Here is a 142,351-nt window from a genome sequence, read left to right on the forward strand (position 1 = left end):
CGTGCTGCTGGCTTAATAAATAGCATCGAGGAGCGGTACTGGAAAACGGTTACGGAATGGATGCTCGCCGGCAGAAACGACTTGGCCCAGCGCCAATTGCATCCTTCGAAAAGTCATTCGAGGACAATGCCACAACAAATGCACAGCAGCCAAGCCAACACCAACACCAACACCAACACCAACACCAACACCAACACCAACACCAATACCAAAACCAAAACCAAGTGGAGCAACAGCATCATCATCATCATCATCATCATCATGGCCATGCGGCGGTGAGTCCTTTAGCCTATTTACCCAACACACTATAACAATGTATACAGTGAACACTCCACCTGATCTCGGCATAAGTTGAACGTTACAAACTAACGGTATATGCTTTAGACGACCCATATATCGAGCAACTACTGTAATAGTTACTGGCCCATGTCACATGCACATAATGCAGGGCTTAAATTAATTAACCAAAACATGAAATCAACTAAAGCGTTCCTGGGTGCTGTAAGCTTGGCCAAAGCTTTCCGCTCTCCAAAAATGATGGGTGTATAAAAGGGGGTGACACTGCAGGAGGAGGAGAATGGGAATGGGGGGTCAAAGGTTGGGGGATGTATGCCGCAATCATGCAAATGGCCACTTAAAAGGCAGGCAGGCAGGCAGGCCAAACGCTTGTGGCTAATAAACAAAATGAACCTTAAACGACCAAAACAACAACAAGCAGCAGAAATTTTGAATCTATATCGCAGGAGACACGCGTCGCAGATCGCTGGCTGAAAAAGCCCAGGAGTTCGGCCTGCATTTGGAGGATATTTTGGCACGCATCTGCCTACGAATCCGAAGTGCTCCAAATAATGTTATTTAGCCAGGGGCAAAAGGGACGAAAAACGAAAACGCGATAAAGCATTGGGTGAGAAAGTGAAGAAACAGTGGGGGGAAAAGGTCTATAACAAGGTACTAAGCCGTATGCCAAAAACCAATCTATCTAGTACTAACTTCTCTTAGCTCCTATAGCTTTCAGAAAGAGGTTCCAAAAATGGACTTTAAGAAAGGACATAACACTATGAATTAAGGTTATTCAAGGTTACACTTAGTTCCACTTGTTTCCACTTTCATAATCTTCCTTAGCCTAACGAATTTCTTGAAACATTTATTAGTTTATTTTTATTAATTTCTATTTATTTTGCCAATTTAATCCGCCAAGCGTATATATTTATTTGCCCGCCGATGTATTCCCCCTCGCAGTCGCACCCACACGCACACATGGCAAGTTGACTCTTGAAGCTTCGCAGGCGCCACAGCTGAGTCCTCAGAGCTTTCCGGCCTCTCTTTTTTCCCCCCCTCCTCTTCGCACCTTCTCTTGTACCGCAAAGCTTTCGAAGCGAATTGAAGCGAGAATAAGAGAGAGAGAGAGAGAGAGGCAAGGCAAAGCAAAGCAAGGCAAAGCAAAGGAAAAGCGGAAAAGCGAAGACGGCGAAGCTTTCGTCGCATTCCCATTCACATCTAACGTTAGCATACTTTTCGGGGCAGTTCGACGCTGGCGCTGCGTGCGTTCGGTCTAACGGAAAACGGTGCTCCTGCGAGTAAGAAAGAGAACGATACAGAGGAAGAGCACGCGTGTGTGTGTGTGTGCGTGCCAGCCAGACTTGTGACAGGGATAGCAATAGCAGTTAGCTGAAGTGAGCAGCCGAACAGATAAATCAAAAAAAAAAAACGAAGATAGAAGGCAAATGCAAAAAAGGAGCACAAATCACACTTGCTGCCTTTTACCATTCATCGTGTTTGTTTTTTTTTTTTAGTGCAAATTGATGCAAAATTAATAAGGACAAGTAATACATACTCACGCACACGTGGAGAGGACTTTTTGGGACCGCGGTGAGTGTGTGTGTGTTTGTGTGCGGGCGAACGGGTGTGTGTGTGTGTGTGTGAACAATAAACAGAAAGCAAAGCACGCGGCTCTCTCTTATCCTCATTCCCCCACACACCTTCTTCACTACTCTCTCGCTTGCTCTCTCTCTCTCTCGCTCTCTGGCTTAAGTTGCTTTTTATTTAAATTTTAATTAATCTAATCACACACAAATGTGTGACAGCCTCTCTGTTGGCTTTTCTCTCTCTCTCTTTCTCTGTCTTTTATCTTCTCATTTTTCTCATCTTTCGCCCCCTGTCCATGCCATGCTTGTGTCTAGAATTATGTTACGATTTGTCCCAAAACACTTGCCCATATTTCCTGCCGTGCCACCCAAAAAAAAAACAAGAATACAAAGAAATATACGTTATTTTCTTTTCTGTACACCACAAAAACAAAAGGCCAACATTTTTGGTAGGGGGTGCTTAGAGGTTACGCCGTTCTTTTTTTTCGGGGCTTTTTCGAGTTTTCCGATGCCCTGTGGTTAGGGGACTTTGGAGTTTTAAAGACATCACATGGGTTCCAGGCAGTCACGGATTCTGTAGGGGTTATTATGGAGATGCAGGCTACGTACTAAGCGGATTACAAGATAACAGATATATTTATTAGGATTAAGGGATTTTCGGTGTTACGGAAATTTACGAACTTAAAAAAATGTTTGAGACCCTTAACAAGCTGCTAAAGGGCTTTCTAATGGAGCTAAAAGATTTCAGGATATTAAGGGCACTGAAAACACACCACTCCATCAAGGCTTTCAATGGGAAAGCACACCCTTTGCGCCCCTATTTTGTCTGCCGCACAGCACGCTATGTGTGCCTTCAATTTCGGAAATCGTTGCATAGCTCCCAGCGCCAACTTTAAATTAATTTGTGCCCCCAAGGTCCCGCAGAGACAATAAACGATACCAATCGCCCTACCCCGTCTCCCTAGCATTCAGGCGCCATGTGTCAATCATCCCATCCACAACATCCTCTCCCCCTTCCCCCTTCCAGGCAACTATATATCTATATATCATCTCCCAGCTCTTTATCACCATAACCACCCAAGAGCCACCCACTTTTTGCGTGTGAAAGGATTTCTCCTTGAGCGCTTTTAATGCGAGTGCAGCAGCATCACAGGAAAAACTGCAGCCAGGGTGGTGGCATTGCGAAAGTCTCCCCCTTAGTCTGTTGCTCTAGTAAACTTAGAGCCCTGCATTTCCATATCATCCCCCCTCGGCCTTCCCTCGAACAGCTTGAAAACTTAAAGCCCGCTAATGGTGTTAGCCAAAGACTTTGGTCCCTCAGACAAGGAAGGCGACAAATAAAGTTGCTTCGTTGCTGCCAGCTATTATCTCATACCTCCGATTGGGAGTTACTTAAAGTAAATTGAGGAAAGCTGAAAATACAATTTAAAGGGGAAACTTTCATTTCCTTTAAGGAAAACACCTTGAGGAGGCATTTTTCAGCAGTTTCTATATATATATTTTAAATTTATAACACCTCGGAAAACAATAAACATATAGAAAGTGACCACGATTGCTTATCGAGCTCATTCATTATCGGCGAAACTGCCACAGGGCAACGAGTCACTTTGAGTTCCTGGGACTCTAGCCAGATGCTCCTGCCCACAGTTGCTGTTTTGACCTGACCAAAAGCAAACCAAAATCACAATGCAGGTCACTTCAAGGCAATATGAAAACCAAAAACCCTTCAACTATTAACCCGACTAAAATGGTAAACCTATTTCGACCACAAGAAGACAATGCAAATCATCGTTTCATTTGAAATTCACATGTGGGAATAAGCCAGCGAGTGAAAAGCGAAATGAAGGAAAATCCATAGAGAAAACGCCGCAGGTCAGGTCCACATGTGTACAGAGGAAACTGTGTCAAAAGCATTTGATTTCAATTTGCGAAATGCAATCCGAGGGGGGATTATAAGTGGGTGGTAGCCGAGTTAACTTCTAATCGAAATACGCCAGCAGTTTTCTATTATTCTTCATTTTCCCCAGAGTTTTTCCACAAGAAAGAATTAGATTTAGTAATTCACGTATTCGCAAGTCCTTGAATAGTCAACATAATGAATAGCTACTAAAATTTACCAGATTTGCAGTCATTTAACAATTTGCAACTATACTGCAGCCTCCACTTTTTGGCAGAGCGATATTTTCGCCAAAATTCTGATCCGCAATATAGTTGCAAAAACTGAACAACTGGCAACTAAACTCTGGCCAAAACTCTACAAACTGTCAATTGGTCTTGCAACAACCTTGCAACGGGCACTAACAGTGACGGTTTGTATAGTTTGAAACTACTCGTACATTGCCAGGCATCTGCTGACAAATTTCTGGACAAACTAGGTCCGCTTTTATCTTGGGTTTATTTTTGTTTTTTCGTTTGTTTAAATTTACCAACTTATTAAATATAAATTATATTCTATATATATATTCCAGATGATGGAGCAAAGTGTACGAAATCAGACAACGATGCCGACGACGACGACGAATCGTAGTAGAACCGCTAGTGGCATAGAAGCACCCAGCATAGCTGCTGCATCCGCAGGTGGTAGTACAGCCACCTCTGCATCCACAGTACCCGCAGCATCCGCATCCACCTCCTCCTCATCGTCGTCATCGGTTTCATCGGCCACATGCTCGGCGACAATTGTCCAGGCGAAACAGCGACCTCCGCCTCTAAAAACGGCGACGACAACGGTGACCACCACTTTGGTGAGCAGCAGCGAAGGCGGTCATCCCATCCCACCATCCGCCCATTCGGGTGGTGGTGCATCGGGTGGTGGTGTGGGCGCTGGTGGGAATTATCGCGGCACAGCCACTCTAACCACACCCTCAACGCCCCGCATTGAGCTTAGTCGCGCCTCTAGTTCGTCGCATCATGAGGAGGACAGCCGGGAAAGTAGTCCGGAAAATGTTTTCGAGCAGGTGAGTGAAAGGATAAGAAAGGTTCTAACGGATAGAGTATAAGGTATTACCCGTAGATTTTTCAAATCAGTTTTCTTATGTGAGATTTTCTAGTTCTTGGAATGAGAATCAAATCAAGTTAATATTTTACTTTAAAAAGTATCAACAAGAATGACATCCTTTAAGGTTGCCTTTTCAGTGTAGACCTTACAATCGATTCACTGATGGTTTTCATTATATAATCAAGGTAATACCTTATACTCCATATATATATTCCTATATATGTTTGTTGGTAGACAAATTGATACCCTCAAAGCCCTCAAAGGGGGTTGGGTTAGGTTTGAGGAGGCAAGGAATCATCTGGTGCTAATTATTTTGTATTTTACTCTTGTTTGCTTCTTTTGGATTCGTGTATCGTGTTTTGTCGCTTATTCCATTCAAACATCAATCAATCTATCTTAACCATCCATCGATACGTATATCATCGTATATATATATGTGTACATTTGTCTCTCTTTCTCTGTCTGTAACACTCTGTGATGCGCTCGCTACCCCTTGCACACACACGCCTCCTTAACCCTCCCACACATACACCTCCCTTTGGAAACCCCCATAACCCCTGACCTATAACACATATCCAAACCACGTTGAACCTACCTGCCGAAAAACAAAAATCCCGACCGAACCACAAAACGAATCCTGCACACAAATTGGCTGTTGATTTGTTGATTTCGTTTCTGTTTTCTGTTTTCGGTATTCGTCTTTCTTACTCTCCACTCCCTTAACCACCGTGCATGCTTCTTAACCACCCTTTTCCCCCCAAACCACCTTCTCACCTGTCCTGACCTCCGCCTAATCCCCAAACGAATAAACCAAATCGAAAAAAAAATCAAAACAAAACCAAACAAACTATCGCTCTGACAAAACGTACTGCCCGACTGTCGACTCTCAACTCTCGACTCTCGATGTGTGTGTGTGTATTGGCTGGTTTATGTGGTTGAACTAATGCTCTGAAGGTCGGCACTGGCACCCTACAGGAAACGATTGGCCTTGGCTTTCGGGAGGATGGAGCCCTCGAGCTGCGCAGCTCCACCGAGGAGCTGTACTTCATGGATGCCGAGCAGAAGAAGGAGGAGCAGGAACGGATTCAGCAGCAGCAGCAGCAGGTGAGCCGGCGGCGATCGCAACTGAACACACACACAAAAAATTCCAGCATCGATAAATATATCGAAACTCACTCGATAAATACACAAGACAACAGCTAACAGCTATTATATAAAGACTGTAAGAAGTATTTTAAGACACAATTTACGTAATAATTAATCATTTTAAGAATTCTACACGACATTTTACACAAATTTTGATTAAGATTTAGGCATTTATATCTTTGCCAAAGCAAAGTCTTTCTTGAATTGAAGATATCAAGATGAATGTTTATCGTAACATCAAAACTTCAATACTTCATTTCCTTGTCTTTGTAAAAAAACAAAATAAGTTCCTTGAAACACATTGGCAATGTGGAAGCTCGTTATTTTATCAACTTGCTTCGACGTTTCCTTTTAAACAAGCGGATGGGCATGACATTGACGGGGTCGCGAAGGTTGGATTCTCGGGGTCAGAAGAAGAGGGGAAGCCGGATATAGGAGTGAAGTGGGAGGGTGAACAGTAACCGCATAGCAAGTTAAATTAATAATGCAAAATTGCATTCAAGTGGCTGGGAAGTGCAGCAGCAGTAGTGCCATCAACGGAAATGGGCGACCGGATGGACGAGTAAGCACCGAGTGACAGCTGACAAGTGTAACCACCACCCCAAAGAGAACCCAATGCCCGCCTCGATTTTCCCATTGCAGCCTCGATTTTGCTTCACCCTCCCCCCAGAGTTGCGATTGTTTGGCAAAAGTTTATTCCTGCACTTGGGCAAAAGTTTGTGGGAATTATTTACTCCCGGCCCAGTTTTTTCCCCGGGAGAAATGAGTAACTCTGTCAGCTGGCAAGAATCGTTCAACTTATCAATTTCTGGTTGAGATGAGGTGGTGGTGGTAAGGTGAGGTGAAGGCTCCTCTTGGTTAATTGCAAAAAGTTGCAATTGATTAGTTGGACGCGTGACTGAGTTAATTGGCCTGAAGGCGAACTGTAATTATCTCAAGGCTTTTACTAAAGTGCGTTTCGTATAAAATTATTATCAATATTAAACTAATTATCGTTAAAATGTGCTGTGAAAAGTCGAACTTTTCCTTATTCAAGGATTTTTCTTTATACAAATATAATGTAGCATACTTTTCAGGGAGTTATGTTAAGCATGAAAGAGATTCTTGTAGTGTTTCTAATTATAGGATTTTACCTTGCCATAAACTAGTAACATAGGTAACAGAATCCGGGGGACTGCTATACTAATTAGCATGTCTGACGCATGCGAAATTTACTAAGCTGCTTAACCAGAACTGCAAACTATGAATGCTAATTAATTAGCTAGTAAAATCTTAAATCCTAGCTAATCCTGGTCCACTCGCAACCCAACAGCCAAAATGCAATTCTATCTCCGGAATCGCAGTTTTTCAATTTTCCATCAACGCTACTTTCCTTTGTGCTCTCGTTCTGTTTGCCTTGGTTGATTGGCAGCCCCGGGTAGTGAGTCCAGATTGAAGAGCCGCGATTGACGTGGAGCCGAATGGAATGCCATGATTGCCAGCGGACCTCTGTCCGTTTCTATTTCCTTTTTTTTACACTGCTGGGTATAGGAAAATGGGTTTCTTATTTCCGCTATTTCTTTTACTAATTTTGATTTTCGGACTTTGTTATCTTTACCCCCAGAATGTTAGGCGTTACCCAAAAGATCCATTAGAATATTAACTAATATTAATTATTATTATTATTCCCTTTCTAGTTTTCATGTTTTGATTAAAAGCAACTTGAATGTTTTGACTTCTCTATCAAGACTTTATATACTTTATGAATCGCCCTCCTCTCTTTATGGTCACTTTGGAAAACTAATCCACTTCTCGCCATCATTCTTATCCAATCTAGTGGAATCCTTTTTACATTGCATTCTATTTTTAGTGATTCTAATCTACCTAACGTCTTATTTTCCTAATTTAAGTTCAAGATCCTGAGACCACTTAGATTTCTCATATTGTAGTAACACTTTTCTGGTTTATTGAAATTCCACGTCGCGATTATAAATCATAAAACACAATATACTAGGTATTTCATTATGTTGAAGTGACATGGTTTCCATCTCATTTTACCATACTATCCCTGTGCCAGTGCATCCTTTGACAGACTTCTCCTATTCTTTCGACTCGTTATTTGCAGGCCAAACGCTCGTCGCCGCACATCTTCAAGTTTGACGACCACCAGAGTTACCTGCAGCAGCACCAGCGCAAGGATTCAGCCAGCTCGGAGGTGGCTGCCCTACTCTGCATCTCAGGTCGCACTAGTCGCATCTCTAGCGTGGGTAGTCAGGGATCGGCGGTAAGTCGCCTTTCGGCGATATCGGGTGTCTCGCGTTCCCCATCACCGCATCGCATGCTGCTGGAGACTTCGTTCTGTGGCCCCAAGCCGGTGGAGCTGGCGGGTAGTGGAGGTGGCAGTAGCGCCTCCACTGCGGCCAGTTCTGCTCATAGTCAGGCGGAGGGTATGCCGGGAGCTGGGACAGTGGCTGCAAATGCGGCATTATTGGAGCAACTGCTTTTGGCCCGAAAACATGATCCCACCCAGGCAGTCTTAGCAGAGGGCATCAAGGTCTTGCCCCCAGCTCCAACGGGCTCCTCAGCAACCACTTCAAGTCGCAGCAGGAGCAGACAGACCAGTACGCTGGCCAATGGAGAACGGATAGAGAAGGAATCAAAGATAAAGCCAACGATTGGTGCCCAACGTAGAAGCACCAAGAGTCCGGGTCAAATGGTTGTGGGAAAGACAGCCAGCGGCACGGAGTACATAAGGATTAATCTCAGGCCGGATCATATGTACAGCGATAAGGGTATAGCCTCCAATGAGAGAGTGGTGGAGGCACCAAATCAACTGGCACCGGTTTACTCCAAGCCCGCTTCGTTAAGTTTACAGGGTGGTCACATAGAAGAGCATCGATTGACCCCCACCGCAAGTCCCAAGCCAGGTCGACGCCTGACCAGTCGTTCACCTTCACCAGCAACTGGTGCTGGCGGTGGTTCCGTTTCCCGGAAGAGCTCTTTTAGTTCTCTCTTCCGTTTGGGCAAGGACTCTCCAGATTCGCCCAGGGAAACGGCACGGTCACGTAGTAAAAGCAAAGAGCGACCCGCCACGGCTTCTGGGGGATTGGGAGGAGAACGTGGTGGTGGTGGTGGTTCCCAGAACGTAACTCCCAGTAAGCAGAAGTCAGTGTTGGCCATTTTTAAGCCAGGAAAGAGAGGCAGTCAGAGCAGCAAGAGCTCATCGCCGATAGATTCTAGTGTTGAGCCTGCACCACCGCCGCCACCACCGGCACCAGGATCTGGGTCTACCAATCGCAGCCGTACCCCAGCAGGATCTCGACCCGGCAGTCGCTTGCGTTACTACGATGAACCCGTAGAGGGAGTCATTCACATACCACTGCATACCCCGCCGGAGGAACGTGAAGCTCGAACCCTGCTGCAGGGCATCCAACAGTTGGCCCATGCTGCACAGGCTAGCATGGATCCTTCTCCGCTGCCCACCCACCGAGCTCCTCCCACTTCCGCCCAACCGGTGGCACCGGGAACCCAGATCACGGCCACCCAATTGGCGGCCGCAGCAGCTGCTTTGCGACCGGTGGCCCAAAGGAGGGTAGCCCAAAGACCTGATCTGGATGCCATACAATCGCTGCCCAGCCAAGAGGATCCACCGACAGCTCCTGGAGAAGAGCAGGTGCTCCAGCAGCCGGAACAGACCAACTGGAGTCTGGAGGTTCAGCGACACAGTTCGCAGGACTCGCAGGAGACGACGGCCGAGTCGGTGGGCTCGGTTGTAAGTGCCCGGGCAGCTAATCTTGCCCAGCAACGCGAACAGGCGGCCATGCAGCGATTACCATCGGTTGAGAGCACACAGAGTGCCTGCGAGCCGAGACTGGTGCACACGGTGGCCACTGTGAATGCTCCCAATCCAGATTTAGAGGCAGCTGCCAAGGAGCGAAGGCGTCTGCTCTTCGCCACTCGGTTGGGTTCCGGTAGTCAGGAGCAACTATTTTCCACCCAGTTTAGTATTTCGAAAACCGAAAGTCAATCAAGCCAGCTGTCGGAGCAAGTGGATCACTCTGGCTCTGAAACAACGGAGGGACTGCAGCGTCAGGGAACCGTGATCCGGAGAATGGAGACGGGACCTCCACCGCCACCGCCAAGAGGCGTCTGCAGCTCCGAGGAGGAGCAGGGCGGAGCCATGACCAGCTCAGTGGTGATGCGTTCCAAGCACAAGTCACGACCCAGTTCGGAGGACGAAGCTGCCCCAACGGGTGCGGCTCCAACAGATCTACGTCATTCGCGTTACTTGGAGAACTTCGATGTGCGCCGCAAACTGCACGAGAATCTTACGGACGCGGAGATGGGACGAGTTGCCGAGATGCCAGGTGGTCAGATGACCATACCCAGGAAACCAAAGCGACAGAGTGTCGCCGAATCCAAGCGTAAGTTTTCAAATCTGTTTTCCATTTCGGTTATTTATTTTGATTTTGACCAAATTTTTAACCTTTTTAGGTGAAACCGCAAGCTATAGTTCTGGCACTGCCACGCCCACCACACCCACTCCCACACCAACGCCAGCCACGCCAGTGGGCCAAGCTAGACAGCCATCGACTTCAAGAACTCAGACTCCCACAACGGCAGGAGTACCAGTGACCACTCCACCCGCCGCCGCGGCTAAAGCTAACACTTCCTTTACGGCTCCTCCAGGCACTGCCTTCAATGAGGTCCCAAGCACTTCCTACAGAGATCCAACCAGCACTTCCTACAAGGAACCACCAACTACTTCCATTAGGGAACCATCAAGCACTTATATTAAGGATCAACCAATCACTTCCCATCACGATCCCCTGACCTCTGCCACTCCGGAACACATGCTAACCTCCCCGCCAACAGAACGTCGCCATTCGCAGTCGACAGACGAGCATGAACCCGTCGAGTCCTCGGAGAGTGAAAGGGATTCAGACATGGCCGGTAGCTCCTCGGTGACCACAGCTGTTCCAGCTGGCGGAGAAGCAGGACGACGACATCACAACTTTCCACGTAATGTGTGCGTGATCGAGGAACATGAGAGCACGGGTCTGGTGTCTCAAGAGTCCTTCGAGGACGAACTGCCATATATACCCACCACGCTACCCGAGGAGCGGGCCCAGGGTGTCCCCATTATCCCCATGAGGGAACGAGCTAATATGGAGCTTAAAACTTGTCCAGTGGACAGGCCAAGATCAACTACACCACTGAATCCCTCACATCTCGAGGAGTACTGTACGGGTATCATGACGCCACAGGAGGTTACACCAGGTGGTCATCAGGAAATCGATGGGGTAGCAGGTATGTCCACTGGAAATGGAGGATTGGCAGGACCGGGAGCTCCAGTGCGAGGAGAAAAGCTAAGAATTAGTTTACCCCGCAAGGAGTCCATAGGCAAAGAACGCATCCAGAACTCGAAGTCACCGCGCCGTGTGTCCAATACTAGTGGCAAGTCCTGGTTTGAATTTGCCGAAGAAGGTTTGCGAGCCAATAACAACCTGGAGCGCAAAGACTCCGCCAAACAGTTGCTCCCGGTGGTCACACCACCACCCCCAGCACCATCAACCTTGGAAGAACCGAAGCCAAAGGCCTCAACCCAACGAAAACTTTCTGGTCATTGGATCGACTTTGAGAATATACCCGAAAAAAGGAAGCCAGCCAAGAGGATTACCACCTTGCCCAAGGAGACGTTGACAAGCAGTGTGGCCGCTATGGCCACCACCAGTTCCTCCTCCGCCTGTGGCAGTGGTCATCGATCTGGAACCGGAACTGGCGGCCACCACCATCATCATCATCATCACCATCAGCAGGCTTTAAAAACGAATTCTGATGGTGGGGATAAGCTGCACTACAATTATGTGAAGCCGGAGGACTGCCAGTGCGAGTGTCACGAGGCGGAGCGTGGAGAATCTTCGACAGCAACGGCTGGTGCTGGAGATACTAGTACGGAAACAGGTACTGGAACGGGAACGGGCAGTGAATCGTTGGCCTCTGTGGAAATACTACAGCAGGGGGAAGACATGTTGCCACTCCTGGAACCCGATACCTCAGCGGAGGGCAGGTAAGTGGATCAAAAAATGAAAACCATTCAAAGGGTTAAGTCCTTTTGATCTTTGCAGGATTTATGGCGATGAAGAACAGGCTCCTCTAATGCGTCACAGTGGAAAGACAGTCTCCCATTCCAGAGTAAGTTCTCTCCATCTATTGATTACGAATCTAGATATTTATATTTCTAACATCCCAATTTTAGACCCAACATGAGGAGTTCCCACGTCGCGATGATGGGGCCAGTCCCAGGAATTGGAAGTTTCCCGACAGAAAGTAAACAGCTAGCAAAAAAAGTCTTCGTCTCTCTTTTTTTGGTTCGGACTGGATCGGTTCTTTATATATCTTCAGGGTAGCTAAACCGATAATCTATCTCTATGTAAGTCGAGTCACTAAACTAAGGGCCAGCTTGTCCTCCTGGCCTATATCCTTAATGTACCTCAAGCAGAGTGGTTGTTATACGTGCAGAAGCCGAGGGACACTGATCGCTAGACAATGATGCGTATTACCTTTCGACTCGATTAGCTAATTAATAAACTCTAAAGAAACCAAAAGGAAAAACTTTAAACATACGATAATATGCATACGATATTCCATAGTACTATATACTATATAGCTCATGAATGTACATGGTTAGGGTAATTTTTTTGATAGCAGCAATTACAACATTCACTCTACATAGCAATCCTGAAACGATCCTGACGGTCGCTTTCCATACAAACACTTTTCCCTGGCAATTTTTACTATATGTGATCTCAGATAGAGTGTTATACGTGTGTATGGTAAGACGGTCAAGGCGAGTTGGACATCCGATTGGATTATCTAGCTGTAAGTCGGTGTATTTGTGTGTAGTTTGTTAACTAGCTCAGACAAATCCGGAATCTAGAATATAGAATCTAGAATCAAGAATTTGGAATCCAGAATTTAGATCTCCAGAATCCAGAATCTAGCATCCAGAATCTAGAATCTAGAATCTAGAATCCCTAGGCTTAGTTACTAATCTCTATCTGTATCGGTGTCCGTTTCTATATAGTTGCGTGCGCCTGTGTGTGTGTTGAGGAGGAGATCTAGATCTATATCCCTCTGTATCACCACCACCCCTACCGATTTCGGCCCATATCTCTAGGAGTCTCACAATGGGACATATTAAACGATCTATATAAACGAGTTGTAATCGTTTTCAGTTGGTTATATACAAAAAAGTAGCCTGATTCATAGCCTTTAGTTGAGTTCGAAACGTTAGTTAGTTAGTCAGCACCGATTTATCGGGTTTGTTGTAAATACATAAGTCTAAACTAGATTATTAGATTTGAATTGATTTTCACATTTTTTTTTTTTGTTTTTTTTTTTGCGGTCCAAATGAAAAATTCCGCCACAAATGTTTGTAAACTTTTAAATTAGTTTATTATATATACATATATATAAACATGGAATATAATTATATAGCCAACAAACTGCCAGCACACACACACACTTGCCATAAGAGAAGTTCCTCCTTTTTGTTTTTGGGGTAACCGGTTGAGCAAACCGTGACCCCTGTTCGGTTTATGCGCCCAAACATCACGATACGAAACGAACGATCTATAAAACTAGCTTCAAAGAGAAACCCTAAAGGGATTTCCTGTTAAACACTCTCATAGAACAAAAAGAAAATCCCTCACTAGCTAGCCTTTTGAAATTCCTAAATACTTTATTGAACTTAGCGGACAACGGACATTCATTGAATTGAAGCAAAATCAAGCGAATAAAATTTAAATTAATATTAAAGCTCATAGGTAAATTATACAATAAACATAAAACTACATTGAAAATGTTCAAAGCGGTGAGAACATGAAAGGGAGCTTGATCTATCAAAGAACTGTACGACGAGTTTATCGAAAGAATTTGAGAGCCCGCATATAATCCCAAAAAGATATAACGTAATGGAAATCTTTTTTGTATTTTTTTTTTTTAGTAGCAGAAGTGGTGAAGCACAAAATGCACTTAAAACATATACGATATTTAGACGTAATGACGAAATCAAGCAAGATCTTAACAAATTGTACAATAATTTCCACAATACATTTATGTGAGGTTAAATATATATTCATATATATGGTATATATACAAATCTATATGTATATGCATTTACACATAAGTTGCTTTCCAGTTTCCGAATCTTGTTCTAAATATCTTTTCTAATCGTTTTCGAATAAACTTTTTTTTGTATAACTTAGAAAAACCACGAAAAAAATTGTTGTTAAAAATGCATTTACATTACAAAATGAAGGCGACTCAAGAGCGTTTAAATAAGCAAAGGAATATGAAAAATTGTTACCAAAATTTATGCATTCATACGAAAGAAAAAAAACAAATCAAGATGGATTAAGCAAAAAAGGAAATAAATTAATAAATATATATGTATGCACTTTCATTATTTAACGATTTCATATAGGCGAATGATGATGATGATGATTATGATGAAATGCAGGCAGAACGTTAATTGAAAACTATTCATTAAAGTGACAAAAACATATTTAAACAAACTGTATGTCGTTTTATCTTGGGCCTCTTTTTCGGATATCATCGGGGCTTATCGATTCCGGCACGTTAGCATGCGACTTGGACATGAGAATTGGACTCTTATCGCAATCTGAGGCTTAAAGAGCCCACCGTTGGCAATCGATCATGATTACAGCTATTTAACATGCATATAGGGCTCAGCCGCAAAGCTGCTCTGCGATTTAAGATAACAACTTTGGCCGAATACGTCAAACGCTGACGAAATCCATTTTTGACCTGCAACCAAACCAGCTTTTACTTTTACTTTTTTTTATATAAATCTTTATTAGTCAATTAAACTTAAAAAATCTGTTTTCATATCTTAATTATATTCGCGTTTTGGCGCCACGTGTAAACATGTTGCACTGAGAGTTTCTCTCACTGCGCATGCGCGCTCTCGGAGAGTGAGAGATCTAGCAATACACTTGGAAAAATAATCATAGCAATCTGATAGGTTCGCTGTCAGTTAATGTTAATGAGCATAAAGTCCAATGGTGCGTATGAGAAATAAACTTAATATCTAACAACAGTGCGTATGTTTGATACAAATGTAAAAACTTAAAATTCAAATATTTGTATTATACCCATACCTTTTTCTCAGTGTACTCTCTCGAATGCCGGTCATCGTATAAGTAGAGGCGGCCGAAGCGAGACGGCCTCAAAACGAACAGAACCATTGAACGGTAAAGGTGCGCGCATCAAGACTCTTTCTCACGTAATCGAAAAAGAAGAACAAGTGAAGAACGAAAAACAAAAAAGGAAGAGAAGAAAATCAAAACAAAACGGGAGCAACCACAGCAAGACAGTTTCTTTATTTTTGTTTTGTGTTTTTCGAGAGAGAGGGAGAGCGAAGACAACAGAAAGTGATCGAGATGGCGTTCATGATGCCCGTTATGAAGAACAATTATGATATTTACAAGGACACGCGTTCCCGCAAAACGTCGGAATGTTCCAATGCGAGTAGTAACGGTACAACGGCTTTGGCCACTGCTCTTGGAACGCCCGCACAGGGACAGCAACAACAACATGGTCAGCGGAGACGCAAGGTGTCTGAATGCAAATCGGAAAGTTTCGCCACCTCACCATCGCACGGTCAATTGGGCGTGACCTCCGGCCACCAAAGGATGCAAATGCAGCGGTGTCACAGTTCGCGCGCTTTTCCTCGCAACGCATCACGCAGTTCGCACGGTTCAATGCAACAAATTGTGTCGCCCACGCGCAGCAGTCCGCCCAGCCGTTCACATACTGCTTCTGCACTGGAAAGACAAGCGGCTGCCCAAGCCGCCGCCATAAATCAGAAACAACAACAGACAGCTGGTGGGGAATCTTCTAATGACTATACGAAATTCCATTTGCGATTGGTCGATAAGCTGCGTAAATCCTTTCGTAAGGATAGCGGTAAACGGTCATGAGATCATCGCAGTCATAATCCCAGCAACAGCAACAACAACCACAACTACGACAACAACAACGCCAGCAGCAGTGGCATGGTGCTCCTTTCTATTACCAGCAACAACAACAACAACAACATTAGTACAGAAGAAACTGATGCCATTTCCAGTGGAAGATCGTCTGGTCGAAACTTGAGAGAGAGCAGTACAATAGATGCAGAAAGGAGCGAGAAAGAAACTACTGACTGGATGAATGGAGCATCGTCTTCCATGCGAGTGAGCAACGAAGAAACGAGACCAGCTGCAGCATCCTCATCTTCCAGAGAGCGGGATCGCGGCGTGGTCAGTCGGTTGGGGCGACGCTTTCGACGTTACTGCAAATTCCTGGACACCTCTCACGGCAGAGCGGGGCTTGATGACGAAGCCGAGACCGAGGCGACGGCAGAGGTCAGCTCCATGGAGCAATTAACCGGCAGCAGGAATAGTAGTCGGCGTCGGCGCAGCGGTAGCATTGGAAGCGCTAGCAGCCGGCTTAAAATGCGACTGCGACGCTGCACTTCGTCGCCAGGATAAGAGGGAGATGGATAATTGTGAACCAGGTGGCAGCGACAGAGATAGAGAGAGATAGGAGACTGGAAGTGAAGTGATGAAGGTGCAGCGGCGTAGCCAAAATGGGGGTTACAAAAAGTCACTTAACCTAGTTATTTGCCTTCCCTGAGAAGAGTAGGAAACAGAAATGTGAGTTGGCGTACAGAGTTGTTGGTGCAAATTTGTTTGAGCATAATCTACATATAATCTATAACCAAATCAATTTCGGTGTACATATGCAAACTATTTAAAGATATGCAATACGTATATGAAAACCCAATACAACAAATCAAACTCCCAAATGTATAATTATATTAATTTTATATATTTATGTAGGTCAGGCTTCCAAATAGAACATAGTATATATATGATAGTATCCCAAAATCCAAACCCTCTCCAAATCAAACCAATTTTGTTTTTTGTAACTGCGGAGGAAAACAGAAATTGCAACTGCCAATTGCATTGTATAACGAAAACCACATCAGCAACAACCCAAAACAAGTCAAAACACTTAACGGAATAACCAAACAAACTAGAAAAAGAACCACAGATTTTTACCTTTCATTTTGTAATTGCATAATTACGAAGCGCAATTGACAATATACTTTTAAAAGCATTGCGAACAAACAAAACTAAAATAAAACAAAATTAAATGTAAAATACAAAAAAAAAAACGAAGCAGCTGAAAACAGACTTAAATTATATCGTAAAACATATACACACATCTACTTGTACTAAAAGATAATATATACAAAAATGTACCTAGACGACAGCTACTTTTAAGCAACAAAGTTATTCGTTTTTTTTTTTCTTAGCTAGTAATTTTTGTAATTACACAAAAAACACGGCAAACGAAAAGAGCTAAAAATCTATTACAAAAAAAAACAGAAAACAAATAAATAAAAAGTAACAAAAAATAATATGGAAAAAACCTAAGGACTATGTAATTTCATTTGCACGCGAAAACATTTAAATGTCAGCAGGGGGAGGAAGCGACAGAGAGTGAGAGAGAGAGAGAGCAAGTGAGAGAGAGAAAGAGCAAATTGCAACTGCAGCCAAGTGCGCAGAAAATGCGTTTCGTGGGGAAGGGGATGCCCCCAATTCAGCCACAATTAGACCCACTCTCGACATCTCGCTCACGCCCTTTTTCTCTTTCCCTCGCACACGCTACTCTACATGGGAACGAGGTATGCGGAAGCAGAAGAAGCGCAATGCGAAGAAAGGCAAAAACAACAAAAAGAAAAAGATATTAGCACAGTGATCCCACGTAAAGTAAGCCAGGTATATAAATATATCAGGTATGTACCTATAGATAACCGAAATTTAGGTCTTATAGAAACCCAGAAGATATATTTGCATAAAGAGTGAATACAGTACAGGTAACAAGACAAATGGAGTACTTATAGTACAGTCAAACTTTTAAGAATCTTATATATGTACATATATCATCGAAGAGGGAGATTTAAAACAACAACATGTACCGTGAACATGCACTTACATTTTCTGCGATATTCTATTTTTAAGTGCATTTTTTAATACTTTGTACTTTTTTCATGTTGTAATACTTCGAAACCCTTCCCAATGAGCTAAAAACTAAAGTCAAGTAACTAGTTATTTGTTTAGTTTCGTAATTATTCATTTGGTTACACATTTAACAGCTAAAAACTATAAATAGTTAATAACTATTTAGATAAAACCATCAAAAGTCATTGAGATTTTTTGTATAACCACTAAAAGTTAAAACACCGAAAGCCAAAAAGATTGTATTTTTACGACTGCAATGCGCAGTTGCATATAGACAAAGTATCTGTGGCATCATGGCAGCATGGCATGTTTCACACCGATGCTAATATACCCGAATTGAGAGCGTCACGGCAGCGCCGCAACCTTGACCTTTGGACGTAGCAGCGACGAATTGAATTGCCTGAAACAATTCGGCCTGTGTCATATTATTAAAATCTTTCGGCGAACAAAGGGGCACTCTTCAGGGGACTTTGTGGGGATGCTTTTAGTGCGCCACTGTGTGGCACACATTTAAAATCTATGCAAAGCATACGAGTACACAGAAAAAATGATACGATTCAATTTCAATTAAAAAAATAAATCAAAAGACGATCGAGCAGTGGTCCAAAATGGATGTATAAAGAGAATTCGAAAACTGGACTTTACCCATATGGCTCTCTCTCAGTCTTGATGCGTTGACAATTTTTCAATTTTGATTTGTTATGACTTGCGCATGCAATTATTAAACGAAAATAAATTGAAATTTTAGCATGCAAAACTGGGCATATATGTAATTAATAAACATCTGTTTAATCCAAACGTAACTAATTATAACTGTAATGGAAACTCTAATAGCACCAGATAAACTCAAACACAGTTGCGCTTAATTAATGTTTTTCATTTTATACTTTTTGATTCCATAGGATGAGTTTTTAAACTCAAAACTGTAGTGATTTTGGTACTTTAAGGTTGAGGCCGATCTATTGGCTTCTTATTTGCCAGGCTTATTTGTTTATCCCTCACATTTTGCAGAGTCAGTTGTTATCTTCTGGCTAGATATTCTGGCTCTTTCTAAAACCGGTTCGAGTTGGTTAGCTAACAGATTTTCAACTTCACACGGCCATAAAAGCTGATACGTATTTAGCCATCTAGATATCGCCGTATCCCAGATAGGCTAATGTTATGCCTTTATAAATGTCAATTTTATGATTTAACAACCCTTCATCCGTTTTTGGTCAGATGAATCATTATATAATCCCTTTGACTTGCATTACTCAAAGGGTTCTGATTTGGATGCAATGTAAGTATAGATATATGTAATGCGAGATGCCAATACCCCCTGCATTGACATCGATTATATCACCATTGTTCGTCTGTGGTTGTGCAATTCCTTTCGCCAATGCCAATCGAATATACATATGTGCATCTTTATCTGTCTCTGTACCTCCTCATTGCATTTCCTAGTTGTTTTCTTGTTTTCTCTATTGTCAGCATAAACAATTCACTTGACACAGCATCATAACAAACTTAAAACAACTTGATAGTCGCGGGATATACTCGTATGTATGATTCTTGGTACGAAGATTTGAGAGTCCCTTGGTGGTATTGGAAATTCTACCGTCCTTATAAAAGCAATATTTTTATATATCATGCTTAAACTATTTGTAGAATTATATCTCATTTGGATTGGACCTTGACCTCATCAGACTGTTTTTATTTTCATTAGCTTTTTGTCGGATTCTTCTGCCATTTGCAGTTACTATTATTCGGTTTTCTAAGCAAAGTCCTTGTATTATTTTAGGTAGAATTGCAATGGTTGATTCTTTTCCAACAATCATGTTGTTTCTGCTCTTGCTTTTATTCTTTTTCTGTTCTCTATTTCTCTTTATAGGAATTTGTTGTTGTTTTTTCTATTGTATCTTTTTTGTGTTTCCCAACGTTTCATTCTTTTTTCTATTTGCTAATTTACGAGTCACTTGAAGACGAGTGACAATCGCTTGGCCAAAGGGGGCCAAAAGGGGAGCGAGCTATTGTGTTTTCTATGTTTATGCGAGGCAACAGGTTTTCATTGGAATTAGCCCCCCCGCATGCCCTCACTCTCTTATTTTCCGTTTTTGTATTTTGCGCGTGCCGCATGATGCTGTACTGAACATTTTACTGAACAATTTCCAGTTCGATCCTCTTATAGACGAGATACAATGACGCCAACGATGAAATGTGTTGTTGTACTTAACCCCTGTTTACCCCTTGCCTTTGCTGTAACTATAATAATTCGATTACGTGGTTTGAGTTTTTGCGGTTGGTCAGTTCGGTGATTATCTAATTACAGAAATGTTACAGTTTCTCGATGTAAACACAGATCAACTATTTTGTTTGTCTGGACTGAAAATACTCTTGATCTTTGTCCCATATTGCCTTTGCAAAAGTAGATTACAATTTTCACATTTTGTTTAAAAAGGAAACTTAATCTTTTATCGTGACATTTTTAGGAGTTTATAACTTGATTTCAGTCTATTGTTTGTATTTACAATGAGTAAAATGGTTATATAATTACGTAATAAAATAGTCTTATCGAACTTCAAGAATATACAAAACTCTATTTTCTTATATTTTATATCAAAATAATAATCTGAGTACAGTTGCCCATGCGTTGCTATTTGTTGTTTACGTTTCGTGTGTTAATCTTTTGGCAGCCACTATTGTTTACCCCGATCTGTTGTTTAGCCCAAGATCAAGGTGATGTTGTATAACCCGAATTCCATTGACGTCACACTGACTTTTGCCAAGAGGACCAAGTTTGGTTCTTATCCTGGTGCCAGGGGGTCAAGGGTGAATTGAGGTTTCTTGTTGTTTAGGGTGGGCGTGGGTGTGGGCGACAACTGTCAGCGGGAATTAGCGACCAACTGACGACAGCAAAACAGTCGGAAAGTGGAAAAAGAGATAAGCGCACTTAAGTGTAACCAAAGAGGATAAACGTAACGTACGAAAGGCGAACAAAGAATCCTCCAAGTCGCACAGTGCAACGAAAGATTATAGTCTTCAAGTTAAGCCTATGATCTAGTTGTATTATCGAATTTTTATTAGTTTTGATTTTGATAATCCTTACTTGCATGCTTATTATATGATATATATCTTCATTATTAAACGTAAATCATTTTTCAACAATTTTATCTTACTTAAACCGTAAGCTTCTATATCTATTCAATGTAATAAATAAAAGTCACGTTTCGTTTCCCATTGAAATATATGTACATACATGTATGTGACTCAATCAGAAATCGAGTTAATGTTCTATATTGAACGAGCCGCCCTGAAAAAAAAACGCCCATCTGCATTGTCACTGGAAAATTCCCAAAAACTCATTAGAAAGAGAAGGCAAACCCGAGCAAGGATAACGGGGACGATGGAGGACTGTAGCAGGGTATAAAGGGCGCAGCTTTCGCTCTTCTCATCGATTAAACAACGCGAATGGCGGACGAGGAGAAGGACGCGAAAAGGACCCGTTATCCTGACCTAGTCAAAGTTCGGCTCTCTCTCGCTCTCTCAAGCGCAGTGACATTTACTCTCTGCTGCTCTCCTGCTTTCTGGCCATAAGCGTATAGTGTGTGGAAAATGGAGGGGTCACCCCCACCCTTTTAAAATTAAAAACTTTCTTAAAATTATTTAATTATTGCAAACTCAAAGTGTGTGTTTTAGTAGAAGGAAATTAAGTTGGACTAATTGGATTACCATGTATTGGCAAAATTTATATAATAATCAAATAAACAAACTTTTTCCTCATGTTCATAATGTTAAAAGCTAACAGTGTATAATTTCAAAAAGGTCAGTTTAGCACTGATTGCCGGGTCAAGTGGTGCTATATTGTGGATGACCACATACTGAGAAGCTACTGCAGCAGATAAGAATTATAGATTAAGCTCTAAAATGAGATCGCATATAAAAAGAAGAACAGTTTAAATATTGCGCTTTTCAAAGAATAACGTGCAGGTCTCTGTAACATAAATAAAAAGTAAGAATAGTTCAAACCAGAATCCCGAAAAGTTTTTTGGGACCCCTTCTGCCTACAACTCTGCAGCTTCAGTTATCCTGCTCTCCCATCTCTCCTGTTTTTTTTTACCCTCCATTCCACCCTCTCAATCCTCTGCTCTCTTTTTTTTCAAACGTGTGCAGGAGCACGTAGCCGAAAATGGTGAAATGGAGGAAAAAATAAGCCGGGTTTGGTCCCGTGACCCCTGCGACTTGGCTTTTGGCCTGTGTCAAGGACATTCAACCCGCGACAAGCCTTCGATTAACGGCGTTTATTGATTTCCGTCATGTTGTAATTTTGATGTGGGACTTTCCGGCTTTTTTGTTGTGTATTACTACAGTCAAAGTGCAGGTTTTAAGTGCAAATATAATTGCCCAGGTGAAAATGAATTTTACAAAGTCTTAGCCTTGGCTTTAAGGCGGGGTCAATGATCTCCCCGCCTCCCTTGCCCAATCCCCCCTGGAAATAGTCATGAGATGACTTGAACCAATACTCTGTGTTGTCAATGCTACACAGAAAAAAAACTATCTCTATTTGTTGTTTTGATTCAAATAAAGACTTTAATTTACCAGATTAGTTAAAGGTTTTGTCAAAATACTAATGCCTAGATAAAAATATGAGCTTATCTCATTTTGTTTTCTGTGTACCCAATCGGTTTGTCTCTTTCAACGGCTTGAAAACAGAAACGTGCTACGAATTGGAATACCAAAGGCGGGAGATAAACAAAGCGAACTAAGAGAAGACCGCAAAAAGCATCGAAGCGAGCGCGGCTTAAAGAACGGGTGAGCAAAACAAATGAGCCGAGGGAAAAGAGAAATAAAAAACGCTTCAAGTGAAAGTCGAACATAAAAACAGAAAAGGAAAAGGCAAACAGCAAATTGGTAAGAAATGAAATTGAAGCCAAGCTGCTCTTCTTTGGTATGTTGGCCACAAAAACAACAAGCAGCGACAGCGACGCCGACTGAGAACCACTGTAACCATTTAGGATGGACCGTAATGTTAACTTACAAGAGCATTATCAAATTTAAATAGTTTTTTGAAATTTAGGTATTACGTATTACGTATTACGTTTAAATGGCGTATACGACACGTAAGCCTTATAAACCTATAAAATCTTATCATACTTCTAAAATTTATACAAATACGCAAAGATCATTTTTAAGAATCATTAAGCAGTCTAGAAACACTAAACCAATGATGCTTAACACAAGATATAAATGTCAACACTGCGTATGAGTGATTACAAAATATTGTATTTTTCTATTTAACTTATTATGTTTTTTGTTATTAAAATATTAATTAAAAACAATATGGTCAAGGTCCACCCTAGTGCATTTGCAGCGGCTGAGACAGCATGTTAATAACAGACGCTTCGAAATAATTTTTTTCAGGTTATTTCTGACGCGTTAACACGGCTTGGAACCGCTGGAATTCGAAGTCAGGCGCCGAGCAATTGGACTCCATGGCAGTCAGTTGGCCAAGATCGCGCGAGAGGCTTAGACACACAGTCCAGTAACCAGTAACCTAGTAACTAGTGCTTCAGATCGGTCGCACTAACTGATCAAGTAAATATAGTTAACCGCCCCTGGGAAATGTGCGAAATCGCCACCTGACATCAAGGTAACATCAGTTCCCAGCATTCAAGCAATATCTGCTCATAAAGGCCAAGACAAAAAGGTAAGTTTTTGGTATACAAAAGAAAGTTCAGTACTTTACAGTAATAGAATATTAAAATCATCAATGAATGCTAGGGTTTGGGCTATTTGGTTGAATTATAAATACAACCAGTTGACTGGAAGTGTCTAAATTCCAATGCTTCTTATTCAATTTCCCGCGATAAATCAATAATTTGGGTAGGTTTATTGAAAAAAACAGGTGTTAATTCCATTACCATAGTGAAAGTTCTTATGCTCGAAAGTTGACCGACTTACGAACATTCCATTAATTCAATTATATTTAAACTATTATGAAAAACAAATACAAAACTTATATTTTATAAAGAATAATTAAGAAAGGACTAATAAGTGAAATAATCAATTATCAAACTAAAGAAGAATGTGGTTTCCAAATTAAGAAAAGTTTAGTTGGTTTGATTAATGAATATTTAATAGACTCTCAATCATTTCACACGTTTAGTATATGATGGCTTACCCGATTTTTGAATTGAATATTAACAAGCTTTGAATGATTTGCGAATAAATTATAGAATTTATATATAATTTTAATACCCACTTATGCTAGGTAATTTAGTTAGGAAATTCCCAATATTAACCAGTATCCAAAGTCTAACCATTCTAGGCCCACCTTTGTTAACACTAAATTTGTTTGAGACATTTTTAAATTCTAGTCAACATTGTGATTCCATAAAATTAAATGACTTTTAAATCTAAAATGATTTTCTAGATACGCGCGCAGCGAGCAATTTAAGTGAATTACGAGAAACCAGTTGTTCAGGTGCAAAACCACTCGAGACTGCGGGGTCAGCGGGGCCTTCAACTTGGCCACTCCCCCCCTTGTAAACGCCACCTCCCTTGACTTATTTCTTGTAACCCCCTTTGTAGTGTTACTCCTTACCCCGAACAACGCCCCTGATTTTTTGGACTGCCATTAACTTTCTTTTCTCTCTTTTGTAGAATCGACTGAACCGGAAGATAAGATCATTGAAGCCAAAGAATCACCATCGAATCGATTGCTTAGCCAGCTATGTCGGAGGCTGCCACTCCGCCAGGATCAGTGCCAGGATCAGTATTTCCACCTGGTTTTGATCCCACCGCCGAATCGGCCGAAAAGACTCTGTGTTTCCGTGGCTTTTGGGCCTGGACCGTACTTCTTCTTCTAATTGCACTTGGCATTGCGGTCTTTATGTGGCTACTGCGCAAGTGCATCCAAGGTCCGGCCTACCGGCAAGCCAATCGAATCGATGGCAAAGTGGTGATCGTCACCGGTTGTAATACGGGCATTGGCAAGGAGACGGTCTTGGAATTGGCTAAAAGGGGAGCTCGTATATATATGGCGTGTCGAGATCCCGGACGATGTGAGGCTGCCCGGTTGGAGATCATGGATAGCAGTCGCAACCAACAGCTTTTCAATCGCACCCTGGATCTGGGTTCCCTGCAATCGGTGAGGAACTTTGTGGAACGCTTCAAGGCCGAAGAATCCCGGCTTGATCTTCTGATCAATAATGCTGGGGTCATGGCTTGTCCCAGGACCTTAACAGCCGATGGTTATGAGCAGCAATTTGGCGTCAATCATCTGGGACACTTTCTGCTAACAAATCTTCTTTTGGATCGATTGAAACACAGTTCGCCCAGTCGGATTGTTGTGGTCAGTTCGGCGGCTCATCTTTTCGGACGGATTAACCGAGAGGATTTAATGAGCGAGAAGAAATACGGCAAGTTCTTTGGAGCATACAGTCAGTCAAAACTAGCTAATATTCTGTTCACTCGTAAACTGAGCACGATCCTTAAGGATACCGGGGTTACAGTGAACTGCTGCCATCCGGGCGTAGTGCGCACAGAACTCAATCGTCACTTTGCCGGACCCGGCTGGATGAAGAGCGTTCTCCAGACAGGGTCCCTGTACTTCTTCAAGTCACCAAAGGCGGGTGCTCAGACCTCCCTGAGATTAGCACTAGATCCCAAATTGGAGGGCTCGACTGGTGGTTACTATTCGGACTGCATGCGTTGGCCGTTGGTTCCCTGGGCTCGAAATATGGAAACTGCCGACTGGCTATGGCGGGAAAGTGAAAAACTGGTGGGTCTTCCGCCACTGGAACCACCACCTAGCCAAAGCCCAACCCAAAATGGTAATGGTAGCCAAAATAGTAATGGTAATGGAAGTGCCACTCCCGGCTCTCGGGAAATGCAGTCTGTCGAAACAGTAGTGGTCAACCGTTCGTAGTCGTAGTCAAAGTCCTTGATAAAAGGTTTCAATCCAGTACAGTCCTTGCTCTTAATTTATTCCTTATAATATTGCGTGTTTAAATACCCTTGGGAAGACTTCATGCAATCGACAGTTGAGTTCGTAGCGAAGCCAATTTCGTCAGTTAAAGTTTCTGATTTAAAAAGCAAAATTAATAGGCCAGATTTTCCATGAAAACTGTTTTTTTTTTTTAATTTTCTTAAGTTCTCTAAGGGATTTTTTGATGACGTCGGTCTTTGTGGTGATGGTAGCCTGATTATATCTAAGAAAATGTTGGACGAATATATAAGAAATAAATAAAAACGTTTTATAATATGTACTTAAAAGATAATTAATGATCGACTCAAAGTTCATATTCCCAAGGGTATTTGAGTCTTCGATCATCGAAGCCTAGATTTTCAAACTTATATACCTTTTTTTCTTAGTTTTGTTCTGTACATAATTTTAAGCGAGAGAAACCCCATTAAAATATCTTTTAAACCTGACATGCAATCCTCTTTTGGACTCTCCTTTTTTCGGGTTCCCTGTTCTCCACCATGCATCCCTTTTACACTACCTTTACACACAAAAAAAGGGAAAATGAAAACAATAACAATCAGCATAAAGAGAACAATTTACGACAACAAAGCGAAATCAATGAGAACGCTGACTGCACTGCTGCGTTCTCTGCTGCAGCGGTCGCTGCCACTGCACTGTCCGTGTGCAAGGTAGAGGGTAACAGGGGGACTGGGAAAAGAACGTGAGTAGGTGAGGTGAGTAAGGCAGGTGAGTGCGAGAGTAAGTGAGTCAAACAGTCAGTCAGTTTGTAGGCTTACAGTGGGGAAAATGGTCAAATAAATTAAAAGAAATGTTTCTTAAGGCATCGCAGATAAATTTTAAGAGAACAGACAGCTTTTAATGTGATGAATTTTAAAAATCACTTTTATGTTATTTAATGTTTCATTTTCCAAGACTTAAATCTAGTCAAGGTAATTACACCCACTGTGTACCTGTTCGCTCATCCACATGCCATTAGCATTAACGAAAATCACATAAAGCCAGAAGGAGTGAGAGGAGGCGAATACATCACGAGTGCGAGAAAGAAGGAAACAGTGCAATTAAACCCATGCATGCCCGCGGGGGTCGTTCTGGTGGGCTGGCAATCGGGGTACGCCAAAAAAAGTGAAATCACAAAACCCCAACTGATTGCTCCTCTTTTAAGTCGATCAATTAGCCCCGGCAAATCTAAATGTAACGGGTAATTCATATGCTTTTAATGGACTTGCTCTAAAAAAATTAAGTATAACATCCATTTTGATGTTCCACACTTTCCTTGCTCATTATAATTTTGGTAATTTTGGTAATATATTTCTCACTGAATATTTTTTAATGCAGTTTTAGAATTAGTCAAATTATTTGATAACTTACTGCTTTAGTTTTAAATCATTTTAAATCTTTGCCAATCTAGGGTTAAGGGAAGTCGCTTCAATTACACGAAAAATTGCAATGGAAATTTCCACTCGTGAATGAGTGTCTTTTGATTGCGTGCCACCCGCTTTACCGCCCAGTCAACCCTCCCAAAACCTCCCCCAAACAGCTGTTGCATTGGCTGAAACCTCGGCGCCAAGCGAATTTGATCGATAAGAGGCGGAAAATGAAAGGAGAGAAATTCGAGGGAAACTTTTGTAAAATGACGAAATTGTTGGAAAATGCTGCAGCAGAAAAAAGTAAATTAATACGTAATTTGTGCGGTTGGATAATAAAACGAAATTTAAAAGGTGTTATCTCTGGGGTATCATTATTATAATGCCCCCAAAATACTATGCCAATTTTCCAGAAATTTTCCAGAAATTTCTGGTAATGTGTGGCTCTGCATTCAAATAGGTTTTAATAAAATTGATATAATGAGTTTTCGAACAATCATTAAATTAAACCTCCATGGGAAAGCAGTAATATGATTAGTAACATAAGTTTTTTTTCTCTTTATGTTATTCAAATAATGTTATTCCAAGAAAAAATATGTATGTACATACATACATAGATGCTGAAAACTAGGAAATCGAATTTATGGACTTCAGACTTAATGGGTACACAACATCCCCTACACAGTCATAATTGAAATCAATATGACGATGGAAGATTCAAGAAGCTCGGGGGCCTTATGTAAGCAAAAATGACGCATATGTAGCTAGAGTTCTTCCATCCGTTTCTAGATCAGATCGCAAAGAGTTCTGAAACTGCAAAAATGTAACGATAAGGCCAGAACGCGATACAAGGAATTTCAACCTACCGCAATTTGTTTTATCATTGTATAAATATTTGCTCATATACCATTGTTTAACAAAAAAGAATTTTATGCAATAAAAGCAATTTAATAAGCTTAGGGGAGATTACACCTCCGTATATATACATATATATCTTTAATAATAATTAATAAAATGTATTCCCTCAGGATATATAATATATAATACTATATATGAAATGTATTTTGATGCAATTTGCAATCTCTATTCATTCATCCCAAGGGATACGTATTTTCTAACATTCCCGCGATCGGGTATTAATGATGGTAACGATGGATTGGTAACGGAACCCCCATTGTAGTAATATGTTTATAGTACTTTGGAATTTTGTACTATTCAATGACGCAATTGACTTGGTATATTTAGATTGCAATCTCCAGGCGCTCATGTGTTAGAGCGTCATTAACCCTTTTCCACTCAAAGCAACTATTTGTGTTTACGTAGATACTTCAGTATCTTAAATTCTGGTACACTTACTTACTTTTAATTTCACAATCATGTAAAAGAAAATTCTCGTAGATATTTAAGTTATGATTATTATAACTACTACTATTCTAAGATACATATATAAATATGTAGGTACATAGTGAGTGGGTTAAACAAGCAAAAACTTTCCATTCATGGGAATTTGACTGAATGATCTTCAATTGGCAATCGGCTGAGTCAGTAACGAGCTTTTCCGACATTGTCTATCGATCGTCAATCGGTGATAATTGGTTCAAGGCCGTTTTAGGGGGGTGTCAAGAAGTGACACGACCACTAATAAAAATGCCGAGAAAAACGAGAAAACAATAGATAATTGACAGGCAATGGCCGAACCTTAAGTGCAATTTCTACATATAGCCCCTCTAATTTTAGATGTGAGGCGCTGTAGAATTTTTTAGTGACCATAGTGATCGCAGCCAAAAGCAAAAACTGTTTGGCGACGTGACAAATTTAGTGGCGAAAATGGTCTCGTCGATTTCCCTGACATATTCCACACGGCAGGGCACGTCTTCGTGTCTTTGAACCACCGAAAGTGGGGAAATGGGGCTAAGGGGAGCTCATCCAATGGGAAGATTTGAGTGAAAACAGTCGATCTTTAAGATGTGCGTTTTAATTTTTTTTATCAGAATCTATTCTGAAAACCGTATTTTTGGTCAACAATCGAAATTCTTTTAATTCTTGCTAATATAAGTCATTATTTTGACGATATCAATGCTAAAACTGTATTAGATTTGTATTAGATTTTCATTTTTATGATATTACCGTTATCAGAAATGCGAAAATCCGTTTACCCAGATTTTGTCCTCAAAATGGCAGTATTGTGCCCGTAACTAAGCCAATAATGTTTCGAATTTGAAATATTTATACTTTTTTATCTCCATGCAAAGTTGAAATGTAAACATTTTTGTAATTTTTCGGCCACTATCAATGTAACATTGTTGTATCCCAAATGGGCCACATATAGAATGCAATGCCTCGTTGGTATTGTAATTTGATTAATTTTATAATATATAATTATATAAAGTGTAAGACTAATTAAATAAGCATGTATTACAATGTTTTGTTGTTATATTAACATAGCTTACAAATACCTCTGTAGTGTATTTCAAATATAATCCCTTGCATAAATGCGCGCCATGTTTGTGGCGTTGCCACTATTTGCCAATTATCGATAACATCGTCGACTACAGGGCCGATAGGTAACATCCATTAAAAATACCAGAAATCTACCAAAATCCAACAAAGCACTAAAAAATTCCACACGCAGCGGGCCAGACCGCCACATGCAGCTCTGCTTCCAGTGTCCACCATCTTTGTCAAAGTTGCCACAAAAGTAAAATCGTGACGGACGGCAAATTATAAATTGCATAGTGTTGACTATTGTGGAAAAAACCAGAGGGAAAGGCCGCCAAAAAGAAGTTGGTGAAAAGCAGGCGGGGATTGGATTCCGATTCCAGCTGACCAGACGCTACCGAATCCGTTTCCAGAGGTGCGAGAAAGAGATAGCACGTGGAACGGGCAAAGAGTGTAAGCAGGAAGGGGAAAGAGAAACTGTCAGCCGGAAAAACTGAAAATCGAAGAGGAAAAGAAGCGCTTGTCAAAAATCAGTTGGAATCCACAGATTTCTTCAGCAGGAAATTCTTACTACGCAAATTCGCACATTACAAAGCAGAAATGAATGCCAAGCGTGTAAAGTACACCACGGTAAAGGAGGAAATCGTGCCCGTCCTCATCCAACATGACCCAGAGGCGGACCCCGAAGAGGAGGCCGAAGAAGAAGAGGTTCATGAGCTCGATCATGACGACGAGGGCCAGGAGGCGCAGTACACATATGCCTACGCCACCGCTGAAGATGACGACACCGAAACAGCGGTGGTGACCCTCAGCGATCGGGAGCACGAGGCCCTGGCCAATGCTCAGGAGGTCATCATCGATGAAAATGGGCATGCCGTGACTTTACAGCAGCTGGTAGAAAACAGTACCGTCGAGGAGGTGGAGACCATTGAACAAGGAGACGGCACCCACACCATCCTTCGCATAGTGCCTAATGTACATGACGAAGAGGTCGAGGACGCCGAAGAGGATGAAGACATTGAGGAGGGTGAAGAGCTGGATCATGACGATGAAATCGTGACCGTGGAGCACGAGGAGGGCGATGTCGACGAGGACGAGGATGATGTTGGCTCCATCGTTTTCGAGGGCACCATTGACCAGGCAGAACAGGATCCGCATGCCCGAAACAAGACCTTCTATTGTCCCAATTGCGGCAATTGCTACACTGCCGCTGGTTCTCTAAAACTCCACATGCGCGCCTGCCTGCGGCAAAGAAACGAGGTCTCCACTGAGGATCGTAAGTGCAAAGTTTGCAGCAAGGTTTTCAATTCCGTGGCTTACCTCAAGGAGCACATGATGCGGCACACGGGTGAGCAGCCTTTCCGCTGCACCCGTTGCTATAGAAAGTTCGTTGACGAGGCAAAGTACGCCGCTCATATGGAGTCGCACAAGCACCAGGACAAGCTAGAGGCCGAAGCGGTAGCTCTGGCCGCCCAACACGGTGGCAGAAAGGTGGTGGTGAAGGAATTTCAATGCGCCTTTTGCTCGCAATTCTTTACGGTGGTCTTCGATGTGGGCCAGGTGAAGCGCCGATATGCCTGCGACGCCTGCCGCGACAAATATTCCAATGCGGAAGCACTGCGCCAGCACAAACAGCAGGTGGAGGAGAAACGCGAGTTCAGCTGCGAACGCTGCGGTAGGAAGTTCGTTTTCGAGGGCTTCCTGCAGCGCCATTTGCCCAACTGTGATGGCAGCATCAAGCGACGCAGGGACATGAAGTAGAGGCGGCCGCAACGTGACAGCAACTGGCGGCGACGGCAGCAGCAGCCGGAGGAAGAGGATGAGGAGCAGGAGTCGTCGCCGCCAATGCGTTACGTTGTTATAAAGCAGGAGGAGCACGATGAGTAGCAATAGGATCAGCTGAAGCACTATCTAGATTTTGATGATAACCTGAAGGGAAATCTTGATTAGCAGTCAGAACCACTTGAATCATAACAAGAAGGACCAGTTGCTGGCTATCACAAACGCTTTTTTTTTTTGGGCTGCAACGACATCTTCCTTTAACCAATTCCAATGGAGAGCGCCTTTCTTTTACTTATTTGTAGACATACGTATATGTTATGATTTTGTTGCCACCTTTGCGGCATTAAATGAGAGTTGATCAGCGAACACACACGGATGGCGACGATGGCCAATGTATAGATATATATTACTTACTTTTAATTACGACTACATAATAATAAAGCCCCAAAACACCCGCTATTGTGTAATAACCCCAAACCGAAATGCTGGCACACAAACGAGCGTAAAAATCGATGTTGAATTCAATAAAACACTAAATCAAAAACCTGGTTTTTGAGCATTCCTTTATTGGCATTTTTACAATCCTTAAATGATCATTTGATGATCACATAGGTAAAAATATTTTTTTGTTACTATCCTGTAAATTTAAATTTATTTTGAAAACTATACTGGATTCCCCGTTATCCTGCATTATCCAGTAAATTTGTGTACATAAACAAAATAAATGGGATTCCCCGCTGTGTGCCAACCAAACAACCCATAATTTTTGGCCATTTTTGAGCACTGCTCTTGGGCCATTTTGCAGCTGGACGGCAACGCCCCAAGAAAAACCTCTGGTAACCTCGGTGGTCCAGCACAGGACCAAACATATATACACCAAACACTCCATATTTCAGCCAATCTGATCTGACATTGTAATTGGATGATATTTTAAGCGCTTAGATGGATCTACAAACAAAAAGGAGGAGGCTTAGGCATTAACTAATCCATTAACTAGGCAAATTTAGGACCAGAGCTTCAAGTGGGCACGCTTGGCGTACGACTTCCAGTCGGAGTGGGCATAAAACTCCTTAAAAATTGGCGTGACAAGAGTGTCCTCGGGCAAAGTCTTGAAGACGGGTTCACCGTACCAGGTGCCCACTTCCCAACCGGGAACGTTCTTCATCAGCTCGGCCTCCTCATCCCGATTGCGGCGCAGCTGACGCAGAAATTCACGATCCCGCTCAGCCACCAAAATCGGGAAGATTACATTCTGGGCGGATCGCATCTCGATCTCGTCGCGCTTCACCTTCTTGGCGGTCAAATAGTAGATTCCCAGGCCAACGGCCGTTACAGCCACATAGGCACCGATCGTGGTGAAGCCTGTAGAGAGTTCAGATTGAATATATATAGCCTGACTATAAAAGAATCGGATAAATAAGTCACCTGTAAAGTAGCTCTTCGGCGGCACGCGGGCAAAGGGGATCTTCTTGTAGCCGCCCGGCGGAGGAAGGTCCTGTTTCGGGGGGCAATGCGGCACGGCCGTCGCCATTGTGACTCCTTCTATGGGTTATACTATAGATCAGTCGGATATACCTCCAATAATAAGAACACTTACGATCGAATTAAAGGGAAAAAACCTGTCGAAATGTCAAAAAAATGACGTTTTTTGCATAACACCAAGGCAGTGTGACCAGTTTTTGGATGAGGGAAATTCCAGGTAGCTATGAAATTATATCGATAGACCGTGAATACTATAATTGCGGAAAACTAAATTTAAAAGTACAATTTTATAGCGCGAACTTACGCAGTAAAAATAATTTACTAGACCTGGAAAAGTTTTCAGAACTTGAATTAAAATACTGTTCGACTGTTAGCAATTGAACTGCATATAATCTAGACAGTTCGAATCCATGCCATCTCTAGTTTTATTTGACTTTAATTCTGTCAATTTTTTTTTTTGTTTTACGTCGCTAGGTTTCGTATTCCTTTATTAAACGGAAACCAAATTAAATTGGAATTGAAATATCTAGATATCTATCTATTGAATATCTATATTTTACAAAGTCAGGCACTCATGTTCATCCTACACCTTGTAAACGCTTCTGTGGGCAATTCTTTTCGCCTTCAATGTCGTTTTTTGGCTAAAAAATCCATTTGGGATGCCAAACCATTTGGATTCAGTGGACTTCGCTCCAAACCGGAAGATGCTACTGGAAAACTGAAGGAGCAGCCACAATCGCCTAGTCCTGAACCCTTGCAAACAATTTCGGAAGCCCAGCAACACAAGCACGTGAGTTTTTACAAAAGAATAGGCCAAAACACAAATTTTTTGCTTTGTGTTTTATTAATTAGGTATTAAGTGTAATACGAATTTCGTAATTTAAATTTTAAATGTACTTTCACTTATACTTTAAATTACGCGGTATTTGCGATAGAGATATTAGGTGAGTTCTATAGCAATACGACAGTGTCAGCCACTAGTTTGCAATTCGTGGGAACTTACAAATTCGCAAGTATTTTGTAAGCCAAAAAAATCTTTATGGCCAAAATCAGGTCGCAGGTTTTGTTTACAGTACTTTTTAAACTTTGCCGCCTGAATCTATATCTGTATCTATAAGATAGGTAAATAAGCCGCGTGGGCGTATAGTGCCATATCAGTGAGCCCACCTATAGTGTGACCTAACAACAGCCAAACTCAAAACACCATTGTGTGGGAATTAGCGGGTGTTTTTGGTGCCCGCACGTAGAAAATGCGCGATTGGCGGGCCATTCAGTTGCCGCGCAGCTGCTAGACGAGAAACCCACGAAAAGAACACTTCACTTCCAGAAAAAGGAAAGGCAATTTTTTTCTGTGTGTGTGTGTTTTTCAGTGCGAGAGGGATTTTCTAGCCAAGGCGAAAGTGTTTTTCTTCTACTCGCAGCCGTACGTAATCGCATTGCCATGTCGCTCTATCGCATTTCCGCACGCAAATTGTCTGAGGCACAGGTGAGTTTTCGACTAAATTTTTCTTTTTGTTCAGTGTATAATGCCCATGGTTCTGAGATGTTCCCATTTTCCATTTCTTCCTATCGCCCCAGTTTGATAACTGTATTATGTGTCGTTTTTGTTGTTAACATCTCCTAAATATTCTTATCCTACTCCTCCTTCCTCCTCTTCTCTTCTTCTTCAACACACGTCACGCTGGAATAATAAAAAAAAAAGAATTTCCAGCCATGTGCTTGCGATTAAGAAACTTTATTCGCTTCATTGTTGTTGGCAAATGATAAGTGCCGCTGGGTGTGTATGCATGTGTGTTTTGTTCTAATACATTACATAATCGCCAAATGAAATTCGCCCATTTCCTTTTTTTTGGCAAGATCAGAATGCCTCTAAAAATAAAATTTTTTGGGTTTAACGAACTCATCTCTTTGACCCACCCAATTTCTTTGATTTTTTGGTAAATTTCCACAAGTCCGGCTTACCTTCTGTTGTTGGCCTTATTTCTTGTAAATTTACAACAACAAAAACAAATGCCACGGCGCAGAGCGAAATTAATAAAAAGAGAGTAGGAGAGAGAAATGGAGAGGAAAAAACAGAGAGAATACCATTTTTCCCTCTCTTTTGTTCCGTTTCCAATGCGTGTCACGTTATTTTTGTTGTTGCCAAAAAAGAAAGACAAAAGAAAAAATTCATCCCATCTCGTTCTTGCCATAGAGAAGTGTCCGTCGAATGACCTTAAAGAAAAATAAGGAGCATCACCCTCACTTAACACCACCCACCACCGCCCACCGGCAATGCACATTTGCATGTGTATGGATTGCATAATGCTAAAAAAAAGCGGCAAAGAAAAGAATCTCCGATTTGATAATTGAAAAATCAATATCATACACATAAAACTTGGCTTGCACACATACACACGAAAAAAGGGCTCGCAAGGACGAGCCTCCTTTTGGTATTCCTCTCGGGGATGTTTTCATTTTTCTTTGACCTGCGTTGGGTAATATCTACACGGGAAAAAAACAATGTTCCTTTCTCCAATTTGTTAGGGATGAAGGATTTTTAGAAATGTTACTGAACTATATAAATGTTTTTTCAAAAGTTAATTTACATATATTATGGCATTAGAATTCTAAAATCAAGCTAGTAAGACATTCATAACAAATACCATTTAGATTAATTGGTTTTTTTTTAACTAAAAATGTTTTTCAATAAATCCCGTGTATATTTGCTAAATGTTATGCACACTCCTGATTCTTGTTCTGCCAGCGCTGGCAGAGTGCCAAAATAAAAACGCTGACGTCGGCAGAGACGTTTCTTAGTGTTTAGACGTTTACTTGTTTTGTCTAAAAATAATTGTTGTAAATGTTAAGCTACTAAGGCCTTTGGCCATCCGGTTAATTTGTTAGTAGTCAGCCACTAAAACTTATTGAGTTTCATAAAAAATTTGGTGTTTTTTGTTTTAATAATTTTAAGCAAGCAATTAGCGAATATGCCTTTTTTTTGCTTGGTGTTTTAGCCGAGAAGAAAAAAGAATGAAATGTTGTTTTATTTGCGTTTGACGTAGCTTGACGAAATGGCAACACGCGAATTTTTTTTATCGCCTCTCTGCTAATACGTCACAAATCGTGACGATTCTTACGTAACGCCGCCAGCGGCCCTTTTTCATTTTTCCAAACAAACTACACAGAGAGAGAGTAGAAAGTAAAGAGAGTGTGTTATAAAGAAGCAAAGGAAAAAAGCGGAAAAAGTAAACAGATGATCGAGCGATTGCATAAGAGCAGATGCATAATTTATACTCTATATAGACATATGTACACATATGTTTGTATATTAAGTTTTACGGCCGCAGCGCATTTTTTGATTAGGGAATCTAAATCGGGACTTTTTATGACTAGTGTCCAAAGCTCAAGTGGACCTTTTCCACCTGGATTACCATTCCAGAATTCTAGTTATGCGCGAGATAACGCCGGTTAGCCGGGCGTCATGGAAAATTTGAGGATCTCGAGATATGAAGATAAAGAAAGGGGCTTGAAATCATCGCATCGATGTGGGGGGCGTATCATGTGATTTGAACTAATAGTTAGCACTATATTAAACCAAACCATTTTTATTGGTAAGCCCCCAAAAAAAAACTTATTACCATTCCATATTTATCGTTGAAGTAATAAATAATAAGTAAAACCTTCATATAATGCAATTTCCTATCAATAAAACTAAGCTTTTGGTTATCAGCATAGGGTTTATTCTCCCACCAATATTTATTTTATTGGCCAAACTTTACATATTATGTTCACATACATGCGTATATGTATATATTTATTATATTATGGGTTTAATATTCAACCGATTGCAATAGCTATTCTACTACACAAATGCCATAAACTAATATGTTTTAATCTTTGGCTTATGCAATTCAAATGCCACTATAAAAATGTCACCTTGTGAGACAGTCCTTTGTTAAATCAATTTAAATGTTTTGCAAAAATGTGAATATTGAATACTATTCTGTATTTGTTGCAAATTAAATTTAATAATGTGGCTAAATCGATGAGAGAATATCAACATTGTTGATAATTGATTTCTCGAGTACCACTTCCCTTGTTCTTCTACGTTAACCGCCTATATTCGTTAGTGCCCCGCCCCTGTATCTCTATATATGTGCTCGTATACAATATAAACCCCCTTGTAACCCCCTCTATTTGGGACTGATAAGCGTGACAAATTTGCTGCTGGGCACATGATCGGTAGACGTCGCCATATCGCTGATAAAGCGGACACGCAAAGCCCCCCAACCAACTGGGAATAAGGTGTTAACTCAATCAGTTTTTTATTTTGTTCGTGATAAAAAAAATGGCCAAATATTTGTGTTTATATTTAGGCAATTTCGCAATGCGCAAATTCGTCCAGGGTTCTACTTCTCTACTAGCAAGTTTGTCGCCAGAAAATACATAAATATTTACGACCATCCAAAGCCTAGCTTAATGGACGGGACCTACTTAAAAGGTACAAATATTTCGGAATGATTGATCGGCTGCCCAGTCCATTGTGTCATAATAATCGAAATGTTATAGTTACTAATAGTAACTAATGGTACTAATGATAAGTTCTGTTCTTTATCATCAAATAATATTCTTCTTCTCTCAACTCAACTTAGACCCAAACTCTAACCAGTTTAATATGCAAATTTGTTTCCAATTACAACACAAACCCCTTATATTCTCGCAAAAGCCCCATTATGGTTTTGGCTTAGTCAGAATTTTTTTTTTACAGCTTTTAAATGACTGAAGGGAAAAATCCGACCCGGCAACAACAGTCCAGTCGTCGTCTGAAGTTTGTTCAACTGAACCGATCCGATCCCATCCGAGTTACGTTAAGTTGTGTTGAGCTGAGTGACGGTATTACGTCACGCGGTACTTTCAATGCGATCCGATTGTGTGATGTGTGTTTACTTTCGGCGTCTGTGGCGGGGATACACAATAAAAAATATATAGAGAATGGCGAATACAGCGCACTAAACTTAATTAAGACGATTAACTCGGACTGCAATTATTATTAGACAACTGACAAGCGGTCTCTAATAGCAGAAATCATCAAAGTGAATTGAAAACGTCACGCGAGCCAAGGAGAACCCAAGGTTCTAAAATCCACAGCCCCTTTGAAAACCTCCCCCCTAACCCCATCTCATTGCATTGCAGTGGGGATCAAACAGTTTTCGTGATGATCATTCAAATGCCATTAAATTTGAACTACAGTCATTGCTCACATTTTACATTCAATTGGAGTTCATTTCAAATTTATATTTTTTTTCAATCTCTTATGTAATGGCCAAAATTGGCCCATTTAATATAATTCGGGGCTTTGAGCAAATGATTACTTTAAATATGAACTTCCTGACGAGTTGTTACTGTAGTCTGGGTGTGGGAACACTTGATTCCATCTCCATCGACGGGGTCATCGGCGGCTCACCTCGATGACAACTCTGCTCTGTTCTCGTGGCTCGAGGCTTTCCCGGGTTTTTCAAGGTCCCCTGTTTTCGCACTAAAATACGAGTATATAGTTTCCATGGGCTATATATTGCATAATTACTATATCAGTCGAACGTTTGGAGCAGCGAAAGGAAGTCTGCCGGCGCCGTCAAAACACGCGACTCCCAGAAACCAAAACCAAATCGCTTCCTTGATGACAATGCAAAGCGGCAACAACGACTACGACTAGTTAGACATGCGATAATTGCCGGCGCGTGAGACCTTGAAAATTCATTTGGAATACTTTGCCCATTCTCGTAGGCTCTTGGCTTATCAGCAGATGAACGCACGCCTCTGCGACAGATAATGATTTCTCGAATTGTATACAAATGTATTCTCGCTCCAACTTGAGGCTCATTCCAAGTCAAGTACCCCACCCCAACCGACATATAAAGAATGAAGCATAGTGATAAGATAGCAGTTTGGCATAGTCAGTGTGGTGCGTGTGGTCATTACGTTTCGATTTTAGGTGTTATGCAAGCGCAAGTCTTTCTCCAACATTTAAACTAGAAACACAAACCGCACAATTGACAGCTCAATTAGCATTTTCTTGGTGGAAATGTAGTCCTATTCTTTGCGGTTTGATGCACCGGCAACAAAACGTCGTTTTTCACGCTGAGTTTCCGATTTCAGACTACACAGCAAGAAAATGAGACCAGTTGTTTTTGTTTTCTTTTTGTAATTTTGATGAATTTAAGTTCCTATATCCTAAGATTTGGCCAATCTAAACCTATATCAGATTCGAAAGTGTAATTTACTACTCAATGTTTTGATTCGTAAATCTCAGTCACATTGGTTTTCCCCCAGTGATTCCCTTGTGGTATCGGAAACCAACACTTGTGGTTGGCTGGCAACAACCAACTTTACCAACCGCCCCTCTTTTTTTAAGTGATATCAACCTGTTTTTGGTACGTTACTCGGGTATTATCGGCAATTAATATGTACGTCGGGCTGGCCAAAACGTTGCTTTGTTTATCAATGAATATGGGACTTTATGTTGGAGAAAACCGGTCGCCAAATGGTCAGCAAATCATGCAATTCAATTTTGCAGGCGGCGCCACAAGTTCAGTTGGTTAATTGAATTTGTTGACCCACTGGCCGCGCACAACCAGAGGAATAAAAAAAAAAATCCGAGAGGTTTGGGGTTGGGGAAAATGAGGGGGCTACGGCTGTCAATCAAAAGTGGAATCGCACTTTGCGCCTGCCGAGCGAAATCGGAATTGAAAATGGACTCTCGGGCTGGAAGCGCGGCTCGGAATTCCATTTCCATTTCGTTTCGTTTTATTTGACAAATGCCAACGCGTGGCAAAAGATCAGCAGAGCCGTACTATAAAAGGGAGTTCAATATTCCATTTTAATACACATATATATTGTAAAAAACTTACATTTTCCCAGTAATGTTTCTCTCGTGTTTTCGGTTAAATGTTTAGGATCTGATGGATCTTTAGCTAGTTAGATAATGATCCTTTTCAAAACCTAAGAAATTATTGGGCTTAAATATATGAAGATATCATAATACACTTTTTTACTGGAGATATCCCTCTAACTACGCCCCAAAGCGAATATATCAACTGATCTTAAAATGATTTCTTTTTGCATCTGTCTTTTTGACATGAGCCTTTGTCGCGTTCTGATCTCCCATGTGGCGACTTCCGAAAAACCAAAAAAAAAAAAAATAAATAAATAAATAAGAAAAAACATGAGATTGATTCAGGTGTTGTGGGCGGTTCAGTGAACCGGCAATTAAGTTGAATTAAATTAAAAGCCGGCAAATGTTTGTGCCACACAGTTCGTCAAACCCGTGGGGAACTAGTTCGTTGACGCACCACTAGGTTGAGTCATGGCAATGTTGTTGAAAATGTTGACATAACGACGAACGAGTGCAGCTTTATCAGCCGAGCTCAGACTGCCACACAGACGGGGAATGCATGTGCGTTTTGCCTTGTACTTGAAAGCCCCCTTCAATGACAGGCAAATCAGCCGATTGCAATCGATAGCATTGATCGGAAGTGCTCGTTAGTTAAGTTGTCAGACTTTTGTCGAATTAGCGGGATTGTTTATGTGCTTTTGTTGTATTTATTGTCCCTTCTAATCAACCAAAAAGACACATATGTATGTCCCATATGTTGATTTAAGCAACTGTTCTCATGTTTGCTTTAAGATTGTATTTAATTTGAACAGAAAATGTTACAGACTTCTCGATATTTACTGTTATGCCCCATAAAATGATTAACAAAGAGATTTCCTACGCACTTTTCTGTGTAGTTATACTTTTGTTTACACATTTTAACGATAGCCATTTTATACACGTTTTGATTAATACTCACCCAAAATAATTGTAAAAACTGGTTGTCTTTGTTTAAATATAACCCAATGTGATTTTATCCAAATGTAAATTCCCCCCAAGCTCAAGTGATTTTCAAGAAACATCTAAAATCCCTGCATCTCTCTCAGTCTTATTATCTTTGTATATAAAATCCTACAAAAAAAGACTCTAAACTCAAACTGTTTCCTCCTTAAATTCCTTTCAGAAACTGCCAAATGTGGGTTCCTACGTTCGTATGATCTCTGCCGATGGCAAGAGCCTGCGTGACGTGTTGACCGCCAAGGTGCCACAGGAGCAGGAGCGCGTGAAGAACTTCCGCAAGCAGCATGGCGCTACCAAGATGGGCGAGACGACCATCGACATGATGTACGGTGGCATGCGCGGCATCAAGGCCCTGGTTACCGAGACATCGGTGCTGGATGCGGATGAGGGTATCCGTTTCCGTGGCCTCTCCATTCCCGAGTGCCAAAAGGTCCTGCCCGCTGCCGATGGCGGCACTGAGCCTCTGCCTGAGGGTCTCTTCTGGCTGCTGCTGACTGGTGAGGTGCCCACCAAGGCCCAGGTCCAACAGCTGTCCCGCGAATGGGCCGAACGTGCTGCCCTGCCCCAGCATGTGGTCACCATGTTGAACAACATGCCAACCACTCTGCACCCAATGTCGCAGTTCGCCGCTGCCGTTACCGCTCTGAATCACGACAGCAAGTTTGCCAAGGCCTACTCTGATGGTGTGCACAAGAGCAAGTACTGGGAGTACGTCTATGAGGACAGCATGGATCTGATTGCCAAGCTTCCCGTGGTTGCTGCCACCATCTACTGCAATACCTACCGCGGCGGCAAGGGCTCCCGTTCGATCGACTCCAACCTGGATTGGTCGGCCAACTTTGTCAAGATGCTCGGCTATGACAATGCTCCCTTCACTGAGCTGATGCGTCTGTATCTGACCATCCACAGTGACCACGAGGGTGGAAACGTGTCCGCTCACACTGTTCACTTGGTGGGCTCTGCCCTCAGCGATCCCTACCTGTCCTTCGCCGCCGGCCTGAACGGTTTGGCTGGTCCTCTGCACGGTCTGGCCAACCAGGAGGTGCTCGTGTGGCTGCGCAAGCTGCAGAAGGAGGCCGGTAACAACCCCTCAGAGGAGCAGCTCAAGGAGTACATCTGGAAGACCCTGAAGTCAGGACAGGTAAGAGTTTCTTTTTTTATTATTTGTTGTCCAAAAAGTTAGAAAATGCGAGATGTATATTCACCTTTGCGTTGTCCATTTTATATAATTATGAAAACAGAAATGCGTATGGCGAGCAAACACTCGAAAACATTCAAAACAAAAATAATGACCATTAATTAAACTTTTCTATATATTTTCGTTGAGCATTTCTGTTGGCATGAATAATTTCGTATTTTTGGATCCGCCTTAAAAATGTTTGTTTTATGGTCAAAATAAACTTGGTGCAGTTATTATGCCATTTGTATATATAATTCGATTATCTTACTCTAGTATAATATATTAATCAATTTATTTTTTTTTTTTCCAATTTTCTAGGTTGTTCCCGGCTACGGACATGCTGTGCTCCGCAAGACCGATCCCCGCTACACTTGCCAGCGTGAGTTCGCGTTGAAGCACCTGCCCGATGACGAGACGTTCCAGCTGGTGTCCAAGATCTACAAGGTGGTGCCCCCAATCCTGACCGAGACCGGCAAGGTGAAGAACCCCTGGCCCAATGTAGATGCCCATTCCGGTGTCCTGCTGCAATACTACGGCATGAAGGAGATGAACTACTACACCGTGCTGTTCGGCGTTTCCCGTGCCCTCGGCGTGTTGGCTTCCCTCGTTTGGGATCGTGCCCTCGGCCTGCCCATCGAGCGCCCCAAGTCGTTCTCCACCGATCTGCTGGTCAAGATGGTCCAGAAGTAAGCAACTGGATGAGCAGAAGGAGCGGGAGGAGCTGGAGTTCAACCTTTTATAGCCAGAAGATTATGGACGAAGGATGCAGAAGCTGTAGATTGTAATTGACGAGGGCAGAGGGAGAGATATTCGATTGAATTGGATTAGGATTGGATATCGATATGACGACGCTGATATTGAGAGAGTTGGATATGTGTAGTTGAGGAGAACAGCAACCAAATACGAACCAATAGGACAAAAAATTAAAAAAATAACCAGAAGAAAACTGCAACACACTGCAACCGCAAAACAATAAGTTGGAAATAAGGCAGAAACTTATTTTTAGTAGTAAAATAATTAACGAAGAGAAACCAACAAGCAACCACTTAATTGTATAAGCTATATATATATATAAAAACGATTGACTATATATATAGGGACAGGCAAAGAGAGAAAAATTGTTTGCGCCTATTGTTTTTGTTCAGCATTTCCCCCGCCCAAGACCACCCGAAAACACCCACTATTCCCAATCTTTATTAAGTTTGTTATGTTTTCATCTTAGCTGATCGACTAACCAAGACCTTAATACTTTATCCCCTTAAACGCCCGACCCACCAGCACCACCCCGCCTGAAAACCTTAAAAAATTACTAACTTGATAACATTTTACTTTTAATTTAACTATAATTTATTATGCAAACAAGATACAAACAAGAGAAATACAATACAAAAACAAGTGTAAAGAAACCAACAAAAACATTTAAAAAAAACTCAATAAAAAACAGAACAATAAATAATATAATGCATAAAGAGTAGTTATTGCCAACTCCATCAGTGGAAGCTGCAAAAGCGTTAGTTCATGGCCATGCAAGTGTATTCGAGAAAGCAAACCCACAATAAACCTTAGCAAACTTGAATCGAAGATCGTGTGTCCATTTTCAGAGCAGAAGGGTGCGACAAAGATTCGTGACAAATTTGCCGGAATTTGAGTAATTTTCCCTGGCGGTGTGACCAAAGTTGCGGCCCTTCCGCCATCGGTGTGGCCAAAGCTGCATGTGCTGCACTAGTCACATACTTTCGATAGGTGATTAATTTTAACACATGTTGTGTATGTTTTCACCAATTGAATTCAATTTCGGTTAGTTATCTTGCTCCCAAAAGATGTTCGAAAACACTGAAAATGTGCAAATTTATTAATAAAACAAGCAAATATACTCGGAATGAAATAAATTTAACATTTCTCTTAAAACTCGTAAAGTTTCTTGTGTTTGTTTGGTTGGAATTTTAATTGAACTTTTTATTTTGGTTAAACATGCACATATTTTGGTTGACTAAATACTTTTGCCATAAAAAATGATCACTACATAGATAAACTTAACGCGACATAAAATAACAAGAAATGATAATACAATAATAAATTAATAAAAAAGAAAACGTATTATCGCCGGTTCCTTGGATCTGTGAACTCCTCCTCTGGCATAAGGGGCAATCCTACCGTATAGGAATTGCTAGTATTCAATGGGTCATTATTTCTGCATCGGACGCAGGGGCCCAAGAATCTGAGCATCCGACTGCCAATGGTGGTCCTCTTACTGCCGAAGCGGACATGGGACTGTGCTAACGAATGGACTAGCAACTGTGCCTGACTATCGTTGATACTTTGATTTTGACTCGTATTCTGACTCTGATTCTGGGCGAGATTAATACCTAGCACCTCGATAACCCGATTATTGCGCTTGTCGAAGTAATAGATGCCCTCGCGATGACCACTCCACTGTCTGGAAGTGGCTCGCTCCTCCTCGTGGCCCTCCACCTCGATGGCCGAGTCGTTGCTGCTCGGCTGACTGCTCTCCGAATTGTTGGGCGCAGGGGCTCTTCTAGCCAGGGCCCTGGATGAGGAGCCTGGGGCCTCGCCTTTGACATGGACCGAGATAATAGATGAGTATTAAAAAGTATAGGGTTCATAAAAATATAATCTCACCTGTTACGTGCCCATCTCCCTCACCGCTAACACTGCTGAAGTCCAAGGACTGTGGATGAATGACTCTTTTGGACTGACCAAGAGTCTGAGGAATTCGAACAGCGGGTCCCACACTGAGCAGGGCCATCTCGATGGATCCATCGCTGCTGTTGTAGGTGACATTGTTTAATGGGTGAGGCGTGACCAATGCATTTTCGGAGGAGATAGTGGCCACCGAAAATTCCGTTTGGGTGGCCTTGGAAATACCCATCGGCGGCCAGGAGTTCAAAGAACGGAGCGAGTGGCTCTGATGGCGCTTAAGCTTCTGCTGGCAATCGCTTAGCTCAGTACGTAAGGTCTCGAAATTTCGCTTGACCTGAAGGAGATCGGCCACCTTTTTGTCAAGGCGTAATTGCACATAGTCGTTGTAGGCCTGCAAGCGATCCTTATCCTGCTGCAGGCTCTCGTTCTCGGCCAGCAATCGCTCATAGCTACAGCTAGAGTTGGGATTGGAATTGCAGTTTGAGTTGGAGTGGGAGTTATCATCCATCTTAAAGTGACTATCGTGGCCATTGACCCGCTGCGAAGTTGGCGTTAGGTATTCTGGCATAGAGCTGTGCCGTTGGAAGCCAGAACCCGACGCACTGCGTCGCTTTTGGTCCTGGGATTGCATCTCTGCTATGTACTGGCCCACCTTGCTGGCTACATGCTTGAAACGGCGCTTTGTGTAAGCCGAGTGTATATCCTGGTAGGACACCGATTTGCTCCCGCGGCCGTTTCTCAGGGGAGCCTTCTCGCCACTCAACTGGCCATCACCACCTGTCCAAATAATCGGAAAATATAAATATTATTTTGACAACGAAGTGAGAAAAGGACTGCATAAGGGCAATATTACCGTCATCAATATCATCATCTTCCTCATCTTCTCGACCCACGGGATCGCTTACACATGTTTTGGCGCTCTTGTTTGCCACATCCGCATCCCCATCCGGATCCCCATCTGCGTAACAGATTTCCAAAAATGGCGACGCATTCCGCTCAAAGGCGGCCGGCTGATGATGTTCCGAAAACCAGGTGTTTCTGGAGCCCAGACTACTTAAATTATTCAACTGGTCAAAAAGCTCATCTGCTGGAAAACTCTCGTCCTGCAGACTCATTCTTTGGCACAGGAAACGTGTAAAAGCGGTGAAATATAAGACAAGGAAAACGACACAAATCCAATGACAATTGGAATCCAACTAGCGCGGGAAAAGCACCGTTACGTTGGCTAATTGGAATGTTTCTGGTGTGACCATCAAACTAAGTAAGTTTGTGTATATAAATAAAATTCAATTAAAACAACTTCTTAAATATCTGATAGACCTAAATTAGCCATTCGGTTATATTTATTTTTATAATTTAAAAAATATCAAACAAAACCACAACTTGGTAATTTCCGATTGGCATGATAATATACTAAAAACACGAACCCTTCGAAAAATACATTAGAGCTGGCGGCAGCACACAACGATAGTCGGCCACACTTATCATGTTACATCATGTGCATTTTTAAATACAAAATTTAATAATATTAACTAAATTTCGTGAAATTGCCTCATTGAAAGAATTGCATCTGAAAGCCAACCCGAAATGTACAGTTATTGGGAGATTAAGATAAGCTTTCCACGCATTTCAATTTGAATACAAAGCAGCTGAGGGACAACAACAAAAAAAGAACCGGAGAGGAAAATAAATATAAATATAAAACAAATATAAATATGAGCGAGAGTGGCAATAATCAGGTTAGTTGATAGAGCGAGAGGGTAGAATAAACTTTATCAATTCGATTTACGCACACCAATGCAAATTGTCAAAAAGAAAAAACCGAAAAAAACATTAGATTATATTATTTTTCGCCTGTGTTTGTTGCAGCGCAATTGGACCACGTGTGTGTGTGTGTGCAATTTGCGTTGCGGTATTTTCCTTTTCGCCATAACAGTGCACCCTTGAAAAGATGAACTAATAACTTTAGTTGCTGTCGAAATATTCGAACTTTACTGTGTACACTTCATAGAAATTACATTGAGAGATCCTGGAAGTCTTAAAAAGATTAAAATCAGGCTTAGAAAATATTTAGTATTGTTAAAACTCTTTTAGATGTGAAAGCTCATCCCTCAAGTGCGCACTGTGTTATTCATTATATTTTTCATTTCGTTTTACCTTTGGTGTCATAATTTTTCATTTAATTTCATTTCAGTTTTGTGACGTTGATTTTTAAGCAAAGACCCTAAAAAGCAAAATAACACACAAGAAACAAAGTTATTTGAGTTTTGAAGTTTTGGTGGAGGAGGAGCGAATCTGAAACCGAATCCTTAGGCTGCATACCTTTTGTTTTGTATCGCAATTCTCTTCTTCCCCAAAAAAACAAAAACATAAATTGCACCGATCTGCAAATCCAACCGAATCTTAAACCGGATCCCGAAATGGCGGCCTACTTGAACCGCACCATCTCGCTGGTTACCGGGCAAACGGGCCCCAACGATGATGACCGTCACTCTTCATCGACGGATACGGTGGATAAATCTGGACCCGGATCCCCATTATCCCGACTCAATTCATCGCTGCAACCTTCGGGCTCCACAACGGCTGCCAATTTGGTGCCGGAATCACGGCTTTATCAATCCAATGACAAATCGCCGCTCCAGATCTTCGTGCGCGCCAAAAAGAAGATCAACGACATCTATGGGGAGATCGAGGAGTACGTCCACGAGACGACCACGTTCATCAACGGTGAGTTGTAATATCTTAAAAAACGGTTGCTGGAAACCAGAATATAATATGTCTAACCTTTGCAAGACTAGCAGATAAGTTGGGGAATAATGATTTTAACTTTGGATGATATCTTCTTTGGTTAAATACCTCCTAAACTAATATTAACTATATTTCTAGCTTTACATGCAGAGGCCGAGATCGTGGACAAAGCAGAGCGGGAGCTTTTCGAGAGCTACGTTAACAAAGTGGCCGCCATTCGCGAGGTCCTGCAGCGAGATCACATGAAGGTGGCCTTTTTCGGGCGCACTTCCAACGGCAAGAGCTCGGTGATCAATGCCATGTTGCGCGAGAAGATTCTACCTAGCGGCATTGGGCATACCACGAATTGCTTTTGTCAAGTGGAGGGCAGCAATGGTGGCGAGGCGTATCTGATGAAGGAGGGATCCGATGAGAAGCTAAATGTAGTGGTAAGTGGTATCCCAAATATTAGAAATATAGTTGGCTTCATAATCTCCCTTAACCGCAGAACATCAAACAACTGGCGAATGCTTTATGCCAGGAGAAACTAAGCGAGAGCAGTTTGGTGCGGATATTCTGGCCCAGGGAGCGGTGCAGCCTGCTTCGCGATGATGTCGTCTTTGTGGACTCACCTGGCGTGGATGTATCGGCGAATTTGGATGACTGGATAGACAACCATTGCCTTAATGCCGATGTCTTCGTACTGGTCCTGAATGCTGAGTCCACCATGACGCGTGCGGAAAAACAGTTCTTTCACACCGTCTCCCAGAAACTGAGCAAGCCAAACATCTTTATTCTGAACAATCGTTGGGATGCCTCGGCTAACGAACCCGAGTGCCAGGAGTCGGTACGGTCTTTTTGAAATCCCCTTTATTTAGTCAATAGTCTCTTTCAGACCCTGCATTTTTATTACATGGTAATCGAATCATTGCCTTCTCTTTTACTTGCCTGGTAATGATTCGTTTACAAGCAGGGTTCTCTGCCACAACTTTCACCTCTTTGTATACCTGTTGTCTCTCTTTGTTGATGTGTCTTTTATTTTTGTTTATTACCCAACCAAATCAATCAAACAACTATCCACTGTATTCAACGCCAGGAATTGGCTAAGGTAATGAATGAGCTAGACCCAGTAAAATGAGCTGCTTGCTTGGTCCCTAAACAACCCATCCACTCTGCTTCTGTGACAAATCAAACTTCGGCCGTAGCCGATGAATTTCCTTGTTTATTTCCCTCTTTCCACTTTGGCTGACCCTTTAGCGATTATGAGATTCCTATTCTAATGGATTTGTTTCAACTCATGATAGGTTAAATCTCAGCATACGGAGCGCTGCATCGATTTCCTTACCAAGGAGCTAAAGGTTAGCAACGAGAAGGAAGCAGCTGAGAGGGTTTTCTTCGTTTCCGCCAGGGAAACACTACAGGCGCGCATCGAGGAGGCCAAGGGTAATCCACCGCATATGGGTGCCATTGCCGAGGGATTCCAGATCCGCTACTTTGAGTTCCAGGACTTTGAGCGGAAGTTTGAAGAGTGTATCTCGCAGAGTGCCGTGAAAACTAAGTTCCAGCAGCACAGTTCGCGTGGCAAGAGTGTTTCCGGGGACATGAAGTCGATGTTGGACAATATCTACGAAAGGATTACCATATTCCGAAACCTAAAGCAGGATCAAAAGAACATGCTCACCGAACGTATTCAGGGTACGGAGACGCAGATGATGCAGGTTACTCGGGAAATGAAGATGAAGATACACAACATGGTAGAGGAGGTGGAAGAGAAAGTATCTAAGGCTTTAAACGAAGAGATTTGGCGCTTGGGCGTGCTCATTGACGAATTCAACATGCCCTTCCATCCGGAGCGTCTGGTTCTAAATATCTACAAGAAGGAATTAAATGCCCATGTAGAGAGTGGCCTGGGAAGCAACTTGCGTGCCCGTCTCTCCATGGCGCTTGCCATGAACGTGGAGTCCGCCCAGACGGAGATGACTGACCGCATGCACGCTTTGGTGCCCAACGAACAGCTTTTGGCTACCAGCACCAAGATGATTGTGCGTACGCAGCCCTTCGAGATGTTGTACTCGCTGAACTGCCAGAATCTCTGTGCCGACTTTCAGGAGGATCTGGAGTTCAAGTTTAGCTGGGGCATTGCTGCGATGATTCAGCGTTTCACCGGGAAGGTGCGTGAGCGCAGCAAGAAGGGTCAGCCGGCGCTGGTCAACCGACAGAGCAGTATTGGAGTAAGTTTGTGGTTAGGATAATGTGGGTAACCATATACTATATCTTTACTCTATTACCCTTTACAGCACAGCGTATCAACGCCCGCCACCACACCCGTTGAGTCTACTCCTGTATGCTTGCTACCCGCTCCGGGCATGGCTGCTATAACGCCCGAACAGCTGACGCTGATCTCTCGATTTGCGGTGTCCTCCATTGGATCCCAGGGCACCGTTGGCGGTCTCGTAGTCGCCGGTATCGTAAGTGTCCTAACTACTCGCAACACCTCTTGTGCTCACAAATGACCAAGCAGGTGCTATTAAATAGCTATGTGCTGAAAACTCATCATTTGCAGATGCTGAAAACTATTGGCTGGCGCGTTTTGGTGGGCGTGGGAGCCCTGTATGGCTGCATCTACCTGTACGAGCGCTTGTCGTGGACTAATTCCGCCAAGGAGCGCACTTTCAAGGGACAATATGTGCGCCATGCTACCAAGAAGCTCAAGATGATCGTCGACCTCACCTCGGCCAATTGCAGCCATCAAGTGCAGCAGTTAGTATTGATTACAGGATGGGTACTAGATATCATTTAATAATGGCATATCAATTATATCTCTACAGAGAGCTGTCCAGCACGTTTGCCCGTTTGTGCCGCACCGTTGACACCGCCACCACGGACATGAACGATGAACTCAAGACGCTGGATTCGCAGCTGAACATCCTGGAGGCGAACCAGAAGCAACTGAAGCTGCTCCGCAACAAGGCCAACTATATTCAGAACGAGCTCGACATTTTTGAGCATAACTATATATCGCCACAGTAGGGAGTGAAAACGGGGTGTCCTATGTGATCTGATGGATCCGAGAAGGGGAAAACACTTACAAGAAAATGCAAGATCATAAAAAAAATCAAGGAAAACCAAACACCCGGAACGACTACAATAACCATATTTGACTACGTTTTTGTTGCTCACCTCTCAGAATATGATTCCTTTTTTTTTGTAAATGCATGATTGAGCCTAACGATTGGTAAATCTTTATTTTTTTCGTTTTAACAAAATGTTGTTCCTGAGAATTATTTTAATTCCTAACTTCCACTATTGATAGTGTGGTTATTTAATTTTTTTTGTAACTGCTGACCCCAAAACATTTATAGAAATAATCAAACATACTGTGAGCATGGCCGGGTGCCATGAAAAACCAAGTTAAGGTGAATTATAAATCAGCATGCTCCCCTAAAGCAAATGCCACTTATTTCCCTTACCTTTTAACAGAAAGTCATGTAATTATATTGTTTTTGAATTGGATGCTAGAATAATGAATTGATGGCTCTTTGGGGTAAAGCAAAAACGATAAACATATAAAATTGTTGATGATGCAAAACAGAAGAATGATTAATGAACGAAAACGAAACGAAATAAATGATATTTATGTATGAAAATTTATTATTATTTTATAAAATGCCCAACAAAGTAAAGAAACCTTGGGTACTTCTTGTTCGCTTCATGATGCAGTACCACGAAAAAGAAAGGGATGGGTAATGGTTTCCTAATAAAGGCGCGAATCACGCATATAATCCGATCCTTTTATCGACCCATTGATTGCCGGATAAACGCATTTGAAATTGTCTTTTTGTTTTAATCGTATCGTTTTTATCGGGATCACACATTTGGTTAATCTTAGTTCTTGTTGTGCCACTTATTTTCCTCAAAGCATTACTAATACAAAATGTACAAAAAGTATATAGTTTGTGTGTTGTTCACAGAAATAAATAAGTTTGGAATACAAAATACAATGAATTATATAAAGGCTTGCTTTTTGTTTCTGTAAATGTCTAGCTGTTTCAGCATTCATAATCAGTAAATACAATACTTGGATATACTTCTTAAACAAATCGATTCTATGCTTTCTATTATTTTGTTTTTGTTTTTGGTTGCACTTTCACTTGTTGAAAACAAATAACATAAGGTTAAACTTTGATCTTACTAAATATATATGTGTTTGCCATACAAAAGGGTCGCAATTACAGGTGTGTGTGTGAGTTCTGTTCCGAGTGTTTTGAGTTGAAGGCGTATAAAGGTGGACAAATGGATCAGTCAGTCGAAGGCTGCCTTTTCGCTGGTCCACAAGCGTAGATGATTGATTGCCACGATGCCGAAACAGTGGGCGGATCGTATTGGATCGGTATATGGTTATGGTATCGTATCGTATCACACGGGCCACAAATCTTTTTACAGGAAGTAAGGCGTAGTGTTCTGCTTGGGTATTACCCGTTCGGCATCCGGAACCGCCAGGAAGATCTTCGTCTGCCTCTGTTGCGCCGTTTCGAAACTGAGGATAGCAGCCACATTCCCACATCGATAGCAATAGTTTGGTGCTGACCAAACAGTCACCAGTTTGCCCTCGAACATGTACTTGATGCCCTCGTTGACCAGCTGATGTGCCCGGCATATCAGATCCAGGTTGTTGATCGCCATGAAGTCCTTGGTTACGTTATGTCCGAACAGCCACCCTGCGCCTCGCGGACTCTGGCCCCAGTACTCCATGTCCTCAGGATCGGACCACACCAAATCACAGAAGGCTCCCTTGTACGGTATCTCGCCATTACGCTCGATTGTCCTTATCTGATCCAAAGTGATAATCTCGGGACTCAGGCCACCGTGTACGCACAGCACCTCTTCGTCGATGATCTGTGGGGGATACGCAAAAACGGTATTACAAATCTAACTTTTTGGTGATCTTTAAGTAGGGACGTACGGCAGCGATGGTGAGAAGATCGAAGACTTTGCAGCAGTACTTCCATCCATTGGCATTTCCGTACTTGCTGAAGCACTCGTCAAAGAATCCATAGACCTTGGTTATCTGCCGGGTTTCGTGGTTTCCTCGCAGCAGGGTGATCCTGCTGGGATACCGTGCCTTAAGGGTCAGCAGTCTGGTGAATGTTTCCAACGAGTAATAGCCTCGGTCCACAAAGTCGCCCATGAATATGTAGTTGGTGTCCGGAACTTGGCCTCCCGTGCGGAACAGTTGCTCCAGATCGTAGAACTGAATGATAAGATCAAAAGAGGTTACAGGGATTACATAGATTAATATTTGTGCAAATATAGTATCTTACCTGGCCATGGATGTCACCGCAAACGGTGACGGGCGAGCTCACGGGCAGAATATTTGTCTCCTCCAGCAGAATGTCGCACACCATCTCGCAAAGCTTTTTCAGTTCATTCTCCGTCAGGTACTTGCACTCCTTCACACTCTCTATCCACTTGTCAACATCGCCCATGATGCCTTATTCCTTGTCGCCTTGCCTTGTGTATTATAATTAGGGATGTGGATTAAAAAAAAAATAGCGAATTTGAGATGGCCGAATAATGAGTGAGACAGCATTTTCAGGAGGGTGTACTCGCTAACTATCGAGTTCACCCCCGCATTGACGCGGAAGCACTAATGGTCACATTAAAAATAATAATAACCAAAACCATGGTGTGCAAGCACTAATGAACTGGTTCGTTCATTGGTTATCGATAGTTTGCCATTCATTTATTTGAATTTAATTTTAAATTTGAATTTTGTTCTTTGGCGGTACCCTTGAGTTTCCCCAGTTTTTTTTTATGTGGCTTAAGCAAACCGAAATTAGTTGCAATTAGCTTTTAGCCGGCACAAATCATAATTAGTCCGCGCTGAAAGCTTTTTAAATCCTCTTATTTTTTTAACCCCATCCCATTTATGCATATTTCTTTTCGCATCTTGAAAATAATCACGCTTTTAAATTTTATTGCCATGGCACGCAACTTGTTAGCTGTTTGTTTTGTTTGCCTCTGCTGCTTTTTGTTAGCTCCCTTATTTGGGGGAGTGAGTCGAGTGTTAAGGGTTATGAGAAGCGTGCTGGCATGCGTTTTTTGGCATGGGGGTGGCACATGGGTTAATGGCCATGGCGCTTGTTTAGAGTCTCATTAGCACTTTGCCATTTGATTGTGTTTTCTTCTTTTCGCATCTTTAAATGGAGAAAATATGCTTGCCATAAAGGTGACAGTTTTTAATCGAGAGAAATCAAAACTGTAAGGAAGCTGTTAGTTCTGTTTTAAATTAATTGATTGATTTTAAAGTTAAAAACAGGAAATGATTTATGAAGAACGTCATAAATTTAATTTTAAAATATATTTTTTTTTCAACGTAAAGACATTTATGATGGTTCGAAAGTTTTGAATGAGTAAATAATTTTTCTTATATTCTTATTTTTTAAGTACTGAAAATCATACGCGTGGAGTTCCCTGGTTTATTATATAAGTTTCCCTATCTTTTTCTATCACTGTCCCTGCCCGTCTCATTCCCATTCCATTTTTACAAAGATGGCATGCTCCATCATTAGTGCCGTTACTTTATGCCCTTCCGTTTTGGTATTCAACTTGGGCTTGTTCTCTCAGCAGCTTTTTGTGCTCTTTTGGCCATCTTCCTCCTCTGGCTCCTCTTCCTATTCCACACCATATCCCTGCATATCCTTCTATTGTCCTTGCTGTCGCTGTTTGTGTCCGCCTGGCACAATGTTGACAATTAAGTTAAACTTGTTTTCTTACTTCGTTTCGTTACGTTTCGCCAATTCCGCTCTCCCCCTAAAAGTCAAAGTCCTGTCGTCTGCGGCTGATGTGGCTGATAATTATGTGCCCCCTGCACGGACGAAAAGGACACGGGCAGCGGAACACGGACAACGGACAGTCTCTTGGCTTTATCTTTGTAGACACACGGTGGCAAAAAGTATTTCCCAAAGTTTCTCAAAAGCGAAAGTGAGCCATAATCGGGTACTATTTAAATTAGGATAAGTATGAGTACTTTTTTTTGAGAATATTTATGGTTTTATTTATGGAAAAACTGGAAACATTTAAAATATTTTACTTCTGATTACTTTGATATATATTTTATAAAATTTCTCTTGGATAACTAATGTTAAAAATATTTTCAAAATATTTTCAGTGAACTTGTGAGACATTTGAGAGGAAGCGTAAAATGGCCCACGGTGGGTCACTTTATTTTTGGCATTGTCCGCCTTCTTTGACCGCTTTGGTCATTTTAGCCGACTTTCCTCTTATTGTTGACGTTTTGTTAACTTGTTTTTTCCTGTGCCATAGCGGCACAACGCCTTCCTCGCCCTACTGCCACATTTTTTTTTTCTTCTTTTCTCTGACGGCTTTTGGCTGCCCTTGCTCTTGTCGCTTGAATTGTCGTCGAAAATTAAATAAAATTAATTACCGCGTGTGTTTGTATAAACACGCACATGCTCATACACACACACACAGTAGCAGCGAGACAAGACAAGACAGCGATTCGCGCACCAGTGAACCGCCCAGTCACCCACAGAACCACCGAACCACTGAACCACCCACTGAGCAGCTGAGCAAGTGAGCAACCGAAGCAACCCAACCACCCACCTGTGCCATTTGATTCACGCGCGTGTGCGTATCCTGCGACCTCAAGGAGCCCACAGTCCGCCCACAGATGCATCAACATTTAAATCAACATCAGAGAGTCACAGCCGCAATATCGGGTCAAAGGATTTTCAACTGACCAAATCGGAGGTCACTTTGTCATAACATTTAACAGCTAATGAAGCGTTCAAGACGCCAGTAAATCCAGAATATTGCCGCTAATGAGGATCACAACTTTAATAATGCGGTTATGGAAATTTCAGGTATTTTAGTTAGTTTTGATTATAAAGTTGGGAAATGTATTATATAGATTTTCAGCTCTGTTTAATTTCTCAAAAAAAAACTTAAATCTGTTTTTATTTGATGTGCCAAAAATAAAAATCCAAAGGAAAAACAAAAGCAAAAGATTTCTACCAATGAATTACAATCGAAAACCAATTAAGGTTAAATATCAAATGTCAATAGAAATATGGAAACCATTGTGCAGTCACAAATGAAACTTAAAATTGATTGTAATTATATATCTCTTTGCAGGCTGCAACGAAAGGCCAGGTCGTTTCGCCAGGCTTTACTGTGTCCCGTGGCGAAAGCGTGTCGACGGCATCTCCATCATCATTATCAACAGTTGCCATTCGGCTACTTGGAGGCACAGCGGTCGAGAATCCGGAATCGGAGAACTCTGGCGGAGTCGGCACATCCGTGTTGCTTTAAATTATCTGTTGTTGCTGCCGGCATCACCCTACACAGCCACCAGCCCACTTTTACAAAAAAAAAAAATAATAACCCCAACCACTGCCACCCTACTACTATTTAACGCTCCAGTTTTAGAAGCCTTTTGCACTGCAAGAAATCATGTGGTTAATGAGCTGGCATTTCACTTGCCTATCACTTAAATATAACTCTAAGATATGGAATATTGAATATCTTAACAGCCCAATTCTGGTGATTTGAAGTTTCTAAAGACTGCCCTCTACTTTTATATAACAATTTTTAACCGTGTAATTGCTGCAAAGGGCAACATCTTGCCACGTTTGCTGTCATTTTTAGGCGGGTTCTCGTGTCGTTTGGCCACGTTTTGTCGCCCAGCTGGTGGTGCGTTTTGGATGGGTTGGGGAGTCGTGGGTGGTGCCGGTTTTTAGGCTTGGGGGCGTTATTCAGCCCCCACTGCCACACCCCCTTTTTGACGCCTCCTTTACCCACTATTTTCTTTGTCTCTGCTGTGTCATTTCATGCGTTTGCTTTGTTTTATTTATTTTAACTTTTGTGCCCATCTACCTCACTCTCGTTCCAGCTCGCCCTCTCGCTCATTTCTGCCTGCTATCTCACTTTCTCAACCAGTAGATTGTCATTACTATTACTTGCTGTTGCTGCTGTTGTTGATGTTGCTGTCGTTGCTTCTTTGTGGCCTTTTGACTTTTTAGTGCTTTGGCATTTGACTTTTTCCCTCTTTCTTCCCTCCCTCTCTCTATCTCTCACTGTCTCTCACTCGCTCACTTCCCCCAAAGAAACGAGGGTGGAGGTGAGAGGGGCGTGGCAAATTGTAGTACATAGTTTGGTTGCTGTTACGATAAAAACGAAAATAAAAGCCAAAGCGGAGCAGATAAAATTAAATAGTGACCCAGGATGGACAGCAAAATTCGAGCAGTTCAAAATAAAAGAGAAAAGAGGGGGGAGATGGAGGGGGGAGAGTTGGTATGGTCTACGTTTGTGGGCGGCACCTGCTGCCGTGGGCGTGGTCCACGTACAAAAACTAATCGTTCAATTAAGTTGCCCGCGGGGCGGCGAAGGGGCGTGGCACCTAGAACATGTCCGAAACAAGCAGCGAACGCAAAAAGTTAATGAAAAAAAAGAGGAACATCGAAAAAAAAGAGTGTGCAGATTGTATTAGGAAATACAAAATGCAGTGAAAGAAACTGATAGAGCTTTATTAAAATAGGGATTTCATGTTAGAAAGCAGCTTTCATAACTTTTCTTTGTGAAGATTTCGACTTTTTTCTCTACCTAAAACCCTGTAAAATGGCTCAGAGACGTAGCAGAGTAAAGTGGCTTACCATTTTATGATCAGAATTAAGCTACCAAAAAAACTGTATTCAAAATTTTTAAAATTGGTGAAATTTTTTTTTCTTCGAAATTTTGCATTTTTGGCAAGGGGTACCCCTTAAAAAATTTTCAAAAATATTAAAAAAATTTATTTTGGAAATTAACAAAATCTGGTATATAGCAGTTACAAGCGCTAAAAAACATTCACAAAAATGCCTTCCCCCTCTTAAATAAACCTATTTTTAACTGTTCCGTAGAGGTTTTATCTTTGAAAATTACACTAGATTTTTTATAATCGAAAAAACGTGTAATTTTTTTAACGTCTGAGAGAAGAGTGGCTTACCATTTTATAAAAACAACAATGAATAATAAATTTAAATTACGAGTATTTCTTATACAGAATGCAAAAAATGCTTTAAAAAAATATATAATTTTCTAAGAATTTTCTATTCTATTTAGAAGGCGATATCCTTTTTCCACTGTAGAGGTGCTCAGCTGTCGTCTCGCATTTTATTTACTTCCGTCTGCCTCCTGTTTTCGCAATACATCTGCAGTGTAATGGGGCATAAAGGGTAGAGAAAGAGAGGAGATGGAGATGGAGATGGGGTGGAGAAAAGAGGAGAAGAGAAGTGAAAAGGGTAAAGGGAGAGAGCTGAAGAAATGGTAGGGCAGCTTCTGCTCTTTAATTTCTTTTGAGCACAAAACAATTATCAATTAATGTACCGTTATGTCTGTGTATGTGTCAGTGCGTCTGTTTGTTTATGTGTATGTGTATGTGTATTCCTGTGCGCGTACGTGCTGGCTTGTGTATGGGCGAGTGTCTGTGAGTATGTTTGTTTGGAAATGAAATTGTTTGAGCTTACATTGTCAAGCGGCAATGAAGGAAGAATGAAAAGTTGGAGGGCGGCGGCGAAAAGCATTGCAGTTGTTTCCTGCTACCCAAAATAAAGTTTGTTTGTTCGCGCTGCTCGGCAGAATGTAAATATTTATAACGTCCAACATAAAGTCGTGCGATATTGAAGGGAAAACCAGTCAGGAAAGTGAAAGGAACAAAGGATATATACATAGATGAATGAATTCCAAGGCCCTTATATTTTCCACCAAAAGGAAAACGCTGTGAGAGGTAAAAACCACAACAGCTCAGGTTTGTTTTCAATTCATTAGCAAACATTTGCCGTTTTGTCGTACATTTTCTTCAATTGAAATGGATACTTTCTCAAAGAATGTTATAATAGTAAGATAATAGTAAGATATTTTAAAACTTTGGATGGAGTTTGCCTAATATTAAGTCATGCCATAGATAATACTTTCAAAAGTTCGTGTTTTTCCACTAAAATCCTATTGATTCTGCAAAGATTAATATTCAAAAAGTGACCGCAACACTATGCCATCTACAATTCGAATGGGATAATCCGTAAACAGCTGGCCGACTTGTTTTAGTTAACCCTTTGGCCCAGGAATTAAGTCATTAGGCCAGCTATTATGGCCAGAAAGCTGTTGGCAGCCCGCATATGCGCATGCATTGTATATTTCCATTGCGGATTCAATGGGGATATATATTGAAATATATATATGGCAGCCGATTGGATGGGATTGCCAAATGCAATTTGGTTCATTTTAATTTTATATGATTTTCATTCTGGTATCATTTTGTTTTATTATCTTGCCGGTAAAGTTTCTGTTACATATCGCAGCATGTCAGACCATTTTATTGCATTTGATTTCATTTTCTACATGTGCATTATACAGCCCACACACATATGTATGTATATAACTATATATATATATATATGGATATGTATATGTATAATGGATATAGCCTTTGTTGTTGCCCACACGTTTCCATTTCATTTTCCAGTTGATGTTTTTTGAGCAATGCATTTTATTTATATTTGCTTAATTTTACTTTATTTGCATTGTTTTTTATGTAAATGATTGCAGCCGTTTGTTGTTGTTGTTATTATTGTTGTTGTTGTCGATGATGCGGCTGTTGCCTTTGTTGCTATTGTAGGACGGCTCGATTTGAAATTCCTTTTGAAATTGCTGCCCATGAGTCGTCCTGTCACTGCAATTGGTTTTTGGCCAGAGGGAAGGGTCCTGGCTCTGCAATTGCCAGGAAGTGCTGCCTCGATACTCGACTATTTACCTGTTAGCCACAAATATTGGTGGGAAAAACCTTAAGCTGATAAAAGAAATAAATTGGTTACAGCTATCAAAAAGTTTACAGCAAAATAAATAGGTTTTCGATATATCTCCACGAATTTCTTAGGAACCCATAAAATATTCTAAAAATATTTATAAATTTTGAATAATTACATAGAATATCAAAACTACATTTTCATTTGAATTTTCACGAAATAAGATCACATAATAATAGCTTTTTGTTAAGAGAATTTCTAAAAAATTGAACTTCGACCATTTTCAGCGTTGGCTTGTCAAATTATTTGTTTAATTTTCGGGCTTGCTTCCAATCGGGCTTCAATTAAAAACAATTTTTGTTGGCTCACTTTTTCCAGCAGCCGGAAAAACGATTGTTTTTGTGTGCGAGATGGCGGAGTGAGGGTGGTGGTGGTGGAAAATTGGTGGAAAAGCGGTTGAGGATTCAGTTTGGGATAACCACATAAATAGTCGAAAATCCATTTTGTCTACACGCGCAATTATCTGCACTTTAAAATGTACATTGCTCGATGTGTGTGTGTCTGTGTGTGGGTGGGTGGGACGATGGAAGTGTATGTATGTATGATAGAGTGTAGGTGTGTATGCGCGTGTGTATGATCATGTTTACGAACACAGATGCAGAAGCCCGAATGTGTAAACATAACAACTCGTAAGCTTTTGGGTCCGATTCTGCCCGTATGAAATGCCTGTCACTGCCAGAAAGAGAGGCAATGCCCGAAGTGAAAGAGATAGAGACAATACACAACACACTCACACAGGCGAAAGCATACACACACACACACACTCACAGAGAAATACAGACAGTTACTAAAAAGACTAAAAGTAAAACTTAGGAAAATGTTAATTAAATTCCAACAACGAATCAAGTAATTTACAACGACCAAGTAGAAAACCCCAAAGCACCGTTGTGTAACCCCGCCCCCTTTTTGGAGCAACGCCTCCATCGTCCTCCACCCTACGGCACCCGAGACACACACACAGGCACACACACACAGAAACAGAGGCCGTGGCAATGTGGCATGACAGTAAAATACGGGAAATGCTTTAAGCTAACTGTATTTTCGTGTGCGGCTGATGCCCCTAATGCCTTCTGCGTTTTCCCAGTTTCCCGCTTTTCCTGTTTATGCCCTTTTCCCGTTTCTCTCCGGTTTTCCCAGTAGGAACCCAGAAGGTATCTCTGAGCATATCCACAAATAGTCAGCCGACAAAGATGAAAGCCAACAAGATACGATTATTACCCATGGATGGTATGAATAAATTCTTTTAGGATTCTATAATAAGTAACATTTTAAAAGGAAAGTTTTCTTTAGGAAAGGCTATCCAACGAAAGAGGGAAATAAAATGAAAATAAATAATATAAATATATATTATATATATATTTATTTATTAGAATTACCCAAAAAGTTATAATAATATTCTATACATTATAAGGTTGTCATTTTACATAAAAACCTTAAGAGATTGATTGGGAATTCGAGTTCTTGAGTACTAAAAAATATTTCATATTTTATATATTAATATTTTTTAATATTTTAATAGGTATATTCCAAGATTATATCTATATAGATTTCTTATTTATACTAAAACTAAGTGAAAATATTTAATATAAACCAAAAAACTTAAAAAACTTCGTCGCCTGTCTCCTAATTTCGCCACAGCGTTTAGATGCGTGCCAGAGTTTGTTCTTTACCCAGACTACTTCCCTATCCCTGAGCCATGTCCTGAGCGTCCTGTGTCCCTTGTCCTGTGTCCTCTTCCTCTACCAATTACTTTTAGCTCGCTGTGCGTTTCCCCTTACCGTCCTTCCTTCCATTCGCTGCCATTGTTTGAACGTGCGAAATGAGTGCAAAAAGTCGCCCCAAGTTGTTGGCCAGGTTGGGCCGCCTTCGCTGCATCCTGAGTCCAAATCCAACTCCCTGGGAGTGGGCATTTCCCTGGCCCACAGCTCCTCTAGCTGCTTCACTTCTTCAGTTGGGCAAACTTCAAAAACAAAAACGATTCCCCGCCAGCGGCACATTCTGCGGCATGCGGCAGCTCCTCTAACTTGAAGCTGAAAATTAAGGGGTATTTTCAGTTTCCTAATGGAAGAAAACATATTTTCCGGAATCTTAAAGTGTGAAGAAGATTTTCAAAACCCAAAAGTGGTAAGACTAAAACGTTCTACTGTTATTAAGATTAAAGAAACTAGTCTTTGAAAGATGTCCCTAATCTGGCATATATATAACTTATAATTAAGAGGTTTCTGAAATGAGTTTTAAACAAGCAATTACCGTGTACACCACCTCCTAACTCTCTTCCACAGCTAATTCGATGCCCTTAACGAAAATATGTATACCTACAGGATATCCCAATCTTCGATCTCTGGCGCAAATCTCTTCCCTTTCCGGTCTCTAGCCTGTTTTTTTTTTTTGCTGTCGCTAATGACGCAATGGCTAGACCAGGAGAGCGTGGATCCTGATGGGGGGCGGGACATTTGTTGACTAGCCCTGAAGGGAAAATTGAAAGAAAAAATTGCCCACCCGCCGCCGCTGACGCCTGTCGAGAGCCGCGCGAGTGTTTTGTCTGAATGCTCGAGGGCTAGCGATTGGGCGGATCGGATGGAGATTCCTATGGGTTTCCAGGAGGGAGGACATCTCCCGGGATGGCCAGTGGGTGAGGTGTAATTGCTGGTCTGCGGCTGGACGTCCGTCGTCGTTCTTTTTGCGTGGGGGCTGAAAAGTTAACAACACAATTTCGGCGGGAAATAAAAAACAAGTTAGTTAATCCCACAACGTGTTGAATTTAATCAGTGACCAATTTTTCACTTACCTCACCAACAGCACCAATTGAAAAGCCGCCGGATTTTACACAGAGAGAAATCGGTAAGCCTAAAATGAAAAAAAGAAAGTTGTCTTTGCAAGCTTTATCAAAGCTAATAGCTGCTTAGTTAGGTCTCTCTTTTTATAAAATACATTACTTAGGAGAAGTCACTTAACTTGTTTCTTTGTGTAATCCAAAGTGGTTACCAAAATGAAATGCCTTGGGTCATCGGGATGCTGCTGCTCTGGCTAGAGCTTCGTTTTCGGCATTGCATGAGCTTCCTGCAACACCACCCTTGACCATTTGCCACCCAACACCCAGCATCCAGCATCCAACTGCTAAACCGCACAACGCCACCCAACCTGCAACAAAAGCACACTTCTTCCCCCACCCCACCCTTGCCAGCCATGTGTCGAATGTCGAATGTCTATGGATGACTTGGAGTGCCCAGTTAGTCGATTGCCGCTTCTGGCTGGGATTCTCGGATTCTGGGATTTGGCACAGCGCCGAGCTTTGTTGTCAATAATTGCATTGATGATGGGCAACGATGGCGGTGGGCGGGTAATCAGTGCGAGGGTATTAATTGGGCTTTAAGCAAAGCTTAATTGGTAATTGGCAGACGGGCGTCCAAAGGGAAAATGCTGAACAGTGGCGAAAAAAGGGCGAAAGGGTCAAGTGGCTGTGCGGAAAGCGAAGGTGAAAAGTGCGGCGTGTGACAAAGAAAATTGAAATGGACAAAGCGGATGAGATTAGGTGATGACCACCTACAGGAATCCTACTCAACTTCTAACCCGATTCCATGATGCTCCATTGGATGAATATAAACCGTAACTACTTTGCTTTTTCTTAAGTTTACTTGGTCTTAGTCTTATATCTTATCTGATATGTTAAAATATAACAAAGAGAAAGGAAACACAAGTTGGAAATAACTTTGAATTTCTATATTAAATAAGGTCTAATATTCATGTGGACAAGTTCCGTGATATAATCATTTTTGTTACCCATAGAACTCATCTTCCTCCTTAATCATTACCAATAAATTGCAAGGGAAACGTCTATGTTGTCCCCTAAATGATGGACCGACATTTTCGGATGGGTAATGCCTGCTGGCGGCCACAAAATGCAGCCATCAAATCAGGGGAACCCCCATTTAGCTGTCATGTGAAAGCGGAGGCCAGGTTAAGCTCCGTTCCGGCCGTGTTGCTAACGCTTTTACAATTTCGTTGATTGCCCGATGGCCACAACGCGGAACAGTCCATTTTGGCCAGGATCAGGGTCTTAGTGGGGGGGGAGCAGTTGAACGTGGGAATGAGGGGGCTTACTGACTGATGGCTGAAAAATTAGTACAGTAATCCCTGCACTAAGACTGACAATTAGATAATACGAAACGAGCTTAAGCGGCCGTGCAAACGCCTGTTGCTCTACGTTATCCTGTTTTCCCGCGTGTCCTGTTTGGCTTAATGCGGTGTCGATGGCCCGCGGTGACTCCCATCAGTGACTCGTCCTTGGTCCATGGCCTCCTGGTAGGTAGATCACATGGTGATTGCTCCTCTTCTCACGGCCTTTATCGCCAGCCGCCTAATGACCCATGGAACTTAATAAGCAAACACTTGTAATTACTTCTGTCTGCGGGGGCAGCGGACAACTTGCCAACTTGCCAACTGGCCAAGCTCTGTTGCCCATAAACTGGGATTCATTCCAAAATGTGGGTGGGTGGGTGTTGTATGCTGTTTGCCCGACTTATACCAACACAAACACACGGCTGGAATCGGCCATAAAGCGCGCATAGTAAATTGAATTTTGTTGCCTTCTGCGGCGGCCAGCCACTCTCTCTCTCCCTCTAACTCTTCTGTTTTTCTGGTTCCTTTTCCACCACTTTATCATCCCCTGCTCTTCCCCACACTTGTATAAACATATTACCTTAATGTACTTAAAAAAAACAAATTAGTTTCGGCAAAGAAGGCGCAATTAATTAAGTCATTTTTGTTGCTAGTTTCAAAGGTTTTAAATGAAGCTGCAAATAAGTTAAAAACGTGAAAGTTATTGATATTTTTTGAGAGTAAAACTGATAAAATGTTGATCAAAACAAAAACTAAAAACTGATAATGAATATCTTACTTTAACCCTCATTTTAGGGCAGTGCATGTGTGAGGGTGTGAGTATGAAGTTCTGACAAGGACACTCCACGCACAGGAGCAACAGCTGCTTTACGACGGTCGCCGCCCCGCTCGACTTTCTGTTCAGTCCTTTTTAGGTGGCACTCTTCTTTTCAAGTTTATGTGAGGTTATGTCGGGTTTATGGCTGGTTTACCTTGGAATGAGGCGCAGAGAGGGAGGGAGTGTGTGTGTGTGTGTGGATAGAGTGCGGCATTCCCAGTTGATCAATTCGATTCCATTTTTAGGTACAGTCGGGCGCCATTTTTCTTAGTTGAGAGGATATATGCCAAAAAGGGGTTTTATTTCACTCGTTTTTCTCTCATCCGAAAGTGAACAATTGCAGTGGCGTTGTGTCGTAAAATTCATGATTTAACCGAAAGGATTCCAGCATTCAGTGCAGCTTTAATATGGGCACTTTGGTGGCTTTTTGGAGAACTCTCTTTGGTGCTCGGTGCTTGGTGCTTGGTGCTTGGTGCTTCTGCTCTCGATTGGCCTTTTTCTCATTTGGAAATTCCTCGAACACCTATCATTACATTCCAGCTGCGGCCATTTGATTGTTGATGTCCCCGATGTCCTGTATGTCCTGTATGTCCTCCATGTAGTGAGTGTCCTGGTTGCCCTGACTGCAATTTGTTGCATACTTAATGGCCTCGCAGCTGCCTCGCCCCCATTTTGTTTCTCGACTTTGGCCCTGTCACCCAATCGACAGCATACGCTCGAAAAATTTCAATAACAACCGCACCGGACCGTCAACGTTCGCTATTTGGCCGGAGTCAAACGGCCGATCCTCCCGTTTTTCCCCATTACTCCCCATTTTTGCGCTTCTCGTTACCCATTTTCCTGCCATTTTGCCTCCCATTTTTACTCACAGCCTTTTCGGTTTGTTGTTATGACACCGGGACTGGCATCCGTCGCTTCCACCTGTTGGTCACTGTGGAAAACTATGTCAGTACAGTCCAACAGGAAACGGTATACTCTGCCTATATTCGATTTACATACATTAAGCTATGGCGGTTGGAATGAATCGAAGGCTAAACTTATTGTTAATAAATATTTTATTAGGCAACTAATTTAAATGATTTAAAGAGATTCAGCAAACTCTTTTTTAAGTAATGAACATAGTTTTCTGTCTGAGAGCATTAAAATTTCCTCATAGATGATTTTCCTTGCCTAGTAATAGCTACTAAAGAAATTCTATAAATGTTCCTGAATGCCTGAAAATGAGTTTATTTTAGGGGAAGAAAGATGTCACTTTTGTATGGCATCGTAAGAGGATAACCCCATGTCGGCTAAGAGAAGTCGGGAATGTGCTCGAGCGTATGGATGTGCATCCACCTCGCCTGGACCAAATTATTGCCTTTTACAATTACAATTGTAATTGAGAATGAGAGTTTTACGGCAGAATTTAACAGTGGTGCGTGGGACATGGGGAACGGCGTCTTTTGTCTCCGGCTTTTCCAAGTGAATGTGAATGTGGGGTGGATGTTGGGAATACGGATACGGATGGGGAATCGGGATGTGTCGCCAGCAGCTGCCGCCAGTCGCCTTGTTATGGCGGGGAAATGCCCCCTCTTTTGGCCGATGACGTCCATATGTCGCCTGCCATTCGGTTTTGTTTTTGTGTCTTTCGGCCAAGTGCGACGTGGATTGGTATTGGTAATGGTAGAGCTTGTGTCAGTGGTATTGGCCTAGAAATGGCAATTGGAGGGCACATGAAGATGCAGGATGCACATGGACATGGAGATGGCGTCGACGACGATGAAAGTGGTTGGGGATGTGCCAGATAAAGACTGAGCTGGAGATCGAGATGGGAATGCATCGCTGTCGTCGTCGCTGTTGCCATCACCGCTTTTGGGCATTAAGCGCGCTAACGAGCCAACTGGAGGACTGTAATAAAGTCAGTTGACTTTATAGCCGCCTTTGATTGTCTTGGCCATTTGCAGCCAGAGATTTTACTGAAGACAGCCAAATGGACGCGAAATGTTATATGTCATGCATATGGGAAAGAGTTTAACCAGCGTCCTTGAATCAGCGAATGGATTTCCCCAGATATATATGCCAAAGTTAATGTACGACTATATGGGAGCCAATCTAAAGTCAATATGGTGGTATCCCTCTATATATTTTTATGACTTCTGTGATAGAAAGACTTTTTTTTTTTTTAAATCCGTTGAGAGCGCTCTAAACACTAGCTGATCATGGCTGCTCCTTATTTCTGCCTCATAATCTCTGATTGTTATTAGCAAGCCACGCTAAGAACTCATTAAAAGGTATTAGTGTAATGTTGTGATTCACAAAGCCCCCCTCCCCGTTTATTAATTACGAGTGCATTAAGTTAAGAGGAATCGCCAAGTCACTTAATCATCGTATGTCACTTAATAATAGATTTGCAGGGAAATGACACATTTGACGGGCCTCTCTGGTATACGAGTATGGTATGTAGTACGCTCGTCTATGTGTATATATATATATGAAACTTCTGGGCCAGGAATACATAAGGGCTACATCTTTCTCTCTCGGTGTTGGCAAAATAGGCAAAACAGGATAGTCCAATTCACAAGTTTCACAAGTTCAAGTCGTAAACGAAAACGTAAAAGCAACCGACGCGACGAGACGATAGAAAAGCTTAAATAAAAATCCAAGTGGAATGCAAAGCACAAGCAACAGAGTCACATACTCACGCACTTAGACACCCACCCACACAGCTATAGCATACACACACTCACACAACAACAACAACAGGACAATAATCAGGATGCTGTGTGTCCGTGTGCCTTTGGCTCTGATTGTGGCTCCATCTCCGAGGCCTCGGCTGCCATTTGCCATCTTCATTTCCATCATCATCTGCGCATCTCTCGCATCATAATCAACATGAAAATCAAATTTGAATTTATGAAGCACCCGGGAAGAGGAGTCGAGCAGTATAGCGTCGGGATCAGGCGGATATATATTCGGGGGACTTGAAAAGTAGGTGGAGAAAGAGATTGAGAGAGAGAGAGTGTGTGTGCTTACATTTGCTCATTTTCATTTTATATACCCGGTGCACATTGTTAACAAGGGTATATCGTTTTCTTAACTTCGTTTGCCACAGCAAATCTTTCGATATGTACATTACTTTCTATTACTAGGTATCCCAGAGACTGTACCTTAACATCACGGCCTTCCCTCCATCATTTTCCTTCATTTTTTGGTTGTTGCTCGGCAGTCCGTCGTTGCTGTTGTTGTTGTTGTTGAGGCAATAAGCGGCAAAACATGCGTTGCATTCAAGCCCCACACACACATACATTGCCAGATGGCAGGATATCAGCGGTGGGCGTGGGTGGCGGTGGGTGTCTTTAAGGGAGGAGCGGTGGCTTTCGCCAGCCTCGCCTCATTTATTCATTTGCTGCAATTACATTCGTTTTCGCCGCTGTTCCTCGTACTTCGCACATCTGCTGCCCTTTTTTGTTGTTTTTTCGTGTGTTGGTGTTGGTGTCGGTGTCATTTGCTGGTTAAATGAAATCATTTAGCATACTTTTCGGTGCTCCTTAAAAGGGATATGGGCCAGGAAGCCGCCAGGAAGCCAGGGCTGAAACTGAGGGTCATTCGAATGGCAGCCAGTAAGAAAAGGAAGCCAGTAAGAAAAGAAATTACAAAAGATACGAACTGATCAAATGAAATAGCTGACCAAGTAGTAAAGTAAATTAAAAAACGCATTTAATCACATCGAAAGCATCGGAAGGAAGAGGAGAGAAATGACTGGAATGCTGTGAATAATTGAAAAGGGCAACTGATTAAGAAAATCCAACTAAGAAGCTAAGAAATGTCTAAATAAAAATATTGCTGTCTATTAATACCAAGAATACCAGACAGAACTTTAATTAGACATCGAATAATCTCCCTCCTTTGGCTTAGTCAGATATTTAAAAAGGCCAGGGATTAGGGATTCAAGGCTAAAAACCTAAATCCGCAATATATAAAAGAATGAAACAGCCAAGCAAATCGCTTGATCCCATAAAAACGATCGATTGAAAGTAATCAAAGAATTGCTGAGAACCCAATTTAAATCAATTAGAGAAGCCCGGACGAAACCAGAACAAGACATTTCCCTCAACTTCAGTGCAACCAGATTAGTTTTCCCTCCAGCGAGTTGGTAAGTGGCGAATTTAATTCCATTTGTTGGCCAAGTGCACTCCTCCATTCTCTTCCGCTTTATCATTCCCTTCTTTTTTCTTTCTCGCATTTTTTGTAGTCCACGCCCCCGCACAAATTTCTATTTTTTTTTTTTGCGCCTTTTCTTTTCGCTGACAAAAGCTTAAATTGAAGTCGGATTTGGCTGGCTGTGCTTTGTGCGATTTCTAATCTCTTCGTCGCCGTCCGCTCACGTTAAGCAAACATTACGTATACGTAATATACCTTAACGTTTGATTGTTTGCCGGGATCAGTATGTGTGCGTGTGTGCCTGCCAGGATAAGTATCCACTAAGCAGTTGGAATCTGATGTTATGACCCAGCTGTTCCAGCTTCTTGACTCCGTTCGTTGTTTTTTTTTTTTTTTTTTTTTTATTTCATTTTATTTTACTGGTGGTCCTGCTCTCATGTGCTAAACATTGTCAATGCCATTGTTCTTGTTCTTCTGCTTTGGTGTTACCCTGTAACCCCTGGCTCCTTCTCGGAGGACCTCGAAAGGACCTCCATGGACCCCGCACCCTACTGGCTGGTCTGGTTGCTGTTGACTTCGTTTGTTAAGTTTATCTCGCACTGCACTTGTCTTGTCCTTATCTCGGTTTTGGCTCCCTCTTAGGTTGCCCACATTCCCTTTTGTCCTTTGCCGGGACTCCTTTGCCACACATCCCTATTGTGAGGACTTGAAGTTGCCACAGCCGCCGTCGCTGCTCCTTTCCTGTCAGCCCTCTTGTTCTTGTTGTTCTGGGCTGTTGTTGTTGCTCCCTGGCCCTTTGTTATTATTTATTTGTGTGTGTGTGTGTGGGTTGGGCCGAAGGGCCTTCCCTGACATTGCCCCTTGCCTCGCCCAGACCTGAATCTCAAGGCCAAACTCCCTGTCTTATTGGCTCGTAAATTTCCTTCTTTTATTATCAGTTTAAATTTAATTTATCTTCGGCGGGAGTGAGGACAAGTGCAAATGAACACATCAAAATCAAAATGCCAACTTCCCCCCAAAAAATAAAAGGGAAGCAAATGGGTATCGCTGTGTGTGCATATGGGTACACTGGCAGAAAAAGAGTGATCGTTTTTATATATGTATTGATTAACTTTTATCTTCATTCAATAGATTTTTTATAATTTATATTCTTTATTTAAAAGATTGTTAAAATATTTACCAAAACAGCGTCCTTTAAGTTCTCCAAAAACTTTTCTCAGCGTATCTGTGTGTGTGTGTGTTTGCTGGCATTTGTTTAGTTGCTGTTGTTGCTGTTTTTCCTGATGCGTGACTTTTGAACTCATTTTATTGTTAAGATTTCGTTTTGTGGCCTTCAATTTGAATTCCCTTTTGGATCTACCCAATCCTGGTTTTCCTCAAGTTTTCTCTCTTTTTCGCCCTTTTATGACCACAATGTGAGCTCTATGTGTGTGTGTGTGTGTGTGTGTGAGTGACCCTTTGGAGACCTATTAACAAAGAACCCTCGGTCACGCCCCACGCATACTTATTAGTCTGTAATCAGTTGGTGGCCACCAAATGGGCAACTGGTGGTCAGCGAGTCATCCCTTCGTTTCGCTTCGCTTCGATTCCTATTTCTATACCTATTCCGATTTGGATGGTACTTCGGATTCCGATTCAGATTCCGATGCCGATTTCGATTCCGGCTGCCCTGATTACGTGGGTGTTGGCAAATCGATTTCTTTATCTGCCCCTCGGCTGCAAAGTGTTAATCAGATTGGAGAGATTGGAGAGATTGGCGGCAGGGCGCCTTTGGCAATTTCAACTATAATTTTCATCTAATTTGAATTGATTTCCTTTTGGGACCGAACCTGATCGGGTTCGGGAATGAGCTGTGGGCAAAATAACTGCCAGAAATGGCTCATTTTACGTAGGTCTTACGATGACAACGAGAGCTCGAATCATTTTTGTATTTAATCTTGATTGGGAAAGTCCCGATGCTTTTCATATCTTCATTTGCATTTCATTTTTCCTATCAAGTCCTTTATAAGGATATCAGAATAAATACCAAGACTGTCTAATTGTATATTTTTTTATGACGACTTTGAATATTTTAAGGATATTCCCTGGACAGTCTTAGTCTTTCTGCACTTCGCAATCAGCTTTCAATCTAAATTCAAATTTCGATCACTAAAGCTGATTTCATGTTTTGCGGCCACGTTCTTCCCTGTCGCGCCTTGTCTCTCCTTCTCTATCTGACACTCACACTATTTCGTTCTTAACGCGTGTGCATCCTTTTTTGATTCCACCAATTCATTTATATCGATGCATATTCTGCAGAGCCTGCTGAGCAACAGCAACAACCACAACACTAAAAACAATGCGAATCCTTTCCGGGAATGACTTCAATGCACTGCAAAAAACAAATTGTAGGTAAGTTTGTTTAACATATTATTATTGATTGTTATATTTCAGTTAATAAGCTGTTTTCATCCTGGCTTAAACTGATCTCTACAAACTTCTTAAGTTTTTAACTTTAATAAAGATCTTTCTTCTTTGGATTTTCCCCGCAGTGCGTTTTCCTTTCGCCAGTATGGACTCCCCACTTTCTCTGCCACTTTTGCCAGCCTCTGTGTGTCCAGGCCGTTCAACTGAACAACTGCAGCAGTTTCCGTACTCGAATTGATTTTGATGTCCTCCCAAATCCCCGCCGCCCCCCTTTACGTTCATCCTTCGCTTACCAACATCCTCCGGGCAGGATACCCCCCACCCACCGAGCCTTTTATTGTTGTCGGCGCTGCTGTGTTGTTTGTTGATTGCCGCTGGTTGCTCGTCCTGCCGCTCCTGTTGTCCTTGTGCAATTGAAAGTCAAGCCATTATTTTTTGTTTCTGCATTTCTGTACTTTGGTGTGTTTTTGCTCTTTTACTTGTATTTTTGTTTTTGTTGTTGTTGTTGTTGTTGTTTCGCCTGTTCTTTTTAGCCCTTTTGTTGGTGTTTTTGGTAGTAGTAGTAGTATTTGGCGTCGCCAGTCAAAGGCCACCGTCAACTGTTTAACAAGCAGAATAATGCAGAGACTGGAATGTGGGCAAGCATCCATCCCCCTTGGTATTGGCATCAACACGATGCCACCGACACTTGCCTGTTCATTGTTGTTTATAAAATTGGCAGGGAATTTCAGCGATTCCATTGTGCGAGGAAAGAAAAGAAAAGGTTGAAAAATAAGCAATGCCCGCAGGACATCTAAGGAGGCAAAAAAAAGGAGGGCCAGGGGGGGTGGTGTTTGTGATGCACTTGGCCACAGGAAGGACATGACCACAAAGGCATTCGGTCGAGATTATTAGTTTATGACCAGAGTTCCTGGCAGGTGGCATCATTGTTGTTTTACCAATGGCTTAGTCCCGAGATGACCCACTGCGAAGATCATCCGTTTGTCCAATTAAACTATACCCTTTCTCTCTCTAAATATGAATAGAGGGAATATGCGAATAGAGTCAGTGCCAAATAAACTCACTCTCTACAGGGGAAACTTCCAAGTACAACTTGTATTTCCGAACAGTTAAACAAATCTTTATTTGTGATAAAAGTTGCCGAAACTAAAACTCCTATTTAAAATCAATTCTCAGTGAAAATATTAGTTCTGGCTTTGGGACCAGCCAAGCAGTTATATTTAATGAGCGCCAAAAAGTTGTGTGGACTGCAATTACAGCCCTTAATTGGGGATTTTAGTCGGGCTCAGTGATTTGGCCATTAGCATATTCGATGAATAATCGATTGACTTGCACAAACACTCGGCCAGAGCTCAGGCACACGGGCGGGGGGTAACTTAAACTCCGGCCACAGGATAGGCGGTAATAGTAATATGTGGCAATAGCAACAACAGCTCTTGCGAAGTGGGCTTAATTAATGCTTTGGCCATGTAAAATGACCATAAACAGGTCGATACAATGATATGTGAGGGCAGAGAAATGGCAGTGAATGGCGGGAATTTCCAGGATCCCCAACAGTGCGTATGCGTAATGCGGTAAATCCGATTGCAACACGGTAGGAGAGAGATTCAGCCCTTCTTCAAATGTCCTTTTGGTCCCCCGAAAAGCAGCAAAAATGTAATCCTTTGCTGCGATAAAAGGAGCAGGACTCAGGTAACAGGAACAACCGAAAACCAACAGGATAGCAGGGGGTCCAGGGGGTCAGAGTTAACAGCAAAAGGTCAGCCGCATCGATATCAAAAAAAAAAAAGAAAATAAGAAATAAGTTGAGTTGTTCTGAGTTGAACATTGAAAAAGCAACGACACGTGCGTCCATCCGCAACTTTATAAACTTATAAGCTTACCCCGTTACCTCGTGTGACCCCAGGCCAGGTCACATTCTACCTACAACATACTCCATACCACACATATATGTGTGTGTGTACTCCGGTGTCCCCCTTTACCAGCAGCCCCTGCCCCACACAGATCGGCACAAACAAAAGTTATACACGAAAATATTTGAGGCGATTACTCTACCGGGGGCAACAGGTTCACTCAATCATAAGCGGAAAATTTTCAACAGAATGTGAAAAGATTAATGTACATCAAATTTGAAATGGATCAGGAACGGTGTTTCGGTTTCAATATTTCTTGAAGCAGCGCAAATAAAAAATGACTTTCTAAGATTGTTCTAAGATTTTCCAAGATATATCCTATTAGTAACCAACATTTTTAGGAATTTTCTTATTAATTTGTTACGACATTAAGAATTTGAATAAGGCAAAAGCTACTCTTTGTTTCATTTCATATTATATATTTTTCAGGTCCAAAACTGCTACGAACTGGACCTGCCAAAAGGGTATGCCCCGCTTCGGCTTTATCGTGGACAGGATATACGACAGGAACCAGCTACAAACCGCAACGCCGAGGGCAATGTCTGGGGTCTAGACCAAAGTGACATTCATTGTTCCACGGGCAAGTCAAAGCGAGCGTGTAAATAAAATCCGAGAGCGGCGAAGGAAGAATGAACTGGAGGGCCTGGAAAAATATAATCTACAAATAGAAAGCCAAGCTAAACAACAAGCAATACGGAATGTGAAAGGCAAGTGGCTAGAAAAAATCCATAAACATGAAAAACAAGAAAACGAGAAAAAGTTGTTCAACTTTCGCTCAACTTGGGCGCAAAATTTCCGTTCAATTTCAATGAGTTTTCCTGGCTGCTCTAGCATTTTTCCACCCCCTGGCTTTTACTCAACCACCTCACGCAAAACACCACAACCCCCACCCCCGCCCAACTTTGGTTTAATATGCAAATCGTATTTTGTGAAACTTGCTTGGATACTTGAAGGCGCCGGCTGTCAAGAGTTCTCAGGCCCCCGTAAACAAGCACTAATTAGAGAGCACTCGGCGAGGACAAAAAGTGTTGCCTACTGTCGAGGGCCGCCCACAATTCTCATCCCGCAATCCGCAATTCGCATTTCGCCAGACTGCACAGCACAAAGCCAAAAAACCATTAATAAAGCTTAAACAAATGACAATGTCACACGCGACACATCGATGAACAGACTCCAAACCACCCACCGCCTATCCACCCATCTACCACCTTCCAACGCCCACAATTGTAATTTAAATCACTGAAACGAAGGCGAGGAAAATGGTCATGGGAATGGGTGCATGGCAATGGCATTGGAAATGGGTATGGGAATGGGTATTGGTATGGGAATGGAAATGGGTATGGGAATGGGAATGGCATTGCCAAAGAAACCAACAAACGAACATCTAGCAAACAGGCAAACATTCCTCAGCCAAAGGTAACGCAAAAAAGCGAACAAAATCAGGCAACAAAAATGGGAAAAAATGCAACCAGCGCAATTACAACAACAATGGAAATCCAAATGGGATAGGACAAAGGAGTTACGTAATGTGAAAGGAACTCGAACCTTGGGTGACCTGGAAAGGGATCTAGGGTGACTGCGAGGAGTAACATCTTTCTGCTTGTTTCTAACATAATAAGAAAGCTTCTTGATAATTAAGTTATCTGTTTTGGTCAAACTATAAATCTACCCATTTGTGGATACCTTCAGAAAACATCACAGACACAAGGGTGCCATTCATATTAAATTTAAATGGGAATTTGAGAAGGGACAATTGTGGGCTATCTTGTTCTCGGAAATGACCCTAATCTAGCTGGAAGTAGGTATATAATTCAGTTCATAAGTTGTTCAGTATACCCTATTCCAATGGCCATAAAAGCGACTGCCAGTAAAAATCAGTGAGAAACAAAGGCAAATGGGAATGCCATGCGGGGGAGCAAAAATCTCGTACGTTCGGTTTTGCATTCTCATACGAGTTGTTCTGGCCGGGGATTCGTTTGCATTGCAGCGTAGTGGCAAACAAATTCTAAAAATGACTGAGCAAACGCTTTGATTTATGAAGTTATTGGGGGTTCTGGGCCGCACATGTACCCCGTATGACCGAGTATGTATGTACGAGTATGTGTTGCTGGGAATGGAAGTGAAGCAGGAGCTGCTCCTCTTGCCTGCCTGCATCCGTATCGGAGCTTTTTTGGCCCCAGGCGTCGCATTTGTTTTGGCACCCCCTTAAAGAACCCCTCTCATCGAGAACTCTTCCCATCCAGACTCTTACCAACCCGATCCAATCCGATCCGATCCGCCCATCGAACAGTCGAGCAACCGAGCAGCCGAGCAGTGCTCCGCCTTAATTCAATAAAATACAGCTGACTGAGTGCTTGAATCATGACCCGGCGATTTGAAATGTTTGCCCGGTGTTTGGTTGTGTGTGTATGTGTGTGTGTTTTAGATGTGCATGTGGGCAAGAATGGAGCTGAAAGGCTTAGCAGTTTGCTGAGCACACGCTCCATGGGGAAATCTCTTTTGTTTTTTCCACTTCGCGCAAACATTTTCTCTGCACGTACAAAAATGCCAATTGAAATGAAGTTCAGTGGTAAGTTTAGAAGTTTTTCTATGTAAGCTAATGAAAATTAGATTTAAATAAGCTATAATTATGGCAGTTAACTTAAGGGGAGAAATAGAATCCTTAAATGAAATTAAAATCTTTTTTTTTATATATTTCTTGCAGTGCCTCCTCTTTTTTTTTACGGCACCGCAACAAAGCACCAAGTTGAACAAGAAAACCCGAGCGAACTGAACCAAATCCAAAGCGGCGGCGGCGGCGGCGGCGGCGGCGAATCGAACGTTTTTGATTCAATAAACGTCAATAGGTGAGTCGAACCAGTGCCACCCGCCGTTGCCACCCATCCGAAACATTCCGCCCAGCTGGAAAAGCTGGCTGGGATCTGGGGACCTGAAAAATCGGCGAGCGATGAAAGTTGAACTAATAAAGCGACGTGATTTGGAAGTTGGAAGTTCTTTGAAGCCTCAAGTGGCTAACATGGCCAAAGGAGAGCAATAAAGTTGGCTCAGTCTACCAGCGCATAGCCGGCAAACTTTATCTATATTCATATTTGGCCAGCCAGCGAAAAGGCTTCTTCGGTTCCCTTAATCCAATACCACAACATGCTGTAATTGGTTTAATTTTTGTTCGAGTACAGTTATTGACAATTAACTGATTGATTGGCCCTTTTTGCGGTTCATGAATACTGCAAAATGATTGCCTCATTAAACTTGCAACACTTTCGCTTCGAAATCAATTCATATTAATATTATATATATATGTGTGTGTGGAGCTATTTCATGAAAACTCTGCCACAATGAAGTGCTGCATTTTTAATGGCAAACTATTAGAGCTAATCCCTAAGTGCCGACAAGGTGCATTAATTATGTTCGAAAGGCATTTTGCTTGGCAACTTGGCTTTAGACACTGAGAGAGTGAAGAGGTGCTTATTAAGTTTTAAACCCTAACTAAAATATACTCTAAAATAAGACTTAATTGGGTTTGTTTTTAAATGCATTTTATACATATTTTATATATTATCAGTGATTCCCCCAAACATCGAAATGACTCACAATAGAAAACAAATCATTTGTCGATTGATCTTTTCCGCTGCTTATAAACATTCTCTGTCGCCCATTCATTAGCAACGATTGAAACTATTATGCTGTGGCATCGAATGAGTTTATCAGCCATCCATTTCGCAATTAAGAACAATCAATGTTTTTGTGAACAAATGCGATGTTTCCCCCATCTCATATCCCATCCTCCCCTTCTTTCACCCTTCACTGCAAATGCGAATGTAGTTTAATTACCGAAATTTGTTCGCTACGAGTTGGTCCATGGAAGTTGAACGAGTCGCAGGGAGTTGTTTATGCAGCTGCCACTGCTTCAAACTAGTTAGCATAAATATAACTGTATAGCTGCACTCTTTTCGCACAGTTTTTCGGCAAAAATTTGTTGAATATTTTTTAGTTTGTCTTTTTCTGGTTGAGTTAAAAACATACATTGCAGTACATGTTGAATTTTTGTGCAATTTTTGTGCAATTTTTGCGGTGGTTTTGTTTTGGCCAATTGGCCGCAATTAACTAGCTAAAAGCCCTCACACACACACACACACAAACACACATGGGCATGCACGCATACAAGTGGCAACTCGCACACACGTATCGTGTTAATGGCCGTCCCGAAAAGTATGCAATCAAATTATGAAACTGCAAGCATAAAAGGAAAACATCAACGCACACAAACTAAGTTAAAAGCCTTCACTGCAGTGGTCATGCCTTTCCTTCATTTCCCGCCCCCTTCCCCTTTCATTTTCCGCAGGACTCGCAGGTCTCGCTCCCTTTCCGTTACAGACATTTTATCAAGTTGCATGCGGCGGACTTAAGTTGAAGTTAAAGTTAATGCCATGAATTTAAAATTGAATTGAATGCGTATGGTGTCTCCGGTACAGTGACCACTGGCCCGGTGACCACGTAACCGCCACCAGGCCAGAAGCCCATGTTCAAGTTTCCCCAACTCTGGTGGCCACTGCCCAAAAGGTTGTGTGTGTGTGCACTGCAAAAAAAAATGTATATAAGTCAAGGGAAAGTGTTTTGAAGAAAGTCAAATAACTTTTAAGTCCTTTCAAGGTTTTCTTTTCAAGTAGGTAATAGTATTTGTAAACTATATTTTTAAGCATTTATTACATTAACTTCTTTGACGGTTTTTTCTTCGACTGTATGGATGTGTGTGTGACAGACAGCAATTGTATGTAATGGCAGAAGCAAAAGGAAAACGGGGCATGGGGCGAGGGGCAGAAAGGAAACGAAGTTAGCCATGATGAACGCTGAATTTACGCAGAAAGTTTAACGGCGCACAAAAGTATGCTATGCTTTTGGCCACTTATTTATTATTGGCCTGGCCTCAAACACACACACACACACATACATACACATACACAAGCGTATCCCTAAGCTCCAGTACCAGCATCCTCTTTCCCCGCTCCCCATTTAAAAGCGCCCTCCTTGACCAACGGGACTTACCGGACAGCACAACTTGGACTAATAGCAGCTTCGCTTCACCATCCTCTTGGTTTTAGCCCAGCTTTTCCTCTGGGTTTCTCTCCTGGTTTTCCTCCTGGCTTCCCCTTCGACTGGGCCGTTGTCGCTGCTTAAATAATTTAGCAATTTGTATGCATGGAAAGCGCTGCGTGGCTACGCCGGGATAATGCCGTAGTCGAATAAGCGCATCATGGAAATACATAAAATCGCATCAACAGCAACAGAAAAATCTCTCCTCCTCTCTTTCGTGAGCGTGTGTGTGTATATATCGAAGGTGCGTTTGTGTGTGAGCATTAGGTGTGCGTGTGTGTATGTGTGCGTGTGTGTGTGGTTGTGGGTGTGCCAGTAAAAGCGCAGTGATAGCGGCGGGGCGGGGCAAATGAGCATTCAAGGAATGCAATCCGGCACACGCACCGAGACCAAAACACCGAGCAGTTGGTCAAATTTGCCGAAGGAGCTAAAAGGCTCAGTACAGTGAGAAAAAAAGGTAAAATACTTTCAAAACTAACTGATTATTTTTGGTCAAGCATTAATTGTTAGATTAGCGAGGTAAATAGAGAGATTTGATAAATATCCTTAAACTTATTTCTCATGATTGCCTTTTCATTTCTCAGTGTTCGCACAGGCAGCAGGATGCAGATTCGACTTTGGTGGCTAGTTTGGCCCGTGGGTTAGGATAGGATAGGATACGTGGACTGGTGGGTGGCCCAAAAATGTTATCATTTGGCACATTTGTACTTTACGTCTGAATTGGTGTCTGTGTCCAAGTTTGTGCTTTGGTGTGGCTGCCAAAATTTGGAAAACCCCGGGCCTCAACGAAACGTTGTGGGCGGGCATTCATTTCCTTAGCCGCTGCTCTCTGGTCAGTTTTCTCGGCTCCGTTGCTGCATTCCGGCTTAAAGAAACATTTCCTTTTAACCCTTGACCATTGTTGAGGATTTAAGAGTGTAATTCCTTGTAGGATCTGCAGCTTTTCAGCAAACTCAAATGGTTACCAATTTGTGGGTCATGGTGACTCTATAATAGTTATCTTTCATAAGTGTAAACTTTTGTTCTCAAAAGGTTACATTAGATAAATCATTTTTGATGACTTCGTTTTTAGATTGAATAATGTCAAATAAATAAATCCAGCTGTTCGCTAACATTCGATGCGGGTTTGCATTCAATTAGGCGATGGCCAAAAGAGCCACATCCCTGTTTTCACCGCTTTTCCGCCAACGAAGTGGCAGATGAAAAAAGTCACGTACTCATATTAAAAATAACCGAAAAGCGTTCCTAAGTGGCAGGAGAACGTGCAGTGAAATATATTTGAAAGACTCGTCATGGGGTTAGGTGGTTTGTAGCCAAAAAAGGACCTGTTCTGAACGAGGAGAGGGAAGGGGTCTATCTATTCCGAGGGGTGAGTTATCAGAGTTATGGCGTGAATAACATGGAAAGGGGGGAAAAGCGGGGACTCATAGCAGACGTCGTCATGACGAACAGTCCCTGGCGACCATTGACGATGACGGCGTCGACGACAAGTACGATGATGGCTGACAAAGTGGAAATGTCCCATTGAAGATGACGTTCCATTTCCCTTGCCCAAAAAGGAAAACAAATCTACAGAGGAGAAGGCCCAAAAACCTTCGTCTAGTGACGAAAGCGGCGAATCGACGCGCATATTTCTTGTTTGATTTTTGACTCTACCTCTGCCGCTGCCGCCGCTGCTGCTGTCACTGCCGCTGCCACAGCTGTCAAAGCGTCAAACATCTTTTGCCGTTTGCCTGACAAATGCGTGCCGTTCATATCCCCTTCCGCCGTCCATGTCTCCTGATCCTACAGCATCACTCCCCCCTCAGGCCCTCGTGGCCTTCGCCCTTCATCCGCAGCCAGTGACGTGTGCCTCGTTTCGTTACCCGGTCCCTGTCAACTTTCTGACTTTTGCATTTACTTATTTATGGCAACTCTACACTGAACGAAATATGGCTGCAATATTAAGGTGTAAGAGTCATTGATTAATATTCAGAAGTCCATGTTTTGACTTATTTGAATTTAAACAACTTTAGCTAAGTAAAGGGAGTTTATAAAAAAATAACTTAATAATCTAAAACCAAAGCTTAAGTGCCCTTTAAAAATGTACTCTTTGCTTAAATGCAAATATCTTTTAATATCAAATTACGATTTATATTAAAGTATGTATTCACTTTTAGCATTATTTTTGCTCAGTGCATGCGTGTGTGCGTTAGTGAATGTTCTAGCCTCGTGCCATTCAATCAGCAACTTTAATCAGTTGCCTTTTTGTCATTGCATACTTCCAGGGACCGCCCAAATTTGGCCCACTTCCTGAACCCCCCTACCCGTTGACCTTTTTGGTAAAGCCCCCTACCCTTACCCTTACCCCGACATCCGCCTTTCTGACACATTTCCTTGTCATTTGTCTTGGTTAAGCTGTGCGTGTTTTTTTTATGACCAGCTGACCAGCAGTCGACTCGTAAAAACTCTGATGGCAAAACGCATGTCATTGAATGCAGTTTTTGGATGTCCTTGCCGGGGTATGCATCCCCCCCCCCACCTCTGCCCCATTAAATTATGCAGCCAACTTCTCTTCATATTCATTAGGGGTCACAAAATGGCGTCGGACAGAGAAACAACTAAAACGGCAAATGGCAAAATTGCAATGGCACAAATGGCAGACGGTCATCAGCGTCAGCCATGTTGGTTCATTTGGTCGCTAACTGGACTTCCGGAAGTGGGTCAGGCAGGAAGGGAGGGAGGGAAATATGAAAAGAATCCGATGAATGCATAATTGAGGGAATGCAGCGAAGAGGTCCGGGGCTACCAAACCCATACATACTTAAATTTGCGTCCATCTACAGAGATGGAAACTTTTCGAATACCACCAAAATACATAGAGAACGTTATCAACCGAATGGGAAGTCAAAGGATCTCAGATTAATGAAAAAGTGATAGAAAACAGAACGTACTATAAATTAATCAAGATAATGTTTATCTTATACCCATTATCTGCAAGATGTTTAATCTGGATTAAAAGTTAAAGAAGTAGTAAGCCCTTTAAAGTCTAACCCACTTTGGGTTAAACTTCAAGTTTAATTGGTTGCCTCTCGCACAGTCCTTGTGCAATTTAATGGTCACCTCTGTATAGTACTTTGTACTTTGTTAACCATCTCCGCATCTCGGAACTGGGAATCCTTGTCACGTGCTTAGCGTGCCGAAAAAGTGCGTCAACAGTGGCTTAATTATTTTTTATTCAGTTTATGTTGCCACTCCGACTCCTCCAGCATCCTGCTAAGCATTCTTTGGCTCGTTTGTTGGCTTTTCCCGTTGTGCTTCCTGTTTATTGTTGTTTGTATCTCATAGGATCTACGTATCCCTGCGCACTTCTAAGTATATGTTTTGGGATTACGACAACGAGGTGGCAAGCAGGAGTTGACTCACCTTCTTTTATGAGTGAAAGGACGAGCGCAGTGCATACCAATGTGCTTGTCCTGGTGCTGGTTCTGATGCTGGTCCTGGCTGGACATGTCACTTACTCGGACAAGGACTGAAGTTGCAACAGCCACACTTTGCTGTTGAATTGTTCAGGGAGCCCGAGATGAAGTCGCATTCGGAATCGGAGTTGTCATTGTCCTTGTTTGTTGCCTGTGCATACCGTATAAATCTGTCATTTAAAGCAAGGCAGTCGACAATGAAATGAGCAGCCAGGAGCAGTTGAATTATCCTTGCAGCCTCTAGCTACGGCCTCCCAATGGAATTGCAATCGGTTTTGTGCCAAGCCATTGATAGCCACCGTTGTTTGGCAGGTGCTGATGTGGACTCCGATATGCCAGTCCGGTCCAATAACCAGATTCGTGTCCTTGTGATTAGGTTGTGTCCTGAATTTAATGGTCTATTTTCACCAAACCTCTAACACTTTAAACTAAAAACAATATTCCTTAATTAATTCGTTAGAATACATTGAAATATAAGGAAAACGTTGATTAAGAATCAGTTTTCCATTGATGCTACATAGTTCCCCCTCGAAAATGGACCCCTAAGAGCTGGACTTAACCCACTCGCAATGAGAAGGGGGTTCTGAAAAAAAAACAAAATCGACAGCCAAATGAAAGGGTTTCTGTTCTGTTTTTTTTTTTTTTTTTTTGCAGGGGGTCCCGGCTCTAGGGATTGGGTTTACGATGGCAAAGTGTGGAATTTCTGTCCTAAGCTGGACAACAACAAGGGCGTGGAAATATGAAATGTAATAGTGACAGAAACAAGCTGAAAAAATGCTGCTAGCGTTTGACAAGCGACCAGATGCAGTTTTCTGCGAGTACAGTGAAGCCACGTGGAGTGCGACCGAGCTTAGCTAAAAGCGTGACGGAAAACCGAGAGGGCGGGGCGCCAAATGCAGCAGCTGAAAGTCGCTTGCGTTGATTGTTTGCACTTTACACACTAAAAACTGTGTGACACATTCGCTCAGCGAAAATAAAACACAAAAAAACGAGAATGAGAGAGGGAAGAAAGTCGCGGAAAACAAGAAAAAATGGTAGAGGGAGGGGGGGGCGAACCTGTGATGCCTGCTGACATATGTGTGGGTGGTTCGGTGGATAGTGGGTGGGTGTTTGGGTTGGTTGCTTGGTTTTCGGGTTAGCGGGTGGCAGATAGTGAGTGGCTGGCGGGATAAGTTGCCTTGCGAGTCGCGAAGAGTGAAAAACCCAAATCAAAAACGACAGCGACAACAGCACCGTAAAATGTATAAAAATTGTGCAAATAAAACAGCCGCAACCAGGGAAGGCACAGCTCAGCTCCTGCAACTCTTTCAACCAATTGCTGGGCGAAGGATAATTTAGAATATGAAGATCGTTGCAGTTTCATATTGTAAGTGGAATCCAACTGTCTTCATTTTGAATATTAAACATTATTTGCAAGTTCGTTTCATTACTCATTCAGAACTAGTTTTATTTCAAATACTCGTATGTTTTATACTTCTTTCATCTTGAGTTTTCCATTTTATTTCCAATAAAAAATATTTTAAAGTACATTTAACATATCGATAGTTTGAATATCTTAGTAGGAAAACATAGTATACCCTGATGCAGGGTATAGCCGTAACAACATCGGGCAATGCTCCTGGGTCGGAAGGAAGCGAAAACCGAAGACGGAGAAGTGGTGCTGCAAATATAGCACATACGCACTGTGGCAGCTTCGTATGTTTTACGACAATAACTTGGATACAATTTGGCAGAGCGAGAAATAATAAAAAGCGCCTGATGCTGGCAGCCATGACGACGACGACGACGACTACGAAGTCGCACCCTGAATAGTGCAAATTAAGTTGTACTGGCTGTGGGGTTCTTGAGGGGCGGCCTTTTCCGGGGGGTTGGCAATGGGGAGCTGGGAGCTGGAAAATTCGGAGTGGAATGACGACTTGTCAACGCTGCATTCTGCAATTGTATACTGTGGGGACTGGAACGGAACGGTACGGTACGAACCAGAAACGGAATGGAATTGCCTCCCATGGCGACTACTTGATGAGGACTCAACAAAAAAAAAAAAAAAAAAAACAACAGGAGCCGGAAAATGGAGGGTCCCGAGTAATAAGATAAGTAGTTGGTACAGGAAGTGACGGCGGCAAGGGGCAAAGGGAAATAACCCCCAAAGGCGTTGTCTGCAGATTGGCAAATGTTTACGAGCTGTACTCTCTGTACAGATGAGTGATCCCTGCTAGAACTCCAACAGCGGGGAGTTGTGATTGAAGTCGCTGATTCACCAGACACTCCCACTGCCACTCAACGCCCACTTTCCATCATTTTATCGCATAGTTTCCCATCGAAAACGAGCTAAACTTTTGGCCTAGACAATTTGGCTCGTTAAAAGCAAAATGTGCGACAAATGCGTTAGATATGAATGGGGGCAAAATGTGATGGGATCTAAACTGAATCCGAAAAACACGTGCCTAATGCGATGTCTTGACTTTGATGGCACTGTGAGAAATATCTCGTTTCATGCATTTATATTTATATGAGAAATCTTTGTGTGACCTCTAAAAATGCTATGCCAAATGCTAATACCAAAATTAGATAGTACTTTATTAAGTTAAGTATATGTTTTTCTTCGAGAATGTTGCAGTTTTTCCAAGTGCTTTGTTCTACTCGTTCCTTTCTCTTTTGGGCCTGCCAAAAAAAGTTGATAAACTTGTTTTAAAGCAGAAGCAGAAACGGCTAAGAGGGGAAGAAGGGGAGAAAAGGGAGAGAAGGAGGCCAAGGAAGAGGAAACAAGGAGCTGAGGTGTCAAAACTGAATCCGAATGCGAGTCCTTGCCGTGAGCTGCGCTTCTTGTTGCCTACTTCTGTGCGCTGGCACATAAAACTTAATAAATTCCCCATGTATATTTATGCGCACACATTATCATCCCAGCGGAGGCGTTCTCACACATACACGGAATACAGAATATTGTATACAGTATATATACAGTACAGTACAGTACAGTGCAGTACAGTACGGGCAGAACGAACACGGACACGCCGAGGGGCATAAATAACATGGCCAGGACTGCAGGACTGCAAGACAGGAAAGGACAGGACACACAATCTGAAAAGTGCAAGTGACAGAAGCAGACCAAGTGGCAAAACTCGCGAGTGCGAATGCGACCGGGACTGAAGAATGGGACAGGGAATGGGATAACCCGCTACCGGAAAATTCAGAGCCGCAAAATCCAGCGCCTTCAACTGACCACATCGGAGGAGGCCGACACATTTGTACCTGCAAACCACAAAATCAAATTACAATGTCAAATGCAGTGGGTGGCCAAGTGCGATGGAATGGCCTGGTATGCCATGGGAGCACTTGACTCCGTCGTCATCTGGTTTCTCATCTTCTGTTCTCTGCGGCCAAGTTGGTGGTAATTTCATAGCCGTGAAAAGCATTTGCACTTGCACAATCTTTCAGCTCTCGACGGCTGCAGCCACAGAGCCGTGGTCCTCAGTCCATAGTCCGTAGACCGTAGTCCTGTTGCCTTTAGTTCCGTGGACCGTACGCCGGAATCCGGCCTAAGTAGCGGTATCCATCAGCGACACAACAATGTCTCATCCGCACGGGATGCGTAATAAAAAGCGCCACGGGATCGTGCAAAAGGGAGCCATCCGGCTATCCAGATTGAAGGAGAGTGGACCCGTGGAACAGTGGATCGGTATTAATTTGCCCAGCTGACAAAGTGCCCAGCACATGGCGCATTCAATCCAGGGCGATGAGGAATCGATGGTACCGAGAATGAACAAAAGAAACCAGGCAAAAAGACAGCCCTATAGTGCTTGCAAAATGTGGTTAAGACCTGTGAAGAAAAGGGGGACGAAAAAGTACTTTTAATACGTTCACAAGATGGAGCAAAAAATACCAAAAGGTAAAAGCTATACCAACCTGAGAGCAACGACAAAGGCAAGGATTCCGGGAAAGGATATTGACACTTGGTTAGATTGATTGCTTGAAAATTCGTCCACTAAATTCCAAAGGACAGCTGTAGTGGGTTACTTACTACTATACTATACTATATTGATAGAGCTATTGCTAAATGAGAACATAAGGTTATCCATATAGATTAGGTTGGAATATGATATACTTGCAGCGTCCACCGAAAACATGCGAAGTTCGGTTCCACTGTATATCTCACCTGACTTAGCACCGCCTTTTTGCAAGGTGAGCAGCTTCATGGGGACGAACAGGACGAGAGGATTCTGTGAGGCGCCATAAACACTCGCGGGCTGGCAGCAATTTTGACGCGCTGTAACTGAAGACGAGGTGTACGGCAGCGGGGGCAAGGACAACAATGGTGGCGAGATGAACTAGAAGCTTTCGTCGTGGGTCGAAGGGAGGTGGATGGGGAAACTATGGGAGGAGGTTAGCAACAACAATTACATTTGAGTGCGCCCTAAAGGACATTTTACTGATTTAATATTTGTTGCAAGTTGTAACTTGATATGCGTCGAGTTGCACGTAGCAAGGAGCAGTGCTGCAGCGGTGCAGGATGAGCCCAAGGATCTGCCGGTTGCTCCTTGTGCGAATTCTTCTTTTTTTTTTTTTTTTGTCACTTAACTGGAAGCGCGCTCAAAGGATGCTAAATATTGCATTACGTATCCTTGCACTTTATGGCTGCTCCTTGGGCTCTAGTTCGGCAAGAGTCTTCCTGGAATTCCTCCAAGGTGTCCTTCGCCCTAAGTTGGCCGGAATGCGAGCTACCATTGCCATGGCAATGATGATGATCTATCTTACCAAAAATCCACTCTTTTTCCTTGTCCCTTTTACCCGTTTCCGTGGAGAACACTTTCTTGCATTACTCATACGCTGTGTGTGTGCCGGCAAAGGAATTTGATTCGTTTATACGCCGGAGAAAGCCACATAAACTGTAAGTGCCGCTAGAAAGTGGAAGAGTCGAGTCGTAAAAACATTTTTATTAGTAAGCGTCATAAACATATGCCCCCGTTGGACATTAAAATTTGCAAAAAAAAGAAGCCAAGAACCTCTGGTAAAAACAGCAGATTGGACACACCTTAACTTCGGACTCGAGACTTTCCCTATCTGCGGAACTAACCCATACCCCTAAGTCAAATCCCCAATGGACTTGGCCGCCCGCAGCTGTTGCTCGTAGTTTGCATTTGTAATTGCTTTCTCTTGGCGTCGCTTTTTTTTTATAGTTTACCTTGTTTTATGGTCCACCAAGTTGTTGTTTCCCTCGGTGCCGTGTTTTTTTTCGGTTGGTCCTGTTGCCAAAATGCCAAAAAGTGAAAGAAGTGAAATGCGATGAAAGCGTTGGGGGCGGGGTAGAAAGTCGAAACAATCAGCCAAAAGTTTGCCTCGACTTGTTCCGCCGAGAATCCGAGAGCAAAGAGGCGAGGGAATGAGACCAAAAAACCGAGTCCCTCGCAAATAAAAAAAAATATTATTTTCTTGTTTGTCAATAATACGAGTATTTTACAGAACAAAAGCTGTGCAAGTTCCAAACAAGATGCCCCAATTCATTGCAGTAATTTAATTTTCTGTAAATTACACTTATTTATTGTTATAAATATTTGTTTTTCAAACACAGCTGACAACAGAGTTTAATTAATATTATTACATTCCTCTTACTTTTGGCCACTGCCTTATGCATTCTTCGACCTTCCTCAAAGTAATTCGTTTATTCCATCGCATATTGCATGCATAGGGGCAAACTTAAATTAGCCACTTGTGGGCATTTAAAGTACATCAAAATGAGCAGCATTACTGCTTTATTCAGGGGCCGAAAGTGATTGTTAATCCTGCCCCAGATATGCCTCCATTGTCCGTTCACATAATTCAAGGAAAACAATGCCGCGCCGGTTAAGTACGATTTTAATGAGGAGTGGGCCTAATAAGCGGGTTAGCATTTGGAGTTCCAAAGATAGCCATTCTATTAAACAAAGGGCATGCAAGCCATAAATCCAACGACTGACCAAATGCAACGCTCCTTAGCCAAACCAACCTCTGCTCTGTGCAAATATCAAACTTAACCCACACAAAAGTCAATTATTACACTTGACTGCATGAAATAAAAAAGGATTGGAAATATATTAAACTTTAATATATAAATGGGTAAGGTTGCTATAGAAGTCTTAATACAGATTACTTTTGATTTATCGTTTTAAATCGTTTTAAGCTGAAGGAATATATTTTATTGACTTGCTTCCACGTTGACCATGTTTTTTATGTTGCTTAGCATGGCTGGAAGTGTATTAGAATCGGGGGACGTTATAGCCTTAAACCACATCAGCACTTTGGCAAGGCAGCAAAGCCTTCTGCCAAACAATATTCGCTTTTTGTGCCAAACAATAGCATTGATCTAAGCCAAATAATTGGGATGTATTAAATGTTGGTTGGAGAAAAGAAATTGCCTGGGATTAAAATGATTATTATCAAGACAAATTCAATTTATATTCCATGATTGAGTTAAATAAAAGGGAAATTATCCTGGATAGATTGTGCGCAGTAATAAAATTAATTAAGATAAAGGCAATGTGAGAACGTTGAACAAAGCAAATAATTCATCAAGCAATTACGAATTTATTTTAAATTTCTTTTAATTCACTTTATAGCCAGCTTTGGCTTTAAGATGGTTCAGTCTTTTCCCTGCCTTTGCCATATTCTCCAGTTTTCAAATTTGGGACTTCAATTTAATGATCCTATGGCTAAGGTGTGTTATTTAAGGATCGCGTTCGTACCGTTGAGCTTCACTAGCCCCCCCCTCTCATTAAGACGAACCTGGAGCAAAGTTTTGCCAGCTCTAACAAAGAGCATTACAATAAAATCCAGAGAGCCAACAGCAAAAGGCACACAGCACTTTTGGCACTTGACAGACGACAACAAGGATGGCGATGGCTATGGGGATGAGGATGAGAATAAGGATGAGGATGAGGATGAGGATGAGGACGTTGATGATGAGCTCCGGGAGGGGATGTCTCCAGACCAGAATCCAGTATCTAGAATCCAGAGTCCTGGCTACGAAAACGACTTCTGACTCCAACTGTGAATGCGTCTGCGTCTGTCAGTGGGACTGCGAAAAGACATTCGAGTGTCACTTGTGCAGCAGTTTTGAATATTTTGTGAATAGTAAATTACGATCATGAGACCACAGACTGCGGCAATCATGAATGATGGAGAGCAGGGGTCTGGGCTTGGGAATATGAGTGAGGAATGGGATTGGGAATGGGAATGGGAATCGGTATAAGGATGAAGAGATGAGGATGAGTCCCCAGCATCTCGTTGAGTCGAGATGCTGTCCTGTTTTCGGCTCTGCACGCATATTCATTTGGAACGACTTCATCGGGCGCTGCATCGTGGCAACTTTTTGCCTGCCAGCTCTTCATTTGTATGCCTCCTTCGTCCTGGGCCGTCAGGATGTGTGTGCCCAGTCAGCTGTAAAAGTGTGAATATTGCGGCTTTTGTATTGTTGGCCGGAAGCAAACATTTTTATGTTCTGCAGTTTTTACAAGGCTTCTTCATCTCTTCCAAAGAGCCAAAAAAAAAAAAAAAAAAAAAATAAAGTGAAAAGGAGCTGGCTGGGCATTTGATTAAGCCGGACTCTCCCAGCTAATTGCACTGAAACTGAGATTCTCGGCACTATTGGAATGCAAAGTGTGCCGTCCTGGTCCCCAGCTTCCTGTTCCCGTTCGTCCTTATGGTCCTCCCAGGGTGTCCCTGCTGTCGATGATGTCCGATTGCCAGTTGTCGAACTTTGAATTGGAATTGCAATTGGCACTGGAACTATATAATGATGGCTCAGCCTGAGACTGCTCGAGGACTTCCGCTTTAATTAGGCTTATCTCTGATTTGATCCTTTCAATGATTTCTCACCTGGTCATTTCGGGTTTCAAGTTGTTATTAATCTGTGAGACTAGCTTATTATTTTTCACCTTCATGGGTTAAGTATGATGCAGGGACTTGACTTTGATGGGTTCACCGTACATCTTTCAGCATTTCCATACTATAACAAACTATATACTTTCCAGTTCTCTTCTGTTCGGGGCTCTCGTTCTGGCTCACTTATTTTGCGTTCTTTATTAATTCGTTTGGCCTTGCTGTTCTTTTTGCCGAGTATTTATCATGTTTATTACCCTTCGCGTGTTTTCTTTGACCTGATTCAGTTAGTACATAGCCAGTTGGATGCACACAAATAAGCACATATATATTTATGGCTAACCTCTGACCCCACCGCCTGCCGTTGATAAAGTTTTGCAAACGTTTGCAATTCGCCTATGTAAGTCAGTTGTTTGTTTACGCGCCCACACATATCTGTATATCTGTTAACAAAAATATTATATACATTTTATATGCAGGGCAACCACACAGAGACATTTATCGACTTACATATGCGTGTCATATGAATTAAATTCTCAGTTAAATCAGTTTTTCACCCACACAGAGGTAAATGAAAGACAAATTTTATTGCGCTTTGTTCGTTTGACTTTCTCCGCAAGATGCACTCAAAATACTGAAGTTGGCCTACGGGTGCAATAAGACAACGTATACCTATACTACGCCATGACATTAGGTTTTGAGAGTTATCAACGTAGGCACACTATAGTCTTGTTTTGACAGTTAAATCAAAAATTTCTATGAAATGTAGCATTCTTCTGTTAGAAGGAGAATTAAAATCTAGAAAACTTAAATTTTTGCCATTCTTCACAATTTTATGCAATTACTCTTTGTAGTAGTATCGATATAATGTCGATAGCCGATGAACCAAGGTTATTACTATTAAGCATTTTTCGATTGTATTTATCTTGGTTGAGAAGGGCAATAAAGGAGCTCTAGCTCGGTCAAAACAGGACGCACAGCCAAAGGAACGACTGTTTCGTGCTGCTAACGACCAGCCCTTACCACCCCTATCACTCGTTTTTCGATTTTGGGAAAATAAATTTTGGCCCAAATTTCGCATTTTTGATAAGGGGTACCATCATCAAAATTTTCAAAAATGGGCCAGAAATGAAGTTTCCCAGATTTGCATGCAAACCAATTGGGAATCATAACAATCAAGTTACGAGTCCTACGAGGTATTACACTTCTCATTTGGACCATTTTTGGCTGCGCTATGGCCCAAAAACTGATTTTTTGTGCCCAAAATCACGTATACGTCGTTTGACAGTAGAAAGCCCGGGATTGCTGCAGTTTCTTAGCTCTAACTTTGTCAAAACAAGTCACATAGCTAAAACAATGACTGTTTTATGCAGCTAACTACCGAAACTTAACACCCCTATACTTGGTTATGTAATAATTGTTCTGATTTTTTGGTGGGAGCTCTGTTTTAAGGTCTGAAAAATCAGGAAACCGAATTTTAACAGAAATTCGCAACTTTTATTGCGGGTTTTTAGTTCTAGCTCGGTCAAAACAGAACGCACAGCCAAAGGAACGACTGTTTCGTGCTGCTAACGACCAGCCCTTACCACCCCTATCACTCGTTTTTCGATTTTGGGAAAATAAATTTTGGCCCAAATTTCGCATTTTTGATAAGGGGTACCATCATCAAAATTTTCAAAAATGGGCCAGAAATGAAGTTTCCCAGATTTGAATCCAAACCAATTGGGAATCATGGCAATCAAGTTACGAGCCGTACGAGGTATTGCATTCCTCATTTGGACCATTTTTGGCTCTGCTATGCCCAAAAGACTGATTTTTTTCCGCCCAAAATCAAGTATACGCCTTTTAGCAGCGGAGAGCCCGGCCTTCTTGCAGTTTCTTAGCTCTAACTTTGCTCAGAAAAGACGCACAGCTAAAGCTGTGACTGTTTTATGCAGCTTACAACCAACACTTTAAGCCCCTATACCCACTTTTTACAGTGGTGTACTGCTCTTTTCCTGCGAGTGCTGATTTCATGGCTAAAAAATCAAAATGCAATATTTGTTGCGGGTTTTCAGCTCTAGCTCGGCCAAAACAAGGCGCACAGCTAAAACAGTGACTGTTTTATGCAGCTAACAACCAACGCTTTAAGCGCCTATACCCACTTTTTACAGTGGTGTACTGCTCTTTTCCTGCGAGTGCTGATTTCATGGCTAAAAAATCAAAATGCAATATTTGTTGCGTGTTTTCAGCTCTAGCTCGGCCAAAACAAGGCGCACAGCCAAAAGAACGACTGTTTTGTGCTGCTAACGACCACCACTTACCACCCCTATCACTCGTTTTTCGATTTTGGAAAAATAAATTTTGGCCCAAATTTCGCATTTTTGATAAGGGGTACCATCATCAAAATTTTCAAAAAATGGCCAGAAATGAAGTTTCCCAGATTTGCATGCAAACCAATTGGGAATCATAACAATCAAGTTACGAGTCCTACGAGGTATTACACTTCTCATTTGGACCGTTTTTGACTGTGCTATGCCAAGAGAACTGATTTTTTGTGCCCAAGATCACGTATACGTCGTTTGACAGCAGAAAGCCCCGGATTGCTGCAGTTTCTTAGCTCTAACTTTGTCAAAACAAGTCGCATAGCTAAAACAATGACTGTTTTATGCAGCTAACTACCGAAACCTAACACCCCTATACTTGGTTTTGCTTTAATTGTTCTGATTTTTTGGTGAGAGCTCTGTTTTAAGGTCTGAAAAATCAGGAAACCGAATTTTAACAGAAATTCGCAACTTTTATTGCGGGTTGTTAGCTCTAGCTCGGTCAAAACAGGACGCACAGCCAAAGGAACGACTGTTTCGTGCTGCTAACGACCAGCCCTTACCACCCCTATCACTCGTTTTTCGATTTTGGGAAAATAAATTTTGGCCCAAATTTCGCATTTTTGATAAGGGGTACCATCATCAAAATTTTCAAAAATGGGCCAGAAATGAAGTTTCCCAGATTTGCATGCAAACCAATTGGGAATCATAACAATCAAGTTACGAGTCCTACGAGGTATTACACTTCTCATTTGGACCATTTTTGGCTGCGCTATGGCCCAAAAACTGATTTTTTGTGCCCAAAATCACGTATACGTCGTTTGACAGTAGAAAGCCCGGGATTGCTGCAGTTTCTTAGCTCTAACTTTGTCAAAACAAGTCACATAGCTAAAACAATGACTGTTTTATGCAGCTAACTACCGAAACTTAACACCCCTATACTTGGTTATGTAATAATTGTTCTGATTTTTTGGTGGGAGCTCTGTTTTAAGGTCTGAAAAATCAGGAAACCGAATTTTAACAGAAATTCGCAACTTTTATTGCGGGTTTTTAGCTCTAGCTCGGTCAAAACAGGACGCACAGCCAAAGGAACGACTATTTCGTGCTGCTAACGACCAGCCCTTACCACCCCTATCACTCATTTTTCGATTTTGGGAAAAAAAATGTTGGCCCAAATTTCGCATTTTTGATTTTCATCAAAATTTTCAAAAATGGGCCAGAAATGAAGTTTCCCAGATTTGCATGCAAACCAATTGGGAATCATAACAATCAAGTTACGAGTCCTACGAGGTATTACACTTCTCATTTGGACCATTTTTGGCTGCGCTATGGCCCAAAAACTGATTTTTTGTGCCCAAAATCACGTATACGTCGTTTGACAGCAGAAAGCCCGGGATTGCTGCAGTTTCTTAGCTCTAACTTTGTCAAATCAAGTCACATAGCTAAAACAATGACTGTTTTATGCAGCTAACTACCGAAACTTAACACCCCTATACTTGGTTATGTAATAATTGTTCTGATTTTTTGGTGGGAGCTCTGTTTTAAGGTCTGAAAAATCAGGAAACCGAATTTTAACAGAAATTCGCAACTTTTATTGCGGGTTTTTAGTTCTAGCTCGGTCAAAACAGAACGCACAGCCAAAGGAACGACTGTTTCGTGCTGCTAACGACCAGCCCTTACCACCCCCTATCACTCGTTTTTCGATTTTGGGAAAATAAATTTTGGCCCAAATTTCGCATTTTTTGATAAGGGGTACCATCATCAAAATTTTCAAAAATGGGCCAGAAATGAAGTTTCCCAGATTTGAATCCAAACCAATTGGGAATCATGGCAATCAAGTTACGAGCCGTACGAGGTATTGCATTCCTCATTTGGACCATTTTTGGCTCTGCTATGCCCAAAAGACTGATTTTTTTCCGCCCAAAATCAAGTATACGCCTTTTAGCAGCGGAGAGCCCGGCCTTCTTGCAGTTTCTTAGCTCTAACTTTGCTCAGAAAAGACGCACAGCTAAAGCTGTGACTGTTTTAGCAGCTTACAACCAACACTTTAAGCCCCTATACCCACTTTTTACAGTGGTGTACTGCTCTTTTCCTGCGAGTGCTGATTTCATGGCTAAAAAATCAAAATGCAATATTTGTTGCGGGTTTTCAGCTCTAGCTCGGCCAAAACAAGGCGCACAGCTAAAACAGTGACTGTTTTATGCAGCTAACAACCAACGCTTTAAGCGCCTATACCCACTTTTTACAGTGGTGTACTGCTCTTTTCCTGCGAGTGCTGATTTCATGGCTAAAAAATCAAAATGCAATATTTGTTGCGTGTTTTCAGCTCTAGCTCGGCCAAAACAAGGCGCACAGCCAAAAGAACGACTGTTTTGTGCTGCTAACGACCACCACTTACCACCCCTATCACTCGTTTTTCGATTTTGGAAAAATAAATTTTGGCCCAAATTTCGCATTTTTGATAAGGGGTACCATCATCAAAATTTTCAAAAATGGGCCAGAAATGAAGTTTCCCAGATTTGAATCAAAACCAATTGGGAACCATGGCAATCAAGTTACGAGCCGTACGAGGTATTGCATTCCTCATTTGGACCGTTTTTGACTGTGCTATGCCAAGAGAACTGATTTTTTGTGCCCAAGATCACGTATACGTCGTTTGACAGCAGAAAGCCCCGGATTGCTGCAGTTTCTTAGCTCTAACTTTGTCAAAACAAGTCGCATAGCTAAAACAATGACTGTTTTGTGCAGCTAACTACCGAAACCTAACACCCCTATACTTGGTTTTGCTTTAATTGTTCTGATTTTTTGGTGAGAGCTCTGTTTTAAGGTCTGAAAAATCAGGAAACCGAATTTTAACAGAAATTCGCAACTTTTATTGCGGGTTGTTAGCTCTAGCTCGGTCAAAACAGGACGCACAGCCAAAAGAACGACTGTTTCGTGCTGCTAACGACCAGCCCTTACCACCCCTATCACTCATTTTTCGATTTTGGGAAAAAAAATGTTGGCCCAAATTTCGCATTTTTGATTTTCATCAAAATTTTCAAAAATGGGCCAGAAATGAAGTTTCCCAGATTTGCATGCAAACCAATTGGGAATCATAACAATCAAGTTACGAGTCCTACGAGGTATTACACTTCTCATTTGGACCATTTTTGGCTGCGCTATGGCCCAAAAACTGATTTTTTGTGCCCAAAATCACGTATACGTCGTTTGACAGTAGAAAGCCCGGGATTGCTGCAGTTTCTTAGCTCTAACTTTGTCAAAACAAGTCACATAGCTAAAACAATGACTGTTTTATGCAGCTAACTACCGAAACTTAACACCCCTATACTTGGTTATGTAATAATTGTTCTGATTTTTTGGTGGGAGCTCTGTTTTAAGGTCTGAAAAATCAGGAAACCGAATTTTAACAGAAATTCGCAACTTTTATTGCGGGTTTTTAGTTCTAGCTCGGTCAAAACAGAACGCACAGCCAAAGGAACGACTGTTTCGTGCTGCTAACGACCAGCCCTTACCACCCCTATCACTCGTTTTTCGATTTTGGGAAAATAAATTTTGGCCCAAATTTCGCATTTTTGATAAGGGGTACCATCATCAAAATTTTCAAAAATGGGCCAGAAATGAAGTTTCCCAGATTTGAATCCAAACCAATTGGGAATCATGGCAATCAAGTTACGAGCCGTACGAGGTATTGCATTCCTCATTTGGACCGTTTTTGGCTGCTCTATGGCCCAAAAACTGATTTTTTGTGCCCAAAATCACGTATACGTCGTTTGACAGCAGAAAGCCCCGGATTGCTGCAGTTTCTTAGCTCTAACTTTGTCAAAACAAGTCGCATAGCTAAAACAATGACTGTTTTGTGCAGCTAACTACCGAAACTTAACACCCCTATACTTGGTTTTGCTATAATTGTTCTGATTTTTTGGTGAGAGCTCTGTTTTAAGGTCTGAAAAATCAGGAAACCGAATTTTAACAGAAATTCGCAACTTTTATTGCGGGTTTTTAGCTCTAGCTCGGTCAAAACAGAACGCACAGCCAAAGGAACGACTGTTTCGTGCTGCTAACGACCAGCCCTTACCACCCCTATCACTCGTTTTTTGATTTTGGCCCAAATTTCGCATTTTTGATAAGGGGTACCATCATCAAAATTTTCAAAAATGGGCCAGAAATGAAGTTTCCCAGATTTGAATCAAAACCAATTGGGAATCATGGCAATCAAGTTACGAGCCGTACGAGGTATTGCATTCCTCATTTGGACCGTTTTTGGCTGCGCTATGGCCCAAAAACTGATTTTTTGTGCCCAAAATCACGTATACGTCGTTTGACAGCAGAAAGCCCCGGATTGCTGCAGTTTCTTAGCTCTAACTTTGTCAAAACAAGTCGCATAGCTAAAACAGTGACTGTTTTATGCAGCTAACTACCGAAACTTAACACCCCTATACTTGGTTATGTAATAATTGTTCTGATTTTTTGGTGGGAGCTCTGTTTTAAGGTCTGAAAAATCAGGAAACCGAATTTTAACAGAAATTCGCAACTTTTATTGCGGGTTTTTAGCTCTAGCTCGGTCAAAACAGAACGCACAGCCAAAGGAACGACTGTTTCGTGCTGCTAACGACCAGCCCTTACCACCCCTATCACTCGTTTTTCGATTTTGGGAAATTAAATTTTGGCCCAAATTTCGAGTTTTTGATAAGGGGTACCATCATCAAAATTTTCAAAAATGGGCCAGAAATGAAGTTTCCCAGATTTGAATCAAAACCAATTGGGAACCATGGCAATCAAGTTACGAGCCGTACGAGGTATTGCATTCCTCATTTGGACCGTTTTTGACTGTGCTATGCCAAGAGAACTGATTTTTTGTGCCCAAGATCACGTATACGTCGTTTGACAGCAGAAAGCCCCGGATTGCTGCAGTTTCTTAGCTCTAACTTTGTCAAAACAAGTCGCATAGCTAAAACAGTGACTGTTTTATGCAGCTAACTACCGAAACTTAACACCCCTATACTTGGTTATGTAATAATTGTTCTGATTTTTTTGTGGGAGCTCTGTTTTAAGGTCTGAAAAATCAGGAAACCGAATTTTAACAGAAATTCGCAACTTTTATTGCGGGTTTTTAGCTCTAGCTCGGTCAAAACAGAACGCACAGCCAAAGGAACGACTGTTTCGTGCTGCTAACGACCAGCCCTTACCACCCCTATCACTCGTTTTTCGATTTTGGGAAAATAAATTTTGGGCCAAATTTCGCATTTTTGATAAGGGGTACCATCATCAAAATTTTCAAAAATGGGCCAGAAATGAAGTTTCCCAGATTTGAATCCAAACCAATTGGGAATCATGGCAATCAAGTTACGACCCGTACGAGGTATTGCATTCCTCATTTGGACCGTTTTTGGCTGTGCTATGCCAAGAAAACTGATTTTTTTTGCCGGATTTTGTTTCAGTCGGTCTCTAACTCTAGCAGTTTCATACCTAGCTATGTTTATTTGCAGGCGCTGCGGTCGATGCGGGTGGACAATGACCGACACTGGAATACGCTGTCGACGTGAAAATTTATTTTATGTATGAAGAAATGAACAAATTAAAAGAATTAACAAATTAACAAATATATAAATTGAAAAGAAAAAAACCACTATGCAAAGCTTTCTTGAATAAGTTGGGGGATTGTAACATACTTTTAGGCATACACAATTGTTCTGACGAAATATGATAGCATACTTTTAGGCATTCCATGAACGTGAAATGTAGCGCTCTTTTAGGCATTACACTAATGTTAACGAAAATGCTAGCATGCTTTTAGGCATTTACTAATGTCAACAAAAATGTTGCATACTTTTAGGCACTCCACTAATGTTGACGAAAACTAATAGCATACTTTAAGGCATTCGACTAATGAAAACAAAAAATGTTAGCAATTTCTAGAACTATTTTCGTCAAAACTTTTGGCCAGTTTTTAGTTTTGGTCAAAACTCGTCAAAAATTTACATTACTATTTTCGTCAAAACTTTTGGCCTTTTTGATTTTCTTTTGTAATTCCAGTTTTAAACTCGTTTCGCCAAAACTTTTTAATTTGCGTCAGAAACTCTATTACTATTTTTAAAAGTCTTGACCAATTTCCTGACAACAATTTGATTTTCGTGAAAACTTCTTACTAGTTTCCTTATGATATTCTTATATCTTTTCCGTCAAAAGTTTTGGTTGTTTTTCCCTTATTTTTTAACTTAATACCTTAAAAAATACCAAGTATTTTATTTGAAATTTTATTTAAACGTTTTCATATTTAAGTACACATTACATAATATCACAAAGCGTGACAAGGGTTCTTCTCCGACGAGAAAGCGGGGTCCTTTTAAGTATTTTATAGCTGAATCCATTGGTTAAAAAGTCCGATTAAAGGTCAAAATCGCAGTCTACACCATCCACATCGACTTGGTCGCCTAAAAAACATTTTAAAATGGATTAGTTTAAAAAAGTTTTACCAAATATATACGTCAAAATGCACGAAACAGTCGTTCCTTTGGCTGTGCGTTCTGTTTTGACCGAGCTAGAGCTAAAAACCCGCAATAAAAGTTGCGAATTTCTGTTAAAATTCGGTTTCCTGATTTTTCAGACCTTAAAACAGAGCTCTCACCAAAAAATCAGAACAATTATAGCAAAACCAAGTATAGGGGTGTTAAGTTTCGGTAGTTAGCTGCACGAAACAGTCATTGTTTTAGCTATGCGACTTGTTTTGACAAAGTTAGAGCTAAGAAACTGCAGCAATCCCGGGCTTCCTGCTGTCAAACGACGTATACGTGATTTTGGGCACAAAAAATCAGTTTTCTTGGCATAGCATAGCCAAAAACGGTCCAAATGAGGAATGCAATACCTCGTACGGCTCGTAACTTGATTGCCATGATTCCCAATTGGTTTTGATTCAAATCTGGGAAACTTCATTTCTGGCCCATTTTTGAAAATTTTGATAATGGTACCCCTTATCAAAAATGCGAAATTTGGGCCAAAATTTATTTTTCCAAAATCGAAAAACGAGTGATAGGGGTGGTAAGGGCTGGTCGTTAGCAGCACGAAACAGTCGTTCCTTTGGCTGTGCGTCCTGTTTTGACCGAGCTAGAGCTAACAACCCGCAATAAAAGTTGCGAATTTCTGTTAAAATTCGGTTTCCTGATTTTTCAGACCTTAAAACAGAGCTCTCACCAAAAAATCAGAACAATTATAGCAAAACCAAGAATAGGGGGTGTTAAGTTTCGGTAGTTAGCTGCACAAAACAGTCATTGTTTTAGCTATGCGACTTGTTTTGACAAAGTTAGAGCTAAGAAACTGCAGCAATCCCGGGCTTCCTGCTGTCAAACGACGTATACGTGATTTTGGGCACAAAAAATCAGTGTTCTTGGCATAGCACAGCCAAAAACGGTCCAAATGAGGAATGCAATACCTCGTACGGCTCGTAACTTGATTGCCATGATTCCCAATTGGTTTTGATTCAAATCTGGGAAACTTCATTTCTGGCCCATTTTTGAAAATTTTGATGATGGTACCCCTTATCAAAAATGCGAAATTTGGGCCAAAATTTATTTTCCCAAAATCAAAAAACGAGTGATAGGGGTGGTAAGGGCTGGTCGTTAGCAGCACGAAACAGTCGTTCCTTTGGCTGTGCGTCCTGTTTTGACCGAGCTAGAGCTAACAACCCGCAATAAAAGTTGCGAATTTCTGTTAAAATTCGGTTTCCTGATTTTTCAGACCTTAAAACAGAGCTCTCACCAAAAATCAGAACAATTAAAGCAAAACCAAGTATAGGGGTGTTAAGTTTTGGTAGTTAGCTGCACAAAACAGTCATTGTTTTAGCTATGCGACTTGTTTTGACAAAGTTAGAGCTAAGAAACTGCAGCAATCCCGGGCTTCCTGCTGTCAAACGACGTATACGTGATTTTGGGCACAAAAAATCAGTTTTCTTGGCATAGCACAGCCAAAAACGGTCCAAATGAGGAATGCAATACCTCGTACGGCTCGTAACTTGATTGCCATGATTCCCAATTGGTTTTGATTCAAATCTGGGAAACTTCATTTCTGGCCCATTTTTGAAAATTTTGATAATGGTACCCCTTATCAAAAATGCGAAATTTGGGCCAAAATTTATTTTCCCAAAATCGAAAAACGAGTGATAGGGGTGATAAGGGCTGGTCGTTAGCAGCACGAAACAGTCGTTCCTTTGGCTGTGCGTCCTGTTTTGACCGAGCTAGAGCTAACAACCCGCAATAAAAGTTGCGAATTTCTGTTAAAATTCGGTTTCCTGATTTTTCAGACCTTAAAACGGAGCTCTTACCAAAAAATCAGAACAATTATAGCAAAACCAAGAATAGGGGTGTTAAGTTTCGGTAGTTAGCTGCACAAAACAGTCATTGTTTTAGCTATGCGACTTGTTTTGACAAAGTTAGAGCTAAGAAACTGCAGCAATCCCGGGCTTCCTGCTGTCAAACGACGTATACGTGATTTTGGGCACAAAAAATCAGTTTTCTTGGCATAGCACAGCCAAAAACGGTCCAAATGAGGAATGCAATACCTCGTACGGCTCGTAACTTGATTGCCATGATTCCCAATTGGTTTTGATTCAAATCTGGGAAACTTCATTTCTGGCCCATTTTTGAAAATTTTGATGATGGTACCCCTTATCAAAAATGTGAAATTTGGGCCAGAATTGACTTTCCCAAAATCGAAAAACGGGTGATAGGGGTGGTTAGTGTTGGTCGTTAGCAGCACGAAACAGTCGTTCTTTTGGCTGTGCGTCCTGTTTTGACCGAGCTAGAGCTAACAACCCGCAATAAAAGTTGCGAATTTCTGTTAAAATTCGGTTTCCTGATTTTTCAGACCTTAAAACAGAGCTCTCACCAAAAATCAGAACAATTATAGCAAAACCAAGAATAGGGGTGTTAAGTTTCGGTAGTTAGCTGCACAAAACAGTCATTGTTTTAGATATGCGACTTGTTTTGACAAAGTTAGAGCTAAGAAACTGCAGCAATCCCGGGCTTCCTGCTGTCAAACGACGTATACGTGATTTTGGGCACAAAAAATCAGTTTTCTTGGCATAGCACTGCCAAAAACGGTCCAAATGAGGAATGCAATACCTCGTACGGCTCGTAACTTGATTGCCATGGTTCCCAATTGGTTTTGATTCAAATCTGGGAAACTTCATTTCTGGCCCATTTTATCAAAAATGCGAAATTTGGGCCAAAATTTATTTTCCCAAAATCGAAAAACGAGTGATAGGGGTGATAAGGGCTGGTCGTTAGCAGCACGAAACAGTCGTTCCTTTGGCTGTGCGTCCTGTTTTGACCGAGCTAGAGCTAACAACCCGCAATAAAAGTTGCGAATTTCTGATAAAATTCGGTTTCCTGATTTTTCAGACCTTAAAACAGAGCTCTCACCAAAAAATCAGAACAATTATAGCAAAACCAAGAATAGGGGTGTTAAGTTTCGGTAGTTAGCTGCACAAAACAGTCATTGTTTTAGCTATGCGACTTGTTTTGACAAAGTTAGAGCTAAGAAACTGCAGCAATCCCGGGCTTCCTGCTGTCAAACGACGTATACGTGATTTTGGGCACAAAAAATCAGTTTTCTTGGCATAGCACAGCCAAAAACGGTCCAAATGAGGAATGCAATACCTCGTACGGCTTGTAACTTGATTGCCATGATTCCCAATTGGTTTGGATTCAAATCTGGGAAACTTCATTTCTGGCCCATTTTTGAAAATTTTGATGATGCTCTAACTTTGTCAAAACAAGTCGCATAGCTAAAACAATGACTGTTTTGTGCAGCTAACTACCGAAACTTAACACCCCTATTCTTGGTTTTGCTATAATTGTTCTGATTTTTTGGTGAGAGCTCTGTTTTAAGGTCTGAAAAATCAGGAAACCGAATTTTAACAGAAATTCGCAACTTTTATTGCGGGTTGTTAGCTCTAGCTCGGTCAAAACAGGACGCACAGCCAAAGGAACGACTGTTTCGTGCTGCTAACGACCAGCCCTTACCACCCCTATCACTCGTTTTTCGATTTTGGAAACATAAATTTTGGCCCAAATTTCGCATTTCGCATTTCGTACCCCTTATCAAAAATGCGAAATTTGGGCCAAAATTTATGTTTCCAAAATCGAAAAACGAGTGATAGGGGTGGTAAGGGCTGGTCGTTAGCAGCACGAAACAGTCGTTCCTTTGGCTGTGCGTCCTGTTTTGACCGAGCTAGAGCTAACAACCCGCAATAAAAGTTGCGAATTTCTGTTAAAATTCGGTTTCCTGATTTTTTCAGACCTTAAAAACAGAGCTCTCACCAAAAAATCAGAACAATTATAGCAAAACCAAGAATAGGGGGTGTTAAGTTTCGGTAGTTAGCTGCACAAAACAGTCATTGTTTTAGCTATGCGACTTGTTTTGACAAAGTTAGAGCTAAGAAACTGCAGCAATCCCGGGCTTCCTGCTGTCAAACGACGTATACGTGATTTTGGGCACAAAAAATCAGTTTTCTTGGCATAGCACAGCCAAAAACGGTCCAAATGAGGAATGCAATACCTCGTACGGCTCGTAACTTGATTGCCATGATTCCCAATCGGTTTTGATTCAAATCTGGGAAACTTCATTTCTGGCCCATTTTTGAAAATTTTGATGATGGTACCCCTTATCAAAAATGCGAAATTTGGGCCAAAATTTATTTTCCCAAAATCAAAAAACGAGTGATAGGGGTGGTAAGGGCTGGTCGTTAGCAGCACGAAACAGTCGTTCCTTTGGCTGTGCGTCCTGTTTTGACCGAGCTAGAGCTAACAACCCGCAATAAAAGTTGCGAATTTCTGTTAAAATTCGGTTTCCTGATTTTTCAGACCTTAAAACAGAGCTCTCACCAAAAAATCAGAACAATTAAAGCAAAACCAAGTATAGGGTGTTAAGTTTTGGTAGTTAGCTGCACAAAACAGTCATTGTTTTAGCTATGCGACTTGTTTTGACAAAGTTAGAGCTAAGAAAACTGCAGCAATCCCGGGCTTCCTGCTGTCAAACGACGTATACGTGATTTTGGGCACAAAAATCAGTTTTCTTGGCATAGCACAGCCAAAAACGGTCCAAATGAGGAATGCAATACCTCGTACGGCTCGTAACTTGATTGCCATGATTCCCAATTGGTTTTGATTCAAATCTGGGAAACTTCATTTCTGGCCCATTTTTGAAAATTTTGATAATGGTACCCCCTTATCAAAAATGCGAAATTTGGGCCAAAATTTATTTTCCCAAAATCGAAAAACGAGTGATAGGGGTGATAAGGGCTGGTCGTTAGCAGCACGAAACAGTCGTTCCTTTGGCTGTGCGTCCTGTTTTGACCGAGCTAGAGCTAACAACCCGCAATAAAAGTTGCGAATTTCTGTTAAAATTCGGTTTCCTGATTTTTCAGACCTTAAAACGGAGCTCTTACCAAAAAATCAGAACAATTATAGCAAAACCAAGAATAGGGGTGTTAAGTTTCGGTAGTTAGCTGCACAAAACAGTCATTGTTTTAGCTATGCGACTTGTTTTGACAAAGTTAGAGCTAAGAAACTGCAGCAATCCCGGGCTTCCTGCTGTCAAACGACGTATACGTGATTTTGGGCACAAAAAATCAGTTTTCTTGGCATAGCACAGCCAAAAACGGTCCAAATGAGGAATGCAATACCTCGTACGGCTCGTAACTTGATTGCCATGATTCCCAATTGGTTTTGATTCAAATCTGGGAAACTTCATTTCTGGCCCATTTTTGAAAATTTTGATAATGGTACCCCTTATCAAAAATGCGAAATTTGGGCCAAAAATTTATTTTCCCAAAATCGAAAAACGAGTGATAGGGGTGATAAGGGCTGGTCGTTAGCAGCACGAAACAGTCGTTCCTTTGGCTGTGCGTCCTGTTTTGACCGAGCTAGAGCTAACAACCCGCAATAAAAGTTGCGAATTTCTGTTAAAATTCGGTTTCCTGATTTTTCAGACCTTAAAACGGAGCTCTTACCAAAAAATCAGAACAATTATAGCAAAACCAAGAATAGGGGTGTTAAGTTTCGGTAGTTAGCTGCACAAAACAGTCATTGTTTTAGATATGCGACTTGTTTTGACAAAGTTAGAGCTAAGAAACTGCAGCAATCCCGGGCTTCCTGCTGTCAAACGACGTATACGTGATTTTGGGCACAAAAAATCAGTTTTCTTGGCATAGCACAGCCAAAAACGGTCCAAATGAGGAATGCAATACCTCGTACGGCTCGTAACTTGATTGCCATGGTTCCCAATTGGTTTTGATTCAAATCTGGGAAACTTCATTTCTGGCCCATTTTTGAAAATTTTGATGATGGTACCCCTTATCAAAAATGTGAAATTTGGGCCAGAATTGACTTTCCCAAAATCGAAAAACGGGTGATAGGGGTGGTTAGTGTTGGTCGTTAGCAGCACGAAACAGTCGTTCTTTTGGCTGTGCGTCCTGTTTTGACCGAGCTAGAGCTAACAACCCGCAATAAAAGTTGCGAATTTCTGTTAAAATTCGGTTTCCTGATTTTTCAGACCTTAAAACGGAGCTCTTACCAAAAAATCAGAACAATTATAGCAAAACCAAGAATAGGGGTGTTAAGTTTCGGTAGTTAGCTGCACAAAACAGTCATTGTTTTAGATATGCGACTTGTTTTGACAAAGTTAGAGCTAAGAAACTGCAGCAATCCCGGGCTTCCTGCTGTCAAACGACGTATACGTGATTTTGGGCACAAAAAATCAGTTTTCTTGGCATAGCACTGCCAAAAACGGTCCAAATGAGGAATGCAATACCTCGTACGGCTCGTAACTTGATTGCCATGATTCCCAATTGGTTTTGATTCAAATCTGGGAAACTTCATTTCTGGCCCATTTTTGAAAATTTTGATGATGGTACCCCTTATCAAAAATGTGAAATTTGGGCCAGAATTGACTTTCCCAAAATCGAAAAACGGGTGATAGGGGTGGTTAGTGTTGGTCGTTAGCAGCACGAAACAGTCGTTCTTTTGGCTGTGCGTCCTGTTTTGACCGAGCTAGAGCTAACAACCCGCAATAAAAGTTGCGAATTTCTGTTAAAATTCGGTTTCCTGATTTTTCAGACCTTAAAACAGAGCTCTCACCAAAAAATCAGAACAATTATAGCAAAACCAAGAATAGGGGTGTTAAGTTTCGGTAGTTAGCTGCACAAAACAGTCATTGTTTTAGATATGCGACTTGTTTTGACAAAGTTAGAGCTAAGAAACTGCAGCAATCCCGGGCTTCCTGCTGTCAAACGACGTATACGTGATTTTGGGCACAAAAAATCAGTTTTCTTGGCATAGCACTGCCAAAAACGGTCCAAATGAGGAATGCAATACCTCGTACGGCTCGTAACTTGATTGCCATGGTTCCCAATTGGTTTTGATTCAAATCTGGGAAACTTCATTTCTGGCCCATTTTATCAAAAATGCGAAATTTGGGCCAAAATTTATTTTCCCAAAATCGAAAAACGAGTGATAGGGGTGATAAGGGCTGGTCGTTAGCAGCACGAAACAGTCGTTCCTTTGGCTGTGCGTCCTGTTTTGACCGAGCTAGAGCTAACAACCCGCAATAAAAGTTGCGAATTTCTGATAAAATTCGGTTTCCTGATTTTTCAGACCTTAAAACAGAGCTCTCACCAAAAAATCAGAACAATTATAGCAAAACCAAGAATAGGGGTGTTAAGTTTCGGTAGTTAGCTGCACAAAACAGTCATTGTTTTAGATATGCGACTTGTTTTGACAAAGTTAGAGCTAAGAAACTGCAGCAATCCCGGGCTTCCTGCTGTCAAACGACGTATACGTGATTTTGCGCACAAAAAATCAGTTTTCTTGGCATAGCACAGCCAAAAACGGTCCAAATGAGGAATGCAATACCTCGTACGGCTCGTAACTTGATTGCCATGATTCCCAATTGGTTTTGATTCAAATCTGGGAAACTTCATTTCTGGCCCATTTTATCAAAAATGCGAAATTTGGGCCAAAATTTATTTTCCCAAAATCGAAAAACGAGTGATAGGGGTGATAAGGGCTGGTCGTTAGCAGCACGAAACAGTCGTTCCTTTGGCTGTGCGTCCTGTTTTGACCGAGCTAGAGCTAACAACCCGCAATAAAAGTTGCGAATTTCTGTTAAAATTCGGTTTCCTGATTTTTCAGACCTTAAAACGGAGCTCTTACCAAAAAATCAGAACAATTATAGCAAAACCAAGAATAGGGGTGTTAAGTTTCGGTAGTTAGCTGCACAAAACAGTCATTGTTTTAGCTATGCGACTTGTTTTGACAAAGTTAGAGCTAAGAAACTGCAGCAATCCCGGGCTTCCTGCTGTCAAACGACGTATACGTGATTTTGGGCACAAAAAATCAGTTTTCTTGGCATAGCACAGCCAAAAACGGTCCAAATGAGGAATGCAATACCTCGTACGGCTCGTAACTTGATTGCCATGATTCCCAATTGGTTTTGATTCAAATCTGGGAAACTTCATTTCTGGCCCATTTTTGAAAATTTTGATGATGGTACCCCTTATCAAAAATGCGAAATTTGGGCCAAAATTTATTTTCCCAAAATCGAAAAACGAGTGATAGGGGTGGTAAGGGCTGGTCGTTAGCAGCACGAAACAGTCGTTCCTTTGGCTGTGCGTCCTGTTTTGACCGAGCTAGAGCTAACAACCCGCAATAAAAGTTGCGAATTTCTGTTAAAATTCGGTTTCCTGATTTTTCAGACCTTAAAACAGAGCTCTCACCAAAAAATCAGAACAATTAAAGCAAAACCAAGTATAGGGGTGTTAAGTTTTGGTAGTTAGCTGCACAAAACAGTCATTGTTTTAGCTATGCGACTTGTTTTGACAAAGTTAGAGCTAAGAAACTGCAGCAATCCCGGGCTTCCTGCTGTCAAACGACGTATACGTGATTTTGGGCACAAAAAATCAGTTTTCTTGGCATAGCACTGCCAAAAACGGTCCAAATGAGGAATGCAATACCTCGTACGGCTCGTAACTTGATTGCCATGGTTCCCAATTGGTTTTGATTCAAATCTGGGAAACTTCATTTCTGGCCCATTTTTGAAAATTTTGATGATGGTACCCCTTATCAAAAATGCGAAATTTGGGCCAAAATTTATTTTCCCAAAATCGAAAAACGAGTGATAGGGGTGGTAAGGGCTGGTCGTTAGCAGCACGAAACAGTCGTTCCTTTGGCTGTGCGTCCTGTTTTGACCGAGCTAGAGCTAACAACCCGCAATAAAAGTTGCGAATTTCTGTTAAAATTCGGTTTCCTGATTTTTCAGACCTTAAAACAGAGCTCTCACCAAAAAATCAGAACAATTAAAGCAAAACCAAGTATAGGGGTGTTAAGTTTTGGTAGTTAGCTGCACAAAACAGTCATTGTTTTAGCTATGCGACTTGTTTTGACAAAGTTAGAGCTAAGAAACTGCAGCAATCCGGGGCTTTCTGCTGTCAAACGACGTATACGTGATCTTGGGCACAAAAAATCAGTTCTCTTGGCATAGCACAGTCAAAAACGGTCCAAATGAGGAATGCAATACCTCGTACGGCTCGTAACTTGATTGCCATGATTCCCAATTGGTTTGGATTCAAATCTGGGAAACTTCATTTCTGGCCCATTTTTGAAAATTTTGATGATGGTACCCCTTATCAAAAATGCGAAATTTGGGCCAAAATTTATTTTCCCAAAATCGAAAAACGAGTGATAGGGGTGGTAAGGGCTGGTCGTTAGCAGCACGAAACGGTCGTTCCTTTGGCTGTGCGTCCTGTTTTGACCGAGCTAGAGCTAACAACCCGCAATAAAAGTTGCGAATTTCTGTTAAAATTCGGTTTCCTGATTTTTCAGACCTTAAAACAGAGCTCTCACCAAAAAATCAGAACAATTATAGCAAAACCAAGTATAGGGGTGTTAAGTTTCGGTAGTTAGCTGCACAAAACAGTCATTGTTTTAGCTATGCGACTTGTTTTGACAAAGTTAGAGCTAAGAAACTGCAGCAATCCCGGGCTTCCTGCTGTCAAACGACGTATACGTGATTTTGGGCACAAAAAATCAGTTTTCTTGGCATAGCACAGCCAAAAACGGTCCAAATGAGGAATGCAATACCTCGTACGGCTTGTAACTTGATTGCCATGATTCCCAATTGGTTTGGATTCAAATCTGGGAAACTTCATTTCTGGCCCATTTTTGAAAATTTTGATGATGGTACCCCTTATCAAAAATGCGAAATTTGGGCCAAAATTTATGTTTCCAAAATCGAAAAACGAGTGATAGGGGTGGTAAGGGCTGGTCGTTAGCAGCACGAAACAGTCGTTCCTTTGGCTGTGCGTCCTGTTTTGACCGAGCTAGAGCTAACAACCCGCAATAAAAGTTGCGAATTTCTGTTAAAATTCGGTTTCCTGATTTTTCAGACCTTAAAACAGAGCTCTCACCAAAAAATCAGAACAATTATAGCAAAACCAAGAATAGGGGTGTTAAGTTTCGGTAGTTAGCTGCACAAAACAGTCATTGTTTTAGCTATGCGACTTGTTTTGACAAAGTTAGAGCTAAGAAACTGCAGCAATCCCGGCTTCCTGCTGTCAAACGACGTATACGTGATTTTGGGCACAAAAAATCAGTTTTCTTGGCATAGCACAGCCAAAAACGGTCCAAATGAGGAATGCAATACCTCGTACGTCTCGTAACTTGATTGCCATGATTCCCAATTGGTTTTGATTCAAATCTGGGAAACTTCATTTCTGGTTCATTTTTGAAAATTTTGATGATGGTACCCCTTATCAAAAATGCGAAATTTGGGCCAAAATTTATTTTCCCAAAATCGAAAAACGAGTGATAGGGTTGATAAGGGCTGGTCGTTAGCAGCACGAAACGGTCGTTCCTTTGGCTGTGCGTCCTGTTTTGACCGAGCTAGAGCTAACAACCCGCAATAAAAGTTGCGAATTTCTGTTAAAATTCGGTTTCCTGATTTTTCAGACCTTAAAACAGAGCTCTCACAAAAAAATCAGAACAATTAGCAAAACCAAGTATAGGGGTGTTAAGTTTCGGTAGTTAGCTGCACCAAAACAGTCATTGTTTTAGCTATGCGACTTGTTTTGACAAAGTTAGAGCTAAGAAACTGCAGCAATCCCGGGCTTCCTGCTGTCAAACGACGTATACTGATTTTGGGCACAAAAATCAGTTTTTCTTGGCATAGCACAGCCAAAAAACGGTCCAAATGAGGAATGCAATACCTCGTACGGCTTGTAACTTGATTGCCATGATTCCCAATTGGTTTGGATTCAAATCTGGGAAACTTCATTTCTGGCCCATTTTTGAAAATTTTGATTGATGGTACCCCCTTATCAAAAATGCGAAATTTGGGCCAAAATTTATGTTTCCAAAATCGAAAAACAGTGATAGGGGTGGTAAAGGGCTGGTCGTTAGCAGCACGAAACAGTCGTTCCTTTGGCTGTGCGTCCTGTTTTGACCGAGCTAGAGCCTAACAACCCGGCAATAAAAAGTTACGAATTTCTGTTAAAATTCGGTTTCCTGATTTTTCAGACACTTAAAACAGAGCTCTCACCAAAAATCAGAACAATTATAGCAAAACCAAGAATAGGGGTGTTAAGTTTCGGTAGTTAGCTGCAAAACAGTCATTGTTTTAGCTATTGCGACTTGTTTTGACAAAGTTAGAGCTAAGAAACTGCAGCAATCCCGGGGCTTCCTGCTGTCAAACGACGTATACGTGATTTTGGGCACAAAAATCAGTTTTCTTGGCATAGCACAGCCAAAAACGGTCCAAATGAGGAATACAATACCCTCCGTACGGCTCGTAACTTGATTGCCATGATTCCCAATTGGTTTTGATTCAAATCTGGAAACTTCATTTCTGGCCCATTTTTGAAAATTTTGATGATGGTACCCCTTATCAAAAATGCGAAATTTGGGCCAAAATTTATTTTCCCAAAATCGAAAAACAGTGATAGGGGTGGTAAGGGCTGGTCGTTAGCAGCACGAAACAGTCGTTCCTTGGGCTGTGCGTCCTGTTTTGACCGAGCTAGAGCTAACAACCCGCAATAAAAGTTGCGAATTTCTGTTAAAAATTCGGTTTCCTGATTTTCAGACCTTAAAACAGAGCTCTCACCAAAAATCAGAACAATTAAAGCAAAACCAAAGTATAGGGGTGTTAAGTTTTGGTAGTTAGCTGCACAAAACAGTCATTGTTTTAGCTATGCGACTTGTTTTGACAAAAAGTTAGAGCTAAGAAACTGCAGCAATCCCGGGCTTCCTGCTGTCAAACGACGTATACGTGATTTTGGGCACAAAAATCAGTTTTCTTGGCATAGCACAGCCAAAAACGGTCCAAATGAGGAATGCAATACCTCGACGGCGCTCGTAACTTGATTGCCATGATTCCCAATTGGTTTGATTCAAATCTGGGAAACTTCATTTCTGGCCCATTTTTGAAAATTTTGATGATGGTACCCCTTATCAAAATGCGAAATTTGGGCCAAAATTTATTTTCCCAAAATCAAAAACGAGTGATAGGGGTGGTAAGGGCTGGTCGTTAGCAGCACGAAACAGTCGTTCCTTTGGCTGTGCGTCCTGTTTTGACCGAGCTAGAGCTAACAACCCGCAATAAAAGTTGCGAATTTCTGTTAAATTCGGTTTCCCTGATTTTTCAGACCTAAAACAGAGCTCTCACCAAAAATCAGAACAATTATAGCAAAACCAAGAATAGGGGTGTTAAGTTTCGGTAGTTAGCTGCACAAAACAGTCATTGTTTTAGCTATGCGACTTGTTTTGACAAAGTTAGAGCTAAGAAACTGCAGCAATCCCGGGCTTCCTGCTGTCAAACGACGTATACGTGATTTTGGGCACAAAAAATCAGTTTTCTTGGCATAGCACAGCCAAAAACGGTCCAAATGAGGAATGCAATACCTCGTACGGCTCGTAACTTGATTGCCATGATTCCCAATTGGTTTTGATTCAAATCTGGGAAACTTCATTTTGGCCCATTTTGAAAAATTTTGATGATGGTACCCTTATCCAAAAATGCGAAATTTGGGGCAAAATTTGACTTTCCAAATCCGAAAAACAGTGATAGGGGTGGTAAGGGCTGGTCGTTAGCAGCACGAAACAGTCGTTCCTTTGGCTGTCGCAGTCTGTTTTGACCGAGCTAGAGCTAACAACCCACAATAAAGGTTGCAATTTCTGTTAAATTCGGTTTCCTGATTTTTCAGACCTTAAAACAGAGCTCTAGCAAAAATCAGAATTCAATTAAAGAAGCACAAACCAAGTATAGGGGTGTTATTAGTTTTGGTAGAAGTTAACTGCACAAACAGTCATTGTTTTAAGCTATACGACTTGTTTTGACAAGTTAGAGCTAAGAAACTGCCCGGCAATCCCGGGCTTCCTGCTGTCAAACGACCGTATACGTGATTTTGGGCACAAAAATCAGTTTTTCTTGGCATAGCACGCCAAAAACGGTCCAAATGAGGAATGCAATACCTCGCACGGCTCGTAACTTGATTGCCATGATTCCCAATTGGTTTGATTCAAATCTGGGAAACTTCATTTCTGTTATTTTTGAAAATTTTTGATGATGGTACCCCTTATCCAAAATACGAAATTTGGGCCAAAAGCCCCTTTTCCCAAGAAATCGAAGAACGAGTGATAGGGGTGATAAGGGGCTACAGTCGTTACCAGCACGAAACAGTCGTTCCTTTGCGGCTGCGTCCTGAACGCGACTGAGCTAAGAGCTAACAACCCGCAATAAAAAGTTGCGAATTTCTGATAAAATTCGGTTTCCTGATTTTCAGACCTTAAAAAACAGAGCTCTCACCCAAAAATCAGAACAATTATAGCAAAACCAAGAATAGGGTGTTAAGTTTCTGTAGTTAGCTGCACAAAACAGTCATTGTTTAGATATGCGACTTCTTTTGACAAAAGTTAGAGCTAAGAAACTGCAGCAATCTAGGCTTCCTGCAGTCAAACGACGTATACGTGATTTTGCGCACAAAATCAGTTTCTTGTACTTTACACAGCCAAAACGGTCCAAATGAGAATGCAATACCTCGTACGGCTCGTAACCTGATTGCCATGATTCCCAATTGGTTTTGAGTTCAAATCTGGGAAACTTCTTTTCTGGCCCATTTTTGAAAATTTTGATGATGGTACCCTTATCAAAAATGTGAAATTTGGGGCAATAATATTTTCCAAAATCGAAAAACAGTGATAGGGGTGGTAAGGGCTGGTCGTTAGCAGCACGAAACAGTCGTTCCTTGGCTGTGCGTCCTGTTTTGACCGAGCTAGAGCTAACAACCCGCAATAAAGTTGCGAATTTCTGTTAAATTCGGTTTCCTGATTTTCAGACCTCAAAACGGAGCTCTTACCAAAAAATCAGAAACAATTATAGCAAAACCAAAGGAATAGGGGTGTTGAAAAGTTTCGGTAGTTAGCTGTACAAAACAGTATTGTTTTAGCTATGCGACTTGTTTGACAAAGTTAGGCTAAGAAACTGCAGCAATCCCGGGCTTCTGCTGTCAAACGACGTGTATACGTGATTTTGGGCACAAAAAATCAGTTTTCTTGGCATAGCACTTGGCAAAACGGTCCAAATGAATGCAATACCGCACCGTACGGCTCGTAACTTGATTGCCATGATTCCCAATTGGTTTTGATTCAAATCTGGGAAACTTCATTTCTGGCCCATTTTTGAAAATTTTGATGATGGTACCCCTTATCAAAAATGTGAAATTTGGGCCAGAATTGACTTTCCCAAAATCGAAAAACGGGTGATAGGGGTGGTTAGTGTTGGTCGTTAGCAGCGACGAGACAGTCGTTCTTTGGCTGTGCGTCCTGTTTTGACCGAGCTAGAGCTAACAACCCGCAATAAAAGTTGCGAATTTCTGTTAAAATTCGGTTTCCTGATTTTTCAGACCTTAAAACAGAGCTCTCACCAAAAATCAGAACAATTATAGCAAAACCAAGAATAGGGGTGTTAAGTTTCGGTAGTTAGCTGCACAAAACAGTCATTGTTTTAGATATGCGACTTGTTTTGACAAAGTTAGAGCTAAGAAACTGCAGCAATCCCGGGCTTCCTGCTGTCAAACGACGTATACGTGATTTTGGGCACAAAAAATCAGTTTTCTTGGCATAGCACTGCCAAAAACGGTCCAAATGAGGAATGCAATACCTCGTACGGCTCGTAACTTGATTGCCATGGTTCCCAATTGGTTTTGATTCAAATCTGGGAAACTTCATTTCTGGCCCATTTTTGAAAATTTTGATGATGGTACCCTTATCAAAAATGCGAAATTTGGGCCAAAATTTATTTTCCCAAAATCGAAAAACGAGTGATAGGGGTGGTAAGGGCTGGTCGTTAGCAGCACGAAACAGTCGTTCCTTTTGGCTGTGCGTCCTGTTTTGACCGAGCTAGAGCTAACAACCCGCAATAAAAGTTGCGAATTTCTGTTAAAATTCGGTTTCCTGATTTTTCAGACCTTAAAACAGAGCTCTCACCAAAAAATCAGAACAATTAAAGCAAAAAACCAAGTATAGGGGTGTTAAGTTTTGGTAAGTTGGCTGCACAAAACAGTCATTGTTTTAGCTATGCGACTTGTTTTGACAAAGTTAGAGCTAAGAAACTGCAGCAATCCGGGGCTTTCTGCTGTCAAACGACGTATACGTGATTTTGGGCACAAAAAATCAGTTCTCTTGGCATAGCACAGTCAAAAACGGTCCAAATGAGGGAATGCAATACCTCGTACGGCTCGTAACTTGATTGCCATGATTCCCAATTGGTTTGGATTCAAATCTGGGAAACTTCATTTCTGGCCCATTTTTGAAAATTTTGATGATGGTACCCCCTTATCAAAAATGCGAAATTTGGGCCAAAATTTATTTTCCCAAAATCGAAAACGAGTGATAGGGGTGGTAAGGGCTGGTCGTTAGCAGCACGAAACAGTCGTTCCTTTGGCTGTGCGTCCTGTTTTGACCGAGCTAGAGCTAACAACCCGCAATAAAAGTTGCGAATTTCTGTTAAAATTCGGTTTCCTGATTTTTCAGACCTTAAAACAGAGCTCTCACCAAAAATCAGAACAATTATAGCAAAACCAAGAATAGGGGTGTTAAGTTTCGGTAGTTAGCTGCACAAAACAGTCATTGTTTTAGCTATGCGACTTGTTTTGACAAAGTTAGAGCTAAGAAACTGCAGCAATCCCGGGCTTCCTGCTTCAAACGACGTATACGTGATTTTGGGCACAAAAATCAGTTTTGTTGGCATAGCACAGCCAAAAACGGTCCAAATGAGGAATGCAATACCTCGTACGGCTCGTAACTTGATTGCCATGATTCCCAATTGGTTTTGATTCAAATCTGGGAAACTTCATTTCTGGCCCATTTTTGAAAATTTTGATGATGGTACCTTTATCAAAAATGCGAAATTTGGGCCAGAATTGACTTTCCCAAAATCGAAAAACGGGTGATATTGGGGTGATTAGTGTTGGTCGTTAGCAGCACGAAACAGTCGTTCTTTTGGCTGTGCGTCCTGTTTTGACCGAGCTAGAGCTAACAACCCGCAATAAAAGTTGCGAATTTCTATTAAAATTCGGTTTCTGATTTTCAGACCTTAAAACAGAGCTCTCACCAAAAAATCAAGAACAATTAATGCAAAACCAAGAATAGGGGTGTTAAGTTTCGGTAGTTAGCTGCACAAAACAGTCATTGTTTTAGATATGCGACTTGTTTTGACAAAGTTAGAACTAAGAAACTGCAGCAATCCCCGGGCTTCCTGCTGTCCAAACGACGTATACGTGATTTTGGGCACAAAATCAGTTTTCTTGGCATAGCACTGCCAAAAACAGTCCAAATGAGGAATGCAATACCTCGTACGGCTCGTAACTTGATTGCCATGGTTCCCAATTGGTTTTGATTCAAATCTGGGAAACTTCATTTCTAGCCCATTTTGAAAATTTTTGATGATGGTACCCCTTATCCAAAAATGCGAAATTTAGGCCAAAATTTTATTTCCCAAAAATCCGAAAAACGAGTGATAGGGGTGGTAAGGGCTGGTCGTTGGCGGCACGAAACAGTCGTTCCTTTGGCTATTGCGTCCTGTTTTGACCGAGCTAGAGCTAACAACCCGCAATAAAGTTGCGAATTTCTGTTAAAATTCGGTTTCTGATTTTTCGGACCTTAAAACAGAGCTTCTCACCAAAAAAAATCGGAACAATTAAAAGCAAAACCAAGTATAGGGGTGTTAAGTTTTGGTAGTTAGCTGCACAAAACAGTCATTGTTTTAGCTATGCGACTTGTTTGACAAAGTTAGAGCTAAACTGCAGCAATCCCGAGCTTCCTGCTGTCAAACGACGTATACGTGATTTTGGGCACAAAAATCAGTTTTTCTTGGCATAGCACAGCCAAAAAGCGGTCCAAATGAGGAATGCAATACCTCGTACAGCTTGTAACTTGATTGCCATGATTCCCAATTGGTTTGGATTAAATCTGGAAACTTCATTTCTGAGCCCATTTTGAAAATTTTGATGATGGTACCCCTTATCAAAAATGAAATTTGGGCCAGGATTGACTTTCCCAAAATCGAAACGGGTGAAGGGGTGGTTAGTGTTGGTCGTTAGCGGCACGAAACAGTCGTTCTTTGGCTGTGCGTCCTGTTTTGACCGAGCTAGAGCTAACAACCCGCAATAAAGTTTAGAATTTCTGTTAAAATTCGGTTTCCTGATTTTCAGACCTTAAAACAGAGCTCTCACCAAAAATCAGAACAATTATAATAGAAAACCAAGAATAGGGTGTTAAGTTTCGGTAGTTAGCTGCTCAAAACAGTCATTGTTTTAGATATGCGACTTGTTTTGACAAAGTTAGAGCTAAGAAACTGCAGCAATCCCGGGCTTCCTGCTGTCAAACGACGTATACGTGATTTTGGGCACAAAATCCAGTTTTTCTTGGCATAGCACTGCCAAAAAGCGGTCCAAATGAGGAATTTTTGCCACACCTCTTATGTGGGCTCGTAACTTGATTGCCATGGTTTAATTGGTTTTGATTCAAATCGGGAAACTTCATTTCTATTATTTTTGAAAAATTTTGATGATGGTACCCCTTATCAAAATGCGAAATTTGGGCCAAATTCCTTTTTCCCAAAATCGAAAAACGAGTGATAGGGGTGGTAAGGGCTGGTCGTTAGCGGCACGAAACAGTCGTTCCTTTGGCTGTGCGTCCCTGTTTTGACTGAGCTAGAGCTAACAACCCACAATAAAAGTTGCGAATTTCTGTTAGATTCCGGTTCCTGATTTTTCAGACCTTAAAACAGAAGCTCTCACCAAAAAATCAGAACAATTATAGCAAAACCAAGTATAGGGGTGTTAAGTTTCTCGGTAGTTAGCTGCACAAACAGTCATTGTTTTAGCTATGCGACTTGTTTTGACAAAGTTAGAGCTAAGAAACTGCAGCAATCCCGGGCTTCCTGCTGTCAAACGACGTATGCGTGATTTTAGGCACAAAAAATCAGTTTTCTTGGCATCGTACAGCCAAAAACTGGTCCAAATGAGGAATGCAATACCTCGTACGGCTCGTAACTTGATTGCCATGATTCCCAATTGGTTTGGATTCAAATCTGGGAAACTTCATTTCTGGCCCATTTTTGAAAATTTTGATGATGGTACCCCTTATCCAAAAATGCGAAATTTGGGCCAGAATTGACTTTCCCAAAATCGAAAAAACGGGTGATAGGGGTGGTTAGTGTTGGTCGTTAGCAGCACGAAACAGTCGTTCCTTTGGCTGTGCGTCCTGTTTTGACCGAGCTCAGAGCTAACAACCCGCAATAAAAGTTGCGAATTTCTGTTAAAAATTCGGTTTCCTGATTTTCAGACCTTAAAACAGAGCTCACCAAAAAATCAGAATTAATTATAGCAAAACCCAAGAATAGGGGTGTTAAGTTTCGGTAGTTAGCTGCACAAAACAGTCATTGTTTTAGATATGCGACTTGTTTTGACAAAGTTAGAGCTAAGAAACTGCAGCAATCCCGAGGCTTCCTGCTGTCCAAACGACGTATACGTGATTTTGGGCACAAAAATCAGTTTTCTTGGCATGTACAGCCAAAAACGGTCCAAATGAGAATGCAATACCTCGTACGTCTCGTAACGGTGCCATGATTCCCAATTGGTTTTGATTCAAATCTGGAAACTTCATTTCTGGTTCATTTTTGAAAAATTTTGATGATGGTCCTTATCAAAAATGCGAAATTTGGGCCAAAATTTATTTTCCCAAAATCCGAAAAACAGTGATAAGGTGATAAGGGCTGGTCGTTAGCAGCACGAAACAGTCGTTCCTTTAGCTGTGCGTCCTGTTTTGACCCGAGCTAGAGCTAACAACCACTAAAAGTTGCGAATTTCTGATAAAATTCGGTTTCCTGATTTTCAGACCTTAAAAGCAGAGCTCTCACCAAAAAATCAGAACAATTAAAAAAGCAAAACCAAGTATAGGGGTGTTAAGTTTTGGTAGTTAGCTGCACAAAACAGTCATTGTTTTAGCTATGCGACTTGTTTTGACAAAGTTAGAGCTAAGAAACTGTAGCAATCCAGGCTTCCTGCTGTCAAACGACGTATACGTGATTTTGGGCACAAAAAATCAGTTTTCTTTGCATAGCACAGCCAAAAACGGTCCAAATGAGGAATGCAATACCTCGTACGGCTCGTAACTTGATTGCCATGATTCCCAATTGGTTTTGATTCAAATCTGGGAAACTTCATTTCTGGCCCATTTTTGAAAATTTTGATGATGGTACCCCTTATCAAAAATGCGAAATTTGGGCCAAAATTTATTTTCCCAAAATCGAAAAAAACGAGTGATAGGGGGTGGTAAGGGCTGGTCGTTGTGCACGAAACAGTCGTTCCTTTGGCTGTGCGTCCTGTTTTGACCGAGCTAGAGCTAACAACCAGCAATAAAAGTTGCGAATTTCTGTTAAAATTCGGTTTCCTGATTTTTCAGACCTTAAAACAGAGCTCTCACCAAAAAATCAGAACAATTATAGCAAAACCAAGAATAGGGGTGTTAAGTTTCGGTAGTTAGCTGCACAAAACAGTCATTGTTTTAGATATGCGACTTGTTTTGACAAAGTTAGAGCTAAGAAACTGCAGCAATCCCGGGCTTCCTGCTGTCAAACGACGTATACGTGATTTTGGGCACAAAAAATCAGTTTTCTTGGCATAGCACAGCCAAAAACGGTCCAAATGAGGAATGCAATACCTCGTACGTCTCGTAACTTGATTGCCATGATTCCCAATTGGTTTTGATTCAAATCTGGGAAACTTCATTTCTGGTTCATTTTTGAAAATTTTGATGATGGTACCCTTATCAAAAATGCGAAATTTGGGCCAAAATTTATTTTCCCAAAATCGAAAAAACGAGTGATAGGGTGATAAGGGCTGGTCGTTAGCAGCACGAAACAGTCGTTCCTTTAGCTGTGCGTCCTGTTTTGACCGAGCTAGAGCTAACAACCCGCAATAAAAGTTGCGAATTTCTGATAAAATTCGGTTTCCTGATTTTTCAGACCTTAAAACAAAGCTCTCACCAAAAAATCAGAACAATTAAAGCAAAACCAAGTATAGGGGTGTTAAGTTTTGGTAGTTAGCTGCACAAAACAGTCATTGTTTTAGCTATGCGACTTGTTTTGACAAAGTTAGAGCTAAGAAACTGCAGCAATCCCGGGCTTCCTGCTGTGAAACGACGTATACGTGATTTTGGGCACAAAAAATCAGTTTTCTTGGCATAGCACAGCCAAAAACGGTCCAAATGAGGAATGCAATACCTCGTACGTCTCGTAACTTGATTACCATGATTCCCAATTGGTTTTGATTCAAATCTGGGAAACTTCATTTCTGGTTCATTTTTGAAAATTTTGATGATGGTACCCCTTATCAAAAATGCGAAATTTGGGCCAAAATTTATTTTCCCAAAATCGAAAAACGAGTGATAGGGGTGGTAAGGGCTGGTCGTTAGCAGCACGAAACAGTCGTTCCTTTGGCTGTGCGTCCTGTTTTGACCGAGCTAGAGCTAACAACCCGCAATAAAAGTTGCGAATTTCTGATAAAATTCGGTTTCCTGATTTTCAGACCTTAAAACAAAGCTCTCACCAAAAAATCAGAACAATTAAAGCAAAACCAAGTATAGGGGTGTTAAGTTTTGGTAGTTAGCTGCACAAAACAGTCATTGTTTTAGCTATGCGACTTGTTTTGACAAAGTTAGAGCTAAGAAACTGCAGCAATCCCGGGCTTCCTGCTGTGAAACGACGTATACGTGATTTTGGGCACAAAAAATCAGTTTTCTTGGCATAGCACAGCCAAAAACGGTCCAAATGAGGAATGCAATACCTCGTACGTTTCGTAACTTGATTGCCATGATTCCCAATTGGTTTTGATTCAAATCTGGGAAACTTCATTTCTGGTTCATTTTTGAAAATTTTGATGATGGTACCCCTTATCAAAAATGCGAAATTTGGGCCAAAATTTATTTTCCCAAAATCGAAAAAACGAGTGATAGGGGTGATAAGGGCTGGTCGTTAGCAGCACGAAACAGTCGTTCCTTTAGCTGTGCGTCCTGTTTTGACCGAGCTAGAGCTAACAACCCGCAATAAAAGTTGCGAATTTCTGATAAAATTCGGTTTCCTGATTTTCAGACCTTAAAACAGAGCTCTCACCAAAAAATCAGAACAATTAAAGCAAAACCAAGTATAGGGGTGTTAGGTTTTGGTAGTTAGCTGCACAAAACAGTCATTGTTTTTAGCTATGCGACTTGTTTTGACAAAGTTAGAGCTAAGAAACTGCAGCAATCCCGGGCTTGCTGCTGTCAAACGACGTATACGTGATTTTGGGCACAAAAAATCAGTTTTTCTTGGCATAGCACAGCCAAAAACGGTCCAAATGAGGAATGCAATACCTCGTACGGCTCGTAACTTGATTGCCATGATTCCCAATTGGTTTTGATTCAAATCTGGGAAACTTCATTTCTGGCCCATTTTTGAAAATTTTGATGATGGTACCCCTTATCAAAAATGCGAAATTTGGGCCAAAATTTATTTTCCCAAAATCGAAAAACGAGTGATAGGGGTGGTAAGGGCTGGTCGTTAGCAGCACGAAACAGTCGTTCCTTTAGCTGTGCGTCCTGTTTTGACCGAGCTAGAGCTAACAACCCGCAATAAAAGTTGCGAATTTCTGATAAAATTCGGTTTCCTGATTTTTCAGACCTTAAAACAGAGCTCTCACCAAAAAATCAGAACAATTAAAGCAAAACCAAGTATAGGGGTGTTAAGTTTTGGTAGTTAGCTGCACAAAACAGTCATTGTTTTAGCTATGCGACTTGTTTTGACAAAGTTAGAGCTAAGAAACTGCAGCAATCCCGGGCTTCCTGCTGTGAAACGACGTATACGTGATTTTGGGCACAAAAAATCAGTTTTCTTGGCATAGCACAGCCAAAAACGGTCCAAATGAGGAATGCAATACCTCGTACGTCTCGTAACTTGATTGCCATGATTCCCAATTGGTTTTGATTCAAATCTGGGAAACTTCATTTCTGGTTCATTTTTGAAAATTTTGATGATGGTACCCCTTATCAAAAATGCGAAATTTGGGCCAAAATTTATTTTCCCAAAATCGAAAAACGAGTGATAGGGGTGATAAGGGCTGGTCGTTAGCAGCACGAAACAGTCGTTCCTTTAGCTGTGCGTCCTGTTTTGACCGAGCTAGAGCTAACAACCCGCAATAAAAGTTGCGAATTTCTGATAAAATTCGGTTTCCTGATTTTTCAGACCTTAAAACAGAGCTCTCACCAAAAAATCAGAACAATTAAAGCAAAACCAAGTATAGGGGTGTTAGGTTTTGGTAGTTAGCTGCACAAAACAGTCATTGTTTTAGCTATGCGACTTGTTTTGACAAAGTTAGAGCTAAGAAACTGCAGCAATCCCGGGCTTGCTGCTGTCAAACGACGTATACGTGATTTTGGGCACAAAAAATCAGTTTTCTTGGCATAGCACAGCCAAAAACGGTCCAAATGAGGAATGCAATACCTCGTACGGCTCGTAACTTGATTGCCATGATTCCCAATTGGTTTTGATTCAAATCTGGGAAACTTCATTTCTGGCCCATTTTTGAAAATTTTGATGATGGTACCCCTTATCAAAAATGCGAAATTTGGGCCAAAATTTATTTTCCCAAAATCGAAAAACGAGTGATAGGGGTGGTAAGGGCTGGTCGTTAGCAGCACGAAACAGTCGTTCCTTTGGCTGTGCGTCCTGTTTTGACCGAGCTAGAGCTAACAACCCGCAATAAAAGTTGCGAATTTCTGTTAAAATTCGGTTTCCTGATTTTTCAGACCTTAAAACAGAGCTCTCACCAAAAAATCAGAACAATTATAGCAAAACCAAGAATAGGGGTGTTAAGTTTCGGTAGTTAGCTGCACAAAACAGTCATTGTTTTAGATATGCGACTTGTTTTGACAAAGTTAGAGCTAAGAAACTGCAGCAATCCCGGGCTTCCTGCTGTCAAACGACGTATACGTGATTTTGGGCACAAAAATCAGTTTTCTTGGCATAGCACAGCCAAAAACGGTCCAAATGAGGAATGCAATACCTCGTACGTCTCGTAACTTGATTGCCATGATTCCCAATTGGTTTTGATTCAAATCTGGGAAACTTCATTTCTGGTTCATTTTTGAAAATTTTGATGATGGTACCCCTTATCAAAAATGCGAAATTTGGGCCAAAATTTATTTTCCCAAAATCGAAAAACGAGTGATAGGGGTGATAAGGGCTGGTCGTTAGCAGCACGAAACAGTCGTTCCTTTAGCTGTGCGTCCTGTTTTGACCGAGCTAGAGCTAACAACCCGCAATAAAAGTTGCGAATTTCTGATAAAATTCGGTTTCCTGATTTTTCAGACCTTAAAACAGAGCTCTCACCAAAAATCAGAACAATTAAAGCAAAACCAAGTATAGGGGTGTTAAGTTTTGGTAGTTAGCTGCACAAAACAGTCATTGTTTTAGCTATGCGACTTGTTTTGACAAAGTTAGAGCTAAGAAACTGCAGCAATCCCGGGCTTCCTGCTGTGAAACGACGTATACGTGATTTTGGGCACAAAAAATCAGTTTTCTTGGCATAGCACAGCCAAAAACGGTCCAAATGAGGAATGCAATACCTCGTACGGCTCGTAACTTGATTGCCATGATTCCCAATTGGTTTTGATTCAAATCTGGGAAACTTCATTTCTGGCCCATTTTTGAAAATTTTGATGATGGTACCCCTTATCAAAAATGCGAAATTTGGGCCAAAATTTATTTTCCCAAAATCGAAAAACGAGTGATAGGGGTGGTAAGGGCTGGTCGTTAGCAGCACGAAACAGTCGTTCCTTTGGCTGTGCGTCCTGTTTTGACCGAGCTAGAGCTAACAACCCGCAATAAAAGTTGCGAATTTCTGTTAAAATTCGGTTTCCTGATTTTTCAGACCTTAAAACAGAGCTCTCACCAAAAAATCAGAACAATTATAGCAAAACCAAGAATAGGGGTGTTAAGTTTCGGTAGTTAGCTGCACAAAACAGTCATTGTTTTAGATATGCGACTTGTTTTGACAAAGTTAGAGCTAAGAAACTGCAGCAATCCCGGGCTTCCTGCTGTGAAACGACGTATACGTGATTTTGGGCACAAAAAATCAGTTTTCTTGGCATAGCACAGCCAAAAACGGTCCAAATGAGGAATGCAATACCTCGTACGGCTCGTAACTTGATTGCCATGATTCCCAATTGGTTTTGATTCAAATCTGGGAAACTTCATTTCTGGCCCATTTTTGAAAATTTTGATGATGGTACCCCTTATCAAAAATGCGAAATTTGGGCCAAAATTTATTTTTCCAAAATCGAAAAACGAGTGATAGGGGTGGTAAGGGCTGGTCGTTAGCAGCACGAAACAGTCGTTCCTTTGGCTGTGCGTCCTGTTTTGACCGAGCTAGAGCTAACAACCCGCAATAAAAGTTGCGAATTTCTGATAAAATTCGGTTTCCTGATTTTTCAGACCTTAAAACAGAGCTCTCACCAAAAAATCAGAACAATTAAAGCAAAACCAAGAATAGGGGTGTTAAGTTTCGGTAGTTAGCTGCACAAAACAGTCATTGTTTTAGATATGCGACTTGTTTTGACAAAGTTAGAGCTAAGAAACTGCAGCAATCCCGGGCTTCCTGCTGTCAAACGACGTATACGTGATTTTGGGCACAAAAAATCAGTTTTCTTGGCATAGCACAGCCAAAAACGGTCCAAATGAGGAATGCAATACCTCGTACGTCTCGTAACTTGATTGCCATGATTCCCAATTGGTTTTGATTCAAATCTGGGAAACTTCATTTCTGGTTCATTTTTGAAAATTTTGATGATGGTACCCCTTATCAAAAATGCGAAATTTGGGCCAAAATTTATTTTCCCAAAATCGAAAAACGAGTGATAGGGGTGATAAGGGCTGGTCGTTACCAGCACGAAACAGTCGTTCCTTTAGCTGTGCGTCCTGTTTTGACCGAGCTAGAGCTAACAACCCGCAATAAAAGTTGCGAATTTCTGATAAAATTCGGTTTCCTGATTTTTCAGACCTTAAAACAGAGCTCTCACCAAAAAATCAGAACAATTAAAGCAAAACCAAGTATAGGGGTGTTAAGTTTTGGTAGTTAGCTGCACAAAACAGTCATTGTTTTAGCTATGCGACTTGTTTTGACAAAGTTAGAGCTAAGAAACTGCAGCAATCCCGGGCTTCCTGCTGTCAAACGACGTATACGTGATTTTTGGGCACAAAAAATCAGTTTTCTTGGCATAGCACAGCCAAAAACGGTCCAAATGAGGAATGCAATACCTCGTACGGCTCGTAACTTGATTGCCATGATTCCCAATTGGTTTTGATTCAAATCTGGGAAACTTCATTTCTGGCCCATTTTTGAAAATTTTGATGATGGTACCCCTTATCAAAAATGCGAAATTTGGGCCAAAATTTATTTTCCCAAAATCGAAAAACGAGTGATAGGGGTGGTAAGGGCTGGTCGTTAGCAGCACGAAACAGTCGTTCCTTTAGCTGTGCGTCCTGTTTTGACCGAGCTAGAGCTAACAACCCGCAATAAAAGTTGCGAATTTCTGTTAAAAATTCGGTTTCCTGATTTTTCAGACCTTAAAACAGAGCTCTCACCAAAAAATCAGAACAATTATAGCAAAACCAAGAATAGGGGTGTTAAGTTTTGGTAGTTAGCTGCACAAAACAGTCATTGTTTTAGCTATGCGACTTGTTTTGACAAAGTTAGAGCTAAGAAACTGCAGCAATCCCGGGCTTCCTGCTGTCAAACGACGTATACGTGATTTTGGGCACAAAAATCAGTTTTCTTGGCATAGCACAGCCAAAAACGGTCCAAATGAGGAATGCAATACCTCGTACGGCTCGTAACTTGATTGCCATGATTCCCAATTGGTTTTGATTCAAATCTGGGAAACTTCATTTCTGGCCCATTTTTGAAAATTTTGATGATGGTACCCCTTATCAAAAATGCGAAATTTGGGCCAAAATTTATTTTCCCAAAATCGAAAAACGAGTGATAGGGGTGATAAGGGCTGGTCGTTAGCAGCACGAAACAGTCGTTCCTTTGGCTGTGCGTCCTGTTTTGACCGAGCTAGAGCTAACAACCCGCAATAAAAGTTGCGAATTTCTGTTAAAATTCGGTTTCCTGATTTTTCAGACCTTAAAACAGAGCTCTCACCAAAAAATCAGAACAATTAAAGCAAAACCAAGTATAGGGGTGTTAAGTTTTGGTAGTTAGCTGCACAAAACAGTCATTGTTTTAGCTATGCGACTTGTTTTGACAAAGTTAGAGCTAAGAAACTGCAGCAATCCCGGGCTTCCTGCTGTCAAACGACGTATACGTGATTTTGGGCACAAAAAATCAGTTTTCTTGGCATAGCACAGCCAAAAACGGTCCAAATGAGGAATGCAATACCTCGTACGTCTCGTAACTTGATTGCCATGATTCCCAATTGGTTTTGATTCAAATCTGGGAAACTTCATTTCTGGCCCATTTTTGAAAATTTTGATGATGGTACCCCTTATCAAAAATGCGAAATTTGGGCCAAAATTTATTTTCCCAAAATCGAAAAACGAGTGATAGGGGTGATAAGGGCTGGTCGTTAGCAGCACGAAACAGTCGTTCCTTTGGCTGTGCGTCCTGTTTTGACCGAGCTAGAGCTAACAACCCGCAATAAAAGTTGCGAATTTCTGATAAAATTCGGTTTCCTGATTTTTCAGACCTTAAAACAGAGCTCTCACCAAAAAATCAGAACAATTAAAGCAAAACCAAGTATAGGGGTGTTAAGTTTTGGTAGTTAGCTGCACAAAACAGTCATTGTTTTAGCTATGCGACTTGTTTTGACAAAGTTAGAGCTAAGAAACTGCAGCAATCCCGGGCTTCCTGCTGTCAAACGACGTATACGTGATTTTGGGCACAAAAAATCAGTTTTCTTGGCATAGCACAGCCAAAAACGGTCCAAATGAGGAATGCAATACCTCGTACGGCTCGTAACTTGATTGCCATGATTCCCAATTGGTTTTGATTCAAATCTGGGAAACTTCATTTCTGGCCCATTTTTGAAAATTTTGATGATGGTACCCCTTATCAAAAATGCGAAATTTGGGCCAAAATTTATTTTCCCAAAATCGAAAAACGAGTGATAGGGGTGGTAAGGGCTGGTCGTTAGCAGCACGAAACAGTCGTTCCTTTGGCTGTGCGTCCTGTTTTGACCGAGCTAGAGCTAACAACCCGCAATAAAAGTTGCGAATTTCTGTTAAAATTCGGTTTCCTGATTTTTCAGACCTTAAAACAGAGCTCTCACCAAAAAATCAGAACAATTATAGCAAAACCAAGTATAGGGGTGTTAAGTTTTGGTAGTTAGCTGCACAAAACAGTCATTGTTTTAGCTATGCGACTTGTTTTGACAAAGTTAGAGCTAAGAAACTGCAGCAATCCCGGGCTTCCTGCTGTCAAACGACGTATACGTGATTTTGGGCACAAAAAATCAGTTTTCTTGGCATAGCACAGCCAAAAACGGTCCAAATGAGGAATGCAATACCTCGTACGGCTCGTAACTTGATTGCCATGATTCCCAATTGGTTTTGATTCAAATCTGGGAAACTTCATTTCTGGCCCATTTTTGAAAATTTTGATGATGGTACCCCTTATCAAAAATGCGAAATTTGGGCCAAAATTTATTTTCCCAAAATCGAAAAACGAGTGATAGGGGTGGTAAGGGCTGGTCGTTAGCAGCACGAAACAGTCGTTCCTTTGGCTGTGCGTCCTGTTTTGACCGAGCTAGAGCTAACAACCCGCAATAAAAGTTGCGAATTTCTGTTAAAATTCGGTTTCCTGATTTTTCAGACCTTAAAACAGAGCTCTCACCAAAAAATCAGAACAATTAAAGCAAAACCAAGTATAGGGGTGTTAAGTTTTGGTAGTTAGCTGCACAAAACAGTCATTGTTTTAGCTATGCGACTTGTTTTGACAAAGTTAGAGCTAAGAAACTGCAGCAATCCCGGGCTTCCTGCTGTCAAACGACGTATACGTGATTTTGGGCACAAAAATCAGTTTTCTTGGCATAGCACAGCCAAAAACGGTCCAAATGAGGAATGCAATACCTCGTACGGCTCGTAACTTGATTGCCATGATTCCCAATTGGTTTTGATTCAAATCTGGGAAACTTCATTTCTGGCCCATTTTTGAAAATTTTGATGATGGTACCCCTTATCAAAAATGCGAAATTTGGGCCAAAATTTATTTTCCCAAAATCGAAAAACGAGTGATAGGGGTGGTAAGGGCTGGTCGTTAGCAGCACGAAACAGTCGTTCCTTTGGCTGTGCGTCCTGTTTTGACCGAGCTAGAGCTAACAACCCGCAATAAAAGTTGCGAATTTCTGTTAAAATTCGGTTTCCTGATTTTTCAGACCTTAAAACAGAGCTCTCACCAAAAAATCAGAACAATTATAGCAAAACCAAGAATAGGGGTGTTAAGTTTCGGTAGTTAGCTGCACAAAACAGTCATTGTTTTAGCTATGCGACTTGTTTTGACAAAGTTAGAGCTAAGAAACTGCAGCAATCCCGGGCTTCCTGCTGTCAAACGACGTATACGTGATTTTGGGCACAAAAATCAGTTTTCTTGGCATAGCACAGCCAAAAACGGTCCAAATGAGGAATGCAATACCTCGTACGGCTCGTAACTTGATTGCCATGATTCCCAATTGGTTTTGATTCAAATCTGGGAAACTTCATTTCTGGCCCATTTTTGAAAATTTTGATGATGGTACCCCCTTATCAAAAATGCGAAATTTGGGCCAAAATTTATTTTCCCAAAATCGAAAAACGAGTGATAGGGGTGGTAAGGGCTGGTCGTTAGCAGCACGAAACAGTCGTTCCTTTGGCTGTGCGTCCTGTTTTGACCGAGCTAGAGCTAACAACCCGCAATAAAAGTTGCGAATTTCTGTTAAAATTCGGTTTCCTGATTTTTCAGACCTTAAAACAGAGCTCTCACCAAAAAATCAGAACAATTATAGCAAAACCAAGAATAGGGGTGTTAAGTTTTGGTAGTTAGCTGCACAAAACAGTCATTGTTTTAGCTATGCGACTTGTTTTGACAAAGTTAGAGCTAAGAAACTGCAGCAATCCCGGGCTTCCTGCTGTCAAACGACGTATACGTGATTTTGGGCACAAAAAATCAGTTTTCTTGGCATAGCACAGCCAAAAACGGTCCAAATGAGGAATGCAATACCTCGTACGGCTCGTAACTTGATTGCCATGATTCCCAATTGGTTTTGATTCAAATCTGGGAAACTTCATTTCTGGCCCATTTTTGAAAATTTTGATGATGGTACCCCTTATCAAAAATGCGAAATTTGGGCCAAAATTTATTTTCCCAAAATCGAAAAAACGAGTGATAGGGGTGGTAAGGGCTGGTCGTTAGCAGCACGAAACAGTCGTTCCTTTGGCTGTGCGTCCTGTTTTGACCGAGCTAGAGCTAACAACCCGCAATAAAAGTTGCGAATTTCTGTTAAAATTCGGTTTCCTGATTTTTCAGACCTTAAAACAGAGCTCTCACCAAAAAATCAGAACAATTATAGCAAAACCAAGAATAGGGGTGTTAAGTTTTGGTAGTTAGCTGCACAAAACAGTCATTGTTTTAGCTATGCGACTTGTTTTGACAAAGTTAGAGCTAAGAAACTGCAGCAATCCCGGGCTTCCTGCTGTCAAACGACGTATACGTGATTTTGGGCACAAAAAATCAGTTTTCTTGGCATAGCACAGCCAAAAACGGTCCAAATGAGGAATGCAATACCTCGTACGGCTCGTAACTTGATTGCCATGATTCCCAATTGGTTTTGATTCAAATCTGGGAAACTTCATTTCTGGCCCATTTTTGAAAATTTTGATGATGGTACCCCTTATCAAAAATGCGAAATTTGGGCCAAAATTTATTTTCCCAAAATCGAAAAACGAGTGATAGGGGTGATAAGGGCTGGTCGTTAGCAGCACGAAACAGTCGTTCCTTTGGCTGTGCGTCCTGTTTTGACCGAGCTAGAGCTAACAACCCGCAATAAAAGTTGCGAATTTCTGTTAAAATTCGGTTTCCTGATTTTTCAGACCTTAAAACAGAGCTCTCACCAAAAAATCAGAACAATTAAAGCAAAACCAAGTATAGGGGTGTTAAGTTTTGGTAGTTAGCTGCACAAAACAGTCATTGTTTTAGCTATGCGACTTGTTTTGACAAAGTTAGAGCTAAGAAACTGCAGCAATCCCGGGCTTCCTGCTGTCAAACGACGTATACGTGATTTTGGGCACAAAAATCAGTTTTCTTGGCATAGCACAGCCAAAAACGGTCCAAATGAGGAATGCAATACCTCGTACGGCTCGTAACTTGATTGCCATGATTCCCAATTGGTTTTGATTCAAATCTGGGAAACTTCATTTCTGGCCCATTTTTGAAAATTTTGATGATGGTACCCCTTATCAAAAATGCGAAATTTGGGCCAAAATTTATTTTCCCAAAATCGAAAAACGAGTGATAGGGGTGGTAAGGGCTGGTCGTTAGCAGCACGAAACAGTCGTTCCTTTGGCTGTGCGTCCTGTTTTGACCGAGCTAGAGCTAACAACCCGCAATAAAAGTTGCGAATTTCTGTTAAAATTCGGTTTCCTGATTTTTCAGACCTTAAAACAGAGCTCTCACCAAAAAATCAGAACAATTATAGCAAAACCAAGAATAGGGGTGTTAAGTTTCGGTAGTTAGCTGCACAAAACAGTCATTGTTTTAGCTATGCGACTTGTTTTGACAAAGTTAGAGCTAAGAAACTGCAGCAATCCCGGGCTTCCTGCTGTCAAACGACGTATACGTGATTTTGGGCACAAAAAATCAGTTTTCTTGGCATAGCACAGCCAAAAACGGTCCAAATGAGGAATGCAATACCTCGTACGGCTCGTAACTTGATTGCCATGATTCCCAATTGGTTTTGATTCAAATCTGGGAAACTTCATTTCTGGCCCATTTTTGAAAATTTTGATGATGGTACCCCTTATCAAAAATGCGAAATTTGGGCCAAAATTTATTTTCCCAAAATCGAAAAACGAGTGATAGGGGTGATAAGGGCTGGTCGTTAGCAGCACGAAACAGTCGTTCCTTTGGCTGTGCGTCCTGTTTTGACCGAGCTAGAGCTAACAACCCGCAATAAAAGTTGCGAATTTCTGTTAAAATTCGGTTTCCTGATTTTTCAGACCTTAAAAACAGAGCTCTCACCAAAAATCAGAACAATTAAAGCAAAACCAAGTATAGGGGTGTTAAGTTTTGGTAGTTAGCTGCACAAAACAGTCATTGTTTTAGCTATGCGACTTGTTTTGACAAAGTTAGAGCTAAGAAACTGCAGCAATCCCGGGCTTCCTGCTGTCAAACGACGTATACGTGATTTTGGGCACAAAAAATCAGTTTTCTTGGCATAGCACAGCCAAAAACGGTCCAAATGAGGAATGCAATACCTCGTACGGCTCGTAACTTGATTGCCATGATTCCCAATTGGTTTTGATTCAAATCTGGGAAACTTCATTTCTGGCCCATTTTTGAAAATTTTGATGATGGTACCCCTTATCAAAAATGCGAAATTTGGGCCAAAAATTTATTTTCCCAAAATCGAAAAACGAGTGATAGGGGTGGTAAGGGCTGGTCGTTAGCAGCACGAAACAGTCGTTCCTTTGGCTGTGCGTCCTGTTTTGACCGAGCTAGAGCTAACAACCCGCAATAAAAGTTGCGAATTTCTGTTAAAATTCGGTTTCCTGATTTTTCAGACCTTAAAACAGAGCTCTCACCAAAAAATCAGAACAATTATAGCAAAACCAAGAATAGGGGTGTTAAGTTTCGGTAGTTAGCTGCACAAAACAGTCATTGTTTTAGCTATGCGACTTGTTTTGACAAAGTTAGAGCTAAGAAACTGCAGCAATCCCGGGCTTCCTGCTGTCAAACGACGTATACGTGATTTTGGGCACAAAAAATCAGTTTTCTTGGCATAGCACAGCCAAAAACGGTCCAAATGAGGAATGCAATACCTCGTACGGCTCGTAACTTGATTGCCATGATTCCCAATTGGTTTTGATTCAAATCTGGGAAACTTCATTTCTGGCCCATTTTTGAAAATTTTGATGATGGTACCCCTTATCAAAAATGCGAAATTTGGGCCAAAATTTATTTTCCCAAAATCGAAAAACGAGTGATAGGGGTGATAAGGGCTGGTCGTTAGCAGCACGAAACAGTCGTTCCTTTGGCTGTGCGTCCTGTTTTGACCGAGCTAGAGCTAACAACCCGCAATAAAAGTTGCGAATTTCTGTTAAAATTCGGTTTCCTGATTTTTCAGACCTTAAAACAGAGCTCTCACCAAAAAATCAGAACAATTAAAGCAAAACCAAGTATAGGGGTGTTAAGTTTTGGTAGTTAGCTGCACAAAACAGTCATTGTTTTAGCTATGCGACTTGTTTTGACAAAGTTAGAGCTAAGAAACTGCAGCAATCCCGGGCTTCCTGCTGTCAAACGACGTATACGTGATTTTGGGCACAAAAAATCAGTTTTCTTGGCATAGCACAGCCAAAAACGGTCCAAATGAGGAATGCAATACCTCGTACGGCTCGTAACTTGATTGCCATGATTCCCAATTGGTTTTGATTCAAATCTGGGAAACTTCATTTCTGGCCCATTTTTGAAAATTTTGATGATGGTACCCCTTATCAAAAATGCGAAATTTGGGCCAAAATTTATTTTCCCAAAATCGAAAAACGAGTGATAGGGGTGATAAGGGGCTGGTCGTTAGCAGCACGAAACAGTCGTTCCTTTGGCTGTGCGTCCTGTTTTGACCGAGCTAGAGCTAACAACCCGCAATAAAAGTTGCGAATTTCTGTTAAAATTCGGTTTCCTGATTTTTCAGACCTTAAAACAGAGCTCTCACCAAAAAAATCAGAACAATTAAAGCAAAACCAAGTATAGGGGTGTTAAGTTTTGGTAGTTAGCTGCACAAAACAGTCATTGTTTTAGCTATGCGACTTGTTTTGACAAAGTTAGAGCTAAGAAACTGCAGCAATCCCGGGCTTCCTGCTGTCAAACGACGTATACGTGATTTTGGGCACAAAAATCAGTTTTCTTGGCATAGCACAGCCAAAAACGGTCCAAATGAGGAATGCAATACCTCGTACGGCTCGTAACTTGATTGCCATGATTCCCAATTGGTTTTGATTCAAATCTGGGAAACTTCATTTCTGGCCCATTTTTGAAAATTTTGATGATGGTACCCCTTATCAAAAATGCGAAATTTGGGCCAAAATTTATTTTCCCAAAATCGAAAAACGAGTGATAGGGGTGATAAGGGCTGGTCGTTAGCAGCACGAAACAGTCGTTCCTTTGGCTGTGCGTCCTGTTTTGACCGAGCTAGAGCTAACAACCCGCAATAAAAGTTGCGAATTTCTGTTAAAATTCGGTTTCCTGATTTTTCAGACCTTAAAACAGAGCTCTCACCAAAAAATCAGAACAATTATAGCAAAACCAAGAATAGGGGTGTTAAGTTTCGGTAGTTAGCTGCACAAAACAGTCATTGTTTTAGCTATGCGACTTGTTTTGACAAAGTTAGAGCTAAGAAACTGCAGCAATCCCGGGCTTCCTGCTGTCAAACGACGTATACGTGATTTTGGGCACAAAAATCAGTTTTCTTGGCATAGCACAGCCAAAAACGGTCCAAATGAGGAATGCAATACCTCGTACGGCTCGTAACTTGATTGCCATGATTCCCAATTGGTTTTGATTCAAATCTGGGAAACTTCATTTCTGGCCCATTTTTGAAAATTTTGATGATGGTACCCCTTATCAAAAATGCGAAATTTGGGCCAAAATTTATTTTCCCAAAATCGAAAAACGAGTGATAGGGGTGATAAGGGCTGGTCGTTAGCAGCACGAAACAGTCGTTCCTTTGGCTGTGCGTCCTGTTTTGACCGAGCTAGAGCTAACAACCCGCAATAAAAGTTGCGAATTTCTGTTAAAATTCGGTTTCCTGATTTTTCAGACCTTAAAACAGAGCTCTCACCAAAAAATCAGAACAATTAAAGCAAAACCAAGTATAGGGGTGTTAAGTTTTGGTAGTTAGCTGCACAAAACAGTCATTGTTTTAGCTATGCGACTTGTTTTGACAAAGTTAGAGCTAAGAAACTGCAGCAATCCCGGGCTTCCTGCTGTCAAACGACGTATACGTGATTTTGGGCACAAAAATCAGTTTTCTTGGCATAGCACAGCCAAAAACGGTCCAAATGAGGAATGCAATACCTCGTACGGCTCGTAACTTGATTGCCATGATTCCCAATTGGTTTTGATTCAAATCTGGGAAACTTCATTTCTGGCCCATTTTTGAAAATTTTGATGATGGTACCCCTTATCAAAAATGCGAAATTTGGGCCAAAATTTATTTTCCCAAAATCGAAAAACGAGTGATAGGGGTGGTAAGGGCTGGTCGTTAGCAGCACGAAACAGTCGTTCCTTTGGCTGTGCGTCCTGTTTTGACCGAGCTAGAGCTAACAACCCGCAATAAAAGTTGCGAATTTCTGTTAAAATTCGGTTTCCTGATTTTTCAGACCTTAAAACAGAGCTCTCACCAAAAAATCAGAACAATTATAGCAAAACCAAGAATAGGGGTGTTAAGTTTCGGTAGTTAGCTGCACAAAACAGTCATTGTTTTAGCTATGCGACTTGTTTTGACAAAGTTAGAGCTAAGAAACTGCAGCAATCCCGGGCTTCCTGCTGTCAAACGACGTATACGTGATTTTGGGCACAAAAATCAGTTTTCTTGGCATAGCACAGCCAAAAACGGTCCAAATGAGGAATGCAATACCTCGTACGGCTCGTAACTTGATTGCCATGATTCCCAATTGGTTTTGATTCAAATCTGGGAAACTTCATTTCTGGCCCATTTTTGAAAATTTTGATGATGGTACCCCTTATCAAAAATGCGAAATTTGGGCCAAAATTTATTTTCCCAAAATCGAAAAACGAGTGATAGGGGTGATAAGGGCTGGTCGTTAGCAGCACGAAACAGTCGTTCCTTTGGCTGTGCGTCCTGTTTTGACCGAGCTAGAGCTAACAACCCGCAATAAAAGTTGCGAATTTCTGTTAAAATTCGGTTTCCTGATTTTTCAGACCTTAAAACAGAGCTCTCACCAAAAAATCAGAACAATTAAAGCAAAACCAAGTATAGGGGTGTTAAGTTTTGGTAGTTAGCTGCACAAAACAGTCATTGTTTTAGCTATGCGACTTGTTTTGACAAAGTTAGAGCTAAGAAACTGCAGCAATCCCGGGCTTCCTGCTGTCAAACGACGTATACGTGATTTTGGGCACAAAAAATCAGTTTTCTTGGCATAGCACAGCCAAAAACGGTCCAAATGAGGAATGCAATACCTCGTACGGCTCGTAACTTGATTGCCATGATTCCCAATTGGTTTTGATTCAAATCTGGGAAACTTCATTTCTGGCCCATTTTTTGAAAATTTTGTTGATGGTACCCCTTATCAAAAATGCGAAATTTGGGCCAAAATTTATTTTCCCAAAATCGAAAAACGAGTGATAGGGGTGATAAGGGCTGGTCGTTAGCAGCACGAAACAGTCGTTCCTTTGGCTGTGCGTCCTGTTTTGACCGAGCTAGAGCTAACAACCCGCAATAAAAGTTGCGAATTTCTGTTAAAATTCGGTTTCCTGATTTTCAGACCTTAAAACAGAGCTCTCACCAAAAAATCAGAACAATTAAAGCAAAACCAAGTATAGGGGTGTTAAGTTTTGGTAGTTAGCTGCACAAAACAGTCATTGTTTTAGCTATGCGACTTGTTTTGACAAAGTTAGAGCTAAGAAACTGCAGCAATCCCGGGCTTCCTGCTGTCAAACGACGTATACGTGATTTTGGGCACAAAAAATCAGTTTTCTTGGCATAGCACAGCCAAAAACGGTCCAAATGAGGAATGCAATACCTCGTACGGCTCGTAACTTGATTGCCATGATTCCCAATTGGTTTTGATTCAAATCTGGGAAACTTCATTTCTGGCCCATTTTTGAAAATTTTGATGATGGTACCCCTTATCAAAAATGCGAAATTTGGGCCAAAATTTATTTTCCCAAAATCGAAAAACGAGTGATAGGGGTGGTAAGGGCTGGTCGTTAGCAGCACGAAACAGTCGTTCCTTTGGCTGTGCGTCCTGTTTTGACCGAGCTAGAGCTAACAACCCGCAATAAAAGTTGCGAATTTCTGTTAAAATTCGGTTTCCTGATTTTTCAGACCTTAAAACAGAGCTCTCACCAAAAAATCAGAACAATTATAGCAAAACCAAGAATAGGGGTGTTAAGTTTCGGTAGTTAGCTGCACAAAACAGTCATTGTTTTAGCTATGCGACTTGTTTTGACAAAGTTAGAGCTAAGAAACTGCAGCAATCCCGGGCTTCCTGCTGTCAAACGACGTATACGTGATTTTGGGCACAAAAAATCAGTTTTCTTGGCATAGCACAGCCAAAAACGGTCCAAATGAGGAATGCAATACCTCGTACGGCTCGTAACTTGATTGCCATGATTCCCAATTGGTTTTGATTCAAATCTGGGAAACTTCATTTCTGGCCCATTTTTGAAAATTTTGATGATGGTACCCCTTATCAAAAATGCGAAATTTGGGCCAAAATTTATTTTCCCAAAATCGAAAAACGAGTGATAGGGGTGATAAGGGCTGGTCGTTAGCAGCACGAAACAGTCGTTCCTTTGGCTGTGCGTCCTGTTTTGACCGAGCTAGAGCTAACAACCCGCAATAAAAGTTGCGAATTTCTGTTAAAATTCGGTTTCCTGATTTTTCAGACCTTAAAACAGAGCTCTCACCAAAAAATCAGAACAATTAAAGCAAAACCAAGTATAGGGGTGTTAAGTTTTGGTAGTTAGCTGCACAAAACAGTCATTGTTTTAGCTATGCGACTTGTTTTGACAAAGTTAGAGCTAAGAAACTGCAGCAATCCCGGGCTTCCTGCTGTCAAACGACGTATACGTGATTTTGGGCACAAAAAATCAGTTTTCTTGGCATAGCACAGCCAAAAACGGTCCAAATGAGGAATGCAATACCTCGTACGGCTCGTAACTTGATTGCCATGATTCCCAATTGGTTTTGATTCAAATCTGGGAAACTTCATTTCTGGCCCATTTTTGAAAATTTTGATGATGGTACCCCTTATCAAAAATGCGAAATTTGGGCCAAAATTTATTTTCCCAAAATCGAAAAACGAGTGATAGGGGTGGTAAGGGCTGGTCGTTAGCAGCACGAAACAGTCGTTCCTTTGGCTGTGCGTCCTGTTTTGACCGAGCTAGAGCTAACAACCCGCAATAAAAGTTGCGAATTTCTGATAAAATTCGGTTTCCTGATTTTTCAGACCTTAAAACAGAGCTCTCACCAAAAAATCAGAACAATTAAAGCAAAACCAAGTATAGGGGTGTTAAGTTTTGGTAGTTAGCTGCACAAAACAGTCATTGTTTTAGCTATGCGACTTGTTTTGACAAAGTTAGAGCTAAGAAACTGCAGCAATCCCGGGCTTCCTGCTGTCAAACGACGTATACGTGATTTTGGGCACAAAAAATCAGTTTTCTTGGCATAGCACAGCCAAAAACGGTCCAAATGAGGAATGCAATACCTCGTACGGCTCGTAACTTGATTGCCATGATTCCCAATTGGTTTTGATTCAAATCTGGGAAACTTCATTTCTGGCCCATTTTTGAAAATGTTGATGATGGTACCCCTTATCAAAAATGCGAAATTTGGGCCAAAATTTATTTTCCCAAAATCGAAAAACGAGTAATAGGGGTGATAAGGGCTGGTCGTTAGCAGCACGAAACAGTCGTTCCTTTGGCTGTGCGTCCTGTTTTGACCGAGCTAGAGCTAACAACCCGCAATAAAAGTTGCGAATTTCTGTTAAAATTCGGTTTCCTGATTTTTCAGACCTTAAAACAGAGCTCTCACCAAAAAATCAGAACAATTATAGCAAAACCAAGAATAGGGGTGTTAAGTTTCGGTAGTTAGCTGCACAAAACAGTCATTGTTTTAGCTATGCGACTTGTTTTGACAAAGTTAGAGCTAAGAAACTGCAGCAATCCCGGGCTTCCTGCTGTCAAACGACGTATACGTGATTTTGGGCACAAAAAATCAGTTTTCTTGGCATAGCACAGCCAAAAAACGGTCCAAATGAGGAATGCAATACCTCGTACGGCTCTTAACTTGATTGCCATGATTCCCAATTGGTTTTGATTCAAATCTGGGAAACTTCATTTCTGGCCCATTTTTGAAAATTTTGATGATGGTACCCCTTATCAAAAATGCGAAATTTGGGCCAAAATTTATGTTTCCAAAATCGAAAAACGAGTGATAGGGGTGGTAAGGGCTGGTCGTTAGCAGCACGAAACAGTCGTTCCTTTGGCTGTGCGTCCTGTTTTGACCGAGCTAGAGCTAACAACCCGCAATAAAAGTTGCGAATTTCTGTTAAAATTCGGTTTCCTGATTTTTCAGACCTTAAAACAGAGCTCTCACCAAAAAATCAGAACAATTAAAGCAAAACCAAGTATAGGGGTGTTAAGTTTTGGTAGTTAGCTGCACAAAACAGTCATTGTTTTAGCTATGCGACTTGTTTTGACAAAGTTAGACCTAAGAAACTGCAGCAATCCCGGGCTTCCTGCTGTCAAACGACGTATACGTGATTTTGGGCACAAAAAATCAGTTTTCTTGGCATAGCACAGCCAAAAACGGTCCAAATGAGGAATGCAATACCTCGTACGGCTCTTAACTTGATTGCCATGATTCCCAATTGGTTTTGATTCAAATCTGGGAAACTTCATTTCTGGCCCATTTTTGAAAATTTTGATGATGGTACCCCTTATCAAAAATGCGAAATTTGGGCCAAAATTTATTTTCCCAAAATCGAAAAACGAGTGATAGGGGTGGTAAGGGCTGGTCGTTAGCAGCACGAAACAGTCGTTCCTTTGGCTGTGCGTCCTGTTTTGACCGAGCTAGAGCTAACAACCCGCAATAAAAGTTGCGAATTTCTGTTAAAATTCGGTTTCCTGATTTTTCAGACCTTAAAACAGAGCTCTCACCAAAAAATCAGAACAATTATAGCAAAACCAAGAATAGGGGTGTTAAGTTTCGGTAGTTAGCTGCACAAAACAGTCATTGTTTTAGCTATGCGACTTGTTTTGACAAAGTTAGAGCTAAGAAACTGCAGCAATCCCGGGCTTCCTGCTGTCAAACGACGTATACGTGATTTTGGGCACAAAAATCAGTTTTCTTGGCATAGCACAGCCAAAAACGGTCCAAATGAGGAATGCAATACCTCGTACGGCTCTTAACTTGATTGCCATGATTCCCAATTGGTTTTGATTCAAATCTGGGAAACTTCATTTCTGGCCCATTTTTGAAAATTTTGATGATGGTACCCCTTATCAAAAATGCGAAATTTGGGCCAAAATTTATGTTTCCAAAATCGAAAAACGAGTGATAGGGGTGGTAAGGGCTGGTCGTTAGCAGCACGAAACAGTCGTTCCTTTGGCTGTGCGTCCTGTTTTGACCGAGCTAGAGCTAACAACCCGCAATAAAAGTTGCGAATTTCTGATAAAATTCGGTTTCCTGATTTTTCAGACCTTAAAACAGAGCTCTCACCAAAAAATCAGAACAATTAAAGCAAAACCAAGTATAGGGGTGTTAAGTTTTGGTAGTTAGCTGCACAAAACAGTCATTGTTTTAGCTATGCGACTTGTTTTGACAAAGTTAGAGCTAAGAAACTGCAGCAATCCCGGGCTTCCTGCTGTCAAACGACGTATACGTGATTTTGGGCACAAAAAATCAGTTTTCTTGGCATAGCACAGCCAAAAACGGTCCAAATGAGGAATGCAATACCTCGTACGGCTCGTAACTTGATTGCCATGATTCCCAATTGGTTTTGATTCAAATCTGGGAAACTTCATTTCTGGCCCATTTTTGAAAATTTTGATGATGGTACCCCTTATCAAAAATGCGAAATTTGGGCCAAAATTTATGTTTCCAAAATCGAAAAACGAGTGATAGGGGTGGTAAGGGCTGGTCGTTAGCAGCACGAAACAGTCGTTCCTTTGGCTGTGCGTCCTGTTTTGACCGAGCTAGAGCTAACAACCCGCAATAAAAGTTGCGAATTTCTGTTAAAATTCGGTTTCCTGATTTTTCAGACCTTAAAACAGAGCTCTCACCAAAAAATCAGAACAATTATAGCAAAACCAAGTATAGGGGTGTTAAGTTTCGGTAGTTAGCTGCACAAAACAGTCATTGTTTTAGCTATGCGACTTGTTTTGACAAAGTTAGAGCTAAGAAACTGCAGCAATCCCGGGCTTCCTGCTGTCAAACGACGTATACGTGATTTTGGGCACAAAAAATCAGTTTTCTTGGCATAGCACAGCCAAAAACGGTCCAAATGAGGAATGCAATACCTCGTACGGCTCGTAACTTGATTGCCATGATTCCCAATTGGTTTTGATTCAAATCTGGGAAACTTCATGTCTGGCCCATTTTTGAAAATTTTGATGATGGTACCCCTTATCAAAAATGCGAAATTTGGGCCAAAATTTATGTTTCCAAAATCGAAAAACGAGTGATAGGGGTGGTAAGGGCTGGTCGTTAGCAGCACGAAACAGTCGTTCCTTTGGCTGTGCGTCCTGTTTTGACCGAGCTAGAGCTAACAACCCGCAATAAAAGTTGCGAATTTCTGTTAAAATTCGGTTTCCTGATTTTTCAGACCTTAAAACAGAGCTCTCACCAAAAAATCAGAACAATTATAGCAAAACCAAGTATAGGGGTGTTAAGTTTCGGTAGTTAGCTGCACAAAACAGTCATTGTTTTAGCTATGCGACTTGTTTTGACAAAGTTAGAGCTAAGAAACTGCAGCAATCCCGGGCTTCCTGCTGTCAAACGACGTATACGTGATTTTGGGCACAAAAAATCAGTTTTCTTGGCACAGCACAGCCAAAAACGGTCCAAATGAGGAATGCAATACCTCGTACGGCTCGTAACTTGATTGCCATGATTCCCAATTGGTTTTGATTCAAATCTGGGAAACTTCATGTCTGGCCCATTTTTGAAAATTTTGATGATGGTACCCCTTATCAAAAATGCGAAATTTGGGCCAAAATTTATGTTTCCAAAATCGAAAAACGAGTGATAGGGGTGGTAAGGGCTGGTCGTTAGCAGCACGAAACAGTCGTTCCTTTGGCTGTGCGTCCTGTTTTGACCGAGCTAGAGCTAACAACCCGCAATAAAAGTTGCGAATTTCTGTTAAAATTCGGTTTCCTGATTTTTCAGACCTTAAAACAGAGCTCTCACCAAAAAATCAGAACAATTATAGCAAAACCAAGTATAGGGGTGTTAAGTTTCGGTAGTTAGCTGCACAAAACAGTCATTGTTTTAGCTATGCGACTTGTTTTGACAAAGTTAGAGCTAAGAAACTGCAGCAATCCCGGGCTTCCTGCTGTCAAACGACGTATACGTGATTTTGGGCACAAAAAATCAGTTTTCTTGGCATAGCACAGCCAAAAACGGTCCAAATGAGGAATGCAATACCTCGTACGGCTCGTAACTTGATTGCCATGATTCCCAATTGGTTTTGATTCAAATCTGGGAAACTTCATGTCTGGCCCATTTTTGAAAATTTTGATGATGGTACCCCTTATCAAAAATGCGAAATTTGGGCCAAAATTTATTTTCCCAAAATCGAAAAACGAGTGATAGGGGTGGTAAGGGCTGGTCGTTAGCAGCACGAAACAGTCGTTCCTTTGGCTGTGCGTCCTGTTTTGACCGAGCTAGAGCTAACAACCCGCAATAAAAGTTGCGAATTTCTGTTAAAATTCGGTTTCCTGATTTTTCAGACCTTAAAACAGAGCTCTCACCAAAAAATCAGAACAATTATAGCAAAACCAAGAATAGGGGTGTTAAGTTTCGGTAGTTAGCTGCACAAAACAGTCATTGTTTTAGCTATGCGACTTGTTTTGACAAAGTTAGAGCTAAGAAACTGCAGCAATCCCGGGCTTCCTGCTGTCAAACGACGTATACGTGATTTTGGGCACAAAAAATCAGTTTTCTTGGCATAGCACAGCCAAAAACGGTCCAAATGAGGGAATGCAATACCTCGTACGGCTCTTAACTTGATTGCCATGATTCCCAATTGGTTTTGATTCAAATCTGGGAAACTTCATTTCTGGCCCATTTTTGAAAATTTTGATGATGGTACCCCTTATCAAAAATGCGAAATTTGGGCCAAAATTTATTTTCCCAAAATCGAAAAACGAGTGATAGGGGTGGTAAGGGCTGGTCGTTAGCAGCACGAAACAGTCGTTCCTTTGGCTGTGCGTCCTGTTTTGACCGAGCTAGAGCTAACAACCCGCAATAAAAGTTGCGAATTTCTGTTAAAATTCGGTTTCCTGATTTTTCAGACCTTAAAACAGAGCTCTCACCAAAAAATCAGAACAATTATAGCAAAACCAAGAATAGGGGTGTTAAGCTTCGGTAGTTAGCTGCACAAAACAGTCATTGTTTTAGCTATGCGACTTGTTTTGACAAAGTTAGAGCTAAGAAACTGCAGCAATCCCGGGCTTCCTGCTGTCAAACGACGTAGACGTGATTTTGGGCACAAAAAATCAGTTTTCTTGGCATAGCACAGCCAAAAACGGTCCAAATGAGGAATGCAATACCTCGTACGGCTCGTAACTTGATTGCCATGATTCCCAATTGGTTTTGATTCAAATCTGGGAAACTTCATTTCTGGCCCATTTTTGAAAATTTTGATGATGGTACCCCTTATCAAAAATGCGAAATTTGGGCCAAAATTTATTTTCCCAAAATCGAAAAACGAGTGATAGGGGTGGTAAGGGCTGGTCGTTAGCAGCACGAAACAGTCGTTCCTTTGGCTGTGCGTCCTGTTTTGACCGAGCTAGAGCTAACAACCAGCAATAAAAGTTGCGAATTTCTGTTAAAAATTCGGTTTCCTGATTTTTCAGACCTTAAAACAGAGCTCTCACCAAAAAATCAGAACAATTAAAGCAAAACCAAGTATAGGGGTGTTAAGTTTTGGTAGTTAGCTGCACAAAACAGTCATTGTTTTAGCTATGCGACTTGTTTTGACAAAGTTAGAGCTAAGAAACTGCAGCAATCCCGGGCTTCCTGCTGTCAAACGACGTATACGTGATTTTGGGCACAAAAAATCAGTTTTCTTGGCATAGCACAGCCAAAAACGGTCCAAATGAGGAATGCAATACCTCGTACGGCTCGTAACTTGATTGCCATGATTCCCAATTGGTTTTGATTCAAATCTGGGAAACTTCATTTCTGGCCCATTTTTGAAAATTTTGATGATGGTACCCCTTATCAAAAATGCGAAATTTGGGCCCAAAATTTATTTTCCCAAAATCGAAAAACGAGTGATAGGGGTGGTAAGGGCTGGTCGTTAGCAGCACGAAACAGTCGTTCCTTTGGCTGTGCGTCCTGTTTTGACCGAGCTAGAGCTAACAACCCGCAATAAAAGTTGCGAATTTCTGTTAAAATTCGGTTTCCTGATTTTTCAGACCTTAAAACAGAGCTCTCACCAAAAAATCAGAACAATTAAAGCAAAACCAAGTATAGGGGTGTTAAGTTTTGGTAGTTAGCTGCACAAAACAGTCATTGTTTTAGCTATGCGACTTGTTTTGACAAAGTTAGACCTAAGAAACTGCAGCAATCCCGGGCTTCCTGCTGTCAAACGACGTATACGTGATTTTGGGCACAAAAAATCAGTTTTCTTGGCATAGCACAGCCAAAAACGGTCCAAATGAGGAATGCAATACCTCGTACGGCTCGTAACTTGATTGCCATGATTCCCAATTGGTTTTGATTCAAATCTGGGAAACTTCATTTCTGGCCCATTTTTGAAAATTTTGATGATGGTACCCCTTATCAAAAATGCGAAATTTGGGCCAAAATTTATTTTCCCAAAATCGAAAAACGAGTTATAGGGGTGATAAGGGCTGGTCGTTAGCAGCACGAAACAGTCGTTCCTTTGGCTGAGCGTCCTGTTTTGACCGAGCTAGAGCTAACAACCCGCAATAAAAGTTGCGAATTTCTGATAAAATTCGGTTTCCTGATTTTTCAGACCTTAAAACAGAGCTCTCACCAAAAAATCAGAACAATTAAAGCAAAACCA

General features: G+C 41.5%; 9 protein-coding genes across 16 annotated transcripts; 6 read left to right on the forward strand and 3 right to left on the reverse strand.

Annotated features, from left to right (window-relative positions):
• Window positions 1–256: 256 nt before the first annotated feature.
• Window positions 257–14,567, forward strand: LOC108103254 (mucin-5AC). 5 transcript variants are annotated; one of them, XM_017208660.2, is made up of 8 exons: window positions 1,540–1,673; window positions 1,794–1,869; window positions 4,334–4,822; window positions 5,818–5,967; window positions 8,114–10,412; window positions 10,483–12,058; window positions 12,117–12,183; window positions 12,248–14,567. In XM_017208660.2, exons 3-8 carry the CDS (start codon window positions 4,334–4,336, stop codon window positions 12,320–12,322), a joined length of 4,656 nt encoding a protein of 1,551 aa, XP_017064149.1. In that variant the 5' UTR covers window positions 1,540–1,673; window positions 1,794–1,869; the 3' UTR covers window positions 12,323–14,567. The 5 variants fall into 5 exon arrangements, with proteins under 5 accessions (XP_017064150.1, XP_017064149.1, XP_017064148.1 ...); XM_017208661.2 differs by lacking the exons at window positions 1,540–1,673; window positions 1,794–1,869 and adding an exon at window positions 257–275; XM_017208659.2 differs by having other exon boundaries at window positions 1,540–1,869.
• Window positions 14,568–15,249: 682 nt separating this feature from the next.
• On the forward strand, window positions 15,250–17,329 carry LOC108103270 (uncharacterized protein DDB_G0287625). The gene is given in 1 exon segment (XM_017208682.2): window positions 15,250–17,329. A coding segment is annotated over 1 exon segment (1,092 nt). The 5' UTR covers window positions 15,250–15,455; the 3' UTR covers window positions 16,548–17,329.
• Window positions 17,330–23,484: 6,155 nt separating this feature from the next.
• Window positions 23,485–26,498, forward strand: LOC108103272 (retinol dehydrogenase 12). Its single transcript, XM_017208684.2, has 2 exons — window positions 23,485–23,769; window positions 24,726–26,498. The coding sequence occupies exon 2, from the start codon at window positions 24,796–24,798 to the stop codon at window positions 25,990–25,992; it is 1,197 nt and encodes a 398-aa protein (XP_017064173.1). The 5' UTR covers window positions 23,485–23,769; window positions 24,726–24,795; the 3' UTR covers window positions 25,993–26,498.
• A 3,564-nt stretch (window positions 26,499–30,062) lies between these two features.
• Window positions 30,063–32,185, forward strand: LOC108103223 (zinc finger protein 771). Its single transcript, XM_017208622.2, has one exon. The coding sequence runs from the start codon at window positions 30,456–30,458 to the stop codon at window positions 31,614–31,616; it is 1,161 nt and encodes a 386-aa protein (XP_017064111.1). The 5' UTR covers window positions 30,063–30,455; the 3' UTR covers window positions 31,617–32,185.
• Window positions 32,186–32,527: 342 nt separating this feature from the next.
• LOC108103225 (NADH dehydrogenase [ubiquinone] 1 alpha subcomplex subunit 13) lies at window positions 32,528–33,353 on the reverse strand. Of its 3 annotated transcripts, none has more exons than XM_017208624.2 (3): window positions 33,235–33,353; window positions 33,063–33,179; window positions 32,528–32,999 (listed from the first exon to the last, which is right to left on the reverse strand). In XM_017208624.2, exons 2-3 carry the CDS (start codon window positions 33,166–33,168, stop codon window positions 32,641–32,643), a joined length of 465 nt encoding a protein of 154 aa, XP_017064113.1. In that variant the 5' UTR covers window positions 33,169–33,179; window positions 33,235–33,353; the 3' UTR covers window positions 32,528–32,640. The 3 variants fall into 3 exon arrangements, with proteins under 3 accessions (XP_017064113.1, XP_017064114.1, XP_017064115.1); XM_017208625.2 differs by having other exon boundaries at window positions 33,063–33,176; window positions 33,235–33,329; XM_017208626.2 differs by having other exon boundaries at window positions 33,063–33,191; window positions 33,235–33,305.
• A 1,021-nt stretch (window positions 33,354–34,374) lies between these two features.
• On the forward strand, window positions 34,375–43,748 carry LOC108103224 (probable citrate synthase, mitochondrial). The gene is made up of 3 exons (XM_017208623.2): window positions 34,375–34,605; window positions 41,156–42,133; window positions 42,491–43,748. The coding sequence occupies exons 1-3, from the start codon at window positions 34,561–34,563 to the stop codon at window positions 42,860–42,862; spliced, it is 1,395 nt and encodes a 464-aa protein (XP_017064112.1). The 5' UTR covers window positions 34,375–34,560; the 3' UTR covers window positions 42,863–43,748.
• A 345-nt stretch (window positions 43,749–44,093) lies between these two features.
• On the reverse strand, window positions 44,094–46,051 carry LOC108103222 (protein swallow). Its single transcript, XM_017208621.2, has 3 exons — window positions 45,687–46,051; window positions 44,813–45,610; window positions 44,094–44,745 (listed from the first exon to the last, which is right to left on the reverse strand). Exons 1-3 carry the CDS (start codon window positions 45,946–45,948, stop codon window positions 44,270–44,272), a joined length of 1,536 nt encoding a protein of 511 aa, XP_017064110.1. The 5' UTR covers window positions 45,949–46,051; the 3' UTR covers window positions 44,094–44,269.
• Window positions 46,052–46,276: 225 nt separating this feature from the next.
• On the forward strand, window positions 46,277–51,207 carry LOC108103243 (transmembrane GTPase Marf). Of its 2 annotated transcripts, XM_017208644.1 has the most exons (9): window positions 46,277–46,572; window positions 47,028–47,560; window positions 47,720–48,009; window positions 48,069–48,407; window positions 48,657–48,668; window positions 48,865–49,791; window positions 49,858–50,028; window positions 50,124–50,320; window positions 50,389–51,207. In XM_017208644.1, the coding sequence occupies exons 2-9, from the start codon at window positions 47,254–47,256 to the stop codon at window positions 50,588–50,590; spliced, it is 2,445 nt and encodes an 814-aa protein (XP_017064133.1). In that variant the 5' UTR covers window positions 46,277–46,572; window positions 47,028–47,253; the 3' UTR covers window positions 50,591–51,207. The 2 variants fall into 2 exon arrangements, with proteins under 2 accessions (XP_017064133.1, XP_017064134.1); XM_017208645.1 differs by lacking the exon at window positions 48,657–48,668.
• Window positions 51,208–51,390: 183 nt separating this feature from the next.
• On the reverse strand, window positions 51,391–53,134 carry LOC108103244 (serine/threonine-protein phosphatase 6 catalytic subunit). The gene is made up of 3 exons (XM_017208646.2): window positions 52,882–53,134; window positions 52,524–52,811; window positions 51,391–52,456 (listed from the first exon to the last, which is right to left on the reverse strand). Exons 1-3 carry the CDS (start codon window positions 53,044–53,046, stop codon window positions 51,998–52,000), a joined length of 912 nt encoding a protein of 303 aa, XP_017064135.1. The 5' UTR covers window positions 53,047–53,134; the 3' UTR covers window positions 51,391–51,997.
• Window positions 53,135–142,351: the final 89,217 nt, after the last annotated feature.

Source organism: Drosophila eugracilis, unplaced genomic scaffold (assembly GCF_018153835.1).
Source record: "Drosophila eugracilis isolate 14026-0451.02 unplaced genomic scaffold, ASM1815383v1 contig_2167, whole genome shotgun sequence".
Lineage (NCBI taxonomy): Eukaryota > Metazoa > Arthropoda > Insecta > Diptera > Drosophilidae > Drosophila > Drosophila eugracilis.

Bases quoted from the DNA above. Each gene is read 5' to 3' on its own strand.
- LOC108103254 (XM_017208661.2), top strand. From the start codon at position 4,334: ATGATGGAGCAAAGTGTACGAAATCAGACAACGATGCCGACGACGACG. The intron at 10,413-10,482 runs GTAAGTTTTCAA...TAACCTTTTTAG, and splicing joins GAGTGTCGCCGAATCCAAGC to GTGAAACCGCAAGCTATAGT. The intron at 12,184-12,247 runs GTAAGTTCTCTC...TCCCAATTTTAG, and splicing joins AGACAGTCTCCCATTCCAGA to ACCCAACATGAGGAGTTCCC.
- LOC108103272 (XM_017208684.2), top strand. From the start codon at position 24,796: ATGTCGGAGGCTGCCACTCCGCCAGGATCAGTGCCAGGATCAGTATTT.
- LOC108103223 (XM_017208622.2), top strand. From the start codon at position 30,456: ATGAATGCCAAGCGTGTAAAGTACACCACGGTAAAGGAGGAAATCGTG.
- LOC108103225 (XM_017208624.2), bottom strand. From the start codon at position 33,168: ATGGCGACGGCCGTGCCGCATTGCCCCCCGAAACAGGACCTTCCTCCG. The intron at 33,000-33,062 runs GTGACTTATTTA...AACTCTCTACAG, and splicing joins GCCGAAGAGCTACTTTACAG to GCTTCACCACGATCGGTGCC.
- LOC108103224 (XM_017208623.2), top strand. From the start codon at position 34,561: ATGTCGCTCTATCGCATTTCCGCACGCAAATTGTCTGAGGCACAG. The intron at 34,606-41,155 runs GTGAGTTTTCGA...AATTCCTTTCAG, and splicing joins GCAAATTGTCTGAGGCACAG to AAACTGCCAAATGTGGGTTC. The intron at 42,134-42,490 runs GTAAGAGTTTCT...CCAATTTTCTAG, and splicing joins AGACCCTGAAGTCAGGACAG to GTTGTTCCCGGCTACGGACA.
- LOC108103222 (XM_017208621.2), bottom strand. From the start codon at position 45,948: ATGAGTCTGCAGGACGAGAGTTTTCCAGCAGATGAGCTTTTTGACCAG. The intron at 45,611-45,686 runs GTAATATTGCCC...TTATTTGGACAG, and splicing joins AGATGATGATATTGATGACG to GTGGTGATGGCCAGTTGAGT. The intron at 44,746-44,812 runs GTGAGATTATAT...TCCATGTCAAAG, and splicing joins GGGAGATGGGCACGTAACAG to GCGAGGCCCCAGGCTCCTCA.
- LOC108103243 (XM_017208644.1), top strand. From the start codon at position 47,254: ATGGCGGCCTACTTGAACCGCACCATCTCGCTGGTTACCGGGCAAACG. The intron at 48,010-48,068 runs GTAAGTGGTATC...CCTTAACCGCAG, and splicing joins ATGAGAAGCTAAATGTAGTG to AACATCAAACAACTGGCGAA. The intron at 50,321-50,388 runs GTTAGTATTGAT...ATATCTCTACAG, and splicing joins TGCAGCCATCAAGTGCAGCA to AGAGCTGTCCAGCACGTTTG.
- LOC108103244 (XM_017208646.2), bottom strand. From the start codon at position 53,046: ATGGGCGATGTTGACAAGTGGATAGAGAGTGTGAAGGAGTGCAAGTAC. The intron at 52,812-52,881 runs GTAAGATACTAT...CTTATCATTCAG, and splicing joins GCGGTGACATCCATGGCCAG to TTCTACGATCTGGAGCAACT. The intron at 52,457-52,523 runs GTACGTCCCTAC...TATCCCCCACAG, and splicing joins ATCTTCTCACCATCGCTGCC to ATCATCGACGAAGAGGTGCT.